The 144,179-nt window shown below is 44.0% G+C and overlaps 2 protein-coding genes across 6 annotated transcripts; both read left to right on the top strand.

Moving 5' to 3' along the window:
- The first annotated feature begins 3,744 nt into the window (after nucleotides 1-3,744).
- Nucleotides 3,745-25,740, top strand: SRSF4 (serine and arginine rich splicing factor 4). Its single transcript, XM_048825813.2, has 6 exons — nucleotides 3,745-3,965; nucleotides 19,326-19,468; nucleotides 20,379-20,491; nucleotides 22,791-23,005; nucleotides 24,023-24,112; nucleotides 24,269-25,740. The coding sequence occupies exons 1-6, from the start codon at nucleotides 3,859-3,861 to the stop codon at nucleotides 25,092-25,094; spliced, it is 1,494 nt and encodes a 497-aa protein (XP_048681770.2). The 5' UTR covers nucleotides 3,745-3,858; the 3' UTR covers nucleotides 25,095-25,740.
- Nucleotides 25,741-53,961: 28,221 nt separating this feature from the next.
- Nucleotides 53,962-138,390, top strand: LOC125624686 (lethal(3)malignant brain tumor-like protein 4). Of its 5 annotated transcripts, XM_048825836.2 has the most exons (23): nucleotides 53,962-54,020; nucleotides 71,366-71,534; nucleotides 75,754-75,916; nucleotides 76,851-76,965; nucleotides 78,089-78,260; nucleotides 81,068-81,125; nucleotides 85,251-85,339; nucleotides 88,083-88,187; nucleotides 90,591-90,726; nucleotides 91,206-91,297; nucleotides 92,469-92,620; nucleotides 94,630-94,706; nucleotides 96,036-96,121; nucleotides 100,752-100,802; nucleotides 103,392-103,502; nucleotides 105,729-105,843; nucleotides 105,941-106,040; nucleotides 107,456-107,620; nucleotides 113,588-113,722; nucleotides 114,144-114,205; nucleotides 119,794-119,960; nucleotides 128,882-128,944; nucleotides 133,512-138,390. In XM_048825836.2, the coding sequence occupies exons 2-23, from the start codon at nucleotides 71,418-71,420 to the stop codon at nucleotides 133,638-133,640; spliced, it is 2,460 nt and encodes an 819-aa protein (XP_048681793.2). In that variant the 5' UTR covers nucleotides 53,962-54,020; nucleotides 71,366-71,417; the 3' UTR covers nucleotides 133,641-138,390. The 5 variants fall into 5 exon arrangements, with proteins under 5 accessions (XP_048681793.2, XP_048681794.2, XP_074977508.1 ...); XM_048825837.2 differs by lacking the exon at nucleotides 100,752-100,802; XM_075121407.1 differs by lacking the exon at nucleotides 71,366-71,534 and having other exon boundaries at nucleotides 53,964-54,020.
- The last annotated feature ends 5,789 nt before the right edge of the window (nucleotides 138,391-144,179 follow it).

The raw sequence follows: 144,179 nt of genomic DNA, 5'->3' as shown, positions 1-144,179 counted from the left end.
CTCTCGAACCCTCTTTCAGGTAGTTTCTATGATTATATGATATGGTGACCTGTCCATTGAAGCAAGACGGCTGTTGGAAGTTACAGAATCATCCAAATTCTTGTCCTTAGCTGAGGTTAAGAGAATGATTTTGAAAGTTTTTGCTCCTATGAACAATCACCTTCAAAAGGAACTAATGCATCTTGCTAAAAGAGTTGAACAGTTAACTGTTGCCTGTGAAGAACTTCAATGGAAGAAAGATGTTCGAAGATTTTTCTCAGATTTCATCTGAGCACTTGGTTTTGAGAAATGCATGGGATGAAGCATCAATATTAAGATGTGCCACCAAAACAGCCAAGGTATTGCCCCCAAAATGTCAAGATTCCATAGTCACTGACGACTTACTAGGATTCCAATGTGTAAATGAGCATCAGTGGTCCCAGACTTACATGAATTGATTGCAGAAACCACTGGTGAATTGCAAAGGTTTTCTGCAAAGAACTCCAAGTTATACAAAAGCTTGTCAGCAATCTATTCCACCAGCTCTCCAGACCTCTTGAAATTGGAATCAATGCATGCTTTGATTGACTTGCTTGGATTAGATATTGAGAAAGTTCAAATTGAAATGGCTGGATTTAAATCACTGATAGATAAGAGAAATTGCAAAGAATTTGAAGAAGTTCTTGGTGCTGTCAAGGAGGCTTTCCCATGTATTTTTGAAATGTCTATAGTGGTCTTATTTGGAGAAACAATTGCAGCTTGTGAAAATTCCTTTTCTCATTTGAAAAGAATTTTATCAAACCAGAGGATGAGCATAATCCATGAAGGAGAGAGAAACCTAATTCTCCTGTCATATGAAAAAAGAAAAGGAGTACTTGTGGCACCTTAGAGACTAACCAATTTATTTGAGCATAAGCTTTCGTGAGTATCGGTTGCATCCGATGAAGTGAGCTGTAGCTCACGAAAGCTTATGCTCAAATAAATTGGTTAGTCTCTAAGGTGCCACAAGTACTCCTTTTCTTTTTGCGAATACAGACTAACACGGCTGTTACTCTGAAACCTGTCATATGAAAGTGATTTGACTTCAAAACGGAATGTGGACGTCTTTGTGGAGGAATTCCGACGTCATTATCCAAGAAGACTTCAGCTTTAATTTCCTGAACAGTCTTTATGTTACACAAGCACTTGCATATGAAGAGCTATACTTTTTATATTTCTGAATCTTTGAATTTTTTGAATGCTTGAATATTTGTTATATTGAACAATCATAAATATGTATTTTATTTTTTCTTATTTAATAACGTTTAAAAAGGCTTCTGAGACTGGATTTTTCACTAAGTATGTGAACTTCTGAATATGAACATAACTGCTCCTTGTCATGCAGTCTGCGGCCCCCTTCCTCCCCCGGTGTCAATGTCCAAGCTACGGGGCTGTGCTGAGCCAAACTCCTCCAGCTCCACCCCGGTGACAACTACACATAATATCCACCCCCCACATGAGAGAGAAATCCTAGGTCTTGACCATTTCTGGTCACTTTAAGCAACTGCTGTGGTGTTATCCTGGTATTTTGACTGAATTCCAACTGGGAGGTAATTCCATTCTACCCCTCTAAATTCCCCTTGCAATTTCAGCAGTGTATGGTATATTTCCTTCACTTCCTGCTGTAAACTTCTGTTTAGTGTCACTATGTTCTGCTATAAAGCTGCCATGTTCCACCTCAGAAACAGCTGCATTTCATTGGTGGATGAGGTGATTCTTGTATATAGCTGACAAAACACACTGGTCTCTTTTGGGATGAATGGTGTTTGCAAATGAAGATATGTAAAATCACAGTTGTTAGTATAACACCCAGAAATCTTTTGCTGTCTTGTTTTGATCTTCCAGCTTTAACTTTGCTAAGCGGAGCTGATACACAATACACAGAATCATCTCCGGATTTATCCTAAGAGGATTCTGATTTCTCAACAAACATATGCAGCAGCCTGCAATATTCCATCATTAGTCCATTGTACAGGACAGGTTATCGCACAATAAAAAGTCAGTGCCAATTTGAGGTTGATCTGAAAAGTGACAGTGAAAATTACATCCTCAGCACCTCACAACATTAAACACCTCACAACCCTAAATTACCAGTTCAACTCCTGACCCCACTGATCAATCCATCTGAATGGTGATTCTTGTGTGACTGTTAGCTGAAATGAGTTTGGAGGTTCTCAGTGTAGTGGACAAAAAAAAAATAATAGAAATCAGCACAACTGGCAATAAACTGACAAACTTTAGCCATCTCACCAGATAGATCCAGGACTGCATTGACCTTAGAGACTGAAGGCTAGAGCCACAAAGGGATTTAGGTGCCTAACTGCTAATTAGCACCTTAGTCCAAATGTAGATCCTAAAAACTCAGCAGTCACTTAATCTTGAGGCCCCTAGGAACTTACATTTCTGTCCCCAACTGAGTAAGTCAGGGGGTAAAAATAAGAGATCTTTAAACACAGTATTAAGCATGTATATAGACAAGAAAAATATTCGTATTATTTATTTTACTTGACAATAAAACACAACAGGCTTTAGAGAACTTATTACTTTTACAAAATGTTACAGAACATTTACTCTTACACCATGTACCAACATAATGCATAATCAATACTACGCTTGTCAAATGAAGAAAGTGCATTGCGCGAGTCAGACACCTTTTTTTTTTTTAATTGTGGCATCCACTAAATTGAAGTATCCACAAAAGTCTCTTCTAGTCATTAGTGTGACTTAGGAACTGATTTAAAGCCCCTTAAGCCCCTTTCTATTGATTTTAATGAACTTTGGATCAGGCTATTAGAACTTCTGTAGTATTTACTCTACCATGCAGATTAAGACTCCAGAACAGCCCCACACAATTTTGGGGTAAGGATTACATCCAGTGCTTAATTTGTAATGAAAGAGGTGCCAGGGCTATGAATGATCAAGCCTTGAGGTGCCGAGGCTCAGCTGTGGCACAAATTCAGCACTGATTACATCTGCACACCACCTGGTGATATCGCCATCGTTGGCCATGGCTTTCGGTATGCCAGGACACCACATCACTGCCTCTTAGCGTGGCATCTGGCACACTGCGTGGCCACATCACCCATCCTTCACTGTCAAGCTGTGCCAAGCTGCCGGTCCTTCACTGCGGCACCCAGTGTGCCAAGTGACCCATGCTTCACCAGGGTGCCCAGGGTGCCACGTGACTCATCCTTCACCATGCCACCCAGTGTGCCACGTGACTCATCCTTCACCATGCCACGCAGTGTGCCACGTGACCCATCCTTCACCATGCCACCCAGTGTGCCACGTGACTCATCCTTCACCATGCCACGCAGTGTGCCACGTGACCCATCCTTCACTGTCGCATCTAGTGTGCCAAGCGGCTGGTCCTGTACTGGGGTGCCCAGTGTGCCACGTCACCCATCCTTCACTGGGGTGCCCCGTGTGCCATGTTACCCATCCTTCACTGCAGCACCCAGTGTACCACCTCACCACCCACCGCCATGGCGCCCAGGGTGCCACGTGACCATACTGCCTGCTGCCCATGACCGTGGCAGCGCCCTGGCAGGGGCAGAGACGTGGCTGAGCGAGCGCCACCCTAGGCAGGGAGGCTCGGTCCCGTTCCATGTAGCGGCCCCTTTAAGAAGAGCAGCAGGCGCGGCTCCGAGCGGCGGGGAAGCGGCTGGATGTGACGTCACCCCGCCCCTCCCCGCGCGGCGCCGACGTGGGTGACGTGCGAGCGGCGCCCCGCCCCGCCCCCTCCGTGCGCGTAACGCCGCCGCCGCCCGCTGCCCCCTCTTGCCCCCCCGCGCGCTGAGTCAGCCGCCGCCGGTCGCGGTGAGGGTGCGAGGCGGGGAGATGCCGCGGGTCTACATCGGCCGCCTCAGCTACCAGGCCCGGGAGCGGGACGTCGAGCGCTTCTTCAAGGGCTACGGCAAGATCCTCGAGGTGGATCTCAAAAACGGGTGAGCGGCGGGCCCGGGCCGGGCAGCGCAGCGTGGGGGGCCCGGCGGGCGAGAGCCGAGCCGGCCCTGGCCCGCGCCTCCGGCCTCCTGCCGGCCCCCTGCCGGCCCGCGCGCTGAGCGCAGCCGGGCCGGGCCGGGCCCTGTGTGCGCAGGCGCCGACAGGTGGGGGTGAGGGGGTTGGCTCGCTACTTGTGAGTCTGGCCCCACGCGGCACAGCATGGGCGGGGGGAGCCAGGACTCCTGGGTTCTCTGCCCAACGGCCTGGCCTCGTGGCCGGGGCACGGGTCTGGGGCCAGGACTCCTGGGGTCTCTGCCTGTGGGGTCTCTCAGTAGCTTAGCCCCAGGCTTCCTGTGACCCGCAGGCAAGTCATACCCTCCACATTCTTCCTCCTTTCCCCCCACATCTAGTAGTAGCGCTAAACGTGGCTGCAACGGGCTGTGTAGAGAGGGGTCCAGCAGAGCATTTCCCTTAGAGGGGGGCCTTGTGCCTAGAAATCTCCCTTGCTGAGGCTGTCACAGCCTGGCAGTCCTGTTCACAAACCTCTTCCCCTCACCTTTCCTAACTGATGTCTGGGTTAGAGGCCAACAGCCTTTGATGATGGAGGCAATATTTCCTTTATGCATCGATCCCACTTAAAGGCTGTGATCACTGTGGATTAGTAGATGGGGGAAATGGTGTGGTGGGGGAAGGTCACTACTGATCCAGGCAGTAGTCCTAGTATGGCTCATGATTATATGTGCAGTTCTGGCAACTGACATCTTGCCACAGCGGGATCCTTTACATCCTGCTATTGCTTTGCCATCTATCCAAGCTTGGAATCCTAATGTGGGCAGAATCGGTGGTTTAGATTCTGGAACTTAGTTAAATGAGTCTTGAAGTTTTTACTTCCCAAGCAAGATTATAAGTAGGTGACATGAAAAGCCTGCCTGGAGTGTAGAGTATACAGTTAGCTAGGGCTTCCTTTGGGAGTGGGGATGAGGAGCCTCTTAAAGTTAGTTTTTGAGCTAAAAGGAGTCCTCAAGATTTAATACTCTATGGTCTTATTGGTGGTTTGGCCCATAACAGGTTTAAAAGGTGACTGAAGGCACAGCCTTTAAAAAACCCACATGTCTGTCTTTTACCTGCTATTTATTGCACCAGGTAATACTAAAGATTACTGTTACTGAAAGATTTGAACGTTCTGTTTTCCAGTTCTACTGTGTACACTTGAAAGCACTCTGTATGCCCTGTATAGAGAGTTGTGCTGTTGCTGTGTGAAAACTCCATACAAACAGACAGAAAGGAACACTTCTTAAAATAGGAGGATGTTTAACTACAAAAATAGGTTACGGAACCAGACAATTGTAGTACCTACAGTTCATTCTCTGAAGTTGCCTGGATTTCAAGTTGGTGCTCCTCTAAGAACTTACTGTTTGTTGTCTAGACACATTAGGAACCTAATAGTGGACTGATATTTAGATACAGAATCTTTCCCTCTAGATTACTGCTGTGCCATGTGGCTTCTGCTACAAATGACTGCAAGTTAGTATCATATGGTAGGTAGGCCTAGGCCAGAGATTTTCAAGTTTTCTCATAATGTGGACTGTGTCCTAATAGCATTTCATGGATCAACTCCCCACCTACTTCACATCCATAGTAACATCCCTGTGGCAACTACAATTGCTTATTTGGGAAAATATTCAATATTTATCTTAATGTGATTAGCTACTTGAAACTAGGAAAGCAAGCACCAAACTGGCCTATGGACCAGCAGCAAATGCTCCAGACCACCAGTGATCAATCCATAGACAATAGTTTAAGAATCTCTGGCTTCAATGTAATAAACTGGAGGCTTCATTCTGATTCCTAGCTAGCAGGCAATCTACATTACAAACCTCACCATAATAATTGGCCTCTGGACCTTCGCTCTACTTGTGTTGGAGATTGTAGTCCTTAGCCTGCATTCTTTGTGCTTCCACATTTCCTATTGATTTCACTTAGGATGAGTAAGATTGGGATCCGTGTTAGCATCCGTGTTAGGGTGATTTAACTGGGAATTGGTCCTGCTTCGAGCAGGGGGTTGGACTAGATGACCTTCAGGGGTCCCTTCCAACCCTGAGATTCTATGATTCTATGATCTTCTAGAGAACTGTTCAGAAGCACAACTTTTGATAGGAAGATGCTAATACTATTTTCCTAAATAGCAAAGTGGGGCTTAAGCTTGCTTAAAACTTGTCTTCAAAACCTTATAAGGGCCTAAGGATTGAATTGGCCCTGGACACTGAACCTACCTTTTCTTTCTGTGGCCATGCAAGTTAGGGTAGAAACACATGCAAAATTCACTACCATTGCTTCTCAGCCCAGTCTGTTAAGAAGATTTAAACTTCCAGGGCTTTCTTGGGCATCTTTTTATAGTTTATTAAAATTGTTAGATTCAGAATCAGGAGATTCAAAATCGGAGTAATCTGAAGAAATGCACCCAGATTTGAGAGTTAAGAACAAGATTAAATCAGATATTAAGATTTATATGCAACTAGGAAAACAGGATTAGAGAGTACTACATATGTGCAAGATGCAGTATGATCACTGAGAAAGTAGAAACCTTAAAGTTTGGAATTTTCTGACTGTCCTGCATGCCTGATTTATCAACCTCAGTGATGCACAAATGCTAGTTTTTTGCATTAAATTTCCCTGGGAGAGAACTGCTGATTAGTTGAATCTCTTAACTGAAGTTGCCCCAAAATAGAAAAATGTCTGTAAAATTTAACTAGCATCTGTCAAATTTGCTAGATTAGCGTGGTCATTAAACGATGCAACCAGCTTTTATCCTGCTCATTTTTCTGCTTCACTGAGAATTATATAAATGCATGGTCCCAATACTGCAATTGGACCTGTACAACTCCCCGTGCTCACTGAGACTCTTTGTGGGTGCAAGAGGCTGCCCACGGGACCCATTTGTAATGTGGTCCCAAGTCTGAAATTTGTGTATTTCAACATTTTAAAGAAATTTATACATTATCATTTGAACACATGGGCACAGGGGAAGAGAATGTTTTTAAAACTCAAAACAGTGGATGAATCTAGTTTGCTCCATTTTCAAGAAAAAAGCCATTCTGGAGAACATGTGGAGATCTTCACTACAAAAGGAATTTAAGAAAGCTATGGATAATTAAAACTATGCGGGATATAAAATAGGAAGATGGAAGTCACCATTGACTGTGGCACCTGCTATTGCTATAATTAAATTGATCTCTTCAAATAGTTAGGTGGCTCAGTCCTATGTATATTTCTAGGAGTAATTTAACAATTTCTCCTTAAAAAAATATCCTTTTAATTTCAACATCTGTTTTGAAATCTTTCAACAAGCTGTAGTTAACTTGGCTTGAATTTAAAATGGCAGATTGACAAAAATCTACTTTAAAAAAAAAATATCAGGTGTAATGTCTTTATACCCAGCATAATCTTGCATTGAGTTTTTGTGAGGGTACTTTACAGTCCACTTTGTTTGCCCTTTGATCCTTTCTCCAAAACTTATTTTTAGCAGCGCTTAGCAAATGATTAAAAATTACTGCACAGTGGGTGACTTATGAGATTCTGTCAGTTTCTTCTAGAAAGTTGCTGGTTATCTTAACTGCTTAGCCTGCAGGAGATTAGCTATTCAGTATTTTAGCAGTTGGTGAAGCTAAGATTAAATGCATTGGCAGAAAATGGAACTGGAGTGCAATATTATCAGAAAGTCCAAAAAAGCTGAGTTGGATCTTGATCACCACTAATGATGATTAGAGTTTATAATTTAAGTAGTTAAAGCAGCATTTACCTGAAAAGGGGAAGGGAGTGAAAACCTAGTTCATACTGAACGTTTCCATTTTAATTCCAGCACCTAGATTCCACTCCCTCTTCACCTTGTTCTTAGCCAGTGTTGTACTGATGGCAGCTGGAACCATGCATGTCAGAAGTGCATGAACAAGATGCCTGGAAAATTGGGCATTTCAGCTTGCTTTTATCTTTTAAAAACTTGCTAAAGGCAAGCAATAATAATTCTAAGAGTTGGACACTTTCACTTACAGGGACACCAACTTGAAATCTAATAATTTTTTAAGAAAAAAGCTTCTATGTAGGTGCTTATCTGCCCTCCATCTGAGCATCTCCCGAATATTTATGTATTTATCCTCACAATATCCCTGCAAGGTAAAGAAGTATTATATCTCGCTAAACGGATGGGTAACTGAGGCACAGAGATCAAAGCCAAAAGTGTCAAACTTGGGTGCCTAGAGGTAAGTTCCTAAATCCTTATTTAGGCACATAAATAAAGGTGCTCAGCACCCATTAACTTTAAAAATCAGTCAAATATATTGGATGCCACTAAATGGTATTTACATTGATCTAGATGGTAAGAAAAATTTAAGTTGACCTGCAAGTGATTTACAGAAAATTCTGCTGGTGCCCTTCTTTTCTGCTTTATTAATATGAAGGCCTCGGAGGTGTGTTTCTGCTTGTTTTTTACATTAGAAATAGATGGAGTGTCCGGTTTGTTCTTCCTCAGCTTGTTGGAAGCATTCTGGGATTTCTCAGGGGTATTTCTTTTGAACTCTAACACTTCAATTGAATGAGCAAGATATTTAAAACTTAACAGAAACTTACTTTTTCCAAAGTGGTAACTAGTCACTAAAGTTAAATACATGTGAAATTTCAAACATTCTAAAAAATCTCTTCTCATGTTAATAGTTCACTGTTGTACCCTTGGTTCTGGTTATATTGTTTTACTAGTTCTCCAGTCAGTTTCCATGTTCAGACAGGACCTGAAGCTTTCATGTAAGAAGGCAAGCAGAAAAAACCTTTGCAGGTTGCCTTCATCCCTGATAAAGTAGCAAAACAGGCCCAGTTTTTTCTCCTTTTGCAGGCCAACTTTAAGGGAGTTTGTCTTTGGCTGCTTAGTAGATTAGATTATGGCATTATTTCTGTGGAGCATGTAGTTGAGTGTTTCATTATTGGGTAAAATCTTGGTTATGCTAATCTTTTCATAAGAACGTTAACTAGGAGTTATAACCAGGAAGATTTGGATGTTCTGTGTCTCTGGCACAGATGCCAATTTCGAAAAGATGGTCAGGTTTAGTGGTTCTTGATGTTTGGATGGCTATAAATATTTTTTCCTAAAGAATTCTGAAACTTAGAAAGTTGTGTGCAGAACTGATTACCTCCGTATAGAGGGTTGAAACTATTAACACTTGCTTCTAGTTCAATTTATCGCTGGTGAAGGGTGCCAGACTGACAGCTCTGAACACAGAACAACCTGGGGCCGCGGTGGAGCAGTCCGTCCCAAGGTGTGAGGGGAGTTGTTTCCGTTCCCATTCAGTCCTCACCTTTTCTGCAGAAGCAGCCAACGAGAGGGCCAGTTAGAGCCTGCCTGGTGGGAACTGGACTGAAACCCTCTACTACACAGACCAAACAGCTGTAAGATGGTAATGATTACAAATGTGCACTGTACTTTGAACCAGTGACCTAGAAGTAAGAGGCTCTTTATCCCATTTAACTTTTGGATAAGTAATGGGACAAAATATAAAGTGGTATGTTTTCCACTGAAGAGGCTAGGCATTTATAGCAGCAGTAAACAAGGAGAACCAGCATCATGAACCTACCTGGTTTTCTGTAACCCCAGCCAGTGTTCCATGGACCAGTTTGGAAATGTCACTGGTTTTCACAGTGATACCAGTAGCTTGTATCAGTGCAGTTCTTAATGTTTTCAGAAGGTCAAACACAATTTGTGAACTCCACAAAAACAGGAATGCATTGCCTTAGGCTGGAGGTAGGATGTACATCATAGAGTATGTGGGAACTACCGTATCATGGCTGAATTCAGTACTTATAGTTCCTTTAAACTTTATATGCCAATGCCTTTGACAAGTGTCATGGCCCCTACCAGCCCAGATCACATGGAGTTCATGGACAGCTTAGTTATTAGCATCTATCCTGGTTCCTGCTTAGTACCTCTCTTCTCCCTCCAGTTGTTGGTACCAGTCCCTTTGGAGTTCATAAGTTGGAGACATCACTGTAAACATGTTCTTGTTACTGGTTCCCTCCCCTCTTCCCTTCCAGTTACCACGACTTTTTGCATCTTGCCTCAGTTAGATTTTAAGCTTTGTGGTGTGAGATGGGCTCAGCACCTAGCCCAATAGAACCGCTATCCTGACTGGGGATTCTTGGTGCTATAATGCACGTACCTAGGTATCCAATAAAATAAGCATAGTTAATGTCCTGCATTAGACCACTGATGTGTTATGCAGTGTAGCTATCTAAGTGTGCACGGAATGTATAACAATATAGTTAGTGACAAATCCACAGGTACAGTCTAACATTTAATAAAAAGATCTTTTTAAAAAAAATCAGGAACACTTCATAGGCACAGTTAGGTGTTCAGTGTGAGACATATTCTATACCGTAACTGAACTAACACTTCAAAGACAAGATTCTGAAATCAGGAAATCGGGAGTAAAGATGCACTTTTACAAGAACACTTTAATTTGCCATCCACTGTTGGAAGAACCTTAGACATCTGTAACTCTGTCCCCGTGCCCATATATGTTAGCAGCACATGTAGCTTGACATAGCTAGGAGTCTCTGCTAGAGGGTGAAATCCATTCTACCGTCAGGGGCCCGCACAAAGCCCAATTCCCAGCTTAAATTCTTAACATGTATGTAACACTCAAGGCCTTGCGACAGGCTTCTGGGAATTTCATCCTAAGGAGTGGCCAGAGAATAACAGAGTTATTGCAGCTCACCAGTCAGCTGCATTTGCTGAGATGTAGCAATTACTCAAAATAACAGCATGAACCTAACCCAGAGAATTAGGATCGCAGGGTTAATGTGCATGTTCTTAACTCAAACGCGAGAGGTGGGGGTAATCACGGAGCCTTTTCCCTAGTGCATGTGCACCAGCATTGGTGCCTGAAGGAAAAATGCCAAGAGCTGTTGATTATAGTCAGTGCTGTCACAGGTGGTGGCAACTGCACCTGTATTTCCCACTTATGGTCCCTCGAAAGCATCCACTCTAAGTCACCAGTTCCTCAGCCATCACATCTCTTGGGTTGAGACCCACGTTCGTCTCCCTTGTGACTAGGGTTTTTCCAGGCTGCATAGTTCCCTGCTTACACTGTGATGTCCCCAGCAAGCCAAACTGTCTACACAGGCCAGCAGTTTGTACTTTGCTTTCTCTCTGAAGGCTATGAACAGCTGTAATTGCCAGCAGACACAGGTTACCACACAGATCATTTTAAGCAAGTGTATTTATTTTGAAGTTGAGAGCATAACAGAGAAAACACTTAAATAAATAAATAAACCTACATGCATGTCAAAAAGCTGACCAGAGGTCACCCCAGCCTCGGCCTTTCTCTCTGGTAGATGTCAGTCCTTCAAAGTCACCTGCTGGGTTTTCCCTGAGGTTACAAGTTCATAACTCTCAGATTCAGAACCAGAACTAGCACACCCACCCATAGGATAGTCTTTCCTTTATACGGCTTTGGCATTTGATCTTGAGACTCTGGGAACAGGTGATCAGCAGAGAACGGTCCTCTCCTCAGAGCGTAGCTTCCCAAGGCTGGGTTTTTGCATAACCAGGAGGTGGGGAATTTGCATTCACCTCCTGCTAGAGCAGGGGTGGGCAAACTTTTTGGCCCATGGGCCACATCTGGGTATGGAAATTGTATGGCGGGCCATGAATGCTCATGAAATTGGGGTCGGGGTGAGGACTCTGGCTCGCAGTGCAGGCTCTTGGGTAGAGCCAGAAATGAGGAGTTCGGGGCAGGGGGAGGTGAGGGCTCCGGCTGGGGGTGCAGGGGCTGGGGATATGGGGTGCAGGAGGGTACTCCTGGCTGGTACTGAGGGGTTTGGAGGGTGGAAGGGGGGATCAGGTCTGGGGCAAGGGGTGGCTCAGGGGTGCAGGCTCTAGGCAGCACTTACCTCAAGCGGATCCCAGAAGCAGCAGCATGTCCCTTCTCTGGCTCCTACGCGGGGGCACAGCCAGGCGGCTCTGTTGCACGTTGCCCTGTCCATAGGCACTGTCCTGCAGCTCCCATTGTTCCCGGCCAATGGGAGCTGTGGGGGTCTGTGCTTGGGGCGGGGGCAGCATGTGGAACGGAGGGTCCTGGCTGCCCCTATGTGTAGGAGCAGGAAGGGGAACATGCTGCTGCTTCTGGGAGCTGCACAGGGTGGCCCCCGACCCTGCTCCCCAGCTGGAGCACCAGAGTGGGGCAAGCCCCAGACCCCTCTCCCTAGTGGGAGCTCAAGGGCCAGATTAAAACAGCTGACGCATCGGATGCGGCTCGTGGGCCGTAGTTTGCCCACCCCTGTGCTAGAAAATACCCTGGTGGCAAACCACTTGACACTGTTTGTCCCAAACGTCGATTTTTGTCTGGCACATTGTTCAATACAGTCCTTTTAAGTTTATAACCTTTCCCAGGGTTCACATCACATTGCCGCCCCAGAGAGGTTACATGCAATCCTGGCCCAAATAATACATACATGCATCTATTATATTGCACACCAAAAATAGTTAATTCAGTAAGTTTTTTCTAGGACATTGAAGGAACTTGCAATATTGGTCACAAGTGCTACAAGTTAATGATAGTAATGATGGGAATTGAGCCCTGTCTCTTAAAACTGTTTTTAAATTGTTCCCCTTCCCAATTTTCTGCAACTCTCTGAAACCAGTCGTAGTTTCCTATGCCCCCATGGCCAGCTGTTATCAGAATCCCCAAAGGCTCTCTAGGCCACTGCTATCATTTCAACTCTTAGTGTAAGGCTGTTTGTTGGAAGGTTTGGGGGAGTTGGGGCACCTGCCTGGCTTTCAGTATGTCACAGGTTAGTAGGGAACATGCATGGTAGCACAGAGTTAGGATCATGGCCCTGTTATATAAACAACCAACAAATTCAATGGCACATTTCTCACTTATTTCAGAAGCTCCTAGAGGCTGGTAAAGAAGTCCCTTCTTTGGCGTTTACCATATACATGGATTCAATGGTCCTACAATGACTTGAACAAACTAACTTCCTTAACTATTACTTCTAGAAACTGTGGTCTGGTGCAAGAGTAGGTGTTGGGGAAATATGGGTTCCATTTCTGGCTCTGGCACTGGTTTGCTATTACCTTTGGTAAGTCAGTCTCTGTACCTCCGTTTCACTTGAAAAATGGGGTTGTTTACTGATCGTTTACTAGGCACATTTCAGAAAAGGACAAAGACAAAGTCCCCCACCCCATAGAGTTCCTCCACCTTTGTGAAATGCCTCAAGATCTGCAGATGAAAAAGCCCAAGTAGGAGCCAGGAATCTTATTATTTTTCACCATTTATGCTGTCTCTCTACTATTTGTATTTAGCTCAGCTTGGCCAAAAATAGATTAGTCTCTGACTTTCATATTCTCCTATGCTAGCAGTATAGTGCAGTGTGTGTATATACTGTAAATATTTGTAAATATTCTCCCATTTCATTTATTGCTTATAGGTTCAGTAAAAACGGTCTTTAAAAACAAAACCTAACCTTTGGGCCAAATTTGATTGGAAATTGGCTTACTTGTTTAAAGGACCAAGTCCTATTTATTCAGACTCTCTAAGAAAAGGAGGATTGTCTCTAAGAAGCTTTGGTAACAGTAAATATCAGCTGAAGTCTTTCCTATAATCATAGTCCCAGTGTGTCCAATTCATTACTTTTTATCCAGCTGCAAGGATGTCTTAATGGCAATTAAATACGTTCCTTATTAGCTGAAATCATTACAAATTCTTATACTCCATGGGCCAACAGTCACCTTGAGATTTGTTTCCAGAAGATCAGTTCACTTAACTTCCAGTAATAGGCAGATTTAGCCATTTTCCCTTCATTTTCAACAACAGACATGAAACAAAATTGAACTAAATGGTACCATTTGCTCTTCCCATCACCATACTTGAGATCTCTTGTGTAAAACGCTCTTGAACAATTTGTGGTTAGTGTCCAGTCAAAGCTAGAAGATGAGCAGGAGTGTTTGAAATCTGCAAAGTCTTTTGCTGGTCCAAGAGAGGTGCCTGAGCTGAGTTTCGGCTCCTTCCTTCAATCTGGGGGTCTCGTTTTGGCTTTGTGTAAAATGAAGGCCAAGTCTGTCTTTATACGGAGGGCTGATCAGACTACCCACCTAAACTTAAAGGAACAGCATTTTTCCGCTCAGAGAACGGAAGACTTTACACAACAAATACTTTAACCAGGAACTCATTTCATACCTGTATCTCTAGCTCAATATATCTGGAATATAAAACACTTGTTAATTCATTGATTAAATTGCATTTAAAATTGTGAATGCAAAAGTAACCTTCCTACAATAACTAACTTGGCTTCAGTACACATTCTGTACCTCTTAAGACATTTAACCACATAAAATATATCGAGGTATACTTCATAATGGACATATATTCAGTGTGTAATTTTCAGATGTTTAAATTTTAAAATGTCCCATCTCCTTCAAATTTACTGCTTGACTTTCTCTTCGGCAGCTGTTTGCATGACATTTTCAAGTTTATTTCAAAGTTCAGCCATTTATAAGTGTCTCATCTGTCAGCAGGAAAAGTCTCTCCTGTTCCCTCTTTCCCTTCCCCACTACTCATAATTCAAAAACAGTACTTTTTTTTTAGAAAATATGTAGGAGAAAAAATATTTCACCTTTAGGCAGAAACCAAGCCCTGGTGTCTGAGTTAGGCAGAAGTACAAATGAAATAATGGAAACTTAACTAGCACTTGCTGTCAAATGGATACTGTAATTAAAAAAAAAAGTCCTTGTAGAAAGCTAGGTTGCTACTGTAAGCAGCATTTAAGAGCAATTTCATGATCCATCATCTCACAGAACCCTTGTAATTCCTTGGAAGAGCTTTCCTACCAGTTGAATTAATTGAATTACCTCATGTCACCACATGTAGAAAATAACTGCAAGAAAATCTCAACAGATATAATTAGAGTATTTCCGGCCATGGGCAAGAATACTAATATTTTACCTGATCTCACCTGTGCTAGTTAAGTGCTGCCATCAGAGCAAGTAATACTTAACACAGCACTTTGCTCAGGTTAACCTGTTTCTGCTACAGGTGTTTGCTCAGGCTGTGCCTATGAGAAGAAGTTTAGGGAATTCTCAAAGTCCAGATTTGGGAAGCATTCAAACTGAAACCGTGGTTTGGCTGAAAAGAAGAAAGACAATACTGTACCTACGTTTTCTTATTCTATTTAGAATCTCATTAGAGTCAAATGAAATGCTAAGCAACCTTGTCTGCAGTATAAGTTTGCAGTAACTAATTAAGCCACAGGAGACCACAATCCCAGTTGAGTCCTGATGTAGCCCCATGCAACTCCATTGAAGTCAATGAAGTTCTAGCATAAACTGGCGGTGGGGAGAGTGACCATTTTCAGGTTCCGTCTGAAGTATGTGATTTTTAGATCTCTACTAGATCTCGGTCTGTCAAGGGCTCCAGAGCTGTCCATTCACAAGCACCAGGAGAACTTGTTGGCACCTCCTGTGTCTCAGAAATTGTCTTTCAGTACATTGGTGTATGGAGAGGAGTATGTGGGTGCAACTGGTATGAATCCAATGGCCCCAAAGCATCATATAGATGGAGGAATGGCAGAATAAATGGAGCGAATTTCCTGTTAGGATTTGGGACCCTAAACGGGTTAAAAAAAATCCCATTTGTCTTCAGCTTTAATAAAAAGCTCCTTCAGGTGGTTTAATCTGTTGAAATTGGTTAGCAATAGGGGTGCGTGCTTTTGCAGTTTTTTTTTCTGTTTTTGATAGATGGAGAGTAAAATGATGCTGCTTCACACAGTCTGGAGTAAATGGTATTGAGGCTTTTAGTAGGTAGCTTTATGGCACATACAAAGCAGTAACAGTAGATATTTAAAAGATTTCCTTGCACTACCACCATATAACAGCAGATTCAATTGCTATAGTTAGGGCTGTGTCAGCAGTTGTCGTTTCTTGTGGTGTGAAACTATGCTTCGAGGGATTCTTAGTTCATGGTATTTAAACCATGTGGTGTGATATACATATATTTTAAGGGAGGTGGCTCAGTATTACCTCTGTATGTCTGGGTTGCGTGAGATGATTTTAATGTTCTTTAAAAACAACTATCACCCCTCATTGATTTTATAAAACTTTGCTTACCGTTTATAAATAAACCCTTGAAAGTTTTCTCCAGAAAATCTATTTGTATTACTCATTTTTCCCCCCACCCCTTATCCATCACGTGAATACCTGTTTATTCTAGGGTTGTTTGCATGTTACATACTGTTTTTATTGGGGGGTATGGGACAAATATTAAAGCATTCTTTTGGGGGTGGGGGGAAGGAGGAGAGAAGGTGTAACATGGTACCTATCACATCCCACTAAGCAGGACTTGTCCTGATCATATCTTATGTGGGAAAACTTCAAGGAAAATTCAGGTTCTGTAGAAGGTGGTGTCAGTGACTCCGTAGATACTGCATTCTCCAGGCAGTCCTAAACCAGTGCTCAAACCTGGTGTTAGATTTTGCTGTGCTGCTGAGGGTCCCCTATTTTGGTGTGAATGATTTGAGTACTCATCATGAAAAGTACCCTTGACGCTTTTAGAAAGAGTAGGTTTGTTGAGCTGGTATTAGGACCATATTCACATAATCCTGTTCCGCAACCCTGAAATTCCCCACCCCACTCTTGAAGTTTCAGTAAAAAAAATTAATTTCTTGTGTCAAAAACTTTGTATGGTATTACTGGCACCTAGGGAGACACCTAATCAAGGGTTGGAGTAACTATTAATATAGTGTTACAAAGCAATTGAGTTCCTGTATCAATGTAAGGGGATATTGCTTTATTTGTGCAAACAGAAGAGGAGTGGGGTAATGACAAAATTTCACAGATTTATTTACTGCTGTGATTAAACAGTTCCAAGGGCCAGCTCCAAGCCACAATTCAGCACATGTTGCCCCTCTTCTGAGGCCAGCATTTATTTGCATGAAAAAGCAACTACGATGAAACTTGGCCAGACACGAATTTTCATGTTAAATATTTAATCAAAATGTTTCACATTTGCATAGTAAGGATCTTCTAGTGTTAAATGGGTATTAAAGGAGGAAATGAAAATGTTTATAAACTAAACTACCCAAGCTAAGAGATCAGAATTTGTGTACACTTAAATTTACGTATGTTTACATTTGAAACCCAGATGTATAAAAACCATTTCCTCCTTTACTTGCCTGCTCAGACCTTAGTTCAGGATTCTGTTTGCCCTACAGCAGCCAGAGATGTTGCAGCCAGCTGAAACGGGGCTCCCTGTACTGCTGTACGGGGCTGTGATGCCATCAGCTATTGCAGGGGAGACTCTGAAGCCTGAACTTGGGTCTTGGAAGGTAAGTAAAGGGGGAATGGATTTCAAATATAGGTGATCTCTTATTATCTGAACCTAGATTGTTTGTAATTTCTGGTATGTTCCCCCCAGCCATTTGGATAATGGGGGTTTACCTGTATTTTGTTGTAAAATATCTGTGTTTATATAACAGTTCAATGCCATTACTACTTTGAGGGTCAGGAGATCTGAGTTCTTTTCCCAACATTGTTGCTCTGCGGCCGTAGGCATGTCACCTCAGTTATCTGTGCCTCAGTTTCCCATATGTAAAACGGGGTTCTGGTTATGGGTGGCAAAACAAAAAAAAAAGGAAAACTCTCGTTTAAAAAAAACACCCACAAAAAAGTATCCGTTTTTAATTTCAAAATTTTCAACCATGTCCAATTATGATATTCACCTTCCTTTTATGAAGTTTGTTGAGATCAGTATAACTGTTTTTTAAAAAAAACCTACAGCCACTATTCTCAAATGTGAGTGATAGAGATTAGCTACTTTCAGAGTAACAGCCGTGTTAGTCTGTATTCGCAAAAAGAAAAGGAGTACTTGTGGCACCTTAGAGACTAACCAATTTATTTGAGCATGAGCTTTCGTGAGCTACAGCTCACTTCATCGGATGTAGCTCATGAAAGCTCATGCTCAAATAAATTGGTTAGTCTCTAAGGTGCCACAAGTACTCCTTTTCTATTAGCTACTTTGTAGCTTATCCTTTTCATTGACTTCTGTAGATTGGACCATTTATAGATTTAGATTCCTGAGTCTCAGCACTCACTTTTGAAAATGTTGACATTAGCTTTTCGGTGCATCTTTAAATCAGGGAAGCAAGTGGTTTCCAGTCTTCTCTGCCGCTCCTAGAGTGTTGCTGTCTTGCAGCAACTAACAAAAAACAGTGTGCTCAGAAATGCCTGCTCAAATTAAAGTCTTAGTTTTAAGATTCACTTCCTAATTGGCATCTTCCCCCTCCTGTCTCCCCATGTGTGTATCCAGAGCCCTGAGCAAAGCTGGTGCAGTTTTTCTTTGAAGCACAAGCTAAGGCCGTGATTGCAACCTGATTTACACTGGCTACTATTACTGTACGTAGCCTCTGAACCTCAGTGGAATTTTGCATGGGTGTTTTTTGTGGACGGTTTTGTTGGAGACTCTATCTAAAGGTCGGTCTTACGACTAACAAAACACCGTAGGGCCAATTCTGCAGCCACTCTGCACACAGCTCCCAGTTTCAGGACTTGGGATTTCCACACACCCAGCACTTGCAGGACTGGACCCATACATAACATATTCATGTGTTTCATTCATATCAAATGTTAATTTCTAGGTGGCTTGATAGAGCGGTTTGAGTGGTGACTTTATGGGAAGCTCTTTGGTAGAAGGCTAACTTGAAAATCCTAATGAACTATACGTCCAACCCCATTGCCATAACATCTACTCGCATTACTCAGACACCTCAGTACTGTCCCCAGTGGAGAGGAACATTACCCAACCTCCCTGAATAACTCCCTTTCTTGACATGCCTTAATACTTTACTGTCTTGTAGCACCTTCTATTTCAGGAGCTCAAGCCATTTGCAAACACTGATGTGGGTGAATACCTCTGGTTCAAAGTTCGAGGAAACTGAGATAGCATGAGATTACCTAACTTCTAGCAAAGCCTATGACAGAACCAAGAATGGAACCCAGGTCTCGTAGTAAACCAGTCATGTTCACCAGAACGGCCAGACTGCTCTAGCTTTACTGTAGTAAATGATGAAAGAGAAGTGTAGCACCATGCTTTGTAGGCCAACAAATTGGGGAGCATGTTTGTTCTGTGGCCTGGGACCTTTGGTCAAAATCTCCCTGCCTTTAGTCCTCGAGAGTTGGCTACTGATGGTCATTAAAAGTCTGGTGCTGCCTTATGTGGCCAGGCTCCATGGGCAGTGAAAGTGCATATGTGATACGAATTGCTCTTGGTGAATATCCGTATCCTGGGCTGTGCAGCTTTGCCTAAGTTACTTTTGTCTCCTCCTAGGTACGGCTTTGTTGAGTTTGACGATCTGCGTGATGCAGATGATGCTGTTTATGAGCTAAATGGTAAAGACCTTTGTGGGGAGCGAGTTATCGTTGAACATGCCAGGGGCCCACGACGTGACAGCAGTTATGGTTCTGGACGCAGTAAGCACTAAAATGCATTTGTATCTCGGTGACTTTTTTTTAATTAAGATATTTCACTTAAAAAAAAAAAACGTAATTTTTTAAAAAAAGACAGTCATGATATGAAGTTTGAATAATTTGTTTTTGTAACTGTTAATGTATTTAAATATTTGAATATCAATTTGCTAATTGTATGATATTTTAATTTACTTAATTAACTGATTAATAAATGTATGAACACAATTTCTTGTACCATTATTATTAATTTGTTTGTTTATTTTCTAAGTATTTGTTTGTTTGTAATGTGATTGTTTAACATAGACTTAACAAAGACCTCAATGTTTTAATTAAAAGAGTCCTTTGAGGCTAAGATGACTGCCTGTTCCATTTGCTGACCTTGGGTTACCTTTCCATGAGTGGCTTTGACCTTTGTGGCCCTTGGCTGACCAAAAAAGGAAGCCATGTGACGACCGCAACCTTTTCCCATTAGACCTGGGTGGTGAGGATCCCAAGGGTTAGAGACAGATGAGATTAAACTGAAATAGGTGCCTGAAAATCTATATTCATATCAGATATTCAGAAAACCTTTAATCAATGTAAGTAACATTAGTAAACTGGCTTTAGTGATTTGGTTTCTTGTTTCAAAAAATTTTTTGTAATAACTTAAATTTAATTGCATGTTAAATGTAACTGTAATTATAATTATACATCCTTGTATTTATGGGCTAGTATTGTAGTTATATTTTTTAATGTTTTTTATCTCTAATTTTATGTTTTAATCAAGGAGACTCTAGCTTAGTCTAGAGGGTGGGGCAAAGATTAAATGTATTTGCTGACATATTGGGCAGAATAGTTTATTTATGTGGGGTGTAGACTAAGTCACTCCACCTCCCTAGCTGAAGTATTGCTATCTGCTTGTCACCTCCTAAAGGTGGATATGGTTATAGAAGAAGCGGAAGAGATAAGTACGGTCCTCCCACCCGTACAGAGTACAGATTGATCGTGGAAAATCTGTCAAGCCGTTGCAGTTGGCAAGATTTGAAGGTAGGGGGCCCTTTTCTTTACTCTGCCTGAGGTTGAAGATCAGAAAGGGCATAAATGACATGGTGATCGTTAAACCAAGAAAATTTTGTGTGATCCTGTGGCCATTGCACCAACTAAGCATTGCTTGTTGTGAGGGAACACTCTATTTAGAACAGCTCCAATCATATCCTGTGCACTGGAAATATTTGACTACTGCAGAAGCTCTATTCTCTCATTTTAGTAAGTGTAAATTCATTCTCATACCCACCCACACTTGAGAATACATGTTTGAAGTAGTACACATATACAAATACACATATTCAAAAGCTATATGTCATTATATGGAATCATGAGACTTCCACTTCATTTACATATATGCATGTTGTAAATGGACTTTTGGGAGAACAGTAGTATTCTCATTTAACATAAGCTTGTGCACATACGTAAAGATTAAAACAAACAAACTTGCCTTTAAAACTCTGCCAAGTCAAATCAGACTTTCATCAGACCTAGGAATTGAGTCCTATCAAATTTGAAGTTTCCTTCATCAACTTCTGAGGTGCTGGTGTTGTGTGAAAAAAGTTTCCAACTTTAGCCAAAAGACTACATGTTTTCACATGAAAACAACTCACCCGTGTTTGAGGAAACTTTCAGAAAAATTCTCTTCCAGTCTGAGAGCAATCATACAAAATTTCAGTCAAAAAGGTAAAATTTCTCAAAAATTGTAAGGAGCTGAAAATGACTTTGTAATAGAAAAACTTGGGTAATTCTAACTATAGGCCACAGCACATGTAGTGATTATGGGGTGGGGGAGTGTGTAAAATATTGTCCTGTAGCTGCTTGATTACCCTGTGCCCTCTGTTGTGTAAGAGGTTAAATTTTTTATAAAGAGCATTCTTATGATACCGATCAGCCGTCATCCCAGCTATGGGTGGTTTAAAAGCATTTGCTTGTTCTTTGGGTGACTCTTTATTTTGCGCTTTTCTCCTGGAGTTACCAAGAATACATGTTCTCACTTGCTGAAAATTTGCAAGTGGATCAAAGGTCTGATATTTGGATCTGAGTGGGAGCCAGGAATGCTAATCCTGGCTCTGCCTTGGACACCCTCTGCACCCTTGAGCAAATCACTGAACTCCTTTGCCTTAGTTTTTCTGTTGGTAAAATTCAGATAATACTGATCTACATCACAGGGGTGTTTTCAAGCTGAATTAGTTCATAGTTCAGATATAAAGCATATCGTCAACTGCTTATTCTGTGAAAACTGTAACTTACTACAAACCTGTCATGTAGGTCTGGTTTAAATAGCATTTTATGTTGTTGAGAACACTTTAAACCACCAGTAGCTTATCTTCAAAATATATTTTTTTAATACCGGAAGCAATTGGAGCATGTCATGGAGTAATCCTGTGCTGGATTCAGGTTTGTGTGGGGGAAGTTAGCACTAAAGCATCTCAAGACAGGAGTCTGGCAACTCAAGAACTGAAAATGATACTGACCTCTACATGCGGTTGGTACTGGAGCCTGAATCAGTGCTGACTGAAAGTCAGCACCATCTGACAGGCTGTTTGGGGTAGGACAGAATCTGTGTGGTCCTGGTAAACAAATGTGCACATCACAAAACCCATCACCACATTGAGCAGTCTAAGAAGGGAGGCCAGGGAGTGAATGAGCTGGAAAATGGGGCCTCCAGGACAAGTCTGAAGTACACTAGCTAGTCAGTAGGGTGAAGGAAGCATGCACTGTCTGCTTGTGCTGCCCCTGTTTTGTTATAGGGCTTCAGTCACCATTTACCGGTTCCCTTTTTTAAAAACACGGCTTCTTAAACTTGAAGGTAAAAGGTAAAAAATCAGAGTGCAAATCTTACGTTTTTAAATCACCTCAGTGAGAAGAAACCTGCTTCAATCCAGAGCATATTTTACTGCATCGAGCTTACCCCTTTCAAATAATAACTTGCCTCAAAATTACTGCTGCAGTGTCTTTACTTGTCATGTTCAGAAATCTGGACCTGTTTCTGCAAAAATCCTTTTTGGATAAAATTCTCACTAACATCAGTGGGTCCTTGCTGATTGGTTGTGTTTATCTTGTGTGGGCTGTTGAGCACAATTACAGGAACCTGTGATAATCATTAGGACTAAGAGGGTGCAAAAGTGAGCTGTTCTCCCTCTCCCCCCTGCCCCCCTTTGCCTCAGGCAAGTCAACCAATGCTGCTTTCTGCATTTTAAAGAAAAGATTAAATGAGTAGTGAGGGGGAATAAACAGAACCAGCGTGAAACCCTAAATCTCTGGATTCAAAGGCAATGTTTTTGTCCTTTCCTCCCAGGATTATATGCGTCAGGCAGGCGAAGTGACATATGCAGACGCACACAAAGGGAGAAAAAATGAAGGTGTGATTGAGTTCAAATCCTATTCGGATATGAAAAGAGCCCTTGAAAAGCTGGATGGGACAGAAGTGAATGGCAGAAAGATTAGGTTAGTGGAAGACAGGCCTGGATCCAGACGGCGCCGCTCCTATTCCAGAAGCCGAAGCCATTCGAGGTATGTTTGTCCATAATACAGCTGTGGCTCTTACAGTCTAATTGAATAGCCAGTGCCAACCCATGGATGCTTAGAGGTACGCTGGGTCCCCAGGAAACGGAGTTTTTGGTGACAGCCCAAATCAGTTGGAAATAAATGCGGAAAATTGGTTCACCGCTCTTCGGATGATGTGCTCTGTGATGGACACTTTAGTACCTGATATTTGTTTTACCATAATACCTAGGAGTGCCAATCACTGACTAGCTCCACTGAGCTACACGCTGCGCAAGTACTGCAGTGTTGTCGGGTTCTTGCCTAAACTGTGTGCCCTTTACCACAGCGTGAAAGGACGTGATAAGCGGCAGAAGTAAACATACAGAAGTGTCCGTAAAACTCCTTCTACCCTTTGAAAGTTCATAAATTTCCCACTGTACCATTTCTCTTTTGGGAGACGCCTCCTGCTCTTCTGTAGAGGTTCTCTTTTTATGTGGTGTGTGCAATATGGCACAAGAAAAGGGCTTCAGCAGAAAGGAAAATCCTCATGTTCAACTCTCTGTAGGTTAGTAGTGTTGGATTTTGTAAGATACCCAGACCCTTAAATTTACAGGCAAAACTTTAAGTTTTTACTCCCGGAAAAAATATGTTCTGCTTTTTGGGAAAAATCTCTGCTTAGGTGGAAGAGGAAACACTGTTAGACCCAGGCACCTGAGCTCATTTGGAAAGACCTAGCTCCCCCACCTGCAACCCATTGTGCTTCTGCTTCAGACTGGCAGCCCTGTTCAACTCCAGAAGTGGCAGCATTTCCAGGATATAGGAATGAGAAATAAGATGTTGTGCTGTGGTGATTTATAGGCATTTCTAGAGTCCCCATCTATAGTCTGTAAAATGCTTTGGGATTATTCTGTCTCGAAGTGGAGAGAATGTTACTGATGTGCTCTCACTCTTCTTTAGTCACATGGGTTTTTATTGAATCAGGATCAGAGGTGTTTCTCTTTCCTTGGCCTTGGAATGACTTAATGCCAATTCCTTTTGTTTCAGGTCTCGCTCTCGAAGCAGACACTCTCGTAAGAGCAGGAGCCGTAGTGGCAGTAGCAAAAGCAGCCATTCCAAGAGTAGATCAAGATCCAGGTATACTTTTATGGGGGAGATCCTGGGGACGTGTAAGAGGCATCGACCTAACGCTGCAGCATAGGCGTTGCTTTATTGTTTACCAAAATTTAATAGCAAATGAGAGCCACGCCATGCTCAAGTTTGATATGTCACCATCCACTTGTGCATTTTCAGGTCTGGGTCCCGTTCCAGAAGCAAGAGCCGTAGTCGAAGCAAGAGCCGTAGTAGAGGCCAAAAGGAAAAAAGCCGGAGTCCAAGCAAAAACGATAAAAGTAGGAGCCGCAGCAGGAGTGCAGAGAAAACCCAGAGCAAAAGTAAAGACAAAGCGGAGGATGCTGTCCAGAACAACGACGACGCAAAAGCAAAGAGCAGGAGCCCCAGCAAGGAAAAGAGTAAGAGTAAAAGTAGGAGCAGGAGTGGAAGCAAGGAGAGAGTGGAGGAAGAGAAGGAGAGCGTGAGGAGGAGGAGTAGGAGTAAGGAGAAAAGTAGGAGTAAAGAGAGGGAAAAGATCAAGGCTAGGAGCAGGAGCAAGAGCAGAGAGGAGAGTAGGAGCAGGAGTCGTAGTAAGAGTAAGGACAAAAGGAAAGGAAGGAAGAGGAGTAGGGATGACAGCAGAAGTAGGAGCAGGAGCCACAGCAAGAGTGAGAAAAGCAAAAGGCGCAGCAAGCGAGACAGCAAATCTAGCAACAAGAAGAAAAAGAGGGAAGACCAGGAGCGGTCCAGGTCTAGATCCAGATCCAGATCAGAGTCCAAGGAAAAGGAGCATCTAAAACCAGAATCTGACAGAAAGGAGGTAAAAAATGAGGGTGAGGAAATGGACAAAAGTCATGAATCTCGGTCCAGATCTAGGTCAAATTCTAAATCCAAACCAAATGTCAAATCAGAATCTCGCTCCCGATCAAAGTCAATTTCAAAAACTAGGTCCCGGTCCAAGTCTAGATCTAGGTCTGCCTCTAAATCACCATCCCGATCTAGATCAAGATCTCGTTCGAGGTCCTAAACTTGCTGCAACCACACTTGAAACTATATGAAAAGTCTTTTGTACATGTTTGGTAGTTGTAGCACAAGTGATTGAAGTAGAACACATGTCAATGCTGTACATTTTTAACTACCCTAATGGTGTGTCTGTAATCGTTCAGTACAGGGCTCCCTTTCTGCAATGCCTTCTAGATCAAGGCTATGCAGCTCATTTACTGACTTGTAGAAAGGTCCCCTTTATAACACAATCCTCACGAGAACACCAAAATCGCCTTGTTTTCCAAGAACAGCCTTACAGAGAGGGAGCAGTGTACTTTGATGGGTTTATAAGGTTGGAATGATGACTTATAGGTAGGTATGGTGACTTCAGCTATTTTTGCCCTTGAACTGATGCCCTTTGATGTATGCCATTTAGTGAAAGTGCTAAGTCTTAAGTTTCATACTACTTTTGGTTTCATATTTTTGGATTTACAGAGTTGTGAATAGCGCAGTCAAGAAAATAGATACCTGCAGTAACCCATAGGGGAATAAAAAGTAGAGTTCCATATTCTGGTATTGTGACAATATCCTTGTTTTATATTAAATTTTTTTATTTTATTTTTCCCCGTCTTGCAAAGTACAGTGATCCCTGTTTCCATGAAATTTGAATAAAGACTATTTTTGCTTGATGACATTTAGTGGTGGTTTAAATGAAATTATGCCGTGATTAGCCTCTTTACAATAAAAAAAGAATCAATATAAAGGAACATGCAACAATTTAGCCCCAAAATATAAGTTCTGGGTTCAGAAAACCCCAAGACCATTAGAAGAAATGTCTTCCTGAACACTTATTTTAAAATCCAGTGGAAATAACTTGTTCAGATTGAAACACTTCCTTGCATTGCTTGGAATGGTGGCATTGTATAGAGAAGAGAATTATAGTGAAACTGACAAACCTGTTTTCATTGGTCAAGTTGAGTGAAATATGAGCCTCAGTTTTCATAACCTAAGGAAGAAAATGTTTCACTTGAGTCCCTATAAAGGGACATTGTCAGCTTAAAACATTTTCAGACAGAGGTGATTTATCTAATATTGATGCCGCTAACACCTAAAATTAGCTTAGCTGAGAGACTGGGGCAAAACACGGTTTTCTGTTTTTTAATTTTACTTTGTGCATCTGGCAACACTTTGTACAGTCAGTTCCATTGTTTCCTCTGTATAGTCAGTCTCATTTGTGCAGGTCTTCTGCATAGCAACAGAGCAGAGAAAAACATTTGGTAAAATAGAACCATAACTAAATTGGCAGGAAGTTTCAAAAGCAGTTTAAGTTACTGCACCTGCTCCTCACACTGACTAGATTTAAGGTGATGGGGTTTCAGTAGTTTACTTGTATTAAGTCATGGTTAATGTGGAAAATCCACTTTTTTTTTTTATTAAAGCATTCCTCAGAATTGTGCTACAAGAAAGCTGTAAAAGGAGAGACCCGGCCTCTTAGGAAGCAGTACCTGTGTCCTGATGGCTGCTTTGGCATAGCATTCTTTCCAGCTTCACAGCCTCATGGTTCATATTGACCATTCTCAGTAGTATGGTGAGATGGGAAGAAAGCCTCCAAGAAGCATAACAGCTTGTATAGTTAGTTTGTAGCATGGCAGGCTCCTTTTACACTCTTTAGAGAGCAGGAATTGCTCTAGTGGCTCAAGCCAATAATGAAGATTCATATGCTGTTCATCATCCCTTTTGGGACTTCTGCCTTAGACGTGTGTTACAAGTAAAAGAGACACAGAAGGTCATAAAGGGAAACTACTGCATGAATACCTGAATATACTATAGTATTTACTGGTCAGGGGTACTCCCAATTTGCAACATCTTCTATAAGGGGCACCTGGAACAGATCAGGACTGGGCAGAGTGCTACGTGCAGAAGTTGAGTCCTTACTTGCCACTTTGAGTTGATACCAAAACAGTGCCCCAGCATCTTACAGCAGGTGAATTGTGAGAGGCCTCTTCATGGAGGCCTAGCAAGGGGTGTGTGTGCTGGGGCAGGAGATGCTAACTTTGGAGAGGGAAGGAAGCTGCAATGGAATGGGGGAGCAGGCCATGTCTGGAGTGCCAGAAGGTTCTCCCAAGCTCCCTTGCACGTTTCCTCAGAACACCTCATGGAAGGAAGCATGTGACGCTAAGGTGTAAAAAAGGGGTCCATATAGACTTAAGCAGTCATTTTTAGGGCCATCGTCACTGGCAGAGAATAAACAAATATCCCTACGTATTAGACAGTTTATTGGTATAAAATCATATTAGGGTCACTTTTTAACAACATAAAGCTCTTTTCAGAATACAAAATACAACTTTGTCAGAACTTAATAGTGGTACAGGGGACAAAACCCTACAGCATTAATTCCTGTTTACTCAGTGCAGTCACTCTGGGTGTACGCCACGCAGCCATGATGGACGTGTGTATCCGTTCAACTGCCAGACGTGGAAGTGGCCAGTGATACCAAAACAACGCAGGAAGGTTGTCACAGGCTGGAGATGCCCCAAACTGTTCTGAATGTTACCAGTTAGAACAGAAGGTTGCCGTAAGCTGTTTGACTCACATCAAACTCGTTTGTCTTAAGTAAACATGACTCCTGTGACCAAGGAATTAGCACCGGCCAAAACACACACCCCTTTTGACTGAAATCCTATAAGGCAGTCATCTTTCCAGACTTGCAGAATCTATCTTGTCTCACATGCAAAGCATCTATCTCTATTCTAGCTTATTTTACAAATATTAAAAATCATGCAGAAATCAGACCTGTCATACTACCCTACTAGTACCCCTCCCCTAACCATCTGCCAGCCTGTCCACCCCCTTCATGCTCCCATCATATCCTTCCTTAAAATGCTTAGGACATGCACCAAAGTTCATGAACATGGGACTGTATCAAATACAAAAGGGGAGAGAGGGGGAATATCTAAGGGGAGTAATGCTGAAAAAATTTGGACACGTCCTAAAGCAAATGAAAATGCCTGTTTCAATACACGCTCTCACCAATTCTCTGACTGGCATATTTTAGGAATACTAAACTAGCCTTGCAGAAGAGATCTGTGTCTGAGCAACAGCATGCTTAGTGTTTTCTGTCCAATAGGGATGATATCCATCTTCAAGTGTTTTGAGATCAAGCACCAATCTTTATTGTACTGGGGGAGAGCTGAGACCCAGAGAAGTGACCATATTTCCCCAGTGAATTAATTATTGATCCCAATTTCTTGACTCCTAGGCCCTTATCCTGTCCATGAGGTCATGCTGTCTACCCAGGGAGACTGAACACAACATGTTTACATATATCTAGTTTTACTCTCTGACATATTGACTAACACTTGTTTAACACTATTCTAGCTCGTGTGTGAGTTTCAAAGAATTGAGCCAAAATTTTGATGGAAACACATGGCAGCAACCTGTTATGAGGAGCAAGACCATGTTGTCATTTGGACCTTGAGTGATTTCAGTTTTTAAATTAAAGCTGCCTTTTTATGGGAGGTTTTTCACCCCATAAAAGCAATGTTGAAGGAGAGGGACAAAGAAGTCCTGACTACTTGCCTTTACAGATTACATGGATCACAACTCAGAGGAACTCCAGGTGTCAGCCTTGCTGACCATATCACAGCTTAGCTAAATTACAAATAGCTATCACAAATTGCACATGCTGCGTCAGTTGGACACTGTATCCTTCACTTCTCTCCTGAACTATTCTCTAGCATCACTGTAACCAGTGTGCTCGAATATGATGTGCAGGATTTGCTCTCAGATAGCCCATGCCCTAAAATTCAGTGGCTTTATGGAGGTCTTCCAGTGAGAACACCCTGCCACCAGCACCTCGGCTCTCCAATTTGGGGGCTACTAGCAAGAACACCCCAGCTACTGTCTAACAGTGATGCTATTCTATAAGTATTGTCCCAGTTTTATACATGGATAAACTGTATGGTGATGTTAAGTGACTCCCCCAAGATCTTACACTGAATCAGTGGTAGGGGTGGGAGAAAAACCTAGGAGTTCTGATTTCCCCAATACCCTGTTTTAACCACTAGAATCCAAACTGCTGCCTTTACCAGTAAAGCCCCACCTGCCATATGTTCATTTTTCTTCTAACATCTAAAGATGGCTTTTTTTAAAAAGCTGCTGTGGTCACCAGTGCACATAGCATTACTGGGTGAAAACAGCTGCCTTTATAAGTGGAAACCGACTGTAGCAGCAAGGAGCTTCCTGTACAATTCAGTAGTTTAAAATATCCATCGCTCTGTAAAAGATGAAATAATGATAAATGGACAAAAATAATTTTCAACATATAAGAAAATCTGTAGAGTTTAAGACGTGTCACAGCTAGCAGACTCACTCTGACTTAATCAAATGTCATATTGTTGAAGTGTCATGAAAAACCTCTGTGGAAGCAATATTTAATTTCCTTAGAAGTCTGAAGGAAAAGTCTTTTCAGCTATGTGTTCAGTGCTTGAATCTCTCCGGCTTTTATAAAAATGTTCAGTCAACTCCCTCCTGCTTCATAACCTCTCCGCAGAAACAAATCAGACTGAGGCATATGTTTGCTAACAAGGTGGGGGGGGGGAACATTTAAGAGGATGCTGCAAATGGAAGATTTTAGGCCAAGATTTTCAAAAGTGACGGATGATCTTGGGTGCCCAACTTGAGACCTTAAAAGCACCTACCTTGGCCGTGGGTGGGTGCTCCCCGCTTTCTGAAAATAAGGCTTCTTTGAAATGTCTCAAATTGAGCACCAAAAAATTGAGATACCCCAAACCACTAGCCTCTTGAAAACCTTGGCTATAACTTTAATTTTCACTGCATCTGTTATTGAACATTCTGTATGGTATTAAACACAGAAGCCTGCATTAAGTTTACTTAGCAAACCCTTCCAAGGCAGTGCTGCTTGTATAGAGTCTGTGACCACTTTGGCATGAAAGTTACCATATCCATGTAATAAGATGCTCATGTCAGACTGGACACACTTTGGGGTCTTCATTGATTCTCTGCTGGGGGTCCACTCCTGCCATTTTCAAAGCAACTGATCAATCAGTCACAGACAAGTTACTGTGTCAGGTAAGAGGGATGGTTAGGGCCTGGCTCTGGGAATTGGGAGACTTGAGTTCAGTACCTGACTGCCCCAGCGGTCCTGTGTGACTTTGGTTTGTCGCTTTACAGCTACATTTTTAAAGGTATTTAGGTATCTAAATCCATTGATTTCAATGGAAAATAGGAGCCCAAATACCTTTGAAGATCTGGGTCCTAGAGCCTAACTCCTATTGATTTAGTGGGAGTTCAGTTTCAGGCGCTTTTCAATATCCTACTGTGACAGGTTGGATCACAGAAACCCCCTGGGAGCTGCCACCTGATGTGCCCAGACTACTTCCGCCCCTGCTTTCCTGCCCAGTCAGCTTAGGACTTCAGTGTCCTGCCTGGTTTGAGCCAGATCCGCTAGCCTGCTGCAAACCCAGACCCAGGTCTGAACCATGTCCCCAAACAGCTGTAGGCTTAACTGAAAGCAGCTTACAGAAGTGTTCCTGTCCTTGACACTCAGATGCCCAACTCCCAGTGGGGCCCAAACCCTGGTTAAATCCGTTTTACCCTGTATAAAGCTTATACAGGGTAAACTGATAAATTGTTCGCCCTCTATAACACTGATAGAGAGACATGCGCAGCTGTTTACCCATCCCTCACCCCCAGTATAATACATACTCTGGGTTAATTAATAAGTAAAAAGTGATTTATTAAATACAGAAAGTAGGATTTAAGTGGTTCCAAGTAGTAACAGAACTAAGTGAATTACCAAGCAAAATAAAATAAAACCCGGAAGTCTATGTCTAATAAAACTGAATACAGACAAAACCTCACCAGTTCCAGTAAGCTTCCTTTTACAGACTTATCTCCTTCTAGTGCGGGTCCAGCAATCACTCACACCCCCTGTAGTTATTGTCCTTTGTTCCAGTTTCTTTCTTGGGGGTGGAGAAAGCCAGCTGAAGACCAAATGGAGGGGTCTCCCACAGGCTTAAATAGACTTTCTCTTGTGGGTGGAAACCCCCTCCTCTCTCCTATGCAAAGTCCAGCTCCAAGGTGGAGTTCTGGAGTCACCTGGACCAGTCACATGTCCATGCAGGACTCTCAGTTTTTACAGGCAGAAGCCATTGCCCACATGGAATCTTGAGTGAATACCCACTTCTTCAGATGCATGTAGTAGAAATTTCCAGAGGCAGGTATCAATACACAAGCATATGCAAGCCATCCTGCAGCAAAAAACTTCAGGACCAGACTTCAAAGAGAAACTGCTGCGCTTCAGTTCATTTGCAAATTTGACACTATCCGCTCAGGATTAAACAAAGACTGTGAATGGCTCGCCAACTCCAAAAGCAGTTTCTCCTCTCTTGGTGTTCACACCTCAACTGCTAGAAGAGGGCCGCATCCTCCCTGACTGAACTAACTTCGTTATCCCCAGCCTGATTCTTGCTTGCATATTTATACCTGCCTCTGGAAATTTCCACTCCATGCATCTGACGAAGTGGGTATTCACCCACGAAAGCTTATGCTCCAATACGTCTGTTAGTTTATAAGGTGCCACAGGACTCTTTGCTGCTTTTACAGATATAGACTAACACGGCTACCCCTCTGATACTTGACATCATGGTATCTTGAATGTCTCCAGGAAGACTTCTTATGTGGACTGGAGCCTTCCAAGATGCACTGTTCCTTAAGTGCTTCTTGACTGGGCACTTACCTTCGCAAATTCCTTTCTCCAGGAACTGACCAAATGCTCTACTATGGATTATTTAGAAATCAAGCCAGCTCATGACCAATATTCATAACTTCAAATACAAAAATGATACATGCATACAAATAGGATTAATAGATTCAGTAAATCATAACCTTTACATAGATCTGTTACATGGCATATGTAGCCTAGAACATATTCCAGTTATGTCATCTATACATTCATAAGCATATTTCCATCAAGCCTTATGGGGGACACTGTCACACCTACTAGGCACCTATTAGCCTCTTTAGATTCCTAAATACCTTTGAAAAGTGGTGCTTCAACCCTGCTCCAGCCAGCATGTAAGTCCATGATTCAGCCATTGAAGTTAGTGGATCTACTTGTGTGCTTGAAGCAAAGCACGTGCTTAAGTGCTTCTTGGATCAGGGCCCATATCTTCGCCACCTCAGTTTCCCCCTAAATGTACGTAAGATCTGTGGGCAGAAGGCACTATATAAATGCCAAGAATTAAGGGGCCTGATCCAAGACCCCATTGAATGAGCCGCTCATTGACTTTGCTGTGCTTTGGCTTGAACCTGTGATGAGACGCCATTGAGAGAAAGGGAGTGTGGAAAAGATCCCAGCATTTGGCTGGGCTGTTCAGTGTGTTTAGGATGAAATTCTGAGGATTTAATGCCAGCATTTACCCCATTGCTCTTGTTAAAGAGACATGCAGCTCAGTGAGTCTGTAACCCCACTTCAGAAGATCAGCTCCATCCATTTCAGAACAGACGCAGTTCCTATGGGGATAGGGTGGCCAGACAGCAAATGTGAAAAATCGGGACGGGGGTGGGGAGGTAATAGGAGCCTATCTAAGAAAAAGACCCAAAAATTGGGACTGTCCCTATAAAATCAGGACATCTGGTCACCCAATATAGGGATGCAGCAGGAGCATCACAAAAACGCTTGTTCCACGCTTAGCCGCTAATCCCCCTGATGTATTTGGCCACAGGTAGTGAATGTCTCCGAGGGGGGAGGTGGTGATGAAAGGTAATGTTTCTAACAACGAAGCTAAGCTGCCTAACGAGGTGTGTTTAAAGAGTCCCTAACCCCATTACCTTTATGTCCTTCAAGCCACTGCTTTCTTCCTTCTCCACAAAGTGACGAAATAAAAGAGGGCATTAGCAGCCCAAGCTCCAGGAAGGATTTAGCACATGAAAGTGTTTATTTCCCCTGTTTAAAGATTCCCCAGAAGTTGATATTAAAACAGTATTTCTTCTGTCCCCAGCCTCTTTGGAAGAGGGAGAGAAGCCATTAAAAGCTGCCTTTATTCTCTCTCCCGCCAGTCTGACACCTGAGTTCCTCGGCTATGGTTAGATTTAATCCGTCAAACTTGTTCTGTTCAAGCCCTGCACTGAAATGGCCTTTTTCTGAGGAAATAATCCCTTTGTTCCCCACTGCTCCAGCCTGGCGCCCTTGCCCCTGAGTCTCGTGTCTGGGATTATCCCTGTCTCTCCGTTTGGGGCTGGCCTGTGGGTCCAAGCCACGGGCCCTCACCCCACGTAGTGCTTGACGAGCTGGTGCTAATGGGTGATCCTCAGGCTTTTGCCTTCAGTTGGAGCGGCTTTTCTCTCGCCTGCATCCATCTATGCCCCCGCCTCCCTAATGCCCCCGAAGTTGCTTTGATTGTGGTGTGACAGTGTGTACCAACCCCGCAGTGGGCCGAGGCGGCCTGACCAATCACTGTGGCCAGTCGAGGCTGGCTGAGAGGGACGACGGGCGTGTGCTGCAGGCGTCTGCGACGCTCCAAGCAGTGGGAACCGTGGACCCAGATCACGCTGCGGGCAACCAGTCAACTGTGAAGACTGACTGCGATGCTGAGCCACTGCCAGCCGCGGAGATGCCTGAGAGGACCCTAGTGATAGGAAGTGACTCAGGGAATGTATCAGAAGCTGATGCTTAAACCCTTAAGTGGGAATTTCCCAGCTTCATAGGGCCCTGGGTTGGAACCCGGTGCAGTAGAATGGGCCCAGGTCCTCCCCCTCACCACCACCACTAGGTGTGGCTACTGTTTGTTTACTCTGCCCTGCCCGGAGGGTCAGAACCCCCATCTGCTATTCCCTGCCCCAGCCAGGAGGCTGAGGGGCCACAGACTGTGTGTTTTGCCCTGCCCTGCTTGGGGGCTGCGAACTGAGTGTTTGTTCAGCCCCACCAGGGGTTCTGAGCCCTCCTTATTGCAATTGCCTGATCCCACAGGGAGTCCCAATGGTTGTGTGATGGGGTGTACCAGCCCCACACTGGGCCAACGGGGGCGGCTCTGCATGACATGCAGAGCCCCCAGTGACATGTGACATTTAGTTTGCATCTGGGAAGCTGCCAGACTGTCATGTGCCTCTCTGAACTGCGCAGCAGCTCTGCCCCCAAGCTTTGGCTCAGGATGATCTTTGTGCTCCGCTGTTTAGTGCCGAAGTCTGGTTGGGCCCAGGAAGTGCCAGCTGTGGTGATGGTTTGTGCTGAGGACTCTTGTCACCGAGGCAGTAGCCTGAGTCCCAGAAAGGGACTCCATGGTGTTTAACAATATTCCCCCGTGCGAATTCCGAATCTATAAATGGAGGCGATTGCTGGTGTTACTGAGTCCACTCCAGTGGTCAAACTCAACCGTCAAACTGGAGAAATGGCCTGAAATAAATAGGATGAAATTCAGTAAGGATAAATGCAAAGTATTCCATTTAGGAAGGAACAACACACTGCACAAATACGAAATGGGAAATGACTGCCTAGGAAGGAGTACTGTGGAAAGGGATCGGGGGGGGTCATAGTGGCGCTCACAAAATACACACCAGTCAACAGTGTAACACTGGTTCTAAAAAAAGCAAACATCATTCTGGGACGTATTAGCAGGAGTGCTGTAAGCAAGACACGAGAAGTAATTCTTCTGCTCTACTCCGTGCTGATAAGACGGCAGCTGGAGTATTGTGTCCAGTTCTGGGCACCACACTTCGAGAAAGACATGGACAAATTGGAGTAAGTCCAGAGAAGAGCAACAAAAATAACTAAAGATCTAGAAAACATGCCTCTGAGGAAAGATTGGAAAAAATTGGGTTTCTTTTGTCTGGAGAAGAGAAGACTGAGAAGGGGCAGGGTGATAGTCTTCAAATACGTAAAAGACTGTTATAAAGAGAAGGAGGATAAATCGTTCTTATCCACTGAGGGCAGGACAAGAAGTTGTTATACCAATAAAATAAAAACCAGCAGGATCTTATTAAAGGGGGAAAAGGCAAAATGCCACATTTATTGTGAATACAGAAAGAATCATAGTAAGCAGTTAGTTATAGGTATAACATTCCATTCAATTTCATATTTATTCACACATTCATTCATACACACACACAGGTTCTGCAAGGTTGTTATCGTATTTACCAGCCTTAGAGTTGCTCGTGCCAAGCCACTGGCCAGGTGGCCTGGACATGAGGAGGGAGCAGGGCTTTGTCAGATGCATATCTGATACTCCTGGAAGTTGGTTTGCAGAATCAGACCCCAAACTTCTCACTTTCTAGAGTCCATTTTTATAGGAATTTCTTCCTATGCCAGTCTGTGGGAATTGCTTCATCACGCTGTTGCTGAATCAATCAGCAGATGGCACATTCCTGACAGCTCCGTGCTGCTAGATGTTATCTTGTTCTTTGGTTCTCCCATCCTTGAGGCTGTTGGGTAGATTCCAGTCTGCCCTCCGGGGGTCCTCTGGTTATTTCCACTTGACGCCTTCTTCAGCCGATGGACACTGGATTCTTAGGCTGGCACCTCCCTGATCATTCAGTTATTATCCACACCAAGCATCCATCTATCTCTATTTTAATCACAATTGTTAACAAAGTGAGATGAGTACAACAGAAGGGTGGGGAGTCTCTGGGTGCTGTTTCTGTTGTTACAGAGTATTGCTTTGAGTCTCTCTCTGTGTGAGTAGTTGTTGTTACAAAGAATTGCTTTGAGAACAGACTCTGTCTTAGAATGTACTAACACAATTAGCAGCTTGCAAGTTTCACACAGAGAGGCAGAGAAACAGTACCAAAAACCAAGAGACCTCTTAATTAGTAATACCCTGGAATTTAAACTATGGGGAATCAAACTCATTTGTGATTTTAACACAGAACTTTAATATGATCCAACAAAGTAATGGGCTTAAATTGCAGTAAGGGAAATTTAGGTTAGATATTAGGAAAAACTTCCTGTCAGGGTGGTTAAGCACTGGAGCAAATTACCTAGGGAGGCTGTGGAATCTCCATCATTGGAGGTTTTTAAGAACAGGTTAGACAAGCACCTGTCATTGATGATCTCGATAATACTTAGTCCTGCCTCAGTGCAGGGGAGTGGACTAGATGACCTATTGCAGTCCCTTCCAGCCCTATATTTGTATGATTCTCTGATCATAGCTTTCTTCAGGTAGGATGGAGTGGATGGTCTGAGTTCTTCTGCAGGGGTTGTGGAGGAGTCTCCTCTGCCCCAGAACAGAACACCCCAACCCAACTTTGGCGGCAGTTTGGGTCTGGGTCCATCATTACTGAATTGTGACATGCCCCATGGTCATACACTTAGCTTGTGCAGGGGGAAGGGGGCTGGAATTAGAAACCTCTTAGCCACAACTGAAAAGTATTTTACTGGAAAATTCTATGCTTTTTAACACGATGTAACAAGTGCAGCTGTGATCAGTCTTCACTTTCAGGTGGATTTGCCCTCTCAGCTGGCCAGACGCCCAGCTAGTCCCATTGCAATTAATGGATCTACACTGATTTACATCAGCTGGGGAACTGGGCCAATAAAGAATTCCCAAGCACCGTGACATCATATTAGTTCATGTATTGTTGTTTAGCGTGTGTAGCATTTACATGTGTCTTACAAATGTTGCAAAGACTTAGATGCTACAGCTAGGGAGTCCAAATCTAGCTAGCAAGCTTCGTCTCCTTGGTACCCAGGCCCCATTTCCTCACCAAAGGGAATAGCTACTCAAAGAGAGAGTGCTCAAGGCGAGGACACAGATGATGCTGTAGCTTTAGAGCAAAAGACAGGAATGAGAAAGCCATGCCGAGGAAGAAGTTTCTCTGATTCGCTGCTGTCAGGGTTGGGATGTGACCGGCAGTGCTGATGCCAGAAGACTCTATCCCCAGCCTTCTTCAGGTGCTAAGCCCACGGAGCCAAGGTACTGTGCACTGACACATGGCAGGCAGAATCCATCTGTTCCCCTGAGCGGGCCTGATCACATGTGGCGAGCAGCTGGAATGCACACAGAATCCAGAATGACACCGGGGGCACTTGGTGGTTGGCAGTAGCAGCAGAATGGTGGCACCGTCCAGGAGCTGTGGTGCTTGTGTTCAGCAGGGGTAGTTAAAGGTCTTGGGGGTGTAGCTCTGAGTTCTGGAAAAACAGAGCACAATTGGAAAGTGGCTCATGATGATAACCAGTGCCCTTGGTACAAGTTGCTCAGCATCCTGACAATGTAACACACACCCCCACCAGCTACTTTAAAGGGTCTTTGTCCCCCTGGGCAAAAACTTCCAGGACAGCAAGCAAGTCTGCACCTGACAGCCTGCCTGGGCTGCTGCTGAAGGCAATGGCATCATTGTCCAAAGGAATGAGCATGGGACTGGAAGCCAGGTTTCATGGGTTCTGTTCCTGGCTTTGCCACTGATTGGCTTTGGCCATGTCCTTTCCCTGCTCTGGGCCTCAGGTTCCCCATGGGGATAATGATACTCATCCCACTCCCTGGGGAGGAAGGTTTGTGACGATTAATTAGCTAATATTTATAAAATGCTTTGCGTCATGTGCTGGGTAATAATATGAGAAGACTCTGTGCTTCTCAAACAAAACTGGCTCTTAAGAGAACGTTTTACAAAGCTGCTGCACCTGCAGCCAGCATGCTAGCCACGTGCACACGGACTGACTTCCTGGTGCCTCCTCCAAACCCTTCCCTCCTCCTACCTGTGATCTTCCCTCCAGATTCCATGCAGATGGCTACATACTTTGAAGTATGAAGTGAATTGTAGTGAATTGATCTGTGTGAGTGCTCATGCATGAGTGTGTGTGTGCCTGTGCACAGGAGCATTTGCACATACTTACCATAGTCATCTGCTGGATAGAATCAGAGCGGCAATCAGTGGGCAAGGATGAGGCAAGGATGGATGGGCTAGGAAGGGGATTCCCCTTGTGAAGCAGCCCTAGAGATGACTGACATTAGCAAGATGGGAGACTAAAGGGGGATATGATAGAGGTCTATAAAATCATGAGTGGTGTGGAGAAAGTGAATAAGGAAAAGTTATTTACTTGTTCCCATAATATAAGAACTAGGGGCCACCAAATGAAATTAATGGGCAGCAGGTTTAAAACAAATAAAAGGAAGTTCTTCTTCACACAGTGCACAGTCAACCTGTGGAACTCCTTGCCTGAGGCGGTTGTGAAGGCTAAGACTATAACAGGGTTTAAAAGAGAATTAGATACATTCATGGAGGTTAAGTCCATTAATGGCTATTAGCCAGGATGGGTAAGGAATGGTGTCCCTAGCCTCTGTTTGTCAGAGGGTGGAGATGGATGTCAGGCGAGAGATCACTTGATCATTACCTGTTGGTTCTCTCCCTCTGGGGCACCTGGCATTGGCCACTGTTGGTAGACAGGATACTGGGCTGGATGGACCTTTGGTCTGACCCAGTATGGCCATTCTTATGTTCTTATGTAAGATGGGCAGGATCCTAGAGGCAACTCTCTCCCCCACCACCATGGCCATGACTCAAGTGTACGGCTGTATTCTGTTATCAGGCTTTCCCAGGCTCTGGATGCTGAAGGAAACACCCAGTGGTGCCCATCTAGCTCCATCCACAGGGCTAGCTACAGATAAAGCCCTAGCTACTAAGAGGCTGAACATTCAGTAGCGGCTCATGTGCTGGGTGGATTTTAGCTCATGTGTGGACTAGAAAGATATGGCCCATCATGTGAAGCCAATGGTTTAAAACAGAGGTGAGACAAGGAACGCTGTTGGGAGCTGGATCAGGGTTCGGCTGGGGTATGGGTTTGAAGCGGAGGTCTGGTCTACACTAGGAAATTAGGTTGCTATAACGACATCACACAGGTGCTTGAAAAATCCACGCCCCTGAGAGATGAAATTAAACCGACCTATCCCCAGTGTAGACAGCACTAGGTCAATGGGAGAATTCTCCCATCGCCCTAGCTACCACCTGTTGGGGTGGTGGAGTACCTACACGGATGGGAGAACCCCTCCTGCCGGTGTAGCTAGTGTCTTCACTGATGCGCCACCTCTCTGTCACTGCAGCATTTTAAAGCGTAGAAAAGGTTTGTGTTCAAATGGTGCAGAGGCAGCATGGGCTGTTCTCACATGGCGTCAGCCCAGTCAGGAGCAGTTTCATGAGATCAGGTGTTCTCATGAGATGGCCACAATCCTGAGCCAAACAGGAATAGGGAAATTGGCCTTGTCTGGTTCTGATTCCAAGTTGAAACCAAGCTGTCAGGTGGGCTCTGATCTGGGGCTTGGAACTGAAATCACCAGAAGGGGCTTTGGGGCTTAGGGTCCAGTTTTTGTCCATGCTGAACTCCATCCCCCCAGTTAGGTACATGCCAAGGGCCATGTTAGTTTGAGCAAGTACAATTCTATTGAAGCCAGTGGAGCTGTACCCACCCATCTGCATTTGCCTCCAACCATTCAAGCATCTATTTTTCCTTCCCACAGATAGTTGTAGAACCCACACATTGCTCCGCAGCCGTTTCGCAAATCTAGGGAGGTTGGCCTTCTCATTGGTATACAACTCACCCTCCAACTTCTGCGAGCTGGGGGGAGAGGGAGCATTTGCATCCGCCTTTTCAGAATCCCCAGGTCGTACACAATGTCTGATAAGCATTTAATGACTAACGAGGAGAGCTTCCGAGAAGACACCTTATCTCTCAGGTTCAAAATCCCTGTTTGAAAACATTGCCTGGGAGCATTTTTGCCTGATTGGCCAAAAAGACTCAGACGGGGCTCTGCTGGAGTGCAAAAGTAAATATTTCCTCAAGAGATCAGAGTCATTCTGAAACAGTGGGGGGGAAATAGAACCATGTAAGAAATCAACGATTTAACTCCCATTCCATTCTGCCAGGTAATTGACTATGTATTTAAAGATCGATATAAATAAGTATTGCACCCAGACATAAAACAGCTCTGAGAAATCCCACTCAGTTAATTTCATAGCCATAATAATGATAGACTGAAGAAGCCGTTTGGGCTGGCTGCTACGCGTGTGCTATTTAAACCACTGCCCAAATACAGAGGAGAGGTCTCCTAGTCTATATAGGTTCTTATATTGCACTCATCACCATATATCTGAGGCCCAGATTTTTAAAGGTATTTAAGTATCTAATTGCCAAATCAATGGGAAATAGGCACCAAAACACCTTTTAAAAAGCTGGCCCTGAGCACCTTCCAGGAGTGCATTAAGCCATGTGACTAACATGGGTCATGCAGAAGCAGGTATCAGGACTCATAGGTTCTGTTCCCAGTTCTGTCACCAATTTATCATGTTATCTTGAGCAAATGACTTGGATTCTAATTGTGAATGCCCAATTGTAGAGGCTGTTTTTCAAAAGCGCCAAACACATTGCCATTGACTTCATATGGAATTAGGGGTGTTCAGCACCTCTGGAAATCAGGCCCTAAAGGTCTAAAGTCAAACACCGAACAATTGAGGCACCTTTGGCAAATTTTGCCATATTCTCTCTGTGCCTCCTCTGTGTAGGAAGTGATGCGGACGATTCCGTGGGTGATGTTATTCCATCTGAATCTGTATTGAATCAATGACGAAGGGGTTAAACTAAGTTACTGGCAGCTTGTGGCCATTAGAGATCACCCAGAACTTTTTGAAAGGGAAGGGGTCCTGGTTGCATTTCAACTTGGCTAATTACATTCTCAGTATTATTGACCTGAGGGTTCGCAAACCATGAGTCACATTCATGAGAGGGGCTTAAAACTATGGGATTTAAAAAAAAACAATCAAAAGTGGGTTATTTTAATTCACCTTTTGGTTTTGAGCCTTTCGGGTACCCTCAGTTCACATTGTCAGGCTTTTCTCCACAGCCATTACAGTGGAGAGTCTCATATAATCACATGACTCCAGAAGCTGGGGCATTAAGGAAAAGACCATATATTGTGAGAATCATGGTAAAATCATGAGAGCTGGCAATGTGACATCCTGATTCTCTGCATTCTCCTTGCACTTGCAACTGGATACAGGATTCTTCACTTTCTGTCCTAAACTGTTGTGTGATGTTGCTGTACATTGCAAAAAGCCTGGCTGAATTTCAGTGGTGGTCAAAATGAGCCCTGTGTGGCATCTAGAGAGCAGGTTGGTGGATTTGTGTAATACATTGGGGGCTTTGAGGATGAAATGTCATTTGTTTCCTCTTCTGTACAATGGGGAGACTGAGGATGGGTGATCTTGCGGTTAAGGCACTGAGCTGGGACTCTGGAGACCTGGCGTCAGTTCTTGACTCTGTCACTGACTCACTAAGTGACCCTAGGCAACTCCCTTCATCTCTGTGCCTCAGTCTCCCATCTGCAAAATGGGGATAATAATCTTTCCTTTGTTTATAATGCAATCCAGTTGGGGCAGAAATACTGTCTCTTACTATGTGTGCGTACAGCGCCTAGTGCAATGGGGCCCTGATCTAAATTGTGGCCTCTGATAAAATAGCAATCCTATTGATATCAGTAATAAAATGTCTATACTACATTACCAGCAAACACCCTTGACTGACAATAGCTGATCACTTTCTTCCCCGGGGTCAGGGAGGTGATGTAACCACCTGAAATACATGCTGGAAGAGAATCAACACGTTTACAGGTGGGAACTGCCGACAGGGCACTGGAAAGTTTGGCTTCTGCCCACAGGCTGTGCCAGTGACTCAGGTGGAGCGTGTCCCCTGCAGCCCTCCAGGGGAGAGTGTGCCGTGGAACCCTGCAGGGGCTAAGGCATGGGCGGCAGCAGCAAAGACCTGCTTCCAAAGAGTTCTGTGGCTGTTATGGGCTGGATTCTGCTCTCATGTACCCTGGTATCAAACTAGAGTGGCTCCACTGATGGTGAGGGGGTTTCTCCAGGTTTACACTGGTGTCACTGAGAGTGGAATCTGATTTTATGTCTTCAGGAGCAGACCTGGTCGAAATTGTTCAGAGGAATGATTTATTCCACACAAATGCAGTTTCACTCGACCTGCAGTTAGTTGCGAATTTGATACTCACAAAATAGCCAGAGGAGGCTGCACTGCTGTATATCCCCCGCCCCCAGGACATTTAGCCCAATGGTTCGGGCTCTCCCTCGGGCTGTGGAAGACCCAGGGTTTAACCCTCGCTCAGGAACACATGCAAAGCAGCTGTTTTCGATTCACAGGAATCCCAGAAGATTTCAGTTTGGTTCAAATTTTTTTTAATTTTTCAGAACTACCCCTGAACTGAAAAATCAATTACTCTTTAACAGAGAAAACCAAGGGAGACATCCTGGCTCCCTGGAAGTCAATGGCAAAGCTCCCATTGACTTCAGTGGGGCCAAGATTTCACTCCAAGCCCAAGTGCCCACAAGGGCACTGTTCCAAAGCCTTACCTGTGACACTCATACATGGCAGGAGCAAGTCACTGCAGGGAGAGGAGTTAGCATACGAAGAATTGACTCTAAGAAATGTACTGTGGTATCCATGGCACTTAAAGCCCACTGACCCCATGCTATTAGCCCTGCCGGGGACACTGTATCAGGAACAGCAAAGGCAATGTAGGCGAGATAAACCTAACCTAGGGCTTGATCCAAAGCTCACTGAAGTTAATGGGAGACTTTCCACTGAGTTCAGTGGGCTTTGGATCAGGCCCCATGCTCACTCTTTCGACACTAAAACATTGGACAGTAAACCTAGTTCTCCATCGCTTGGCTTTCCTGTCTCTTCAACCCTGTTAAGAGGACTCAGAGTGAGGGTCTAGTCTGCCCAGTAGAAATCTGAACCAGTTAGGACTGAATTGGCAGATAAACAATAGGGGTCTCAAAAATAAAAAGGCCCAAGGTTGTTTTAGTCTCTAATTCATGGCAATGCCGTGGTTCACATGGAGTAGATTTCTGGCGAAGACGAGAAACCACTGTAATTGAGGTGAGAGGAACCCCCTTGCCAATCATTTGGGTGCATAATGCTAAACTCTTATCTAAATTTGCCAGCTTCAAGAGGTGAAATCTAAGCAGGATGGTGTTTGAATTTCCACGTATGTCTGAGTCTCTTTTTTCCCCCTAATTCTACTTTTGCTTTATGTTTTGTCCAAGGAAAAAGGAAAGTATTAAAAGCTCATCTGGAAGGGAAGAAAAAAATGATCCTGGTTATTTTCATGTCAGCAGCTTTTTTGCAGCATAATCCGTGGCAGATTAGAGGGACCTGAACTCCGTGAATTCTCTGCAGTTCTTTGAGAGGGTGGCAAGAAAGGTAAAGACGTATAGAAACATGAACAACCGGTTTGGGAGGGGGCGGGAAAGTTAAACTTTGAAACTTTAGATAGTGTTGTGTAATGGTGAGAGTAGTGGCTCGGGAGCCAGGATTCCTGGGTTCTTTTCCCAGGTTGGCCATGTTTAACCATATGTCCTTGAGCCAATCACCTAACAGTTCTGTGCCTCAGTTTCCCCAGCTGTAAAATGGAGGTAATGATGCTGACCTGTCGTCTGTGAAGCTTAATTGATTCATATCTGCAAAGTGCCTTGAGAGCCTGAGAATAAGGCACCTATACAAGTCAGTTATTAATATTCAATACAAAGCTTTTATTGTAAGTAGTTGGTTGTGTAAACACTGAAGCAAATGCACAATGGTACATAAGAATGGCCATACTGGGTCAGACCAATGGTCCATCTAGCCCAGTATCCTGTCTTCCAACAGTGGCCAGTGCCAGATGCTTCAGAGGGAATTAACTGAACAGGGCAATTTATTGAGTGATCCATCCCCTGTTGTCCACTCCCAGCTTCTAGCAAACAGAGGCTAGGGACACTCAGAGGAGGGGATTATATGCCTGCCCATCCTGGCCAATATCTATTGATGGACCCATCCTCCAGGAACTTGTCTAGTTATTTTTTGAACCCAGTTATAGTCTTGGCCTTCACAACATTTCCTGGCAACAAGTTCCACAGGTTGGCTGTGTGTTGTGTGAAGAAATACTTCCTTTTGTTTGTTGTAAACCTGCGGCTTATTAATGTCATTGGGTGACCCTTGGTTCTTGTGTTATGTGAAGGAATAAATAACACTTCCTTCTGCACAGTTGCTGCTTCTGCAGAACAAAGGGTAACATAGACGGCCCAGTTCTGCTCTGACTTGCTTCTTGAGAAATCCCATGGAAATCAATGGTGATTCCAAGGTGAAATCGAGGGGATTGTCACAAGTTGCCTGGCCCCTTTAAGAGGTCCAGCCTCACTCAATTCTCCTCCCCAGGTAGGGTTGTGAACTTTCTAATCACAAAAAACTGAACACCCTTGACCTGCTCCCTGCCCCCACCCCTTCTCCGAGGCCCCACCCCCACTCCATCCCCCCTCCCTCCATCACTCACTCTCCTCCACCTTCACTGGGCTAGGGCAGGGGGTTGGGGTGCGGGAGTGAGCTTAGGGCTGGGGTAGGGGGTTGGGGACAGGATGGGGCTCAGGGCTGTGGCAGGTGGCTGGGGTTCAGGAGGGGGTGCAAGCTCCAGAAAGGGGTTCTGACCTGGGGCAGGGGGTTGGGGTGTGGGAGGAGGTTCGGGGTGTAGGTTCCAGCCAGGAGGCGCTTACCTCAGGTGCCTCCCGGTTGGGCAGCGCAGCTGAGCTAAGGCAGGTTCCCTGCCTGCCCTGGCTCTGCATGGCTCCCGGAAGCAGCCAGCATGTCCAGCTCCCAGTTGCAGGGGCGGCCAGATGGCTCTGCGCAGTGCACGCTGCCCGCACCCGCAGGTACCGTCCACACAGCTCCCATTGGCCTCAGTTCCCGGCCAATGGGAGCTGCGGAGCCAGCACTCAGGTGAAAAGCAGCACGCAGAGATTCTCTGATCGCCCCAGTGCCTAGGGGCCTCAGGGACATGCCAGCCACTTCTGGGATCCGCATGGAGCCAGGGCAGGCAGGGAGCCTGCCTTAGCCCTGCTGCACCACTGACCAGACTTTTAGCAGCCTGTCAGCACCACTGACTGGAGCCATCAGGGTCCTTTTCAGCCAGGTGTTCTGGTCAAAAACCGAATGCCTAGCAACCCTGTGTGGATGGAGAAAGATCTGGCACACACATGGCAGGCAGATCATGTGGCTAGATCAGTGATAGCCTAGTGGTAAGAGGAGCCTCTAGAGAACCAAATGGGGAGCGGGTGAGCAGGCAGCTTGAAGGAGGGTTGCTTCTCAGGGAAGGGACCGGCTTGGAGAAGCTGAATGAGGAAGGCAGCTGGCCTGAATGGGCAGCCCAGCCCCTGGAAGGTGGGCTGTGGGTACGGAACTCCTGACCTAAGGAGGGAAAATCTATGTGAAGGATTGCATGGGCTCAGCAGGAGGATAGTAGGATCTGGGAATCAAGGGGAACACACACACACACGTGAGTGTCTTAGGGCTTCCCTGCACAGCTCTGAGTGTGGACTACAGGGGCGTGAGCTGCAGTGCACACTGGAGTGTTGCTCTGTAACTGCCTTGCGTCGATGCTGCTAGTGTGAACTCACAGGTAGCTAGTCCTGTTTCAGGACTATGTTAACGAGAACTAGCTCCCGCTGAGTTTAGAATCGCACCACAGGCCTGGAGCAGGCAGGCTAAAGTTTCAAAAAGTCAGGGACTTCAACACCTATTTAGGCAACTAAAGAAACACGTCCTGATTTCCAGAGGGGCTAAACAGCTGCAGCTCCCTTGGGTTGACCAGGTTATAAGCATCCCCTTAATCACTGGTAATGTAATAACCCCAGGATCACTCATACTTCTCCCTCATTTATATTTTATCTGATAACCACAAAAGACTTTACTATAATTAATGAAGTTAGCCCCACAACCCTCCTGATTGCTCAGGAATATTATCCCCATATTTAAGGTGGGGTTACTAAGGCAGAAAGAAGCAGAACTTCTTGCCTGACACAGGAAAGGGATGAAATTAACACATGGAAACGTTAGGCTCAGATCAAGAAAAATGCCCTGGCAGCAAAGAATCGATCAGGCTACGAAACAGCCTTCTAGGGGAAATGGTGGAATCTGGAGAAGATTCTAGTAAAAGGGCTGTAGGGCACAGTACTGCGCTGGTTGGGAGATAGGCTGAAGTATGTAATAGGTCTTTCCCATTTGTAATGTCTACGGTTCTGTCACACTTGGTAAAGATCCTGGTAATTTTAGGCTCATCAGTAACAGTGCCCCAGAACCACTAAAGGATTGAGGCTCCTCACTTCTAACTAGAAAAGGAGGACTTGTGGCACCTTAGAGACTAACCAATTTATCTGAGCATGAGCTTTCGTGAGCTACAGCTCACTTCATCGGATGCATACTGTGGAAACGGCAGAAGACTTTATATACACACAGAGATCATGAAACAATACCTCCTCCCACCCCACTGTCCTGCTGGTAACAATACCACACAACAGAACCACTAACCCAGGAACCTATCCTTGCAACAAAGCCCGTTGCCAACTGTGCCCACATATCTATTCAGGGGACACCATCACAGGGCCTAATAACATCAGCCACACCATCAGAGGCTCGTTCACCTGCACATCCACCAATGTGATATATGCCATCGTGTGCCAGCAATGCCCCTCTGCCATGTACATTGGTCAAACTGGACAGTCTCTACGTAAAAGAATAAATGGACACAAATCAGATGTCAAGAATTATAACATTCATAAACCAGTCGGAGAACACTTCAATCTCTCTGGTCACGCAATCACAGACATGAAGGTCGCTATCTTAAAACAAAAAAACCTCAAATCTAGACTCCAGCGAGAAACTGCTGAATTGGAATTCATTTGCAAATTGGATACTATTAATTTAGGCTTGAATAGAGACTGGGAGTGGCTAAGTCATTATGCAAGGTAGCCTATTTCCCCTTGTTTTTTCCTACCCCCCCCCCCCCGAGACGTTCTGGTTAAACTTGGATTTGTGCTGGAAATGGCCCACCTTGATTATCATGCACATTGTAGGGAGAGTGGTCACTTTGGATGAACTATTACCAGCAGGAGAGTGAGTTTGTGTGTGTGGTTTTTGGAAAAAAGGGGGGGGGGTGAGAAAACCTGGATTTGTGCTGGAAATGGCCCACCTTGATTATCATGCACATTGTAAAGAGAGTGGTCACTTTGGATAAGCTATTACCAGCAGGAGAGTGAGCTTGTGTGGGGGGGGGGGGGCGCGGAGGGTGAGAAAACCTGGATTTGTGCTGGAAATGGCCCACCTTGATTTTTATGCACATTGTAAGGAGAGTGGTCACTTTGGATAAGCTATTACCAGCAGGAGAGTGAGTTTGTGTGTGTGTGTGGTTTTTGGAAAAAAGGGGGGGGGTGAGAAAACCTGGATTTGTGCTTGAAATGGCCCACCTTGATTATCATACACATTGTAAGGAGAGTGATCACTTTAGATAAGCTATTACCAGCAGGAGAGTGGGGTGGGAGGAGGTATTGTTTCATGGTCTCTGTGTATGTAATGTCTTTTGCAGTTTCCACAGTATGCATCCGATGAAGTGAGCTGTAGCTCACGAAAGCTTATGCTCAAATAAATTGGTTAGTCTCTAAGGTGCCACAAGTACTCCTTTTCTTTTTGCGAATACAGACTAACACAGCTGTTACTCTGAAACCTCACTTCTAACTGATTTCAATAGAAGTTAGGAATCTGGATACCTGGGAGGATCTGGGCCAAAAACAATACATGTCACCCCTTCACTTCTGCCTGGATATTGGGAGTTTGAAGAGAACCAATACTCTTTTCTCTTGGTACTTTGTAGTTCAGCACTCTGGTACTATGTTGACAGGGGTGCTATGCTGCTGGATGTATTTAGACAGAAACCAAAACCCTGACCACTTTTGGCCATCTCGCTTTTTGTAGAAGTGTAGGTTTCAGCCCCAAGGCCCTGGCATAATTCCAGCTCAGGATAACATTTTGCCAAACTAAACACCCTCTTGCACTTTCAAATATAATATCACATACCTAATCTCCTGCAGCGTTAACCAGCTGCTGTATCCCATCCCAGAAGGGACCTCATGTCAGCGGTGAGTAAAGTCATCCTGATATACCCCTCACGCACACCACAGGAGTTGTGAAAGGCTTAATTAGCTAATGCATGCAAGGTGCTTTCAAATACTCAGGTGGCAAGTGCTACAGAAGTGCAAACTCTTGCATTAGTTGTAGTAACCCTTCTCTGCAAAAGTAAGGGAGTGATTTTGAATTCAGCCTTCACAGCAGCAGATGCATGACACTTGCTTGGCATTACAGCAAGAATTTCAAATAAGGGTCTTTACAGGACACACCTTCCCATGTAATTCTAATGAAGCACCATCTCTCGCAGCATGTCTGTGTGGCTTCATTGTCACTCAAGCAGTTCACATGCGTGGGTGGGGACAGAACTCAGCTTTTGCACCACAGCCTTTGTCACTTGACAGAGAATCTCTATTGGCCACCTTATGACAGGTTGTTGGGCAGTTCAGGTTCCATGCAGGGATGCACTAGCCAATTAATTACAATATAATATGAGTTTGCAATTGTTAGCAGATGATTGATTGAGCGTAAAATCTTCCAGACTCTTTGGAGTTGGGGTTTGGCCATGTAGCTTCAGAAAGGTGTTTTTCCCTAACGTTGCATTAAGATAGCATACCTGAGCTGTGGCCTCTGTGCCACAACAATGTTGGCATTCAAAGTACATCACAGTGGTGCTGGATTCCCCATCATGGTGATTTTTAAATCAAGAGTGGATGTTTTTCTAAGATCTGCTCTAGTTCAGACAGGACTTATTTCAGGGAAGTTCTGAGTTACGCAGGCAGTCAGACAAGATGATTACAGTGATCCCTTCTGTCCTTCGAATATGTGACTCTATTAATCTATTCCTCAAACTGGAACCTCCACTGGTACAAGTATAGCTCAGCGCCATGAGGTTTATGCAAATTAGAGGGTTAATCTCTTCTCCAAGTAACAATGACAAATAGAGAAAAAAAAATTTCCATCACAAGATCTAAAGAATCAACTAAAAAGTCACTTTCTTCATGAATATTTACTCTTATAACCAAGCAGGAACTGTTTAAATACTAGTAACAGCCAGCTTTAAAATGGACACTTCCACCCAGTTGCATTTGTTAAAATAGCTTTAGTTTAGGACTAGGGCAGCTTTATTCACAGGAAGTGAAAGTTAAAAGCCAGTTGCAGCCAGAGAGAGCATGACTTAGAGTCACCGCAGGGGGCAGTTTCCGTTATAAAATGACTCAGGACAGACTGGTGGCACACAGGCAAAAAGGAACCTGAAACTTGTTAATAAGTATGTGTGAAGCTAGTGCTGGTAAAAGAGGCTAGCGTGACAGCCCCAGAGACTGATGTCCTCCGTCTATCCATGGAACAAGGCAGCTGGAGCCATGGCTCTACAGAGTTCTTCCCACCTTACCTTGCCAATGCACCCCTGGAGGGATGTCCGTTAGGGGCGATAGGTAATTCCAACTCCATGACCCATTCAGTCCTTGGCCCCTTTGTTGAGTCTGCCAGTTAATGATAAATATGTTTGTATGATGATGAAGACATCAGCCCTCTGGGAACTAGACTTGAGCCCCCAAAAGCTAATTTCACATACTGCATTTCACAGAGCCGCTATCAGATGTTAATAATTTTCAGTCACAAATGACTTGGGCTGGATTTGAACCAACTAGAGACAAAAGATGCTTATATTCCATTGCAGATCCCACGGGCCGTTCAGTCCCCCATAAACTCTTTAAAAGTTTTATTCTAAATAATAAATTACATTAGTGATGATACAGCAAGTAAGCATTGGAAGTGTTATAACAAAATACACATTGGTGGTGATGAAGGAGAGAGAGCCCTGCTGGGCTTGCAGCCCCCAAGCATGGGTTTGCAAGTAGAAACATCAGGCCTGATTCTCATTTTACTTTGGCAGCATAACGGGGCCTTAAAGGAGTGCAAATGTAATTTCTGAAATGGCATTGCTAGAGCAGTGTAAAGAGTCCTAGTGTAAATAAGAAGCAGGCCCAACATCTTGCTAGCTCTGCAAGTTTGAGCCAGAATCAGGTAGGGTTTGACCCAGCCAAGTGTCTCCTTTGAGATGCTGAGCATACTCAGCTCCCAGTTCAGGTGATGGAAATTGGGGGCACTCAGCACTTCCCAAGATTAGGCCCCAAGAGGAGATTAATATGGAATCTCACAATGTGACTTTTACAGTTGCTTTTTGCTATCAGAATTCCATCCAGAGCTGCAATCTCAACAAAATTCCACAGAATAAGTGGCTACAATGTGTCCTGTTTGTCCCTGTGTGGCTTCTTTCTTTTCATTATGCCATTTACAAAGAGAAGAAAGGGGCAAACTTGGAAAAAGATTGTTATATGACAAAGAAATGCTTTTGCAGTTTCCTTTCTATTAATGACTGTAAGTCCACCTGTATTGTTGGACGCTCCCTTGGTGTGATTTTCACAAAGTGAAATGCCCATTCCCTGACAATAAGCCCCTTTAATGTGCCTCCAGGTGGGCACCCAAAATTGGAAGTCATTTATGAAAATCTTGCCCCTTCATTTTTAACCTGAATATTTAGTTCTAAATAAAAACAAGTCCCTTTTTACTGAAATTAAAAGAAAAACTTTTGTATTTGAATGAATACAAATACATGATCTATTTGTATAGTTTTTGATCATTTTTTCCTTAACAAAAACCTACTTTGGGGCACTAAATTACCTGATGATTATTATTAATTTGCATTACAATAATGCCCAGAATCCCCAATAAAGTTTGGGTCCCATCACTGGTTTACAGTAGCACAGGATCAGGGCCCCATTGACACTGTACAAAAGTACAATAAAGGAGAGTCCAAGGCCCCATAGAGCTTATAGTCTTAAAATGGGTCTACTTCTGATTGCCTTTAACTAGCATTGTTCCCGGAAATCCATGGCAGTGGACCATTGTGAAACCAGTATGGGTTAAGTTTCAAGCCTAGCTCTTTAATTTAAAGTAATCTAAAGTTTAGAGAGCCCTAATTTCATGAATCAGAAGGTCATGTGTTTGGTTTATATTGTACCTGCCACTTCCCACTCAGAAAACTATGTTTACACACTTCCCCAGCCTAGGAGCTGATCCTGCAATCTGAACCACACGTTTGAACCCCTGCACTTGTCGAGAGCCCCACTAGCTTCCATGGATCTACCCGTGTGGATCAGATTGCAGGACTGGGACCAGAATTAGGTCCTGATGCTGCAAACATCTAGGCCTAGATTTTGAAAGGGATTGCTTGACGGAGTGAAGCAGCGCCTGACCCATGGGCAACCCGCCTCCTAGTGGAATTCTCAGTCCTGAGTTAGGTGGCTCTGTGGCACCTAGGTGGCTCCCTAGAGTGTGCATGCAATAGTTAAGTGCTTAAGAAAGGGATTTTCAGAAACTGGTCAGCTAAGCGGGGAGCTGCCTAAGAGATCCAGGTGTGAAATGCCAAGGAGTTGTGAGAGAGGGGGCTTAGGTGCCTAAGCAGCTGACCTGGTGCACCTGGCTGACAGACCAGAGGCACAAGGTGCGTGAGGTAATATATTTTATCGGACGAACATCTGCCAGTGAGAGAGACGAGCTTTCGAGCTTCCACAGAGCTCTGTGTGGCTTGAGAGCTTGTCTCTCACCAACAGACATTGGTCCGATAAAAGTTATTACCTCACCCACCTTGTCTCTCTAATCTCCTGGGACCGACATGGCTACAACACTGCATACCCAAACCAAATGTAGGCAACTCCCGCTGCTCAGGATCCGTAGCTGCAAACCCCTTCCTGCAGTGAGGCACCTAAGACAGGTCAGCTGCTCAGGTAGCCCAGGCCCCAGCAGCCAAAACTGTCTCTCACTCTTTCTAGACAGCTTGCTCATGCTTGCCCTGCATTTCCCTGCACCCCCATGTGTCTTTTGTGCTGGTGCTTCGTTGCCCCTCACCTGTTGGTGGCCTGCCTCTGACCCTCCTGATGTGGGAGCTGGCAGGGAAGAGGTGTTAGGTGTGCTCTGAGATGCTAAGGGAATCAAGTCGCACTGGTGAGAGAAGCATCCCCCACCTAGCTTGAGAAAATGGCTTTGAGGCCTCTGGGGCTTCAGTCTGGGCTAGGGCTCAAGCTGTGGGGTGGCGTCAGCACTTAGCTGGCTTTGCAAGTTCTGACCGGCACTTAGACAGCTATAGTGTTGGTCAGCTGCTGACCAGTGGCTTTGAAGATGTCAGTGGCGCCTAAATGATGGACTTAGGCAGGCCCCTAAAGAGGCAGATAGGAGCCTTTAAAGATCTGGATCTTGCATGTGCTTAAAGAATCAGGCTCTTGGAATGAAATCACGGCAGGAGATCAGGTGAGAGATGTTGTTGTTGTTTTAAGTTTCTCATGTTAGTGATGAAGAATGTGTTTCAAATGAGCCATTTCAAATCTCACTTATTTTACTGAAATCCCATTCCATTCAAATTGTCACAGCTTGAGGCCTTCTTGTGCTTCTTTCTGTGTCTTACCAATGCAGAAAATAGAAAATAGTGTTATTAAAATAATCATTCTTTTTATTGTTTCAAAATTAAACTACAAATGAAAGTTAAAACATTTTCAGGTAAGAAGACAATTCTAACAAATGCACAAAGGTAAAATATTTTACATTAAAAATTGTCAGGGTTTAACAATCTCTGTCAAAAAATCCATTGGGGCTGGAAGTATCTATAAAAAACAGCATTCCCCAAACCTACACTTGGCAAATTAACATGTCCTAACATTCTAAGCAATTCTGTCCTCCCAGATGAAATTTGCAGGATCAGGGCATAAATGATCCTGTCAAAACCATGTATGAAGTATACAGACTAGCGGATTGGAGGGTGAATCCTCGGCTTTGCCCCTTCCTAATAAATCACTGCCTTGAAAATTGGTTTGATGTTTCCCTTTGTCAGTTCAGGTGGCCAGGAGAAGCTACCCTCTTTACAGAAAATGTCCTTGTGCATCTTTGTCCACTCTCCCAAGTGTTCCCTACTTTCCCCTCCCCTTCAGATTCCCAGACCCTCTCTGTTTCTCTGTTTGGCTGTTCTTTTATCTATCTATCAAAGATACTACTGTAATGGGTTCCTGATAAGTATCTGAGCATCTCACAATCTTTAATACTGTATATTTATCCTCACAACACCCCTATGAGTTAGGAAAGCATCATTATTCCCATTGTACAAATGAGGAACTGAGGCACAAGAGGTGCTGAATGACTTGCCCAAAGTCACACAGGAAGACTATGGCACAGCAGAGACTTGAACCTGCATCTCCCAAATTCTAGGCTAGTGCCCAGACCATGGACCAGCCTCAGCACTCAGCTCCCATACACTGCCCTCTTTTATCACCCCCAATGTCTGTCTCCTCCCTCTTCCTGTCCCCCTAGACCTCTTACACTGCTCCCTAGTGGCCCGCTTCTGTCCTGCCCCCAGTTTTTCCCATTCTTCAGCTCTCATTTCCTGCCCCCCTCTTGCTCTCCCTCAGACCCTTAGGTGCACCCCTTCCCTCTGCCCTGTGTCCCCCTTGCCCAATGTCTCGCTCCCAGTCTATCCCCCTCCATCAATTGCATCCTTCCCTTTTCTCTCTCCATCCTGTCCACATAACCTGTCCCTGCACCTGCCCCCTCTGAAACACCCCCCATCCTGCTCCTGGGTCCCCCCCACCCTGCCCCCTCACTCTGACCCCCCCACTTCTTGCCCCCTCTGAAACGCCCCCAGCCCCGATCCTGTCCTCTAGGTCCCCTCTCCCGCCCTCTGGCCCCCCCATCCTGTCCCCCCGAAACACCCTCCATCCTGCTCCTGAGTCCCCCCCACCATCTTGCCCCCTCTGAAGCACCCCCCCAGATCCTGCCCTCTAGGTCCCCTCTCCCGCCCTCTAACCCACCCTCACTCTGACCCCCCCATCCTGCCCCCTCACTGTGCCCCCTTTTCCCCTCCCCCCGCAGCTCTCCCCGCCCCAGCCGGAGCAGCGGCCGCGCATGCGCGTTGGCTGCCCCCGGGCCACTCCAGTAACTGTCCTGGGAAGAGTTCAGGAGACGGAGAGGAGGGGGGCGGTGAGTGGGGCGCTCTGTGTGGGGGCGGGGCGGTGAGTGGGGCGCCCTGTGCGGGTGGGGGCGTCCCTGCCCCTTTCCCCTCGGGCCTGGAGGGGTTCATGCCCCCTTCCTCCCAGTGAGTGGGTGTGCCCCTTGTCCCCGGGGGGGGGGCTGCCCTGTGCCCCTGGGGCAGGGGTGTGAGGGGCTGCGCCATGTCCCCCCAAGTTGGGGGACGGAGGGGATACGGGGCTGTCCTATATCCCCCCCCCCCCGTGGCTCAAATTTCCTGGTCCCCCCGAGGGGGGGGGGCTGCCTTATTCCCTTGTCTGGCTGGGGTATGGGGGGACCCTCCCCATAGAGGACTCCCCATTTATCTCTCCCCAGTGATTCCCAGTTCAGATAGTTCTCCACCCCGCAAAACCCCCCTGGCTGGGGGGTCTTAGGCTCGATAGGAAGTGACTGGAAAGTTTGCCATCAGCTGTTTGGAGAGGGGTACAGGGCCATAACAGCCTGGTATGTATGTATGTATGTATGTGTGTGGGGCATAGAAAATATCCTCTTGCTGGGGGGCCAGGAGGGCCCTCCTTCCTCTCATATGTAACTTGTGTGTTTCCTGATCCTGCCACATTACAGGGTGGATGCCGAGGCAGGAGCAGGAAGCGTGCTCCCTTAGCGTCCACACAGCAAAGCCCCCTCGAGTCAATACCTGCCTATGCCTCCCCAACGTGCTCCCCCAGAAACACCCCCCATCCTGCTTTACCTCAGTTCCCCTCCCTCTCCATTCACTCTGTCCCTACTCTCACTTGATGTCTGACTGACAGAGGACCCTATTCACCCCAATACCGGGGTATCTAGTGAGAAGATGCCATTTCTGTCTGAGAGGGGCTGACTCACACAATTTTTCCTGGTGAATATCTCATTGCTGATTGATGGAGAAAGAGGGACTGATATACCATAGTGTCAGGGATCTTCTGGTGGGAGTCCCCCCTATACTCTGGGGGAAAGTCTTCTAATGTCTCTGAACTGGAAATCATGTGTGTGACATTAAAAATTCACTTCGCTGTTATTTTAATACTGCCAGTTGGATGGTTGAAAGCATATTTTAAAATATAGTGAAGCATTTACTATACAATCTGCCTTTTTTTATAACCCTGAAAACCCAGGACAGGAATACTTGTAGAGAAAAGTGGAACTTAGTTATTCTGTTGGCTGCATTGTTGCTAGCACAGCTCATTATTAATATTACTTATTATGAGGCTATAGTTATTATTGCTACTGTTGCCACAAATGTTATGTATTTTTTAATATAACTTAGTTTGTTTTATATACTGGCTTCTGTACAATCTCAAAAAACTTGACAAAGTTAAGTTTCAGAGTAGCAGCCAGGTTAGTCTGTATTCGCAAAAAGAAAAGGAGTACTTGTGGCACCTTAGAGACGAACAAATGTATTTGAGCATAAGCTTTCGTGAGCCACAGCTCACCTCATCAGATGCATTCAGTGGAAAATACAATGGGGAGATTTATATACATAGAGAACATGAAACAATGGGTGTTACCATACACACTGTAATCAGAGTGATCACTTAAGGTGAGCTATTACCAGCAGGAGAGTGGGGGGAGGGAAGGGGGGTTCCTTTTGTAATGATGATCAAGGTAGGCCATTTCCAGCAGTTGACAAGAACGTCTGAGGAACAGTGTGTGTGGGGGGGGGACAAACATGGGGAAATAGCTTTACTTTGTGTAATGACCCGTCCACTCCCAGTCTCTATTCAAGTCTAAGTTAACTGTATCCAGTTTGCAAATTAATTCCAATTCAGCAGTCTCTTGTTGGAGTCTGTTTCTGAAGTTTTTTTGTTGAAGTATTGCCACTTTTAGGTCTGTAATCGAGTGACCAGAGAGATTGAAGTGTTCTCCAACTGGTTTTTGAATGTTATAATTCTTGACGTCTGATTTGTGTCCATTTATTCTTTTACGTAGAGACTGTCCAGTTTGTCCAATGTACATGGCAGAGGGGCATTGCTGGCACATGATGGCATATATCACATTGGTAGATGTGCAGGTGAACGAGCCTCTGATGGTGTGGCTGATGTGATTAGGCCCTAAATAGATATGTGGATACAGTTGGCAACGGGCTTTGTTGCAAGGATAGGGTCCCGGGTTAGTGGTTCTGGTGTGTGGTTGCTGGTGAGTATTTGCTTCAGGTTGGGGGGCTGTCTGTAAGTAAGGACTGGCTTGTCTCCCAAGATCTGTGAGAGTGATGGGTCGTCCTTCAGGATAGGTTGTAGATCCTTGATGATGCGTTGGAGAGGTTTTAGTTGGGGGCTGAAGGTGATGGCTAGTGGTGTTCTGTTATTTTCTTTGTTGGGCCTGTCCTGTAGTAGGTGACTTCTGGGTACTCTTCTGGCTCTGTCAATCTGTTTCTTCACTTCAGCAGGTGGGTATTGTAGTTGTAAGAAAGCTTGATAGAGATCTTGTAGGTGTTTGTCTCTGTCTGAGGGGTTGGAGCAAATGCAGTTGTATCGTAGAGCTTGGCTGTAGACAATGGATCATGTGGTGTGGTCAGGGTGAAAGCTGGAGGCATGTAGGTAGGAATAGCGGTCAGTAGGTTTCCGGTATAGGGTGGTGTTTATGTGACCACCGCTTATTAGCACCGTAGTGTCCAGGAAGTGGATCTCTTGTGTGGACTGGTCCAGGCTGAGGTTGATGGTGGGATAGAAATTGTTGAAATCATGGTGGAATTCCTCAAGGGCTTCTTTTCCATGGGTCCAGATGATGAAGATGTCATCAGTAAAGTGCAAGTAGAGTAGGGACATTAGGGGACGAGAGCTGAGGAAGCGTTGTTCTAAGTCAGCCATAAAAATGTTGGCATACTGTGGGGCCATGCGGGTACGCATAGCAGTGCCGCTGATTTGAGAGCATGTGGCACAAGCTGTCAGCATATTCTACATACCACACAGACTCAATGAATATTTCCAATTCATCTCTGAACAACATACTAACCCACAGAGAGCTTCCTACCAAGTCTACAAAAAGAAGGATTCTGGGTGGACTCCTCCTGAAGGTCGAAACAACAGACTGAACTTCTACATGGAGTGCTTCCGCTGACGTGCACGGGCTGAAATTGTGGAAAAGCAGCATCACTTGCCCCATAACCTCAGCCGTGCAGAACACAATGCCATCCACAGCCTCAGAAACAACTCTGACATCATAATCAAAAAGGCTGACAAAGGAGGTGCTGTCGTCATGATGAATAGGTCGGAATATGAACAAGAGGCTGCTAGGCAGCTCTCCAACACCACTTTCTACAAGCCATTACCCTCTGATCCCACTGAGGGTTACCAAAAGAAACTACAGCATTTGCTCTAGAAACTCCCTGAAAAAGCACAAGAACAAATCCGCACAGACACACCCCTGGAACCCTGACCTGGGGTATTCTATCTGCTACCCAAGATCCATAAACCTGGAAATCCTGGACACCCCATCATCTCAGGCATTGGCACCCTGACAGCAGGATTGTCTGGCTATGTAGACTCCCTCCTCAGGCCCTATGCTACCATCACTCCCAGCTATCTTCGAGACACCACTGACTTCCTGAGGAAACTACAATCCATCGGTGATCTTCCTGAAAACACCATCCTGGCCACTATGGATGTAGAAGCCCTCTACACCAAATTCCACACAAAGATGGACTACAAGCCGTCAGGAACAGTATCCCTGATAATGTCACGGCAAACCTGGTGGCTGAACTTTGTGACTTTGTCCTCACCCATAACTATTTCACATTTGGGGACAATGTATACCTTCAAATCAGTGACACTGCTATGGGTACCCGCATGGCCCCACAGTATGCCAACATTTTTATGGCTGACTTAGAACAACGCTTCCTCAGCTCTCGTCCCCTAATGTCCCTACTCTACTTGCACTTTACTGATGACATCTTCATCATCTGGACCCATGGAAAAGAAGCCCTTGAGGAATTCCACCATGATTTCAACAATTTCTATCCCACCATCAACCTCAGCCTGGACCAGTCCACACAAGAGATCCACTTCCTGGACACTACGGTGCTAATAAGCGGTGGTCACATAAACACCACCCTATACCGGAAACCTACTGACCGCTATTCCTACCTACATGCCTCCAGCTTTCACCCTGACCACACCACACGATCCATTGTCTACAGCCAAGCTCTACGATACAACTGCATTTGCTCCAACCCCTCAGACAGAGACAAACACCTACAAGATCTCTATCAAGCTTTCTTACAACTACAATACCCACCTGCTGAAGTGAAGAAACAGATTGACAGAGCCAGAAGAGTACCCAGAAGTCACCTACTACAGGACAGGCCCAACAAAGAAAATAACAGAACACCACTAGCCATCACCTTCAGCCCCCAACTAAAACCTCTCCAACGCATCATCAAGGATCTACAACCTATCCTGAAGGACGACCCATCACTCTCACAGATCTTGGGAGACAAGCCAGTCCTTACTTACAGACAGCCCCCCAACCTGAAGCAAATACTCACCAGCAACCACACACCAGAACCACTAACCCGGGACCCTATCCTTGCAACAAAGCCCGTTGCCAACTGTATCCACATATCTATTTAGGGCCTAATCACATCAGCCACACCATCAGAGGCTCGTTCACCTGCACATCTACCAATGTGATATATGCCATCATGTGCCAGCAATGCCCCTCTGCCATGTACATTGGACAAACTGGACAGTCTCTACGTAAAAGAATAAATGGACACAAATCAGACGTCAAGAATTATAACATTCAAAAACCAGTTGGAGAACACTTCAATCTCTCTGGTCACTCGATTACAGACCTAAAAGTGGCAATACTTCCAACAAAAAAACTTCAGAAACAGACTCCAACAAGAGACTGCTGAATTGGAATTAATTTGCAAACTGGATACAGTTAATTTAGACTTGAATAGAGACTGGGAGTGGATGGGTCATTACACAAAGTAAAGCTATTTCCCCATGTTTGTCCCCCCCCCCACACACACACTGTTCCTCAGACGTTCTTGTCAACTGCTGGAAATGGCCTACCTTGATCATCATTACAAAAGGAACCCCCCTTCCCTCCCCCCACTCTCCTGCTGGTAATAGCTCACCTTAAGTGATCACTCTGATTACAGTGTGTATGGTAACACCCATTGTTTCATGTTCTCTATGTATATAAATCTCCCCATTGTATTTTCCACTGAATGCATCTGATGAGGTGAGCTGTGGCTCACGAAAGCTTATGCTCAAATACATTTGTTCGTCTCTAAGGTGCCACAAGTACTCCTTTTCTTTTTGACAAAGTTAAGAGACTTAGGAAAGACAGAAAATTTTTTTCACTTGAAGTGGAGATTTGATGTGTGGGAGAAATGTTATAAAGCTTTTCTAGAAGTAGAATCTTCAGAGGAAAAGGTTTTTTGAAAGGAAAGGGTGCTAGTGGCAGATGAGTGGAGGGATGTATTTAATACTTCAGAAATATTGATTATAGCTCTTAATGGGGATCATCCCAGTATAGGGATAAGTATTAATATAGTGCAATTGCAATGGTGTTTGGTACTGGGAGGAATGGGATTACATTTTTAATCTGAAAATGTTTATTGTAATTTATTCAACCACTGACTGGACCAGCAAAAATAATTTAAATGTTGATATGTAGTTAGATTAAGGAATAAAGAGCTCTGAGCTTTTGTGCTGAATTACACAAGATTTCTCCTCTACAACCAGCTTCTTGAGTGTCTTAATATGTAGTAAGACAGAAGTATAAAGGGGGACAAAATTTGTGTCTGATAGTGCAAACACTTACTGCTGTGCCTGGTATTTGCTACTGTGAATAGTCTCGTTAATGGCACTTGTGCCCACTATAACAGCAATCCAGTCACTGTGGGTCCAATTTTGACATAACATTGACCATACCTTTCTCTGCAGGTATACCCATTAAAATTAAATTATTGTGGAATAAGATATAATTCAGCATGAGTATGGGTGTCAGAACTGAGTTCTATGTTTAGAGTTGCTTAATAGAACTCCAGCATACGTATTTGACAGACTGTGCAATTCCCGTTTGTTTTGGTCAGAATGAATTTGCTTTCTTATATTATTTTTAATGCCATCACAAGTAAATAACAATGATGAATTTTAATGTGATGAATGTAACAGAGGTGTGCTTTGCAGTCTTTTACTTTCTCGACCAAACTTCTCATGACCTCAGGCTATGCCTTACTTGCCTCAAGCATGCTATTTAATGGTTTATACTAATATGTAAACTATAACACATTTTTTGGTTTACTTGCTTCTTGAGGAGATGGTAGGGACTCCTAGTCTGTAGGCATATTATTGCAATAGACATTTTGTATCAAGAGTCTAGATTTTTCAGTTTAAATTTTTAATGCTTGCTAAATTCTGTTGTTTGTTGTTGTGGTCTAGGTTCCCCTGTTGTCTCCCTTCTGTCACACAACAAAGCTTTTCATCTGAACATCCTGAGGCTTGATGAAGTATTGATCTTTGGGGAATGACTAATAAATTTAGGGCCAAATCCTGAGCAGTAAAGCAGAGCCCATGTAAACAGATTGTATGGCTGAGATATGGAATCTGTTTGTTTGTCCTTGGTGTGCGTGCATGCATGCATCCAGACACAGTTTTGGGAGGAGGAGGACCACCTGCAACCTGCTGCACATCCCTTGTGGGGTATGGGTTTAGACTAGTAGATCTGCAATAAATACAGATCTCCTCCACCACCACCAAGTTCCAGTGCATCTTGCCTTTGACTGCCCCAACCACAATCTCCACCAGCTCATTGTGGATATGCAGGGTTCTCTCTGTTTTTGGGGACTTGCACGTCTAAGAATGGGGTGCAAGATGTGATTCTCAGTGCCCAAATAACATGGAAGATTTTGAAGTCCGGTCAAAGCAAAAAACATAATTATTTGAAATCTTCATAATTCTGCTGTTGAATAATGAGAGATGAGCTGGGGCTGAAAGATCTGATTATGTTGGGAAGAAAAGTTTTTGGTGATAATGGACTCTGGAATGCACATGGTGTTAATTTCAGCATTCCGATACAGTTATTTAAATATTTTGAAGGTAGAGTGATAGAATTTCATGTTGTTTTACTAACTGTGCTCTGTATCTGAAGTATCTGTGCAAACCAGCTTTTCTTTTCTCTTGTGCTGTTGACAGACGTTAGGATGATTTTTGATGGAGAGATTGGAATGTTCCAAGACCAATATATTGGGTCATTTTTGAACCCCCTATTTAAAATATTTTGATATTTTCTATTTTAAACTCAAGGGAAGGGAAATTGCAATTGTAATATATATACATGCATGAAGTATTTACATATTGGAGTAAGGTGTGTTATTATGGAGGGAACAGTAGTGCTGGATTTTCACTTTAAGTTAAAATCTCTGTGTTTCACAGTATAATGTATTTAATTTCTAAATTTAACACACTTACGTCTCTGAAGACAGCTGAACTCTTCAGCTCATTTACAGATAAAATATTTATTCTAGGAAAGAAAGTATTTTCAAATGATTTTTTAAAAAGTTTTCAGAGTAACAGCCGTGTTAGTCTGTATTCGCAAAAAGAAAAGGAGGACTTGTAGCACCTTAGAGACTAACCAGTTTATTTGAGCATGAGCTTTCGTGAGCTACAGCGAAGTGAGCTGTAGCTCATGAAAGCTCATGCTTAAATAAATTGGTTAGTCTCTAAGGTGCCACAAGTCCTCCTTTTCTTTTTTTTAAAAAGTTTTGTAAGCTTTTTTTTTTTTTTGCTTTTGTAGTCTGAATAATGAAGTACAACAGACCTTTCAAAGTATAATATATGCTTATGACATGTAGGGTAAATTTCCCTCCAAAACTGTTTAAAATATAGTTTTTAAACATCTGTAATCATAATTTATTTTACAGCAAGAAGTGAAGACTTTGGCAATAGCTGAGGTCATTCTTAAAAGGTAATTTAACCAGCCACCTGTCTTCTCCCCTTAATTTGTATGTTGCTGTTCTCTTGTTTGAAGTGAGGGAGTGGAGTGGAACAGGGGATGGACTGTACCCAGGTGTTAGGATTTCTCATTAGTAGATTACTTGCTCAACCTTACACAAGCAGTTGACCCTAACTGTCTCTGCTTTTAAAAGGTGTGTGCCACATGCCTAAGCTTGATTCCTGTAGTAAGGTTTGTTCAGAACAGTTGAACAGGAGTTGTGCAAGGTGGGTACCCCTCTTTTCAATGGGAAGAAGAGGCATTTATTGTGTCTTTCTAAACTTATACAGTATCTAGGGTGACCAGATGTCCCGTTTTTAAAGGGACAGTCCCGTTTTTGGGGACTTTTTCTTATATAGGCCTATTACCCCCCACCCCGTCCCATTTTTTCACAGTTGCTATCTGGTAACCCTAACAGTATCTCACTTTAAAAGATTATATGACAGCCACCCCTGTATCCCTGTTCTCTGACCTTGCCTCCTCACATTTCCATTCACACCTCCATGTCCTCCTTACACAGTTGCTTTTTCTCCTTTTCCCGATCCTTGCTTCCCATGGTGCTGCTTTCTGGTGTTGCTGGGAGCTGGGGAGTGAGTGGGGCTGTGGAAGGAAAGATGTGGGGGCTTCTGATGTTTACTTCTAGTCTTAACTCCAGCATAATATAACTTTTTAAAATCTGGGAATAATAAAGGAGAACTGGTACACTTCACAGATTAAAAACTAATCCTGTCAAACTAGAAACACAGACCAAATCCCATCAAACTGCATTTCCTTATCTTTCAAACAGCACGAGGCCCTCTCTGAATTTGCCAGCACATTCATTTCATTGTATCACACCGTTATATTTAAAAGAGGTGCAGACTTCCATCTTTTCAGTGTGTTGCCTTTGGCTATGAAAGAGACTGTCAATAAGAACAGCTTCTACAATGCCTGGAGAGGACCTGATGCCACTGACCTTACTCGGTCAAAACTCCCATTGAGGAAAGATGGCAGGTTCGGGGACGGAATGTTATCCAAATCTTTAATGCAAAAGTCCTTGAGCTGTTTGGGATATCACAGATCAATACTATTTGAAGAGTGGTTTATAGCTCTTAAAATACTAAAACTATTGATACACCCTTGTGGCTGTGTCCAAGTCCCCAGATACAGTGTGTGTTTAATTTTTGTTTTGTAAATTGTGCTTGGTATGAGGTCCAGAAAACATTAGTACTTGGTGTATTAAGTTGGGCTCTATCTCTTTAGGCAGAAAAGTAAGTTGTATAATATAATCATTCAGATCTGAATAGTGATAACTCTTACAAGCTTAAGATAAAGACTTAATATTGGTTTTGCAGGGTTGGAGACTGGGTATAGGGGATGCATTTACACATTTAATCAATAATATTCTACTGTTATGCAAGGTCCTGATTTAGCAAAACTTTTAAGCATGTGAGATGTCTGTGAGAAGTCAATAGGACTATTCATATTCTTAAAGTTGTTTATATGCTTAAATGCTTTGCTGGATCAAGGCCTTGTATAATAATATATTATCGACTAAATGTGCAGTTCCCAAATTGCAAAACTAATATTATGTCTTTTTTTAAAGCTTCTAATGGATGAAGGGGGATAGCAAGAACTGTGCTGTGTAATGTATAAGAATGTTCATATTCTCTGAAAAAGTGCTTTCCTAGCTTTTTACTTACTGTTAATCAGTAAAGTGAAGTGATTAGCCAGGAGCAGAATCATTCTGTAGGAAGATGTCATTTTTGTTGTAACTTTTTCCTGATATAGAAACACTTGAGCTTTTGCAGCTTTCTAGTAGAGTGTTTCCCAAAGTTGGGATGCCGCTTGTGCAGGGAAAGCCCTTGGCGGGCTGGGCCAGTTTGCCTGGGCCAAGTCCGCAGGTTCGGCCTATTGCAGCTCCCCCTGGCCGTGGTTCGCCGCTCCAGGCTAATGGGGGCTATGGGAAGCGGTGGCCTGTACGTCCCTAGGCCCGTGCTGCTTCCAGCAGCCCCCCTTGGCCTGGAGCAGCGAACTGCGGCCAGTGGGAGCTGTGATCAGCCGAACCTGCGGATGCAGCAGGTAAACAAACTGGCTCGGCCCGCCAGGGGCTTTCCCTGCACAAGTGGTGTCCCAGGTTTGGGAACCACTGCTCTAGTATATTTAATCTGGAGAAGACATTTTGATGTTGTATTGTTTTTTCTATGTAGGGCTAGTTTCCTGGAGCTTGGAAGTTTGTTATACCACTACCAGATTTTACTTCAGATTTTAGTCTTGTTGAGCAAAATCCTAGAAAGTTTTACTATATTCTATCAACCAGTTTAGAAAATAGCTTTTTTTTAATTGCATTTTGCTGTATTTTTTTTGAGCTACTGGTAGTTAGAATATGGGTGCTCAGACTAGTTTTTGCTATTGACTTCAAGGTCAGGTGAATTTTAATCACCAGCCTGCGTATGTGTATATATTAAAATGTTTGTATTGGTTTATGCTTATTTTGGACAATTCTGTAAACACTTGTATATTTTTAAGGTTCTTGTACGACCTGAAGGTGAATTATTCTAGCCTTGAAAAGAACAATTATTAATGTCCACTTGGTATACATTAAAAACAGTTTTTCCAAAACTGAACAGTGAGTAGCTGTATTATTCTTCTTAATCTCACCTTGTAGGTGATCAATCAAATAGGTGCATTCTGACTTCTTTTTGCTCACATTACCAAAAGGATATTTGAGGTGAAATGTTCAGAGAAAATACAATTTAACGAAGTGGCTTAAAATATGGGGCGGGGGGGGGGAACCAGTGCAAAGCTTTACAGTTCCCTTAATCTTTCTATTTGGGAACCCATATCCAGCGATTGTCTTAAACTTCAACAGAAATTTTTAAGGACAACAAAATATTATGGAGAATGGCATTTTCCTTTGGAAGGAAGGGTCCACTAATTATTGTCCGTTATGCACTTTAATTTTCTGAACATGTAATGAAAGTATTTCATTGCAACATTCCTGGTTTATGTCTCAGTTAAACTTCAACACATTACTTTACATTTTAGTTTCCCCTTGGAAGAACCATTATGATGTTTTTTCAGAATTGTGACTCTTTCAGTGATGTCACCAGACTGACGTAATTCGGAACCCAAAATTGTATTGTTTATCTTCAGGTCATTAGGTCTTAAATAAAAATCATTCAAATCAAAACTGGTAGAGAAATGGCTATACCTTCCTATGGTAAATTTATACATTTGGGAACGATACAGATTAAAGCATCGAGATGATGGATGTTTCAGGTAAAGTGTTTTTACAGGAAATTCTGAAAAACCTGTTTCCAAGTGTGTCTCTTGTCAGTTCCACGCTGCATTGGCTGAAATTCGTAAATTGTGTGTACGTTTTTTGTGTACAAGTGGCCCCTTTGATCGCTGTTGCAGTAGAGGGGCTGGGACTGGATGAGCCAAGTAACCTGAATTCCTCACTTTGCCCTGTATGTGACCTCTTCATGCACATTGGTGGGGCAAGGTTGTATGGCCACTGTTTATACTGTCCTTGTTCCTTGGCTATCTAGAGGAGGACTGTCAGCGGGCATTAAAAATCACCAAAAGCTTCAAAATAGGGGATTAGAGGGGAGGAAAAAGCCCTAGCAGGATAACAGTTTAATGCAAGTCACAAAAACAAGTTAATGTATTATGTGGTGCTATTTGTCACTTAGAGTAATTGAACACAAACTGTTAACTTTGTGGACACACAAGTATGTTTTGTACCTCCTTCTGCTTCCATTCTCCTCTTCTGGGAATAGACTGAAATATTTTTTCCAGCATAGCACTGAATGCCTCATTGAGTTTCTGTAATGAAAAAAGACAGGAAAAAAGACTGCTTTCTAGTTAACTTCAAGATGATATACAATGTGAAGAGAAGGGTAGCAAAGCAAGTATGATTGCACGATGAAGGAAACTTAACTGGAGAAGACTTGAAAAACTGAATGGAAAATGTGTGATTTGAAGCACTGACCCTTGGAATTGCATTTGTTGCACCTGACTTGACATATGATTTCTTTTCACTACGTTTTCTACTGAAACTTTGCTGTAACATACAGTGGCTGGTGGTTGGAGGATGGGGGAGTGTGAGTATGAGAGAGGGACAGAAATTCTTAAACTACATAAATGCTGGTCTAGTAATTGTGTTATATTGGAGCTTTGCTTCTGTCAGTTGGCATATGTGCATATTTGACCAGTGGCTTTTAAGAGAGAGACGTTCTGTGGACTATGGTGCTAGTCTGGATTTACTGCAAGAGTAAGGATTGGGTTTAGAAGGGTACCCATATAGTATTGCTGTCTGACCTTATACATTGATAAGGGTTGGATAGCCTCTGGTACTATTTTTATCTATCTCCGAACATCATGCTAGAGTACCACACAACTGTAATGAATTTAGCCTCACAACATCCTTGGGAGATAAGCATTTTACAGATGAACAATGGAAACATCGAGAAGTAAAGTGGCTTGCCCATCAGGAGTCTGTGGCAAAGCTGGGAAGAGACCTTGGATCTCCTGAGTCTCAGCTCAGTGTCTGAACCAAAAGGACATCCTCCCTTTCCTACACCATCCTTCTCTAGTCTTTGAGTCTAATAGCATTTTGGTTGCTTTTGTAGTCGTAACTGTACTCTTTCCTCTCGCCACTGCGAACACAGGTACTAAGAATGGGAGAAGCAAATAGAAAGCATAATGAATTAAGGCTGTTAGCATTTTGTTTGAGTATGGTCCATTGTGTGTTTTCTAGTTTGAGACAGAGGACAGCATGAGCAATTGTATCTCCCTGATGCACTAAGTGCCTGCTGTGGCTGCTAGTAATTTATATTGAAATAGTGGCGCAACTCTAGTTCCACTGCAGGTTTCGATCACCCTTTATGTTTCTGGCTAGGCTGACAGGAGGCCAGTGGTAGGCTGGCTTTCTTGGTAGGAAGACTAGTTGAGCCTTGCAAAATATTACTTGCCCAGCGCAAGTCATAGTTTTTGATGGGCAAGTAAAGTATTGTCAGTCATCATCATCATAGTAAAGGGCAGGCAAACAATTGTGTGTCTGTCTGATACATTTTCAGGGCAGTATTTTGAGGTTAGATTAGTTGTAACCTAGGAAAAGGCCTGAGTCTCTTCACTTTTGGTTATAATCAGCAGAGAAATAGTCAATTGCAGGCATTGTGCACTAGATATTTGTTAAATACATTAAATAAGTCATATAAAAAAGTGAGGTAATATGGAGCTTTGAAACAATCACTCATACAAGGCAAAGACACTTACAGATTAAAGCGTCTAGATGATGGATGTTTCAAGTAAAGTTTCAGAGGAACAGCCGTGTTAGTCTGTATTCGCAAAAAGAAAAGGAGGACTTGTGGCACCTTAGAGACTAACCAATTTATTTGAGCATGAGCTTTCGTGAGCTACAGCTCTGATGAAGTGAGCTGTAGCTCACGAAAGCTCATGCTCAAGTAAAGTGTTTTCACAGGAAATTCTGGAAAACCTGTTTCCAGGTGTATCTCTTGTCAGTTCCATGCTGCATTGGCTGAAATGAGATGTCCAGCTCCAATAGGTTCCCAGTTCTCTTTCTGGGCAAAAAGGAAACTTATAATTACAGTCATTCTCAGAAGAGCAGAAAATGAGGTGGTTTTCTTGACTCCAAGTATTTTTCAGCTGGGATTCTGCCTTGTGTAAAGACATAGTCAGAAGGGTTGAAAACTTGAAATTGTTGTTACTTGATTTTAAAAAGTCTTTGGTCTTAATTCACCACTGTGTTGCTCCAGTTTTACATTGCTCTAGCTACATTGAACTCCCCGTGTAGTAAGGTTTCAGGCTGATTGCATGTGAAGTAGAACTCTTTTTGAAAGCCGGTCCTTTCCCTGAAAGTCTAATAATATTTAGATCTTTTGTAATGTTTTATATTTTGAAAGCTGTTTACAAATATAATTAACCCTAACACTTTTGCCGGAGATGTCTGTATTATTTATCTGTATTTTACAAATAGGGTGAGACAGATGTTAATGGCCACATTTTCAAATATGGGTGCATAAAGTTTGTCACTTAACCCCAAATTCAGACACCTAAATAAAAGGTAACTGATTTTCATGGGTGATAAGCACCCACAACTGCCATTACTGAAGACGATGGAAGCTGTGGGTGCTCAGCACCTCTGAAGATCCAAGCTGTCTGTCCTAAGTGTGATTTGCCACAAGGTGATTTGGTAGCAGAGACAAGATTAAAACTGTGGCATTGCTGGCTCCCACTTTCTATGCACCTACCCACTGCCTTTGAAAAGCAAAGTGTGGTATGGACTATGTCCAAACCTGGACTACGATGTATTCATTGTAAATTATTATCTCTCCCAGGATGCTTGCATCATTTATAACCAGAATTTGCTGTTTAGAGCTGAAATTTCCATTCTAGTTTTGCCACATTTTAAATTACAGTTACAGGACATCCAGTCTTCTGGCATGGTAATGTTTTCTGGGTCTTTTTGAAAGTTAAAAGAAAAACAATCACATACTGGGGCAAAAGCTTTTTCCAATGTTTCAAGCTGGTTTCTGCCATATCTTTTTATTGAACATTTTGTTTCTCTTTATTGGGCTATATTGGTTTTATTGTAATGTAGATTTTACTGATAGTGGATTATAAAAGGAGCATTATAAGAAAAGTAATTTTTTATTATGATATTTTTCTAGTTTTTTTAATTAGATTTATGGAACATGGAGGTGAAAAAGGCCTATTTTAGCTAGTCCTGCTCTGGCCAGTACGAGCTTATTCCATACATTGTGTTTTCTAATGCTTTGCTTGGTCTGGTTTTAAATAACTCATATAGTTTAAATCAGAGGTTCTCAACTGGGGTATGCATATCCCTGGGGGTACACTGAGGTCTTCCAGGGGGTATTTCGACTCATCCTATTGGCCTAGTATGACAGACTCTAGAGCTCTGCAGCGGGTCTGTGATCTTGTGGGTCCCACAGGATCCACTGCCATAACAGCTGGAGAAGGATAAAATTCAACAAACAATGTGGGAGCAGGTATTGCGGGAGTGGGATTTTAAAAATAGTACTCCCAAGCCGCAAAGAGTGGTTGCCACCTTTACGTCTGTGCTACTGCTGGTGGCGGCACTGCGTTCAGAGCTGGATGGCCGCAGAGTTTTTAAGTGAGGTGAAACTTGGGTACGCAAGACAAATCAGACTCCTGAAAGGGGTACAGTCATCTGGAAATGTTGAGAACCACTGGTTTAAACTAACATCTTCCAAGCTGTACTATCTGAGTGGCCTCAAAGCCTCCGGCTCCAGTGAGACCTCTGCAAATGTTCTTACTGACCCAGGACCCAATCCTGCTCAGTGCCCCAGAGCACTCTGCACCTTGCAGCATTGGACCTCTTGGGAGTGTGGTGGGGAACAGTGCTGAGCATTTGCCTAGTGCTGCTTCTGCGCAAAGCTCTGTACAAATGTTCATTAATCCTCCGTTGAGGTAGGTCTGTATTATTAATCCTCATTTTACAAGGGGACAAGCTGAGGCACAAAAAGAGGAAGGTGACAGAGAGTAGAACCCAGAATCCAGGGATTCAGTTCTCCATCTCTTGCTCCACCTATTTATTAGGAACTACTCTTTCCAGTACTCCAATAATAACATTCTGGTGCCATCAGTAACAACGCATCAAATGTGAACTCTGACTTGGTGTGGGATTGAGGGTATTTTTCTGCAGTAAAGGTCCTTTAAAATAAAGGGCGAATTGGAGGAATGACAAATCGTGTGATACATCGTATCTTTGCAGGACCTGGCATCAAACTGTAGTCTACAAATAGGCTTTTACAGCTTAACAAGTCTGTATTAAAATATTCATGTATAGGGTTGGAACTGGATGAAGAAGACTTAGATGAAGGATGATCCTGAGTAACTGTACCAATGTGTCTTGGTAAAAGAGTGTAATGCTGTCATGTCATCTCTGTATTAACTTAGTGGAATTTTTGTTTGCTCATCCATTAGATAGGGGCACTAAGAGCCTGATGGTAAGATTCTGTATCTCCTGTTGAAGTCAGTGGGAGTTGAAGTTCTTGAGCACCTTCAAGAATTGGGCCATAAATGTAGCTAACAGATTCCCAATTTCATCAGTGTGACTCATCATGATCACAGTATATGGTGCTTGTATCTCTGCCAGTCTCTCAGGGTGCAAAAGCAATTGTCCTTGTTTGATTTTTAAATTTAAAAATGTAGACAAAATAAACCAGCCCCAAGGGAAATAATCAGATTGCGATGCCTACTAGTTGACATCAACAGCGGACTTAGTTTTGTTCAGAGGTGCTTAGAAGTACTGTTTGCAAATGTCCATCCCACAAGTGAATTAATCAGGTTAAACATACAGCACTCCCTAAGCTGCTTGAATTGGAGATACATGATTGCATGGAATGAGACTTGTCCTACCTCAAAGGTGAGCTTTTGACCTCCAGTGAAATGAAGTTCTGCCTTGGAACATGCTGATAATGTGATGTGTAAGAGACTTTGACATCAAATGGTGGTATGATTTCCCTATGGCAGTTGAAGCCTGTTTCTGTAGGACAAGGATTAAATTGAATTTGTCACTGGTATGGCCTGTTTTTACTAAGGTAACGTAGGTTATGTGGTCAGATAGGAAAAATAATAAAACTTCTAGTTCAAGAATGAGAAGTGAATTTCCTTTTTTTTAAGCAGCCATTTTTTTTCAGTATTCGTATTATTTAAGTTATATATACCAGGCAATGCAGTACAATTTATTGATGATTGATTATTGCATATAAAATTCTATATTAGTAGTATTGTTGCTGTCATCAGATACACTTAGTCCACATAGCAACATAGCTTTTAGTTGATTCTCCTGCTAGATATTTCTACTTAACTTCTATATGGCTGCAAAGCAGTCCTAGAGCGTAAACACTGTAGGAGGTGACGACCAATAACAGTGCAATCTGCCAGTGCTGCTAAGATAATACTGCTCTTTAAAATTGTTTCAGGCACCCCAGTGCCACAGCAATGTGTGGGTATGTGCGCATGTGTATGTTGGCCCAAATCCTAGTCCCATTTAAAATCAATGGTTAAGCTCCCATGGACTTGAAAGACCAGTGTTTTGCCCATAAACTGTAAAATGGACAATAATTATGCAAACCCAATTGAGCGTCACAGCTTTCTGTTTTATAATTTTGTCCAGAAATTGCATATTTGTTTCACCCCCCACTGCCTTTTTTTTTAAAGTGCTTTGAGCAAATTACAAGTTGACATTTTTTTCCATCTTTTGAAAGCCATTAACTTATATGAAGCATAAGCAGCGTCACTCTTAAAATCCTTCATGAAATGTAAGTGACAGGCCTGTTGATTCTGTGCCTCTCTTTTGTTTTGTTTTCAACCCCTAGTTTTCTTTCTTAAAAATTTAAAAACAAACAAACCCAAAGGCTAAGCTGAAAGATGGAACAGAGTGTCTCGGAGAGAAAACCCACTATCACCCCGACTGCAGACTTCGATGTAATGGGTGCCTTAGACTGGAAAGACGGCATTGCTACCTTGCCAGGTAGCAACATACAAGTAAGAAACCAAGGAATAGGGTAAAAAAATGATCAAGCATTTAGTAATGCATTGAAGTTAGTACATGTTCTTTTCTTTGGTTAGAAAAAAAGACTTGCTTTAAAATGATTATCCCGTCAGCTGCTGCAGAATTGGAGTCACCAAACAAGTAGTGAATTCCTAGTGAGATTTCTGGATTTGATTTTTTTTGTTTTTTTGTTTTCCTCTTGACTCTTGTTCAGTTAATTTAAAGTGTCAGAATTATAGCTGCAAGGAGGTATTTAAGAGCCTTCATTCATTGCTACATTTAAGGCCTGAACTTGCCATTTCTCAGCTGTATGGGTACACCTTATTCAGGCAAGAAATCCTGTTAAATTCAGCCCATAAATGAGCAAAGGCTATTCTCACGAGTGAATATTTGTAGAATATTGCTTTAGTATGGTTGCTTTAGGATGTCTGTGATTATTTTCTCAGCTATTGTCTAGCTACACCTTTCTTATTGATAGTGGCTGTAATGTAAATAAATCACAGCTGAGATTTTTGGAGGAGGTTGTTCACAAATATGATAGACAGAAAATGACCCCATCAGTTTATTGTGGTTTCCAAGTTTCCTGACAGACTTAGTTCAGTTGTACTTTTAAAATGATTCAGGCCACATTTTCACGGATTTTTTTGGATGTCTAACGTGATACCCTGAGCCTGATATAAATATATTTTTTAAAGGTTCTGAACATTTACAGCTCCATCTGAAGTGACCTGGAGCTGTGGGGACTCCGAGCCTCTGAAAATCAGGCTCCACACGTCTCAAATTAGGCATCCATTCCAAAATCAGGGGCCTCCCTGGAAAACATTGGTCTTTTTCTTTCACTTTCCCCCTCCCTTTTCTTTGAAAAATCTGCAACCCAGTCGTTCAAAGCTTACTTCAGTCTATGAAGCAAATTCTTCCATGGCGAATCTCCACAGAAGTCAAAAGAATAAGTGCATGCATGACGCTGTGTATCTGAAGTGTTTTGATCAACTTATGAGACCTGAAATCAATGGGAGTTATACTGACCTAAAACCTGAGTAATACAGAATCAAGTTCATGGAGTTCCTAGGAGTCCTGGGGTTTTGTTCAAATTGCAGTTTGGATAATTACTTTCTAATGGCTAACTTGTCTCCTGTACTCCCCTGTAATTTCATTTGGAAACATTATTCTTCACTTCCTAAAAGAAAACCTCTTGAGAAACATTGCTGTGTTTTCTTAAATAGCAGTTATATTCCTCCCCAGAGATGGTTGTATTTAACTGATTCTGGAATAACAGTGTACTGTCTACAAAGCATGATGGGATTTATTCAGAACCATTTAAATACAGGATTACCAAATACAAAGATGAGTTCTCAGGTACCACAGTGACTGAGTGTGGTACAAATGTCCAGGTTGTTCATTATTAACTAGCCTCGCAGGTGTGCGTCTCACTATTATGATCCAAAATAACAGGGTTCTGTTTTGATTTCACTGTCCAGTTCCCTTTTATTTTTTGCCTCTTTTTTTCCCCCCCTCCCTCATGTATGTCAGAATTCTTGCATGTGGAGAGGAAAACAGCACAGTTACGTTTTTTGTAATTTCCGTTTCTTTTGTCTCTTATTAAGGAGAATGTTTTAAAAAAATTTTCATGTGACTTTAGAATTAGTGAATATGCTGTACTGGCAGCTCTGCAGATTGAAATCCTCTGTTTAACTAGAGAGCAGGTACAGTGCAGGCAGTAGCAGAATCAGCCACCCCATATACTCATGTGCTTTGTCCTTGATCAGAAGGAACCTCTAGGAGTAAGAGTAGAGTTCAACTCCATGGCTCATTCAGTCTTCAGAGACTTCTAGCAAAGACGCCGGTGGTGGTGGTGGTGGTGGTTTTTTCCGATGAGAGTACTTGTCCGCTGGAAAGTGGACTGAGCCCCGCCAACACAGGTGCTCTCAGGTGAGCCATCAGATGGTAACATAACAGCGTTCTGTCACTACTGGTTTGAGTTGATGATTTTATATTTAAAAGACTCTATATATCTCATTATCTTCAAGAATCTAGTCCCTTAATACAAGACTGCTTTAATATCCTTGCTTCCTTCAGTAGTCAGCTCTGATGCTTAACGGGACACCAGAGCTCTGGTGAGGCTCCGCATTGTGACCTTTTGTTCACAGTATCAGTCTGTTACTATTATATGCATTTCTGAGGAACCCTCAGCCTGTGATATCTTCCATCCATTCCACTACTGTTCTTCCACCATTTCAAGAAGGAGTTAGTTCCCTCGTTAAACTGATGTAAAGATGCCTATAGAAAAGCCCACCAGAATCCCATATATATAATTATCATTTGTTTGGGGTGGGTTATCTTTGCTCTTATTTAAATAAAAATAATACTCTTGGTTACTTTGGGATTCAGGGGCAGAAATATGTTTCTTCTGGTGCAGCATCTTGGAAGCTGTGAGGAATACAGGCTGCAGCTCAAACGAGTGGGGAGAGGGTTTTGGGGAGAGCTTTTATAAGCTATGGGTGGAACTGAGTTAGCGATATTGTGAACAGTAAGGGTGAAGGAGAGAAGGAAGATGATGCTTCTGTCAGTGGGCCTAAGTAGTCAGGGCTAGTGCTTTTGTGAACTGGGTTTGGTGAGGAGATTTGTTATGATTTTTAAGGAGTTATATACAATCTATATGCTAGTGTCAATGAAAACTCTACCACAGAGTCTGCTAGCGTGAGTGACCTCTGGTAGTTTATTTCTCTTGTTGTTGGGTAGCCATCTCCATATTGCAGAGGGTATTGAGATCCGAGGGAATGGCAGTTAGTTTTTGTTGTATAATTAATTCCAAGATCATAAGAAAGTCCTCCTTCCTTGTGGCGATCTTTGCATACACCCACTTATAGACTGCGCTTACTGGCGCTGTGCAGGAACTTGCTAGAAAAGCAGTGTCTGCTTGGACCAAGCAAGCACCCCACTAGGGCCCCAGACATTTGAAGCCAAGGTTGTAAGAATCCAGACTGTTGTTCTGCATGCCCAATCTTTACACCTTGAGGTTGAAAGGATAGTCATGTTCCTCTCCAGTCTGTCCTGAGGAGACTCTCTGATATAGCCCTGTGAGCTAGACTCTCTGATCCACCTTTGGGTCAGTACCCCATTCCAGTGAAGGGATCTCTCCTATTTGTTAGACTTCTACAAATAGGATTTTGCAGAGGCCACCCTGAAGAAAGAGAAGTTACCACCCAGTAATGTTGCCACCCATCTTCCTGTAAAGTTCATTTGCCAGAAGACTCTTGAGTTTAGTAGAAGGAACTGATGGGATTGAGAACTGCATGGCCCCTTATAACTCTAACTCAAAATACTTAGTGCTGTGAAGGACCACGTGTGCAATCCTGCTGATGCTGCATTTATGGAAGGTTCCCAAAGCTCAAAGATATGGTAGGGTGCGTGTGTGGGGGGTGGAGCGGGGCAGGAGGTAGGTTGGTTGGTTGGGTGCGGGGGGCAGAGGCGGCTCATCCTACAGGTGTGTGTAATACTCTCCAAAGAACTGCAGTTACTGGTAAGGAACCTCTTTCTTAACAGTTCCTACTTGCTAGAAGATTTTTAGGTGGGTTGCTACTGTTTGGTAACTACATTATTGTCCATTTATTCATCATAGGATAATCCTGAAAACTCACAACAGGGATTTTGGCCAAGTTGCTGCTCTTTCAGAGGACATATAAGTCGCTCCAGTTTGTTTGCTAGAAATGCTGTAGGTTTGAATTACATAAAGGGAAAAACTATGAAGCACATAAGAATAAATGTAGCTTTTCTGTATTAACACTGAAGCAGATCACCACTGAACAGGCATTTCTTGGTAAAATAGGATTTTTTGTGACACTGTGTTGTATGGAAAGCAATTTCTCTTGCCAGTAGCACTTTTTGTCCTAGCTCCGCTTGCATACTGAATCTCATGCACTATCTTTCCCACTTTGAAACCTATCTGCTGCTGTTTAGTTTGATTGTCTTCTTTAACTGCTTTCTTTCTTTTAAAAAAGAAAAGGAGGACTTGTGGCACCTTAGAGACTAACCAATTTATTTGAGCATATGCTTTCATGAGCTACAGCTCACTTCATTTCGTGTAGCTCACGAAAGCTTATGCTCAAATAAATTGGTTAGTCTCTAAGGTGCCACAAGTACTCCTTTTCTTTTTGCGAATACAGACTAACACGGCTGCTACTCTGAAACCTTTCTTTCTTTTGTTACCTGCAGTTCCGTTTAAGTGAGTTTGGAACTTTAGAAATCATTACTGAAGCAGAAGCCATAAAAACTCTCTTGGCTCCAGCAATAAATGCCAGAATAGCCAGCCTTAACCCTGGTGCTTCCACTCCTGGTGCAACCAACACGACTGCTGCCTCTGGCACTGATTCTGAAGGTGAGCTTTGTGCACTGCTGAGGGACCAAATACACAGCTTGATAGGACGCTGGAACCACATGTTTTAAGAAGCGTTTCCTGTAGCAATACAGTGCTTGCTGGCATGAGCTGAGTGGTGATGGTGATTGCACCCAGCCCACATGTATGCCCAAGCGCATAATTTCTGCACAAAATTACTTAGTTATAGATGAACAAAATGTGCATTACTTTGGTGCTAAGTTTTGGAAATATGGACTTTGTGTTTTCTAATGTGATATTAGATCAGGATTTAACTTACATTAGGAAAAACCTAAATCAGGGCAGGCTGTAAAATTGTTATATTGGGATCATCATGCTCATTATGTACATCAGTTTTGTTGTATTCAACTCATGCGTTTTCCTGGCTAGCGTACAGCCATTTATATAGACATATTTTCAGATACTTTTAATGGGATACCTATAACAAGGCTTTTCCAGGGCCTCTTAATAGAGGTTTTCAAGAAGTATGAAAAATATATGTAAAGACTGACTTTTAAAACACATTTGCATGTTACAAGCACCCCCCAAAAATGTAGTCACTTTTGACAAAATTTCAAACAATATTTGCACTTGTCTCAAAGCTATAGGGGTACTTAAAAAAAAAAGTCTTCTAATTGGACCCTCGTTAGAGCCTTGAGATTTAATTCTTTGACACCTTTACAGGAGAGCATGAATTTCCCTAATATTAAAATATCACTTCTTTAGATATGAGTGATTTGGTCTTTAATGGCAGAAAACACTCTCTTTAAATACCAGATCAGAGATAATAATTACCTCTCTTAAAGGGGGTGTGCGGCTTAGTTAATGAAAGTTTATAAAGGGCATTGGGAGAGCTCCTTGGATTAGACTGAGAGGTGATAAATTTAAAAACTTTACAACTTTTTCTGTAATCATTGTCCTCGTTCCTCTTCTGCAGAGCCCAAAGGCAACGTGCCTAGTTCTGACATCCCAGCCTGTGAAACCTGTGGGCAAATGGACTGCTTGGAGAATGGGAAGTTTTGTATTCGAACCTGTGCTCAGCAGCAAGACAAGTAAGAAACCTCACATCATTTTCCCGTTTCATGAGAATTTAGCATCTGTGGAAGGTGTTGCAGTGACAGCAATAGATCGACAGAGCAGGTATCAGCACAGCACTGGCAGTAGCAGCACTGGCAGTAGCAGCACCCTGGTCCTGTCCTGAAGTACCATCTATAAAGAGGAGAAGAGAGTTCGCTCTCTAGGACCTCAGTCTTTGGCCTCTCTGCCAAGATTGCCAGCAAAAAGGTCAGTTAGTTTCAACTGCTCAAGTCTGGCTGCATTGCCACTGTGTGTGCTGTACCTGCTCAGGAGATAAATGCAGGATTTAAGCCTCCTGGCCTGTCAATCTGACATTTCCCATGAAGAAGGATGGTCCGTTGGTTAGGGCATTAGACTGGGACTTGGGAGACCCAGGTCATCTCCCTGCTATGCCACAGATTTCCTGTGTGACCTAGAGCAAGTCACTTAGTTCTTCTATGCCTCAGTGCTCCAGCTGTAAGACAGAGATAATAGCACTTTCCTACCTTACAGAGATGTTGTGAGGGTAAATACATTAAAGATTGTGAGGTGATCAGATACTGGGGTGACAGGGCCATATAAGTAGAATTGGCAGAATTTTATTTCTATAATTTCAACAGGTAATATCAATGTTTATATTTAAGCATTTTATTAGATTTTTATCTATTTAAATTTTCCAAGTTCTACAAAATTATAGAGAGGTTTCAGATAATAATTTTATGACAGCAGACACTGAGATTCAAAAAGTTAAAGCTTTGTAACAGTTAAAACACAGTCAACATCACGTACCAAAATAAATATAGTAAATATCCTTAAAGCAAACTCTAATAAGGTTTCAGGCAGCATTTTTCTTTCTTTTCTGTCTGTACATTAGATTATTATCGATGAAAAATCTTTTAGTTGATTTGTATGTGTACAAGGAAATCAATATTTTCACACATGTACTGATAAAAATCTAATCTTTCCTCACCTATATATAAGTATCTAAGATAGATAGAAAATCCGGCTCTTCCCACAAATATTAAATTCACTTCTTATTTGCCAGCCCAAGCCCTCCACACAATCCATACACTGGTTATAGAACAGGTTTTTTTTATTTTAAATTGTGGCTGTTTGCAGTGACTCTAAAGACATCCCAGCTGATTGCAGAAACAGAATAAGCAGTAGAAACCTTAATGTCAGCATTGGCTGCCAGGTTAATGAGACTGACAGACCCCTCAAGCGACTCCGAAGGAAGAGGAAACTTCTTCTGGATTCTGAGGATGAGGACGAAAATGTAGATGATGATGAGGTAAACGAGATTGGCGTGCACTTTGATTGAATGGAATTGTAACAAACAAGATTACTTGTCAATATACAAAGAAAATCAAATCAAAGGGTGTATTCTATGTACACTGGTGGGCTCCATGAATCTTTCGGACTTGAGTCTGACCTCATTACACTGGTGTAAATCGGAAATATCTCCACTGAAATCAATGGAGTTATGTTGGTGAAAAACTGACATGAAGTCGCAATTGAGTTTTTAGGCTATAATTTGTTCACACCTATAATTTGCATATCTAGTGCCAGAGAGGTACAGAGTCCTTTACAGTAGTAAAACTACATACACGGCAAGGTCCCTGTACCTAAGAGTACAATCTAAAGCCACATTACAGAAAACTCTACTATCAACATTTGAAACAGACAGTGGAATTTCAGTTCAGTGTTACACATGCATTGGATGTGCTATCTGCAGACCTTTCTGTGCATTAAAATATCTAGAGACTAATAGCAGGAAAACAAAAATATCCCAGCAGTGTTGAAAAAACTGTAGTGTGCCTGTAGTCACAGGTGAAATAAATCACTGATATTTTTTGCTTGAGAAAATTGTATCCCTTCTTTGCCATCAAATCCCTCAGTCTTTTCAAACTTAGGAGTTGTACCACATGGTTTTCTTCTTGTCCTTCAAAACACTGCTAAACCATTTCTGAGGCATGACTTGTCTATTACAAAGGCACTTTCACCAGAGCATGGGAAGGTCGATACACGCATCCTCTGAATGCTTGTGACCTCTGCTTGCTGTTTAAATACATAGTCTTGTACCTTGCTGATCAAGGGAAAGAAGCCGTTCACAAGATCAGTGTTCATAAAATCAGAACTCTACTGTCCTCTGTTTGAAAGGTCCCCACTCCGCTACTTGATATGCAGGCTGCCATGTCAGAGTATTTTTATTTATATTCATGTGTTTTGCTTGTTTTGTGACACTGAGCTCAGCTGGAGCAGTTACTGGTGACACAGGCTGAAGTTTCTTATGTTGCATACAGTTTAATTCATCCCATTGTTCAGCTTTTATCTGAGGGGTTGTATGCAAGATGTCAAAACTATTTTCCTTCTTCCATCTTTCCCTTTCTTTTCGCCTACCCTCATTTAAAAAAAAAAAAAAAAAAACTTTTAAAGGGCATGGGACATATTTTGGCTCTGATTTTCAAATTTTGCCTTTCTTGCTTTGCTTCAAGAAGTGACAACCCTGGGTGAACTAACACGATGTTAACATTCCTTCCTTGTAGTTTACAAGTTATTGGACATAATCTGTGATATTTAAAGACAAAATATAGTTTCTAGGGGTGTCTTTTTGTGACAGCAGTTACTCAGAACTTCTGTTTCCTTCAATGGCTGGTGAAATATCCTTTCTATGTATCCACGCACTAGCACAGATGGACACAAATTTGTGTCAAGTATCAGGGGGTAACCATGTTAGTCTGTATCCACAAAAACAACAAGGAGTCCAGTGGCACCTTAAAGACTAACAGATTTATTTGGGCACAAGCTTTCGTGGGTAAAAAACCACTTCTTCAGATGCCACTGAAGAAGTGGTTTTTTACCCACAAAACAAATTTGTGTGAATCTAATGTGTAGCATAGTAATAAAGTTGCTTACTGCTGCAAATCCTGCAGTGCAGACAATGAATCCAATCCACTACACTAGAGAGTTCAGTTTTTACTACACCATGGTGACTTATTTAAATGATCTTTGATGATTCTGGTCTCCCATGTTTAAGAAGGATGAATTCAAACTGGAACAGGTACAGAGAAGGGCTACTAGGATGATCCAAGGAATGGAAAACTTGTCTTATGAAAGGAGACTCAAGGAGCTTAGCTTGTTTAGCCTAATCAAAAGAAGGCTGAGGGGAGATATGATTGCTCTCTATAAATATATCAGAGGGATAAATACCAGAGTGGGAGAGGAACTATTTAAGCTCAGTACCAATATGGACACAAGAACAAATGGATATAAACTGGCCATGAGGAAGTTTAGACTTGAAATTAGACGAAGGTTTCTAACCATCAGAGGAATGAAGTTCTGGAACAGCCTTCCAAGGGAAGCAGTGGGGGCAAAAGACTTATCTGGCTTCAAGATTAAACTCGATACGTTTATGGAGGAGATGGTATGATGGGATAACATAATTTTGGCAATTAATTGATCTTTAACTATTCATGGTAAATAGGCCCAATGGCCTGTGATGAATGTTAGATGTGATGGGATCTGAATTACTACAGAGAATTCTTTCCTGGGTGTCTGGCTCGTGAATCTTGCCCACATGCTCAGGGTTCAGCTGATCGCCATATATGGGGTCGGGAAGGAATTTTTCCCCAGGGCAGATTGGCAGAAGCCCTGGGGGTTTTTCGCCTTCCTCTGTAGCATGGGGCATGGGCCACTTACTGGAGGATTCTTTGCACCTTGAAGTCTTTAAAGCATGATTTGAGGGCTTCAATAGCTCAGACATAGGTGAGAGGTTTATTGCAGGAGTGGGTGGGTGAGATTTGGTGGCCTGCATTGTGCAGGTCAGACTAGATGATCATAATGGTCCCTTCTGACCTGAATATCTATGAGTCTATCTATGGTGGAAACAATTTGTAGAGCACTTTGCGATCCTTTAGGGTAAAAGTAGCTGAATATGTAAGATCCTACTATTACTGTAATGCACTCACAGGTTTGATTTAAGAAGAATATTTCTGTTAGTAACATGTTACATCTTTATCATACCTGCATTGTGAAATGACCACTCGGGGAGAGACAACAATATGGCTAAACTTTTTTTTTAATCATATCTGTGTTTAGGAGAAGAATAAATCAAATAATATGAAAAGCCGCAGAAATACTAAACCTCTAAAACAAGGTGAGCTGAGCTCATAGTCTCTTTTCTTATTCTTTGCAAACTTTACCAGCTGTTACAAGATGGATCATAGTAAACAGAAAAACAAGCTCAGTGGAGCCCATTACACATTCAGAGTAATAATTACCTTTGTTAGAATCATAGAATATCAGGGTTGGAAGGGACCTCAGGAGATCATCTAGTCCAACCCCATGCTCAAAGCAGGACCAATCCCCAACTAAATCATCCCAGCCAGGGCTTTGTCAAGCCTGACCTTAAAAACTTCTAAGGAAGGAGATTCCACCACCTCCCTAGGTAATGCATTCCAGTGTTTCACCACCCTCCTAGTGAAAAGGTTTTTCCTAATATCCAACCTAAATCTCCCCCACTGCAACTTGAGACCATTACTCCTTGTTCTGACATCTGCTACCACTGAGAACAGTCTAGAGCCATCCTCTTTGGAACCCTCTTTCAGGTAGTTGAAAGCAGCTATCAAATCCCCCCTCATTCTTCTCTTCCGCAGACTAAACATCCACAGTTCCCTCAGCCTTGCCTCATAAGTCATGTGTTCCAGTCCCCTAATCATTTTTGTTGCCCTCCGCTGGACTCTTTCCAATTTTTCCACATCCTTCTTGTAGTGTGGAGCCCAAAACTGGACACACTACTTCAGATGAGGCCTCACCAATGTCGAATAGAGGGGAACGATCACGTCCCTCAATCTGCTGGCAATGCCCCTACTTATACATCCCAAAATGCCATTGGCCTTCTTGGCAACAAGGGCACACTGTTGACTCATATCCAGCAGCTTGTCCACTGTAACCCCTAGGTCCTTTTCTGCAGAACTGCTGCTGAGCTATTCGGTCCCTAGTCTGTAGCGGTGCATGGGATTCTTCCGTCCTAAGTGCAGGACTCTGCACTTGTCCTTGTTGAGCCTCATCAGATTTCTTTTGGCCCAATCCTCCAATTTGTCTAGGTCCCTCTGTATCCTATCCCTACCATCCAGCATATCTACCTCTCCTCCCAGTTTAGTGTCTTCTGCAAACTTGCTGAGGGTGCAATCCACACCATCCTCCAGATCATTTATGAAGATCTTGAACAAAACCAGCCCCAAGACCGACCCTTGGGGCACTCCACTTGATACCGGCTGCCAACTAGACATGGAGCCATTGATCACTACCCGTTGAGCCCGACAATCTAGCCAGCTTTCTATCCACCTTATAGTCCATTCATCCAGCCCATCCTTCTTTAACTTGCTGGCAAGAATACTGTGGGAGACCGTGTCAAAAGCTTTGCTAAAGTCAAGGAACAACACGTCCACTGCTTTCCCTTCATCCACAGAGCCAGTTATCTCGTCATAGAAGGCAATTAGATTAGTCAGGCATGACTTGCCCTTGGTGAATCCATGCTGACTGTTCCTGATCACTTTCCTCTCCTCTAAGTGCTTCAGAATTGATTCCTTGAGGACCTGCTCCATGATTTTTCCAGGGACTGAGGTGAGGCTGACTGGCCTGTAGTACCCAGGATCCTCCTCCTTCCCTTTTTTAAAGATGGGCACTACATTAGCTTTTTTCCAGTCGTCCGGGACTTCCCCCGATCGCCATGAGTTTTCAAAGATAATGGCCAATGGCTCTGCAATCACATCCGCCAACTCCTTTAGCACTCTCGGATGCAACGCATCCAGCCCCATGGACTTGTGCATGTCCAGCTTTTCTAAATAGTCCCGAACCACTTCTTTCTCCACAGAGGGCTGGTCACCTCTGCCCCATGCTGTGCTGCCCAGTGCAGCAGTCTGGGAGCTGACCTTGTTCGTGAAGACAGAGGCAAAAAAAGCACTGAGTACATTAGCTTTTTCCACATCCTCTGTCACTAGGTTGCCTCCCTCATTCAGTAAGGGGCCCACACTTTCCTTGACTTTCTTCTTGTTGCCAACATACCTGAAGAAACCCTTCTTGTTACTCTTAACATCTCTTGCTAGCTGCAACTCCAGGTGTGATTTGGCCATCCTGATTTCACTCCTGCATGCCCGAGGAATATTTTTATACTCATCCCTGGTCATTTGTCCAATCTTCCACTTCTTGTAAGCTTCTTTTTTGTATTTAAGATCAGCAAGGATTTCACTGTTAAGCCAAGCTGGTTGCCTGCCATATTTACTATTCTTTCTACACATCGGGATGGTTTGTCCTTGTAACCTCAATAAGGATTCTTTAAAATACAGCCAGCTCTCCTGGACTCCTTTTCCCCTCATGTTATTCTCCCAGGGGATCTTGCCCATCAGTTCCCTGAGGGAGCCAAAGTCTGCTTTTCTGAAGTCCAGGGTCCGTATTCTGCTGCTTTCCTTTCTTCCTTGTGTCAGGATCCTGAACTGGACCATCTCATGGTCACTGCCTCCCAGGTTCCCATCCACTTTTGCTTCCCCTACTAATTCTTCCCGGTTTGTGAGCAGCAGGTCAAGAAGAGCTCTGCCCCTAGTTGGTTCCTCCAGCACTTGCACCAGGAAATTGTCCCCTACATTTTCCAAAAACTTCCTGGATTGTCTGTGCACCACTGTATTGCTCTCCCAGCAGATATCAGGGTGATTGAAGTCTCCCATGAGAACCAGAGCGTGCGATCTAGTAACTTCTGCGAGTTGCCGGTAGAAAGCTTCATCCACCTCATCCCCCTGGTCCGGTGGTCTATAGTAGACTCCCACCACGACATCACCCTTGTTGCTCACATTTCTAAACTTAATCCAGAGACTCTCAGGTTTTTCTGCAGTTTCATCCTTGAGCTCTGAGCAGTCATACTGCTCTCTTACATACAGTGCAACTCCCCCACTTTTTCTGCCCTGCCTATCCTTCCTGAACAGCTTATATCCATCCATGACAGTACTCCAGTCATGTGAGTTATCCCACCAAGTCTGTTATTCTGTTAGTCTGTTATTCCAATCACATCATAATTCCTTGACTTTGCCAGGACTTCCAGGTCTCCCTGCTTGTTTCCCAGGCTTCTTGCATTTGTGTATAGGCACTTGAGATAACCCGCTGATCGTCCCTCTTTCTCAGTATGAGGCAGGAGCCCTCCCCTCTCACGCGCTCCTGCTCGTGCTTCCTCCTCTTATCCCACTTCCCCACTTACCTCAGGGCTTTGGTCTCCTTCCCCCGGTGAAGGCAACTATTCACTTTTTGTACATTCACCTTCTGCAGTTATCAGATGGGATATTACAGGCCTCTGTTCTGGGCACAATATAAGAACCTAGAAAGCGTGGGCCTGATCCAAAGCCCATTGAAGTCAATAGGAGTCTTTTCCCATTGATTTCAATGAGCTTTGGATCACATCTATATGTAGCAAATTCTGAATAGAAGATGTCATGTAAATAAATAGGGAATTGTTTACAGACTTTGAAGGTGATGGGTTTAGAGATTTATTATATACTGGAAGGGAGATATTTATAGATAATTTGGGGTAATTTTTAACACATTTTAAATGGGTAACTTTTTCTTCTTTGTTAGTGTGGTTCTGCTAGCCTGAATCCAGACACCTGCTTTGTGATCGTATTCACTATCCATGTACTAATATATTTGCTAAGCAAAAGTTTGTTTGGTTTTTCATTTGATTCATTGTGGGTTTATTTTCAGCTGCTGTTGTATGCCTTTCCTGTGCTGTTTTTAGTTTGAGCCCCACCTCTTATTCATGCTCTGAGATATTGGGTGGAGAAATTTTTTTCCTCCTTCTGAAGTTCCCGTTCTAGGACTGTCCAAGTTTTGCAGCACCAGCGGCAACTTGCCAGCAGCCTGTGTGCCATAACTAATTGGCATATAATTTAACATATTTTTTTCTAATGAAAAATAGATACAGTCAAAATATTGCCTGAGGGTTGTATTTTCCTCAAGGTGGGTAGCTTCTGAGTGTAGTTCACCAGCAATTAAAAGTGATGGGGATAGCAGTCACCAGCTGTGTTTGGCTCCCTGACTGAGCTTTGAGCTCCTCCGAGGCTCTTTTTACCTAATCTTTAAGCATTCAAGGAGGGCTGGGCTGGCATCTGGATCTGCTCCAGATGGTAATCGTGGCCGTTCAGTGAGTGGGAAGGAATGGGAGGAGATGGCTGCTCTCCATTCAGCATTCTCTCCTCCATGAGATAAATGTTATCTCTTTTTGTTTTTGATTATTCAGTTGTTCCTGGAAAGAGGACGGTATGGAACTGGGTTTCTTACTTGGAAGAGGAACGGATGCCAGCTGCTCCCCTCAAATTGTTCAAAGAGGTTGGTAGCCCCTTGGATGCTTTCTCTGCTTCGATAATTCTAATTCAGCGTCACCTCATAATTAACCCTTTGGTGCCAGAGTTGGAGACTTCCCTGACACCACTAGTTGCAAGTAGTGCTTGGGTTGCTATAAGCAGGTAGCATAAAAAATGTTGACTTCTAGCACCGTAAGTGGTATAAAAAAACACCGCTATGCATCTTCTATGGAGGCTGTGTGTTCTGGTGGTTAGAGGGAGGGGACTTGTTAGGACTCCTGTGTTCTATTTCCAGCTGTCCTGCTGATTTTTGCTGCATTGCAATAATAATATTTTGCACTTAAAGCACTCTTCATTTGTAGATCTCTCAGTCCTTTGCAAAAGGGAGCAAGCATTGTTATCCCCACTTTCACTTTACAGATGGGAAAACTGAGATACAGAGAGGTGTTACGTAGCTTTCCCAAGGACACGCAGCGAGTCAAGAATAGATCCCCACAGCTGCAGATTGAACAAGTCATGCAACCTCCCCTGCCTCATTTTCCCTACCTGTAAAATGAATAAAGCTGGTCAGCAGTTTTTTGACTCAACATTTTTTTATTGAAAAATGCCATTTAATCATAACAAACTTTTTGTGGGAAAGAGTTGGTTTCAACAAATTTACAGTTCAAAAACATTTGTAGGGATAAAAGGTTTTGAAGTTGTAGAAGTGTTCCATTTTGACACTTAATAAATACAAAATTGCAGATTTTTGGTTCAGACAGACATATTTTAAAAGTTAGTTAATTCAATTTGAATAAATAAATAAAAAGCAGTCAAAATCAGAATGAAATGTTTTGCTTGACCCAAACAAAAAATACTTTTGGATTTTTGGTTTGTGAAAATTTTCGAGAATTTTGACTTTTTGTCCCAATTCAGGACAGGGAAACTGTTTCCCACACTAAAAACAAATATAATAATGTACCTTACCTCATGGAAGGGCTGTGAGGCTCAATTAGTTAATCCTTGTAAAACAATCTGAGATTCTCTGAAAAGTAGTATAAAGAGGCAAAATATTATTACTGAAGTTAATTCAGGGGAGGAAGAGTTAATTCTCTAGATTTCAGATATGATTGGCTAATATTTGATTTGTTTGTTTGATCTCTTATTTTTCTTTTAAGGCAACAGTGCGTCTAGGTGACATTTACACACCCTTTGTAGTCCTTGCACTTAATCTTGGCCACAAATAACGTTGTAGTCTGCTTCAATTAGTTATGAGTAAATCAGCTATTAGCAGATCACTCAGTCGCAGTGGAGAGGCGCAGTTTAGTATCTTTTTATGTGTCCTACTCATGACTGGTGGTTGTGTGATGCTGATTCTAGCTTTACTAATTAAAACACTGTTAAAATTAATTGGATGCTTGAATCTTGGACAGCTATAGATTATTTTATTAAGAGGCAGTCATTACAAGTGAGGGTAGAAGTAGCATCCAGTTGCTGTGTCTAAATCAGAGTACAGAGAAGTTGGATATGGTGAAACTTTATCTATAGGCCCCGACCCCGTAGGGTGCTGATCTCCCACAAATGCCACCAACTTTGTTGGCAGTAGAGGGTACTCAGCAACTTGTAGGACCGAGACCACCATAAAGTGAAAGGAAAATCTTTTAAGGTTTCACTGTATTGCAGTAAGCTGTTTGCAGTTCCAGTTATAGAGAACCTATTCTTTAGGCTTATCTATAATTGAAAGTTAATTCGGATTGAGGTTGGATGTGAATTTGGAGTGTAAAAACTATTCCTGAATAACTGCATGTGTGGACACTTTTCTTCAAAGTGGATTAACCCAAACCAGAACAAAACACTCTTATTCCAGAATAGGAACACTCACACATGGGGTATGTCTTCACTACCCGCCGCATCGGCGGGCAGTGATCGATCCAGCGGGGATCAATTTATCGCGTCTAGTCTAGATGCGATAAATCGACCCCCGAGTGCTCTCCCGTTGACTCCTGTATTCCACCGCTGAGAGAGGCACAGGCGGAGTCGACGGGGGAGCGGCAGCAGCACTGCAGTGAAGACACCACGGTAAGTCGATCTAAGTACATCGACTTCAGCTACATTATTCACGTAGCTGAAGTTGCGTAACTTAGATGGATCCCCCCTCTGGTATAGACCAGGCGATGGAGTTATTCCAGAGCAGCTAGTCCTGAATAACTCCACATGTAGACAAGCCCTAAAGAATGAATGTGCTCTGTTGGGATAATGACTGTAGTACGGACCCAATCCTGACACAGGCAAAAGTCCCCAATGGTTTTGCCTATGGCAGGCCTTCTGGATTGGGGCTCTATAAAAGGGGTCCTTTATGTAAAAATTAAACTTGCCTTGGGACATTTTAAAAGATTTGCTTGTACCTGTAGTTAATTAAAACAGACTTCCAAGTTAGTTCTTAAAAAAATCAGATACTTTGACAGTGAGTGTTTAGAATGTCATCTGCAGATATATTAGTGACACGTGATGATGCTATTTTTGATCCATGTAACTGTGCTTGACCATTGGACATCACCTCTCATTTTAAAAGGGATACAGAACAGGAAACAACTGAGGGCACCTGCATCCAGTCATGGGAAACCATTCAAAATTATGCAAGGGTAACACTGAAGTGATTTCTAGTGATGATAGTTTTTGCTAAACTGAAAACTAGAAGTCTTTAGTGTTTCTGGTGACTATTCTGAAATAGGTTGTGTCTCTAAAAGTGAAATACAATTTTTTTCCCTCCAACATTAATTTCCCCACAGTATCAATCCTTCCCACAAACTAGGAATGGATTTAAAGTTGGAATGAAGTTGGAGGGACTGGATCCTGGACACCCATCTTTATTTTGTGTCCTCACCATTGTTGAGGTAATTGTTCTTCCTGGATTTGATTTCCTTTTCATTAGAAAACAACATCAGAAGTCTAAGGGGGAGTAATCTTTTAGATTGTTTTAAAAAAATAAAATAAGCCAAGTAATGTAAGGGCTGGGAGAAGTTTGAGCTGAAAGCTAAAGGAACGTACTTGAGGATCTAAATTTGGGACCAGATCCTTCAGTTGTTATGTTTCAGAGTAACAGCCGTGTTAGTCTGTATTCGCAAAAAGAAAAGGAGTACCTGTGGCACCTTAGAGACTAACCAATTTATTTGAGCATGAGCTTTCGTGAGCTACAGCTCACTTCATCGGATGCATACTGTGGAAACTGCAGAAGACATTATATACACACAGAGACCATGAAACAATACCTCCTCCCATCCCACTGTCCTGCTGGTAATAGCTTATCTAAAGTGATCATCAAGTTGGGCCATTTCCAGCACAAATCCAGGTTTTCTCACCCTCCACCCCCACACACACAAACTCACTCTCCTGCTGGTAATAGCCCATCCAAAGTGACCACTCTCTTCACAATGTATATGATAATCAAGGTGGGCCATTTCCTGCATAAAACCTGGATTTATGCAGGAAATGGCCCACCTTGATTATCATACACATTGTGAAGAGAGTGGTCACTTTGGATGGGCTATTATCAGCAGGAGAGTGAGTTTGTGTGGGGGGGGGGGGGGGCGGAGGGTGAGAAAACCTGGATTTATGCTGGAAATGGCCCAACTTGATGATCACTTTAGATAAGCTATTACCAGCAGGACAGTGGGGTGGGAGGAGGTATTGTTTCATGGTCTCTGTGTGTATATAATGTCTTCTGCAGTTTCCACAGTATGCATCCGATGAAGTGAGCTGTAGCTCACGAAAGCTCATGCTCAAATAAATTGGTTAGTCTCTAAGGTGCCACAGGTACTCTTTTTCTTTTTTCAGTTGTTATGTAATTCTAACTCACATGTGCACCTGTAAGGGGGCACACCCTCACCTTAATTGAGGGGAACCTAATGAGCTTCTCTGGACTCAGCCAGCACTAACCGGACTATAGGCCTGGTTTGACAAGGGTAATTGGACATGGGTGAGGCTTCATTTCATGAGAAACAGGATTAGGGAGGTAAGTGGATCAGCAGACTGGAAACAGAATGTCTGTGCTAGTTAAAATAAGGGGGAACAACCAGGGAACCATTTACAATGGACACAATAACAATGGATAAAATAAGCCAACACAGACACACCTACAAGGCTTGCTCTGCCTGGCAGGGGAGGAAGCTGAAAAGGGGAAAGCCTGTCACAGCAAGGGGTGGCAGTTATGGGGAAGACTGCTATGCCTCAGAGACAACTGACTGCAGGAATAGATCAATGAAGAGGATGATGTGGAGCCTGCCGCTCCTGAAGCTGAGTCGGGTTACCGAAAGGGGAGGGCCTAAAGATGGCCCCTAGCCCTGATCAAGGATACTAAAGCCAGCAGATAAGCAGACTGACAAAAGGGTGATGGAGAAACTGCCTAAGAGATTGAATACCCTTTTATTTATTTATTTTTACTTTAATTCTCCTGGTCCCCAGGGAGGGAGAGGGAAAGATCCCCTTTTCCTTTGTTTGTTTGAAGAAACTCTTGTATACCACAAGCCGGGAGAGAACTCTGTGAGAGCCAGAGAAGAGCTGTAGCCCCAGATTGTGGTGCAAGGGGGCTTCCCCCAGCACAGTGCCCCAGTCAATCCAGGTGGATTGAAATGGGCAAGGATTTCAAAACCGGGCCTTAAGGCTTTGTAAAACATATACGAATAGAAATGTTTTCATAGTGTCTTTTTAAATCATTGAAAAACTGGGTTGGGTTGGACCCTCTGCAGTTCCCCTGTAGTATGTGCAACCCAAAACATTGCAATGTAGGGCTACAGTATGAGAACAAGAAAATGAAACTGACAAGTCTTATTTTACATTGTCCAAACTGAGGGCAAGTCTACGGTACAGCAGTACATCGGCACAACAGCACTGATGTAGCTGTGCCAATGGGAGAGCTCTCTGCCGTTGGCATAGTTACTCCACCTTGATGAGAAGTGGAAGGTGTGTCGGCGGGAGAATGTCTCACACCGACATAGCGCCGGTTTGGGCAGTGCGAAACTTGCATCGCTTCAGGGGGGCAGTGCTTTTTCACACCTCTGAGTGACATAAGTTAGATCGACTTAAATGGTAGCGTAGACCAGCCCTGAGTGTAATGGAAAAAGTAAGCAAACAGCATAAATGGAAAAAGTAAAACTGAATTTTGAAAAGTAAATTAGTTTTTTAAAGATCCTTTCAGTTTTACAAACCCAAAGGGAAGAGAGTTAATGACTTTAAAAAATAGTATTTTTATGTCACTTGTCAATGACCCTTTAAGATAATGCAATCTCTTGTGCTTGTAGGTGCAAGGATACAGGATGCGGTTACATTTTGATGGTTATTCTGAGTACTATGACTTCTGGGTTAATGCTGACTCCCCAGATATCCACCCTGTTGGCTGGTGTGAAAAGACAGGTCACAAGCTGCTCTCTCTGAAAGGTACATGGAGAAATAAACCTGTACAAGAAGCAACACATTTTGCTGTGAACTGGCTGCCCTTAGTGTCTGTGTTTTGTTTCATGTCAAACCCACTTTGAATGATTTGAAGTGGGAAGACAATTGCCAGAAGAGCAAACCAATTTCTTACTGATATTCCCAGTGCTTGGCATCGTTAGTGAAAGTAATTCGCAATTCTTTATTAAGTGAGCATGCAAATCAGTGAATGTCTTTGTTCACAACTTATGCTTTCTTTCTTGCGTTCCATTTCCTAGAAACAGTTGAAGTTTCAGATTAATGATTAGACAGTGCAGTAAAAGAGGGAATAATAATGTGTTAACTGAAATGCATAACCCTTGAAGATTGTACATGGGCAGGTATCATGCAAAGTTCAAATCCTTCTCTAGGTTATTTCCATTTTTGAAAAACCAATCTGAATATGGCAGGAACAATGTAAAACAATCTCTGATCTCTTTTTCTAGGTTACAAGGAAGGGGAATTTAATTGGGTTTTGTATTTGAAGAATTGCAAAGCTCAAGCAGCCCCGAAAAACCTTTTCAAGACCCTCAACACAGTAAGTGGTGGCATCGGGTATAATGCTGATACGACTGATATAAAGTAACCACTGCCTAAAACTTTGGCCAGAATATAAACATGTCCTTTTTATATGCTCAGGACAGAAGCTGTAACACTGAAGAACTTAGTGGAGTCATATGGGAGCAGTTTCCCACAGCAATTTATTTGTAGGATGGGAAACCAGAGTAATTTTCTTACTTCTCCATCCCCAAGGCCCCCCACAACATTCACTAACTTCCCAGGCAAAGATGTACATTTGCTCTCCTCCTTGATCTCTCTTCTGCTGATTTACATTAGCATTAGTTAAATAAATTGTAATACTCTGTTTTTGCTTAGGTCTCAGCTTCTAGATGTTTGTGATACTTCCCTGTACTCTAAGAATCTCACAAGTCCTGTTTATCCAGCACCATACACAAAGGTGTTCATCCCTGTACATATCTCTGTTTGTAATGTTGTTATAGCCGTGCTGGTCCCAGGATATTAGAGGTGGGTGAGGAAATATCTTTTATTGGACCAACTTCTGTTGGTGAGAGAAACAAGCTTTCAAGCTTACCTATATCTCTGTCGTTTTTCTGTCTTCACTGCCACTGTTTTTTCCCCATCCTGAGTTAGTCAAGTGGTCTCCTGGTTTCTTTGAACAGCACCATTTCCCATTCAGCCTAATCAAAGTATTCTTACCCTGATATTGCAAAAGGATGGAGGATTTGCTTTATAGGGATTGGGGCCTTAGCATGTAGTTCTGGCTCTGCTTTTTGGACTGACCCACCTGTATACCCTGGAGACTCTCACAAGCCACATCTGACTTCTCCTCCATTAATATGGTAGGGCTTGCAGTGCTAGTATCCATCCTCAATCAGTACTCATCACCAGAAGGGCCCTCTGTACCTCTGTCTCTGAACTGCCTGGCTCTGGTGTAATTGAACATAAGCAGTATTCAGATTGCACCAAGCCATTGTTAGAAATCATGGGCATTGTTGTCAGAACACATGGAAATCTGGGCTTTAACCCTCCTGACAGATGTTCTGACAAGCAAGTAGTTACAGTGTGATATTGTTTTCTACTACTACAGTGTTTTGTTTAAATAACCTGAACCAAATAGGTTTGGAACAGTAATTTAAATGACCTGGCATAGAGCTTGACATACCTTTTCCCTCTATGCTATTTCTTAGCCTGTCACACCATCTGGTTTTCGGGTGGGAATGAAACTAGAGGCAGTGGACAGAAAGAATCCATCTTTGATGTGCGTGGCAAGCATCGCTGATATGTTGGATAACCGGCTGCTAATTCATTTCGACAACTGGGATGAGAGTTATGACTACTGGTAAAGAAAACTATTTCCAAACTGTATCCGCAAATACTGTGATATTTTTCCCCTTGTAACATCTTGCCGTAAAGTGCATGATCTCTAATATTTAGCTGCTAAGATTTTTAAGTGTGAGTGCTTTGGGGCTCCTGAATCCATTTTCAGGCTTCTAAATAAGTGGCCTCCTCACAGTTTTGAGGTAACTGCACCTGTATTTCTCTCTTCATGGTCCTTCAAGAGCATCCTCTTAAAGGTTTCTGGCTTCCAGCTATCACCTCCCTGGGGTGGAGACCCGTGTCTGACTGCCTTCTGTGAATATATTGAAATCAATGGAAGTCTTTCCCTTCAATTCAATGGATTTAGGTCAGGGTCTTACTCTTTTTTGAAAATTATGGCCTATTCTTTTATTGCACTTTTCATCTGAGAATCTCAGGGTGCTTTTTTTAGATGGTGAATATTTAATTTTAATAATTTAAGACCGAAAATATCATGTTGCCTCTATATAAATCCATGGTACACCCACATCTGGAATACTGCATGCAGATGTGGTCACCCCATCTCAAAAAAAGATATTGGAATTGGAAAAGGTTCAGAAAAGGGCAACAAAAATTATTAGGGGTATGGAACAGCTTCCGTATGAGGAGAGATTAATCAGACTGAGACTTTTCAGCTTGGAAAAGAGACGACTAAGGGGGGATATGATTGAGGTCTATAAAATCTTGACAGGTGTGGAGAGAGTAAATAAGGAAGTGTCATTTACTCCTTCATTTAGTGTCATTTAACCATGAGACCATATTGAATATTTGTAAAGGAAACACTTTTCTTCTCCATTCCGTATATCCCAATGTACACTATAGGTGTGTGCAGTCTTTAGTTTAATTTATAAAAAAAACTTAGCTGTTGATCTATGAAAGCAATACAAAGCATTTAGATTCTCACCCATCAGCTCTGTGTGTGGTGGTTGTTTCTTTATTATTACACTCTTTTCCCAGTTGTTTCTTACTCCAGGAAGGCAAATAGGCACCTGCTTGTTTGTACTGTGCTAATGGGTGACAGGGGATGGATGGATCACTTGATGATTCCCTGTTCTGTTCATTCCCTCTGGGGCACCTGGCATTGGCCACTGTCGGAAGACAGATACTGGGCTAGATGGACCTTTGGTTTGACCCAGTATGGCCGTTCTTATGTTCTGATGTTTTCCTTCCCACAGATAAGTCTCATCCAGAGCTGTGTCCAACGCTGCAGTTTTAGTTTGCAGGGCTTTAGAATTGGTTCCATTACTGTCTTAGTCTGCAAGGTTTTACGTTTGCTCCACGTTTCATTTTGAGTTTCAGATTTGAAAAAACTTAGAATAAAAATTAAAAAACCTTCAAAACAAAATTTGGCTGAAGCTGCATTGTTTTGCCTGGTTTGGCATGAAACCATCAGTCCCTTCCCCAGAATTCATGGGAAGAAAGGGGCTTTCTCAGAACTTGGGTCGTGTTCTCTCAAAATTTCAAGTACTTGGACCAAGTTTGGGATTTGTAACAAAATCAGAAGCCAGGCAAGTTCCACTTGGCTTCAGGTTCAATTTATGAAATATGTACACAGTTGTAAGCTCAAGTCTTCAAATCATAACCCCCCCCCCCCCCACCGCCATAGCTTTTATTTCTTGCATAGGCTTTTTGTGGTATGTGTTTTTACAGTTTTTGTTTGCTTGTTTTGTGTTTTAGTTTTGAAAATCTGTGCCCAGACTAATTCAGTGGGCTCAGGTTTCAAAGAACAGCGCTTAGAAAATATGTGTTAGCTACACAAACACATACTTTGGCTCTTTAGTATTCACCTGTCTTGCTGGGGCAACTTAAATGTCAGTTCTTGAAAATGTACCTTTTGTGAATTCCAGCAAGGAAGCACTTGTGCTGTACATCATGATCACACACGCTAAAAGCATCTGCTGCCCCAGCAAAGAAACATCAGATGGGATTTGATCTGCTGTGTTTCTTCTCACATTAAAGTTGACTGGAGCCAATTCTTTCCTTTTGATCCAGGTGTGATGCTAGCAGCCCATATATTCGTCCTGTTGGTTACTGCCAAGAAACTGGAACCCCACTGACAACACCACCTGGTATGTTAAAAGCAGGATTGTGTTTCTTGCGTCAGTGAGAAGACCTGCAAGCTCTATCTCCTGCATAATTATAAATTTGCAAGTTATGAGTTCTATTCAATACACTTTCTTTTATTGGCTGAACAGGGTTATTATTAATGCGCACTTGAAGTGCAACTCTATTTGATTTCTGTAGCTCTTTCAAGCCACTGACATAGGGTTTGGTCATTTGGAATTGAATTTAATTTTTTGGGGGGAGGCCTTTTGAGGTAGATGCAGTATTTCCTTGAAGGCAAGCTGGAAAAAAGAGGATCAGTCTCATGCCCTCGAAGATGGGGGTATGGAATTCCTGGAAAAAGGTGGAAAGATTGGACCCCTGTCTGTTTTTTCTGCATTGAAATTGAGATATTAGCAAATGGAAAGGATAAAATCTGCAGGGAAATTGTGTTGTTTTCAGGCTTTATCAGGTTTGTTTTTGTTTTTTTGCTTAAAAGAAATCATGTCCGCTTGGTGCCAGATTGACAGCCCTGTAGCACGAAGTTCTTTCTTTATTTGCTTAATAGGTTTAGCAGCATTGGTGGGAATGTGAGCTTCTACCACAATGGAAAGCTAGTGTCTGTTCAATTCTTGACTTCTCTGGGAGTCCTCAATTTGCCAGTTGTGTGGTTTTGTGATGTGCACGGCTGTCCAATGGGAACACCACTGAGACTCACAAATTCAGGCTGCTAAGATGGTGATAAAGAGCAGGGATAGAAAAAAGACATAGAACAATTTTTTAAAATGTAGTTTGCAGTGTGCTGCGAAGGAGAGCATATCCCACTCTTGTTGAAATACAAGAAATTAGTTTACCATAATCTCAGGAAGTTAATGGGAGAGATGGAGCCTTTCACCTCCAGGCTACTAATTTGCATCCAGCCTATGGATAGGTAGGAAGTTATGGAACGTCTCCACCATCTGACAGCTGTTCAGAAGCCTGCAATATAGGAAATTAATTTGATGATCTCAGTTCACATCACAAAAACCCATGACTGGATCTATTTGGCAACTTACTCGAGAGACCAAGAATTGATGGAGCAATAAAGAAATGAACTACCCTAGTTTCTTCAAATCTGGGTTGAGGCTCATTGTCTGTGTTCTGGAAGCTTGCACTGCTACTGCCTGTACTGTACATTTTCTGTGTGAATAAACAGGTGGCTTAATTCTGCAAGGATGTCAATCTGCCATCTGTGAACTGAGCACTCTCAAAAGAATAGCCATGTATTACATAGTTGTTCTCCTGTGGTGGTGGTTTTGTACTTGATTGGGGTTTTTTATAATTTAACTCTTAAGATAGTCCTTCATCTTTTCCAGAATACAAGGATTCCAAAAGCTTCTCATGGGAGAAATATTTGGAAGAAACCAGTTCCCAGGCAGCCCCAGCAAGAGCATTTAAACTGGTTGGTGAAGTTCTTTTGTCTCACTGGATCAGAATATTACTGTAGATTGTACCATCCATGTCAGGCAGGCTTCACAGTGGGACGTTCCCCATCTCCACGCCACTGAGGCACACCGGATCTTTGCTCTGAGGCTGGGTTTAGCAGGAGGGACTCTCCAGAATCCTGTTTCCAAGCCCCAGACATGGCAGACTCCAGGGCTCCCTTTGGAGAGGAGCTTTTGTGTGATTTCTGAGAGATTTTTAACTGAATGTCTGTTTCTTCAGTGGCGTTGAGGTTTTTCTCCTCAAAACTGCTAAGCTAAAAAAAAAAAAATCTTTTGGCTTTGTGAGGAGGGTATGAAGACCAGCACCTCCCCTAACCCATAGAAATAGCAGATACAGACAGCAATCTCCTGGCACACTCATCAGGCGGCTCCTGGGACCAAGGGGAAGCTCTCAGCCAGTGGGAGAGAGAGGTCCATGCTGAGACTGTCAAGCAGGCCACATGAAAGCTATTCCCACGGCTTGCAAAGGAGGAAACGTTCGCTGGTGTCTCCTGAATATCAGGGGAAGGTGAAGTCCCACAGCAAAAACCCAGAGGAGCAAAGCCCTGTTCCCAGCCAGCCAGCCTGTAAGCAAGGTCCATGCTCAGATGGTTGACAAGGCCACAAAGATTCTACCCTCCCCACAAGTTGTTCTGCCTACAGGAGCTCAGCTGTCATGAAAGGTGTCAGTGGCTGCATCCTTTCTGATACCAGTGAGCCAGTCTCCACTGATTCCAGCTCACTCCTCATGCTGTCTGGTCAGTGCTCACTCAGCCTGGAGCCAGCAGCAGATGACACGGTCCCCTTCCATGGGAGATGGACCTACCTCCTCTCCCCTTCCAGTCTCCAGGGGTCCCACAGGAGGAAGTGACTACTAGTAATTTTCCTTCAGGAGACATGCCTACAGACTGTCCTTTCAATCTCCTTGGTAATGCACTCTCCTCCTGCCTCTGCCCCTCCCTCACCTTGTCAAAGGGATTTGGCCCAGGAACTGAAGGACATTGTTCACAATCAGCTCTTAATGGGACAGTGCGAAGTCTAAGCACCTCCAACAAGAGACTCTCCCCTCTAGAGCCTCCTAAGAGGAGAAATCTGTAAAGCTAGGGCTATAAGCAAGATACCCCAGACTTTCAGCTAGCTTTTCAGAATTAAGCTTGAATAGAGGACTAACTTCACGGGTGCTTGTGCTAGAAAATGAAATAGCCAAAAAAAAAAAAAAAAAAAACCTGGCAGAGTTGACAAGGAGCTGTGTAATTCTTCCTCACCTGGTTTATGAGGGTCTGATGAAGGTGGAGTGGGAATTCACTTTCAAGACTTATTTGTACCTAACGATTAAAAGGTCTTCATTACTCTGTCTAAATTTAAGCCTGCTGCAGCCTCCTTAGTAATGGGCATAATCATACCAGCCGAGGGAGTATTCCTGCCAAACACATGGACAAGAGAATAAGATCATCACTCAGACTAAACTTGGATACAGCAGCCTCAGTCCTGAGGTTATTGGCTGAAGTTTTTTATCGTGGAGGTCTGTGCTCAACTGGGTAGTCATTGTGAGTGGGCAAAAAAGTCCTGGAAAAACCACTAAATAAAATCTACTTAAAGCTAGATTTCCCTAGTGGCTTTTTCAGCATTGATGCTTCAGCTGGCTAAATTTGCAGTACATTCAAAACTTCCATAGTTGATTCCCAGAGGTAACTGTGGCTTCACTTGAAATAGTTTATTGGTAAACTTTTTGGGGAGTGTGGAGACAAAGCAGCCACTGCGGCTTTAGACGAGAATAAATCTCTCCCTCTTTCTAGTGAGAGAAACTTCAAACTATCTTATCCCAACAAGTGTTCCCTTTGAAGTCAAAAGAAAAGGAGTACTTGTGGCACCTTAGAGACTAACCAATTTATTTGAGCTGTAGCTCACGAAAGCTTATGCTCTAATAAATTGGTTAGTCTCTAAGGTACCACAAGTACTCTTTTCTTTTTACGGATACAGACTAACACAGCTGCTACTCTGAAACCTTTGAAGTCACTGCTCCTTCAGGTCCTAGCATAGAGATTACACATGAGGAAGAGGCCATTGCTGTTGGAAGACCCTTGGTGGGATTCCAAACCATCCAGTCCCAAAAGCTTCTCTTGTTTTGGGGTTTCTCAAGTCTGAACCACTCCCCCCTTTTATGAGGCTTGCTTCAAGATGGGCCCTCAGAAAATGGATACTTGAGGCAATCAGGGAAGGATGCTCAATAGAAGTCACTCGTCCCAGGGACAAGTTCATGTTTTCCACAAAGTTAATTAAAATAAAATGCTATCTAAAGACCCTTCACAGCATCAGAAGACTAAGGGTGCAATAATCCATCTCCTACACGTTGGAACAATAGAACCAGTTCCAGGGAGAAAGAGAGATTTTGGAAAGGGGGCAAGATTCTTTGTGATTCAAAGAGAAACAATGGCCTGCAACCTCTTTTATATCTCAGTTCTCTCAACAAGTCCATAAGGAGATCAATATTCCAGGTGGAAATACTGAAATCCATCATTATGTCATTGTCTTCCCAAAGTTTTAGAATATGAAAATAATCCTCCTGGAGATACAATTGAGGCGAGTCACCCAGCGATACTTTAGTTTCCTGCTGCAATAGAAGCAGAGTTGTAACTTCTACACAGGAATTCACGAATGCCAATGTCATCCCCCCCTTCAAGTGAAAGGAATATGTGTCTACCCTTGTCCGATGACCTTCTCATCATATTATGCAGGGTCCAGCAGCCATTGCCAAAAGCCTTCAGAAGCATGGCTTTGAGCAAACAAGTGGAAGGGCCAATTACAGTCCTCATAAAACTCTAGCATATAAGTTATTGTCACAGGCATTCTTTATTTCAGAAGAGAGATGGGAAAAGATAGCGTTTGATTTGTCCAACATTAGCACACATCTGCTGAGATTAAAATCTGACTCATCTCCTGGGCTAGTAGGGCTCGCGTGTGGAGACCTGGCACAATTCTTGCTTTGCTTCCAGCCAGCAGTTGCAGCAAATGAGTATATAAAGACCTTGGTCCAGATCCAGGACTGGCATCTCTTGATGAATTCATTTTTTGTGTGTGATTAATTCTGTATTGATTTCCGTAAAGAACCAGACAATGCAAAGTACAAAAAGGTAAATGACCTGCAGCTTGTATATGTTTCAAATACCACATGCTTTATGGGATCTCCAGTAGAATTATGCAGAGTTAGGAGCTTGTCAAGGATGCAAGACCAGACAATACAAAACCAGGCAATACTACATAGACATAACATGTTAGGAGGAGAGTAACAGTAATAAAACAGGAGAAAACATACGTGAATAGGAAGAAGGGGTGGGGAAGGAAAGAAGAGGAGGTAGGAAGAATGGAGGACTGGCTTTCTTCGAGCCATCTGAACATTTTTTATCTAAATATATCTAGAGACATGGTCCAAATTTCTTCAAATTCATGTAATTGCTTTCTAGGTAAATTCATTCTTATATTTAACAGCTACCTCCTGTTGGGTCCGGAGAAGCTGATCCTCAGTATCAGGGTGGCCAACCTGGGGCTCCGGAGCCACATGCGGCTCTTCAGAAGTTAATATGTGGCTCCTTGTATAGGCACCGACTCCGGGGCTGGAGCGACAGGCGCCAACTTTCCAATGTGCCGGAGGGTGCTCACTGTTCAACCCCTGGCTTTGCCACAGGCCCTGCCCCCACTCCACCCCTTTGCTCCCCCTCCCCTAAGCCTGCAGTGCCCTTGCTCCTCTTCCTCCCCATCCCGCCCCGGCCTCCTGCATGCCACGAAACAGCTGATTGGGAGGGAAGGGGAGGTGTTGACTGGTGGGGCTGCCAGTGGATGGGAAGCGCTGGGAGCAGCGGGGAGCTGATGGGGGGGTTGCTGACGTATTACCGTGGCTCTTTGGCAATGTACATTGGTAAATTACCTTCTCAGGCTCAGTTTGGCCACCCCTGCTCAGTTTAGATATCAGATCCCATGTAGTGGGAACACATCTGGACTTCTATATGACTGGAGGGAGAGTGTGGTCCAAGGAGGAGTCATGGAGTATAACCTGTCTCATGCTTTGGGCCATCAGACACTCCTCCATTTACAGCAGATGATTCTTCAGAAATCCAGTGTGTATATAACTGCTAAGAATGCAGAAAACCTTCAGCTCTCCTTAGAGAAGTAACCTTGTTCCTGTCCTGGGCAGAAGCTCTCTTTTCCTCAGGTTCAATGCCAAGTAGGAAAATCAGGGTCAGTCAGCTCAGCAAGATACTCTCAGAACTGAGGGAATGCTGTCTCGATCAGCTCACCTTGTAGTGCATCCCAGGCCAGGTGGGCAGCCTGTTGAGGAACCTGTTTGCATCCAAGTTCAGTGGGAAAACCAAAAGAGGTGCCACAAGAGGAAGAGAGACTCAAAAGTAGAGGCCGTGGTCCTCTTATCTCAGATGTGTGCTGAAAGACCCTCCCTTATGCCTTTCCCCTTCAGCCACTGAAATATAGATGGTAAAGAAGATTGTGATTATAACTACCTTCAGGTCTTGGTTCTCAAACCTGAGTTAGATGTAACTGGAACCTCCTCTCAAAACACACACACACACACTCTCTCTCTCTCTCTTTCTTCAACAGGGACTTATCCTGAATCAAAATCCAATGCTACCTAACCCATCAACTAGGAAGGTGAGAAGACATACCTTCAGTCACTTGTTCTAAGAAACTGATAAACACCCTCCTGTTTTGAAGGAAATTCAGTAATTTTGTCTGTGTCCTTTGAGGTTTAGATGTTGGTTACAATGGACACATCAGAGCAAAGTCAGCTGAAACAAAGAACACTCTTCATTTTACAAGATGACTTTACCAGGGGCTCAAGACCAGCAATTTTTGGAAAGACAAGTCAAAGACTGCAGGCATATTGCACACTATAAGAAACCCATGATAATCTCAGTGCAGTCACATAACACACATCGGAGGACCACTGCTCTTATCAGTCCTCTTGCAATGTGCAGATCCCTGCCATGATCTTGATCTGTGGGCTACAAGTCCTAATAAAGCCACCTCTCAGCTTCGTAGCTGGTAGGTCTCTTCCTTTTCTTGCTGAAAGTATCTTACCTCTTCGCCCAAGGGGATTTTGGAGCTTGCTGTCAATGAAAGTGCGGTTACACACTCTATCAAATATGGTACATCAGTGAACTAACCAGCTCCGCATCCCCAAAGTTACTGAAGTCTGCCTCGCATAATAGGAAGTGCTATGTTGCCCTTCTGGCTGAATCCAAACATCCTAAGGAAGTAGAAATGCATATTAGATGTGAATAAAATAAATACAGCAAAGGTATTCAAAGCCTCAGGTACAACTCCTCTTGTGACTATGCAGTCTGTGAAAAGAGCAGTGGTTTTTGTCGGTGGAGAGATCACACACATCATCTTCTGAGGAGGTCTGTCATTCTCAAACAGTTTATCAGATAATGTAGAGTCAACATTCTCACCCCCGCTGGTGCAGTGTTTGGTAGAGGGATGTTACAGGACAGGATGCCCCTGGAGCCCTTAAGTTCCTTTTCAATTCTACATGTGTAAGCTGAATCCTTCCTCCCACCATAGGGCTGATTTACTGTTTTCTACATTCTACTGTGAAGGCTTTCTGACATGGAGGGGACAGAGAAAGGGAAAATTCTCTCACCTATGAATTTTCATTTGAGGACCCTCCATGTCAGTCAGTCTGATCCTCCCTCAGAGGATTGTATTTTGCCCAGGGTTTTTATGCTCAAATAAATTGGTTAGTCTCTAAGGTGCCACAAGTACTCCTTTTCCTTTTTGCGAATACAGACTAACACGGCTGTTACTCTGAAACCTGTCATTATGCAAGGCACTGCATTTAGCCGTATGGAGTGGAAATCTATCAACTGCATGAAAAAACTTGTACAGATACAGACAGACATCATCTTCCTTTCATGCTTTGTGTGTATAAAAAGATCTACTACACTTTCCACAGTATGCATCCGATGAAGTGAGCTGTAGCTCACGAAAGCTTATGCGCAAATAAATTGGTTAGTCTCTAAGGTGCCACAAATACTCCTTTTCCTTCTGCGAATACAGACTAACACGGCTGTTACTCTGAAACATTTCTGACTGTTGTTTGCTTGTTAAATAGTTTGAAAAGGAATAGGGTGTTCTTCCAGGATGTCATGTCCCGGCTCTGCTGCAAATGGTTTGAATTGAATAGCACTTGTAAATGTTTCTTACAGGTAGTATTTTTCAGCTTTGGCAGTTGTTCTAAGCCCAGGGTCAGAGCAAAGATCTGGCCTGCCTCCAGTTGCTATGGAGAGAGGATGTGACTTTGTGTAGTATCCAAAGGGTTAACTAGAGATTGCTGCATCCTGAAGCCAAGGAGGCTACATTATCAAGAAATCTTAAAAACGTGAAGTGATTTTCTTGCTGGTAAAAGGTGCCAGATGGACAGCCTGGGATACTTGCTCTCGCTGTTTATCTGCAGAAAAGGAACAGCACTGGTAACAGCAGGGCCATCTTCCCCCATGCTGCATGCAGTGTATGTCAACCCTGAGGTGGAAGGACTATCTTGGATGAAATGGTAGTAGGGTTTCCATGCACATTAAATTAATGGCCTATGCTGAGACTACCAGCAGTAGGACCGTTTGTTGCCAATTTTGACAGGGGTTTATGTGATGTGACCACATGTCCACAAGTGACTGAAATGAGATCTGCCAAATCCCATCATCTAAATTATGGAAGAGAGCTGTCAGATGATGGTGTCTTTCAGTCACTACCATCCTAGGCTGCATTTAACTCAGTTACATAGTAGTTAGCTGTCCAGTGTCCTTCCAAAATACCTGAGGAGGTGGATGGATCATACTCTGGATCCCAGTAGGAGTTCTGATTGCAGACATAGGGTGGTTAATAGCCCTGCATCTTTAAACCTATGGTGTCAAGGTTACCCTGAGAATTCTAAATTTTTTTTAACCTTTAAGAGGGAAATAAAATCTGCCACCAGTATGGAGTGCAAAAAGCTCCTCTGTGTTGCTCAGATTGTCCCATTTGTGGCCTTTGGCTGCTAGCAAATTGCCAACATAACCCATCAGGAAATCCTGATTTTGGTTTCAAAAGTAGTCAGTGGCATCAAGGAGTGGGGCCCAAAGTTGCAAAGGATTGTTTGTGGTATGTGGAGGAACTTACCTATTTATCCAGAAAAGATAACGAGTACTATATGACTTGAAATTATGGACTTTTCACAGTTCCACTTACAATCTTCTCTTACAGCGTCCAGCCCATGGGTTCCAGGTTAACACAAAGCTGGAGGCTGTGGACAGGAGAAATCCCATGTTAATAAGAGTGGCAACAATAGCTGAGAAGGAGGACCATCGTATCAAGGTATGCCTTTCAAGGAAAGCACAGTGCCTTTCTGCCCAGGAATACAGATTTGAGGTACAGAATGTGTGTAGATTGGCTCCTCCTTGTTATGGAAATGACAAAAGGCAGGAACACCCTACAGATAACAGATCTGGAAAGCAAAGCTGTCCAGTCTAGAAATGATGTTTCGCTTGTTTGTCCCATGTGAGTCATCGTGTTACTGCTTACTATTGTCAGGTACTAGTTTAATTTAACTTATTTTGGAATGACATTTGCAGAAATGGTTTTGCTTTCCCCTGAGCAATTTCTGCATGATCTATGTGAATGAATGGAACATTGATATACTACTAATGAGAAGTTCATCGGCAACTTCTGAGCTCTTCTTAACAGGGAACTGGGAGGGGAAACCCATAGTCAACGCGAGCCCAGGTTTATGTGGTGGTGGGAGGACTTCTCCTGTTGACATCACTACTGCCTCTCGGGGAGGAAGAGTACCTATTCCTCCTGTCGGCATAGGTAGTGTCTTCACTAGGGGCTTGGCTACACTTACATTTTATAGTGCTCTAACTTGCTGGCTCAGGGATGTGAAAAATCACCCCCCTGAGCGCAGCAAGTCAGAGTGCTTTAAAGCGCTAGTGTAAACAGGCTCCAAGCGCTGGGAGCTAATCGCCTCGTGGACCTCTCTCACACTTCAAAGCGCTGCCGCGGGAGTGCTCCCACGACAGCGCTTTGAAGTTTCCAGTGTAGCCATGCCCTTCGCCTTACTGCAGCGCAGCTCCACTGGTACAGTTGTGCCGCTGCAACGCTGTCAGTGTAGACAAGCTCTGAGTACCTTTCCTAGACCTGGAGAAGAGCTCTGTGTAGCTTAAAAGCTCATCTCTTTCACCAACAGAAGTTGGCCCCGTAATAGATATTACCTAACCCATCTTGTCTCTCTAATATCCTGAGGCCAACATGGCTACGCCAACACTGCGAACAAAAAGTTCTAGTTATTCAGTGCAAAAACTGTACTAACTCATTTTCTATAACCAGTTGTGCCACCTATAGGCCAACATTTTTGGATTCCTAGAATGCAAACCAATTAAATAAGCAATTGAGCTTGCAAATATTAAGCCCAAAGATAAGATGTGACTAAATAGCCACATATCCCGTGCTTTGTTGAGGGCCCTAAGATTTGACTGTCACCAGAATCTTTGTTCTTTGTAACTACAGATGTAGAGCTCAGGAAAACAGTAGTTACAAAAGAAATCTGGGCCAAAAGAAATCTGATGAGGTTCAATAAGGATAAGTGCAGGGTCCTGCACTTAGGATGGAAGAATCCAATGCACCGCTACAGACTAGGGACCGAATGGCTAGGCAGCAGTTCTGCGGAAAAGGACCTAGGGGTGACAGTGGACGAGAAGCTGGATATGAGTCAGCAGTGTGCCCTTGTTGCCAAGAAGGCCAATGGCATTTTGGGATGTATAAGTAGGGGCATAGGGAGCAGATCGAGGGACGTGATCGTTCCCCTCTATTTGACATTGGTGAGGCCTCATCTGGAGTACTGTGTCCAGTTTTGGGCCCCACACTACAAGAAGGATGTGGATAAATTGGAGAGAGTCCAGCGAAGGGCAACAAAAATGATTAGGGGTCTAGAACACATGACTTATGAGGAGAGGCTGAGGGAGCTGGGATTGTTTAGCCTGCAGAAGAGAAGAATGAGGGGGGATTTGATAGCTGCTTTCAACTACCTGAAAGGGGGTTCCAAAGAGGATGGCTCTAGACTGTTCTCAATGGTAGCAGATGACAGAACGAGGAGTAATGGTCTCAAGTTGCAGTGGGGGAGGTTTAGATTGGATATTAGGAAAAACATTTTCACTAAGAGGGTGGTGAAACACTGGAATGCGTTACCTAGGGAGGTGGTAGAATCTCCTTCCTTAGAGGTTTTTAAGGTCAGGCTTGACAAAGCCCTGGCTGGGATGATTTAACTGGGAATTGGTCCTGCTTCGAGCAGGGGGTTGGACTAGATGACCTTCTGGGGTCCCTTCCAACCCTGATATTCTATGATTCTATGATTCTACATTGACCAGGTCAGAGGGAGGATTGTGTGACATACAGCATGGAAAGTTGCCACTCCAAAGGAAATTTTTATGAAAAGTTGAACAAGTTAAAACAGCCAGGGAAGAGGCTAAAATGAAAGCTGAGTCCTAACCTTAACTCTCTTCTGCACTGCTGGTGTGGTCTGTACTTGTTTGGCTTCCCTTTTAGATACATTTTGATGGTTGGGACCACAGCTATGATTTCTGGGTCGATGCAGATAGCTTTGACATTCACCCTGTGGGCTGGTGTGCAAAAACCGGACACACCCTGCAGCACCCGTTAGGTGAGGCGGATGATGTCATGCCATTACGTTACATTTTTCTTCTCTTGCCTAATCTTCAAGTGCAAAAAATATATTGTTTAACTATTTTCATTACTAGGTGCTGCTGATATGATGGAAGTAGCAGGGCAGGGGTGTCCTACCCCCGGCTGCCAGGGTATTGGTCATGTCAGGGGACCCCGATATGGAACACATTATACGTACGTGCACCTGGGCTGTAAGGGATAATTTTGAAAGCTTGACACAAGCATTTTAGCTGCCTGACTCCATGGGAACAGTACAACTATATCCCCTTGCACTGCATGGGTCTTGTTATTCTGTAGATAATGTCATATCTTTGGTTGCAGCTCCCTCTTGTGTCTAAATGGACTGCTTGACTATCAGTTCAGCTTGCACTATTGGTATCAGAAACTAGATTGTATTTCAGTGGGATGAGGATTTCTACCACCTACTGCCATTAATGTTGTTCCTTTTTATAAAATAACATCCCTGAAAGCAACACACAAGATTTAAGGGAGAGGGAGCATGGTGTAGTTGTTAGTGTTTTGCTCTGCTACTGACTTCCAGGGGAGCTTGGAGGAATCAAACTCTCTGTTGTCTTAATTTTCTCCCTCTGTAAAATGGAATCATACTTGCCTACCTCACGTAAGGGTTACTTATTGTCTATAATAATAATACCTAGCTTTTATGTGGTGTAAAGTGATCTAAAATTCTCAGATAGAATAGAGGTGCAAAAATTTCTGCACAGGCCAGGAGGTTAATGGAGAATAGCTATTGGTAAGGAGTCAGTGTTGTCTAGCAGATAGAGCCCAGCACTGGGAATCATGTGATCATGGTTTCTGATCTTGGCTCTGTCACTGGCACTCTATAGCTTAGTTTCTCTATCTCTAAAATTGGTCTAAGAATACCTAGATCCCAGAGAAGTTTTGAGCCTTAATTTATTAATATTTGTAAAACTGTTCCCAACAGAGCAGTGGAGTGGGCATACCATAGTGAAGAGGGACTGCCATTGGAGGGCTTACCCTGTACTTTCACTCATCATTTTTCTTGTTAGGAAATTCACTCTTTTGTACTTTAGACATTGCAGTTTCACTTTGCTTGTCAGATCAGCTCACCTTGATGCTCCCTTTGTCTCCTCCTCCCACAAGATATCCGGTGCCTGGGTTTGTGCTGCTCTGTGCCTGAAACACCCTCTCTTGACCCTGTGCACCATGCAGCTTTACTCTCCTCTTTCAAATCCTTCCTCAAAACTCTCCTTTAGTCTAGTTGTTCATCACTGACCTCTGCTTTGGGCCAGATTCTGCTCTCATTTATATTGGTGTCAGCCCATTGAAGTCACCTGTGCAACTCAGAGCAGAACCTCCTTGACACGTCCTCCTCTGGTCTGCCTTTCCTCTTCTATGCCCCCTAGCACACCCATACTGCCAGTTGTACATGTCTGGCATGCAGCTGCTAAACAGACTGTCTGCTCCTCAGGGGTCTTCTGCCCACATGCTTTCCCTTGCTCTGTCCCCCAAATTGCTGCGCTCTTCTGGGCTTGTTGGTGCATGCATCCCTGATTTGGGCAGGGTGGGCATGGAAGGGCTAGACGAGGTTGTATTTGTTTTCAACACAGGTTAGTTGGCTGCCCGTATTCCGAAGTAAACCTGAACAGAGAAAGCTCATTACAGGATCGCCTCAGTGGGGAGAGGCCTTCACCCAGCAACAGTGTCCAGAAACCCAAGAGACCAGAGACTCCTGCTCCATTCATAGACCCACAGGAGGACTCTCCAGAGTCCAGGTGAGGCTGGCTTTATTGTTGTTGACCAGAGCTCTGCTGATACCCAGTGTCTGCATTATCTCACAAGACTGAAAGATGGGAGTTAACAGGATAGCAGTTAAAGCACTGGATTCATCTCTCCTCTTTATACCTGGGACAAAGAGCGGGAGCCACCAGACAGTGGTAGTTTTTCACCCCAGATGGGACTTGAACCCACAATCTCTGACTTAGAAATTCATTGCCTTATACATTCTGCCATTGGTGGAAGGCAGATGTATCAGCCCTAGAACATTAAAGGCCCTTTTCTCCATGAGCTGAAATGAAGTTACCTCAGGTCAATTAGGGACACCTGAGTCCGATTAAGGGCTGCCTATGACCTTTAAAAAAACCCTTTTCTGGTAAGAGAGTAAGGAGAGATGGGAGACAAGCTGCAACAATGAGAAAAGGCTTCTCCTGGATGGAAGGCTGCTCTCCTCCCTACAGAGGAAGCAACCCCCCTAATGACTGTTTGGGGAAGGGCTGGCAACCAGAGGCCAACATAACAAAGCAACACTCCCAAGAGGAGGCAGGGAGAGAGATTCCCTTTTTGTGTTATGAATTTGTTTCTTTTTGTTTGGCTGAAAAGCACTCCTGGGACCTACCCTGAGGCTCACCTTGTAAATACTGAAGAGTAAATACTGGAATGAGGACTAAGAGCTGTCTGGGGCGAGACCATAGGCGCCGACCTTCCCCTTTTTCACGTGGGTGCTCAATCCCTGCTCTGCCCCTGGCCCTGCTCCACCTTTCCCCACCCCGTCCCTGCCCCCATTCTAACCCCTTCCCCAAAGTCCCTGCCCCAATTTCCCCCCTTCCCTGCCAATATTCCAACTCCTTCCCCAAATCCCCGCCCTGGCCCCGCCACTTCCCCACCTCCTTCCCTGAGCATGCCACGTTCCCGCTCCTCCCCCCACTCCCAGAGTATGCTAACGTTGCCAAACAGCTGTTTGGCGGGGCCAGGTGGGAAGCGCTGGGAGGTAGGTGGAGGAGCAGGGATGCGGCGTGCTCGGAGGAGGAGGAGGTGGGGTGGGGAGGGGAGCTTGGCTGCTGGTGGGTGCAGAGCACCCACTAATTTTTCCCCTTGGGTTCTCCAGCCCCGGAGCACCCATGGAGTTGGCGCCTATGAGCGGGACTGATTTACTCCAGGCCTCCACCACCAGAGCGGGGAATGCTGAGTTCTGCGAGGTGAAGCAGGTGTCTTGTCACAGTACCACTAACGCTTGTCTTGCACAATCCCAATATGGGACACTGTACTTATACACTGTTTACATGCTCTAAATAGGTTTTTTTCCTCCTTTATCCTGTTGCCTTGGTCAAATTCCAGTAAGGAAATTACAGTCTATTCTGTTGCCATAAATATTTTCCTTGCCCTTTCAACTGGATATAGGCTTTTTCTTTACTTCTTGTACTGAAACTCTCAAGCAGGGTTGCTGTGTGCTGTTAAACCACTGCAGCATTCCATCCTGGAGGTGACTGCATTTCAGGTGCAGGAGAAATGACTTCATAGGATCATGAAGTGCTTTGGGAGCCTTTATGATGGTGCTCTATGAATGCAGTTGCTGTGGGAGTTGAGTATCATTCAGGAAAATTTGTGTATCAACCCTGTGGCTGCAAGAGTCAACCGAAACATATTACCGGTTAGACTGGGAACTAAGGGGTTAATTGCCTAGGCCATGTCTACACTACACAGTAAAGTCAACCTATGTTAGGTCGACTTACAGCTACTGCACTTACAGCCACGTACAGCTGACTTAGGGTATGTCTACACTATGAAATTAGGTTGAATTTATAGAAGTCGGTTTTTTAGAAATCGGTTTTATATATTCGAGTGTGTGTGTCCCCACAGAAAATGCTCTAAGTGCATTAACTCGGTGGAGTGCTTCCACAGTACCGAGGCTAGAGTCGACTTCCGGAGCGTTGCACTGTGGGTAGCTATCCCACAGTTCCTGCAGTCTCCGCTGCCCATTGGAATTCTGGGTTGAGATCCCAATGCCTGATGGGGCTAAAACATTGTCACAGGTGGTTCTGGGTACATATCGTCAGGCCCCCGTTCCCTCTCTCCCTCTGTGAAAGCAAGGGCAGACAATCGTTTCGTGCCTTTTCTCCTGAGTTACCTGTGCAGACGCCATACCACGGCAAGCATGGAGCCCGCTCAGGTAACCGTCACCGTATGTCTCCTGGGTGCTGGCAGACACAGCAGCATCAACCCATTGCCTTGTGGCAGCAGACGGTACAGTACGACTGGTAGCCATCATCATCATGTCCGAGGTGCTCCTGGCCACGTCGGCCAGGAGCGCCTGGGCAGACATGGGCGCAGGGACTAAATTTGGAGTGACTTGACCAGGTCATTCTCTTTAGTCCTGCAGTCAGTCCTATTGAACCATCTTATGGTGAGCAGGCAGGCGATACGGACTGCTAGCAGTCCTACTGTACCATCTTCTGCCAGGAAGGCAAGAGATGAGGATGGCTAGCAGTCCTACTGCACCGTCTTCTGCCGAGCAGCCATGAGATGTGGATGGCATGCAGTCCTTCTGCACCGTCAGCTGCCAGCCAAAGAAGTAAAAGATAGATGGAGTGGATCAAAGGAGAGGAGAGGAGAGGCTGAGGGAGCTGGCTGAGGAGAGGCTGAGGGAGTTATGAGGAGAGGCTGAGGGAGCTGGGATTGTTTAGCCTGCAGAAGAGAAGAATGAGGGGGGATTTGATAGCTGCTTTCAACTACCTGAAAGGGGGTTCCAAAGAGGATGGCTCTAGACTGTTCTCAATGGTAGCAGATGACAGAACGAGGAGTAATGGTCTCAAGTTGCAGTGGGGGAGGTTTAGATTGGATATTAGGAAAAACATTTTCACTAAGAGGGTGGTGAAACACTGGAATGCGTTACCTAGGGAGGTGGTAGAATCTCCTTCCTTAGAGGTTTTTAAGGTCAGGCTTGACAAAGCCCTGGCTGGGATGATTTAACTGGGAATTGGTCCTGCTTTGAGCAGGGGGTTGGACTAGATGACCTTCTGGGGTCCCTTCCAACCCTGATATTCTATGATTCTATGAAAACAAGAAATAGACCAGATTTGTTTTGTACTCATTTGCTTCCCCCCTCCCCTGTCTAGGGGACTCATTCCTCTAGGTCACACTGCAGTCACTCACAGAGAAGGTGCAGCGAGGTAAATCTAGCCATGTATCAATCAGAGGCCAGACCAACTTGCTTGTTCCAATAAGAACAATTACTTAGGTGCACCATTTCTTATTGGAACCCTCCGTGAAGTCCTGCCTGAAATACTCATTGATGTAAAGCCACCCCCTTTGTTGATTTTAATTCCCTGTAAGCCAACCCTGTAAGCCATGTCGTCAGTCGCCCCTCCCTCCATCAGAGCAATGGCAGACAATTGTTCTGCGCCTTTTTTCTGTGCGGACGCCATCCCAAGGCAAGCATGGAGGCCGCTCAGCTCACTTTGGCAATTAGGAGCACATTAAACACCACATGCATTATCCAGCAGTATATGCAGCACCAGAACCTGGCAGAGCGATACCGGGTGAGGAGGCGACGTCAGCACGGTCACGTGAGTGATCAGGAAATGGACACAGATTTCTCTGAAAGCATGGGCCCTGCCAATGCATGCATCATGGTGCTAATGGGGCAGGTTCATGCTGTGGAACACTGATTCTGAGCTCGGGAAACAAGCACAGACTGGTGGGACCGCATAGTGTTGCAGGTCTGGGACGATTCCCAGTGGCTGCGAAACTTTCACATGCGTAAGGGCACTTCCATGGAACTTTGTGACTTGCTTTTCCCTGCCCTGAAGCGCATGAATACCAAGATGAGAGCAGCCCTCACAGTTGAGAAGCGAGTGGCGATAGCCCTGTGGAAACTTGCAACGCCAGACAGCTACCGGTCAGTTGGGAATTAATTTGGAGTGGGCAAATCTACTGTTGGGGCTGCTGTGATGCAAGTAGCCCACGCAATTAAAGATCTGCTGATATCAAGGGTAGTGACCCTGGGAAATGTGCAGGTCATAGTGGATGGCTTTGCTGCAATGGGATTCCCTAACTGTGGTGGGGCCATAGACGGAACCCATATCCCTATCTTGGCACTGGAGCACCAAGCCGCCGAGTACATAAACCGCAAGGGGTACTTTTCAATAGTGCTGCAAGCTCTGGTGGATCACAAGGGACGTTTCACCAACAACAACGTGGGATGGCCGGGAAAGGTACATGACGTTCGCATCTTCAGGAACTCTGGTCTGTTTCAAAAGCTGCAGGAAGGGACTTTATTCCCAGACCAGAAAATAACTGTTGGGGATGTTGAAATGCCTATATGTATCCTTGGGGACCCAGCCTACCCCATAATGCCATGGCTCATGAAGCCATACACAGGCAGCCTTGACAGTAGTCAGGAGCTGTTCAACTACAGGCTGAGCAAGTGCAGAATGGTGGTAGAATGTGCATTTGGATGTTTAAAGGCGCGCTGGCGCAGTTTACTGACTCGCTTAGACCTCAGCGAAACCAATATTCCCATTGTTATTACTGCTTGCTGTGTGCTCCACAATATCTGTGAGAGTAAGGGGGAGACGTTTATGGCAGGGTGGGAGGTTGAGGCAAATCGCCTGGCTGCTGGTTATGCGCAGGAACCCCAAATTCGACCCAGCAAGGCCGATTTAAGCGCTAATCCACTTGTCAGGGGTGGAGTAAGGAAATCGATTTTAAGAGCCCTTTAAGTCAAAATAAAGGGCTTCATTGTGTGGACGGGTGCATGTTTACATTGATTTAACGCTGCTAAATTCAACCTAAAGTCCTAGTGTAGACCAGGGCTTACTGTTGTTTTTCCTGTCCACACAGCCCTCCTTCTGTCAGTGGTGTGCATCCTCACCAGGAGCACTTACACTGACTTGAAATAGACAGTGTGGGGGGCTGAGAGCCCATTCCACCCCACTCAGTTTCAGTGGTGCAAGTACCACAGTGACTGTACAGACACTATGTCACCCGAACTGTGTCAACCTAAGCCTCATGCCTCTCATCAAGGTGGATTTACTGGATCGGCTTAACGAGCGAGTTACAGCGGCAGGAGGAACATTGTAGTGTGTACACTTACATAGTTAGGTCAACTTAAGCTGTCATACATCAATTTCACTTTGTAGTGTAGACATGCCCCTAGATTCTGGTAGAGCCAGAAGTGCAGATCTCAGCAGTTTGCTTCAGTTGTGCTATTTAGTGTGTGTGTGTGTGTGTGTGTGTGTGTGTGTGTGTGTGGTGGGAGGGGGTCTTTTTGATTAAATGTTAACATTCTGTCTGCTTTGCGTGGATGTCAAAAATCCCTGGACATGTTTAGTAGGAAGAGGGTTTGCCTCCATTGCAATGTATTTGGCCAAATGTCTCTTTCTCTCCCAGCACTGTTCTGTGTCCCCAGCTGCCAGCCTCATTCCCAAGCTGGCTGTGTTTCAGTGGTGCTGTACGTAGAAAGATTGTACAGAGCTGTGGGACCCTTGTGGGAAAACAGGCAGTACAGAAATGTAATATACTGTTGTTTTAAACAATTCATTTCCTGCTCGTGGGAGGTTTGAGTTTCCTAGTGCAAATCTTACAGTGCCCCACTGCTTCTCCCTTGTCTTGCACATCTGTTGCAACTCAGTTTATGCACCAAACTTAGCCGTGAAAACTCATTTAAATATTATCCAAAGGTATCAAGGTTTAAAGCTCTTGATGCACCAGAACTAATGCTTCCATGGTCCCTTACTGCTGCTGAGATCAGAGCCTGGGCTAGCGAGGGATGATTTGTCTCACATCATCTCTCTGCGTCAGTGCTAAGAAAAGTGCTGTGTATCACTAACCAGTGGGTGGGAGTGGAAAGTTTGAACCATGAGGTGGTGCTTAGAAGTTATTGTCACGTACAAGTCAAACAATATCCAGCATTCCTGGAGGAGTGGAATGTATGAGTTAATTAGCTTAAATTATTGTCTCTCTAGAAAATCTTCCATGCAAGATAGTGAAAGATCGGGTCAAAGCAGCGTCCACAGTCTGTCAGAGCAGTCTGAAAACAGTCAAGAGAAGGATTTGATGGAAGAGGAATCATCTGCAGATACCATCGCCAAACCAAAAAAGTAAGTGAGACTTTGCAGCATGTTTCAGTGCGCTAGTGGGTAAGTTTCCCACAACAGCAGCTATACCTGAAATGGGAAAGGGAAGCAGTGGCTCTGGAGCAGCCAGTTTGTCCAGAGGTTTGCAGTTGTATAATGAGATAATGAGGTCCAATTTAAATTTCCCCACATTTGGGAGAGGATTTCTTTCCTTTGTCTGCCATGGACCCAAATCTGCATCTCCTCCTGTGAATGTAGCAGCATGGCACTTACCCATGAGAGATGTCTGGTGATGGGTGGAGGGAGAAATAGGGGATGTGAGTGCCAGTTCTAAGGAGGAAAGCTCTTGGTTCTTGTAAAAAATCCCATTAACACTCATTGCAGAAAAACAATTTGTCTCTATTGTTTGTTTTGTTACCTTTACATAACTGATTTATGCTTTCAGGGTTGGGTGCTCGCATGCCTATAGAAAGCTCCAGCTAGTGAAACAGGAATACGAAGGGAAAGGTTGGTTGATTTTGTGTGTGTGTTTTAGGTAAAGAAACCATCAAACCATTTGGTACTTCACAGCTTTTGAATCTGTAGTACTTCACTCTGGTGAATGCTGCATTTTAGCTGCAGGCAATTATCTCAAGTGTGTGCTACAGTCCTAGTCATCCCCTCCCCACACAAATGTATTAAAGCAAATGTTAAGGGCTCTTGGAGGTATCAGATTTAATGCGCTAGAGTTACGCCCTTCTTCACAGCTACTGCCCAGGAAGCAGGAAGGCAAGTTAGCCTGACCTCTGACACTGTCCCACTGATGGACCCTCATTCCTTTTATGGAGAAACTCGTTTCTAAGGGGGAGCGGGGGTTCATTCCCCATTCACTCCTTGACCTGTCTGCTGAGATGGCTTTTTGGTAAACATGTGTCCACTGGAAGCTGGACTAAGAGTCACTGTCTGCTTTCCCATGGATCCCATCAGACAATCATCACATGGTAGCAGTTTTGAATCACTCCTCATGATTTTTTTTTTTTAAGGCTTTTAAAATTGTTCTAGTTTTCAGAAAATAAGAGAGGCCACAGCAGAGCAAGGGAGAGAATATGGAATTTTTCCTCGGGCAAGTGGTGGGTCACTTTTTAAAGAAAAAGTTCTTACTGGTTGTACTTCCGCAAACTGCATGTTTAACTTACAGATCTAATATAAAAAATGAGTTCAGATAACCACGCAGACCTGGCTTTTAGCTGGATTTAACATTGTAATAAGGTCCCAGTAAACAATAGCTAAACAGGCACAAGCTGGGGCAGATGCCTTACTTTTTCTTCTGTTTACTCGGTGGTCAGTCGTATGTACCCCTGCCAGCCAGAAGCAGCTCTGGCCTTCTAGAGAACATCCATCTGCTCCAGCTAGGCTCAGCTTAGACAGAATCATAGACAACAGAGATGGAAAGCGCTATTAAGTTATTTACTGTCATGCATTAACCCACCAGTGCCTGATAGTATCTTAGTCAGGGCTTTGTCCTGTCTGACTTTAAAACAGTGCGGCTGCCACAATCACTAGGCAAACTGAACCTGCAGCCCCTCCTGGTCTTGTGTAGTGCATCTTTTCTTGGGCCTCCAACCATCACTTGGCTGCAGGTGGAATCATACAATTCTCTCACTCTCAGGGCAGGCCCTGGATTGCAATGCCCTGTGTATTAATGATTATCTCATTATGTCTTAAGCTCAGACCCTGCCATTCTGTTCCCTCAGGGAGCAATAACACTGGTTAATACAGTGATCACACAGCCTCTTTAAAGCAAAGTACTGTTTATTTAGAACAAAAGCTTTTCAGACTGTATGCATGTTTGACTGACACCTTATCTAACCATTTTCCTCATGGCATGGGAGGACCAACTCCCCTTGGGGCTCTTCCACAGAGCCTCTCTCTCTCTCCCCCTCTCTCTCTGTCAGCTTGTCTCCCTGTCTGAGCTCCCTCCCTCTTCTCCTACTGAAAAGGTTTTTTTTTTAAACTGTTTAGTGTTCTTTTGATCTCCACCCTCCTAGCTTTGGCCAAAATGAGGCTTGCTGTGTGTTAGAGACAGGTTATGAGGTCCTTGAAGCTGATAGCTTGCCCATTGTCTTCCAAGTCTGTGCTTGAGGCTGCTTATCAAGATCTGTCTTGTGGCTTTCTTTTTGCTCTTTCTGCAGCCCGCTATTAAGGGTTGTGTCCAGCAGCAGGAGAGAGCTCTCCTGCTGGCATATTTAAACCACCCCCAATATGTCAGCAGGAGAGCCTCTCCCACCGACATAGTGCTGTCCTCACCAGCACTTTTGCCAGTGAAACTTATGTCAGTTGGGTGTGTGTGTTGTTTCACACACCTGACCAACAAAAGTTTACCAACAGAAGTGGTAGTTTTCAGAGTAACAGCCGTGTTAGTCTGTCTTTGCAAAAAGAAAAGGAGTACTTATGGCACCTTAGAGACTAACCAATTTATTTGAGCATGAGCTTTCGTGAGCTACAGCTCACTTCATCGGATGCATACCGTGGAAACGGCAGTAGAAGTAGAAGTGGTAGTGTAGACAAAGCCTTAGTCAGATCAGTACATTCACACAGGACAGTCTGATCACGTCAGTTATATCTCATTGACCAAGTCACTTACAATGTTCATTCCATTATTATGTATCAGTATTCATAGATTAACAGCTTCTCATCCGGCAGATTGGCTTCTGCCACTTCCTTTTTAAATGTGAAATAACCTCCCTACACCACAGTTAGGAATTTTTCCCACAGTGTTCACTTAAAACACAGAAATCTTAATTCTGATTATTCCTAGTTATTACCCCCATCCCTCAGTGGTATTTATAACACCTCACATACACATGCAGACTTTTTAGCAGACACACACACACACACATTTACTTTAACCTCCCCTGCTCCAAAGATAGAGGAAAGGTATTGTATGAAGGATTAACACTGGGGCAAAACCACCCCAGTGTTAAGGAGAGAATAGACAAGGGAACCAAACATGCCACATGAAATAACAATGATGGAACAACACTGTAAGAAATAGTGACCAAACAGGAAAATGATGTCAGTAAAATAAAGTATTGTGAATAAATCCGAGGAATTTCCATACCCTCCCTTAAAGAAAAGGAGTACTTGTGGCACCTTAGAGACTAACCAATTTATTTGAGCATGAGCTTGAGTGCTTGAGGGTTTTAAACTCTGAATAAGTAATTTTCTGCTTTTTAAAATATATATATATATATAGCTTGACATATGACATGTATCTTACAGTCATGGAAGTTAGAGATGGCGGGGGCAGAAGGGCTAAACCTACTGGTGCTCCCCCTGGTGGATTTCTCCCTAAATCTAGCCTCTGCTTTGCCCTGTCTAGTTTTAAAATAATCCAAAATATAGTGCTTTCACTATGTCTCTTTTTGGAAGTTATCCCACAGTCCCTTGAGGGAAGGGTAGTTGTGACTATTTATAGTTCTCCCCTCCACACCCCAAAAAGGACATAACCAGCTCCTGTTTTATATTTTGGGATGGTTGCTTCCTGTAGAATATTCTATCTTGTGGGGTATTTTTTTTTCTTTCAGTATTTTTTCATATATGCAGAGAGATTCTCATCACTGCCTGACCTGACTTTGTTTTTGTCTCTTTCCCCTTTTGATTTCTGTGTCTAATAATGAAGAGTGCATTGACTCTCTGCTGGACTAAAGTCTACTTCTTGTGCTGCTTTCCCATGGTCTGATGAGGATACTGCAGGTCTTTGAAACTTGCCTTTTCTTCTTTGCAACTTTGTTTTTTTTCCATTGGAGCTTTTCTTCTGGTGCTCCATCTTTTAGTGATTTTATTTTCTTTCTGACCCCCCCAGTGGATTTCATAGAATCGCGGAAATGTAGGACTGAAAGGGTCCTCAAGAGGTCATCTAGTCCAGTGGTTCAGGGTCTGGGGCCCCCTGTGGAGCCCCAAGTAGGTTTCAGGGGGTCCTCCAAGCAGGGCTGTCATTAGACTTGCTGGAGCCCAGGACAGAAAGTCGAAGCTGCACTGTGCGGTGCTGAAGCCTGGGCCCTGAGCCCCGCCACCCAGGGCTGAAGCTGAAGCCTGAGCAACACAGCTTTGTGGGGCTCCCTGTGGCCCTGCTTGCTACCCCCTATTGCCAGCCCTGGCTTTTAGATGCCAAAAAACAGTGGTTGTGGCACAGGTGGGCTGTGGAATTTTTATAGCATGTTGTGGAGGGCTGGGGGGGGGGGGGGGGGGAGGGGAAGGTTGAGAACCACTGATCTACTCCATCCCCCCACAGTGAGGCCAGATTAAATATATTAGACCAGTGTTTCCCAAACTTGGGACGCCCTTGTTCAGGGAAAGCCCCTGGTGGGCCGGGCCGGTTTGTTTACCTGCCGCGTCCACGGGTTCGGCTGATCGAGACTCCCACTGGCCGTGGTTTGCCGCTGCAGGCCAATGGAGGCTGCGGGAAGCATCACAGGCCAAGGGACGTACCGGCCGCCACTTCCCGCAGCCCCCTTTGGCTGGGCATAGCAAACCGCAGCCAGTGGGAGCTGCGATCGACTGAACCTGTGGACGCAGCAGGTAAACAAACCGCCCCGGGCCTGCCAGGGGCTTTCCCTGCACAAGCGGCATCCCAACTTTGGGGAACACTGTCCTACAGTAACCCTAGATAGTGTTTGTCTAACCTGTTCTTATAATCCTCCAAGGAGGGGGGATTCCTCAAACTCCCTGGGTAACCTGCAGCTACAGCCCTGCTCTGAGATGTACTTAAGCCGCTAGCCTGTGCTGCTGCTGGTTAGGGTGACCAGGTGTCCCGATTTTGGGGGCTTTTTCTTCTATAGGCTTCTACTACCCCCCCTCACCCCTGTTCCGATTTTTCACACTTGCTGTCTGGTCACCCTACTGCTGGTGCTGCCCAACTTCATTGCTATTGTTATTGGAGCTAGCTAGATCAAAGCTCACTTGGGTATGCCTCCCTCTGACTGCAGTGTAGACATACCCTCAGTCTGTTTTCTACAGGAACATCACCAACCACCACCACAATGAGCACCAATTGGTAATCTCAGTAGAAAGTCCAATACTGTAACTAAATGGCCCATGGACTCTGCAGTTCCTTCTCACCCCTATGGGTGGCCCTCCAGAATAAGGGTGAGGCACATTGCCAGGCAACGTGGGGCAAGCTGCACCTCTTCTGTGGATAAAGTCTGCAGGACTTTAATCAAAGAGCCGTCCCAGCACTTTTCAGCGGCCCTGGAGGGATGACAAGGGAGGAAGCTGTATCTTTGCTATAAGCTTTTATTTTTTTGCCAGTAAAGTAGCAAAGCATAATTCTTTGTTGCCACATGGTGGCACCATTAACCTTGACCATAATCTTACATGAAGTATTCCAAGGTTTAGAAATGCTTCCCTTTTGTATTGGTGGGGGGAGGAGAGGGGACAATAAACATTAACCATTATAACCCAGAGGAACATGTTCTGTGTTGTTCCATCCTTTGCGTCAGTTCCCATTGTATTACCAGACAAATCCCTTTAGGACCATGACTCTGCACTTATCAAGTGAGCTCATTTGGTTGGGGGGGAGGTGGGGGAGTGATTTTTTTTTTTTTTTTTTTAAGCCTCACTCTCGTTTGACAAATGGAGAGAAATATTGGTGTCTGGAGCATTACTGGCTTTAGAGTCTCTTGTGGGGGAGGGAGTTGGTCCAGGCCATCATCTGGCATGCGTCTCACTGTTAGCAAGCCGGTTACGGGCTGTGAACTGGAATTGTGCCATTTATTTCCAGCCAAAGATGCTGTTACCAGAACTCCTCCACCTTGTCAATAAAACGCTGCAAACATCGTCTGTGTTAGCAGCAGGACGTCATTTTGCCTAGAAACAGCTAACGATCACGTCGCCAGCCTGGCAGCCTTGCTTTTGGTTTTTTCCTTCCCCTCTGTGGGGGCATGCTCAGAGTGCAGTGTGCCATAGAATAGCAGTCTGCGCTCCTGCCCCACCTTTCTCCCCTTTCAAAGTATTACCACCCACCCACACACACACTTTTTTTTTTTTTTTTTTTTGGTATTGCTTCAAATTGAGGACTGACTACTGACTCTGACTCCTGTTGTTTCTGTTTCCAGACACAGAATTTGCTCTGCAGCAGGCCCTTCATCAGTCTGTCTTCATGCCCTCCCTGTCCTCCAGCCCGACCCACCGCCTCCATCTATGCTGGGAGCAGCACTGCAGGCTGCTGCCGGAGGTTTCGGGCCTCACTGCCAGGAGCGTGGCCAAATGGACCGTGGAAGAGGTGAGTGCTGTGCATCTGCCTTTTCTGCTTGTTCTGCTTGATGGAATCTCAGGTCACTCCTTTTTTCTCTAGTGCTGATAGGAAGACATCTTTTTCCCTCCCCTATATAGGCAGTGGTTTTTCTGTTTACTTTGCAGTGATGGCTCATGCAGGGAAATAACTGGCTCAGCCAAAAGTTTTTACTTTGAGTCCCTGAAAAAAATTTGTATTAATCCCCTACTGTCAAACCATGTGGTGTTTCCCTGATTATGGATCTTTTTCCAGCCGCTTATTCCTGACCCTTTTCATTCTCAGGCCTGAAACAAAATGCTGACAGTAGATGCTGGCTTCCTCCGGTCTTTTCCTCCCCTGACTCTGCTGCTGACTCACTTTACATTGCAGATAATCGTAAAATTGTGCTGTGCATGCTTAGATTCCTTCTTCTTTCCTCTCCCTGCCTGTCTCACATGCAGAACCAAACCAGCCACAGTATGACATGATTTCTGAGAGGCAATAGTTGTGCGGTCAGAGATACATTTTTGCAGTCCTAGCTTATGAGATGCAGTACTTGTAAATAGGATGTGTCCCCTGCACTTAGGTGGTCTCTGATAGAGTATGTCACTGCTGTGTGCTGAGTAGCTCTCTTTGCTTGGATGCCTGGGGCATTGGTTAGAATTGCACCACCAGCTCTGAAGTGTCAGAGACTTGACTCCTGGAGCGTGATGGCTGGCCCGCTCATGCAGGAGGAAATCCGTGGTAATGTGGGTTGTGAGGTGAAAAAATCTTGCAAAGAAAAAATAAAGTTTGTGACCTTTTTTGCTTCTTTATGATCCATAGAGAGGCTTCGTAGATTTTCAAACAAGTGTTTTTTCCGTCCTGCCTTTTACACTATGAAAATCAGATCTCAACTTGTCTCTTTATGCTGGAGGATTCGTCAGAAGACTGGAGACTAGAGAAATTATGACATCACAAGAGACTGTAACCTAAGCAGTTATGACAGGGTGGGTTACTTAGTCTGATTGTTTAAAACTCTCTTTTGGTTTTGTGAAAACTTGTTTGAATTCAATTCACAACCAACTTTCAAGAGAAAAATCTCTCTGTAGAAGATTCACCATCCCTGTGTCCTGCTTTTCAGAGCTGAGAAAGCTTCTACTTCAGCTTTCCAGTAGATCATCCAGCAAAACCAGGGAGGGCAAGAATTGTTACACCTGATACTGCTAATTTAAATAGAACAAGTGGAATGTTATTTTTCTTTTGGACAAAATGTTGAGGCTTCTTTCATAAAAGAGCAGAGTGGGGTACAAGCCAAAAAATGTGTCCTTGGTGAGGCAGGGGCAGTACAGATGCTGAGCACTGAACATCAGAATACACTAAACTATGCTTGTCTGTGCTACAGTCTTTGCTACATGTTATGACAGTGACCACCAGGGATTTTGAGGAGGAGGTCAATTATAGCAACACCAGAGAATTTCTAAGGGCTATTGTATTCGTTTTGATAGAATATATGGGCCCAAAGAGTTAAAGGTGTTGACATAACCCAATCACTGTCCAATGTTAAATGGTGTTCAGCCTGCTTCTTACTCTGGCAAACACTATAAAATTCATGCCAAAGGTTAGACATTTATTGATTGAACCACACAAAAGGAAAAGAATCAAAACGAGGTAAAGAGCACTGAATCAAAAATTGATTATTTATGCAAAAGAAACTTAATCAAAACCTATCAAAGTCCTTTTTGGAGACAGTGAATATTGGTTAGTCTCTTATTCCTCTTATTCAGTTAAACAGTCCTTCTTGGTGAGGAAATAAAGTTAGTTCTGCTGTTTAATTCTGAATTGGGAATGATAGTTGCTTTCCTTCTTTAGACAAAACAGACGGACACAGAAGGGAGAGAAGAGAGAGGATAGTGAAGATGGGGGAAATGCAGCTTTTGTTGACTTCAGGATACAGGGCGCCTGGTCAGTCACAGACAGATACTTTGGGCTAGAAGGTTGGTCATAACAGCTGTTGTTCTGGACCCTGGCTCAGCATGCCAGTCAGGACCAAAGTCTGGTTGGTCTGGTCTGGTCAGGTCCCTCTTCTTCACTGGCCCTTCTCAGGCTGAGCAGAGCTGGATGAGCTGGCTCATCTCACCATGTGGGTTCGGTGCAGTACAGTTCATTTCAGGATCAGGTGAAAAGCTTAGAGGGAGAGCGAGGCGGGCAGAAAGGGAGCACATGAGGGAGGGGAAAATATGTCAGGATGTCACATGTATCAGGTTGGGATCCTCGCTGGTGCAGTAATGATGAACAGGCTTCCCCACTGAAGTATCGAGGTCTAGAGTCCCGGCAACAATCCTTCTGCTGCAACGGCACCGATAGTAAAAAATGTTTTGCTTTTGGTTCCCCCCACCCCAAAAAGTCTTTAACAGCTCCAAAAAAATAGTGGGTGGAATAATCCATCCTCTCATTATTTTGTCCACCAATTAGCCTAATTTCTGACACTCAAATTTTGGTTAATTGATTTCCGCTCCTCTTAACACAGTCCTTGGAGTGGTGTCAGTGGATCCTTTCTGTTTAAATGAAGGCCGTCTGTCTGCCGCCTTCTCGCAGCTTTGCCTAAACAGTTTTATATAACAGATCATTGTGGCACTTCATGAACATTTACCAACTTTCCACCAGTTAGGCTAACAATTAAAATAGGCCTTCTAGGCCTCAATTGTTACAACAGGGCATATCATATTTTGTCCTAAATATCAGTAAAAGGATCCAATCTTGCAGAATTCCCGTGGAATCAATGGAGTTCTCCCATGGAGTCATGGAGTTCTCCCATGAAGAACCAGGATGTACAAAGGCCTGTGAAGAAGGTAAAGACAGCAGGACTTGCTAGGTTTTACTGGACACTAACTAGAGCTTGTCCTTGAAAGCTAGACTCGTAACATCTTCCTGCCAGGCAGTTGTTGGTCAGTGATTGGTGCCAGGTGCCTCTGAACTCTGAAAATTCTCCTTTAGTCTGAAACTAAAGATCTATTTAATTTACAAAACCCACATTAAAGAAAAATAATTTATTTTAATCTCTAAGGTTTGAGAGCAGCTGAAATGAATGACCAGCAGTAATCTGAGACACCCAAGTAAAGGCTTGCCGTCAATAATACTGACCAGTCAAAAAGAGCTGTCATTTGAATGAGGGCTTATTATTTATTGAAAGCTTCCTGTCATGTTTTCAAAGTGGAGTTAGATGGTAGGGTTGGGAGGGTCGAGTCCCAGGGATCTATTAATATGTGACAGAGCTTGAATTGCTCATTAGTTAATCCCGCATGAGATGTTAATACAGAAGGCTGTGGGAGATTGTCCTCGTGCAAGCTGCATGTGGATTATAAAGCTCTTGTTAATACTAGCTCCTATTTGCATATTTTCACATGGCCTTGTCAATCCTACTTTGATATGTTATTACAGGGAGGCCCCATACTGGCTTAGACTCCAGCGTCCCACTACCTTCAAAATTGTTACCAGGTATAATAATAGAGATCTATGCTAGAAGGCATATCCATCAGAGGAAAGGGGTAATTAAAGATGCCAGAATTATGGAGACTTCAGTATCCTAGCTCAAATCTAAGACCTCATTGCAACCCTTATGGAAGAAGCCCTATAGAATTTCATGACATTGAGGATGTGTGATGTTCCCCTGGTGTTATCTGGACCGCTGATCTGCTAGGCCACACCAATTCTCGACTCTGGGAGCCAGACTTACCCTGCTCTGCTGTGAGAACCCCCACTCCTGGGCTGTTCACGCACAGCCTCAGGCATGTAAGCTGCTCCCAGCTACGTGAGTGGGCACTTTTGGCCAGCTGCTGCTTGGATTGTGCAACCGAATGATGCTAGCTAATATCTCCCGTCCCAGACACAACCCTAGGAACCTCCATCTTGCAGTGTCCAGTTATGCCTGCTGGATGCTGCAAGCCTATATGGGTTTGTCAGTTTAACAAAGAAACTGATATGCACCAGGCTTGTTATCCCAAGGGGAGTCTCTGACACGCTTCAAACCAAACACACTGCTTCAGTTAGAATAAACAAATTTATTAACTACAAATATCGATTTTAAGTGATTATAAGTCAAAGCACAAGTCAGATTTGGTCAAATGAAATAAAAGCAAAATGCATTCTAAGCTGATCTTAACACTTTCAGTGCCCTTACAAACTTAGATGCTTCTCATCAAAGGCTGACTGGTAGCTCTTCAGCCAGGCTCTCCCCTTTGATCAGCACTTCAGTTGGTTGGTGGTGAAGTCTGTAGATGGAAATGGAAGAGAGAGGAAGAGCATGGCAAACGTCTCTCCCTTTTATCATGTTCTTTATTCCCTCTTGGCTTTGCCCCGCGCCCCCCCCCCTTCAGAGTCAGGTGAACATTACCTTGTTGTAGTCCCAAACTGGCCAAGGGCTTGTCTACACTGGCAAGTTTTGTCACCAAAAACTGCCTTTTCACGACAAAACAGCAAGAACGTACACACTACAATGGGACTTTTGTCGCAACAAAATACTTCCACCTCTACAAGAGACTTTTGTCTTTTCCCCTCCCTTTATTGTTGACAAAGAGCCAGGGTAGACACTGCGGATTGTTTTGTCGACAGAACTGGCTTCCGCCAGTATCCCACAATGCCTGCTCTGATTGCTCTGCTCAGTGTTTTGATCTCTGCTGCCCTGCAGGCATGCATCCTCCCCTTTCAAAGCCCCGGGAAGTATCTGTGTGCTGCTCCGTTTGGGGAACAAACAAAGAGCGAATCATTGGACTGCTCCTGTTCTGCCCTGCACTAGGAACACAGCAGCAGGCAGACTGCAGGGGGAGGGGGACAGACTGCTGTGCTGCTTTGCCATTCCTCAGCACCGAGAGCTTACAGAGCTACTCACAATGCTGCTCTCGGCAGCTGACGGGGCTGTGGGAGAACTCAGAGAGAATCCCAAGATGCGCAGCGATCAGCTCTGCCTTCCCACAACACGCACTGTGGGATACATACCCGTGGTGCATTGCTCACCCTGTCAATGGAGGTGTCCCCAATGTGGACATAATCTGTCAACAGAAGGAGCAAGTGTGAACACCCTTTGGCGATTTTTGTTTTGTTGACTTATGGGTGTCGACATAAGTTTTGTCAACAAAACTTGGTAGTGTAGACAAGCCCCAAGGGAAGGGGGGGTGACTCACTCAAGAGTCCAACAGATCCTTTGTTGCTGCCTAGGCCAGTGTCCTTTGTTCCTTTGAGGCTGGGCTGGGTTTGTCCCATACATGCCCTGATGAGGTACGAACTGCCCCTCTCTTCCTGGAGAGTTTTGCCTGGGCTTGTTTTATGCCATGGGGACACATTTTCTGCCTCATAACTATATACATAAAATTACAACCTATAACATTACTATAACAACAATGCTCAGTGCATCATGAGCCTTCCAAAGACACCCGACATGACAAACTTTGCATTGGATACCACACAATCATTTTATAAGGGTGAACATGGGCGTGCAGGGTGTTCCCCCAAGGTACAGAGCGTCTGTGACGAAGTGGGACTGTTCTTAATGTTTCCTCTGAATAGTGTGGGGGTGCCTCAGTTTCCCCTATGAAGTTCTTAAGTATCTAGGTGGTGCGATAATGGTGTATGATCATTGCAGAGCCCTAGAGGGCATGTGTGTGCAGGAGTCTGGACACAGAGAATGGCCGACACCCTGTTTCCTGGCAACTGATGGCCTGGGCCCTTCCCCCCTGCAAGGTGAGAGCTAAAGGGTTGGAGAACAAAGGAATCCAGTGACCTCCTAGCCCGGGAAAAGAACAAAGCCCAGAGGAGGAGGGGCTGGAGGGAGTTTCAGTTTGGGGCTGGCTGGGACATGGAGTGAAGGGCAGACGTGGTTGTCTGGCTCACTGCCCCCCCCCCCAAATGGACCCAGCTGAGGGGTCCTGTTCTCTGCACCTGCAAGCTCTGTTTTAGACCATGTTCCTGTCACCTAATAAACCTCTGTTTTACTGGCTGGCTGAGAGTCACGTCTGACTGCAAAGTTGGGGGGCAGGACCCTCTGGCTTCCCCAGGAGCCCTGCATGAGCGGACTCGCTGGGGGAAGCGCACAGAAGGGCAGACGATGCTGAATGCTCCGAGGTCAGACCCAGGAAGGTGGAAGCTGTGTGAGCTGTGTGTCCTAAAGACAGGCTGCTCACAGAAAGGCGACTGCCCCAGAGGCCTGACTGGCTTCATGGGGAACAGTTCCAGAGCATCGCCCAGGGACTCCGTGACAGCGTCACAGGATGTTCTCTAGAAATTGCTCTAAAACCTATGGATCAGATCTCCTGTTTCTTTCCCCAGCATGCAGAGCCACAGGTGGGGACTTTTCCCATGGGCATCTCTCATATCCTCGCAGAGATCACCACACAGCATGTGGGGGGCTTTGTGGCTTTCCCTGTGGGAAGGGCAGGTTGGGGTTTACCATCCCACAGGAAAAGCCCTAGAGCCCACCCACAAATCTGATGATCCCTGGAGATCTGCAGGAGGCCAGAGGTATCCATGCACAAGTCCTGTATCTCCGAACCAACTCTGGTGGCTAACAGCCCCCACTGGGTCCCTGGCACTGTAGCTTCCCCCAATCTCATTCTTGGCCATGCATCATTGCTTCCCTTGGCCTTCCCTGATTCTATTCCCAGGTAGCCCCCAACAGTGCAAAGTACTCTCTGCTGGGCCAGAGGAGTGGGGAGGCTGTTGGCATGAAGCACCTGAGCCCTTCTTCCTCATGGAGGTGGAGAGCTATGTGAGGAGGACCCCCCTCCATACGTGGATGGAGTGGGAATGCATAATCAGGCATAAGATCTTAGACAATGAGAGCCTTTGAACCTCCTATTACTGTATTCTAATCTAGCAGGTCTCACAGCATGCCCTCTCATGGCATGGTGTCGCTCTGCAGACACCCTGCCCTCAGTTCCCTCCTGGTTCTCCCAAATAACCCTTCACACCCCAGAGTATAAAGTAACATTCCCTCTCTTAGGGTCTAAATTGTTGTTTTATAGTATACTGTACATTCCTCTTTGGCCCAGTCTTTCTCCTGGTGCCTTCCCATTCAACTTGTTCCAGCTCCATCCCCTCGCAATTCCATCCGACTGCAGCCTGCAGCCTCTCTGCAGAGTCGTTTCCACATGTCTCCTCCTGCTCTGGTGCCTGGATTCACAAGTCCTTCCCCTTCATTCAGGACTCTACAGCCCTCTCTCTTGGCCTGTGCAGTGATTCAGGCAGGCTTCTCTATCCCACCAGTATCCAGGATCTGGTTCCCGTTCCAGGGAGCTGCTCCCTTGCAGTTCTTCTCTGCCCCCTGAAAGTCACCTTATAGCTGACTTCTATTGTGTTCAGGGGTAGCCACTTGATTAACCCTCGCTCCCTTTCCCAGTTTCTCTGCTAGCCCCTTAAACATCTATTTTCTTAAAGGGCCCATATCATGGAATAGGGTTGGCTAGCTCTGGGCCCCATTGCCCTTTAAAGGAGACAGACCACCCTGTTGCGTGTACATGTAGTATAGATTTTTCTATTAAATTCTGTAGCACAATTCAGAAACCTATAGAAAGGTCTTAATTTTTGTTTAAATTCTATAGGAATTTTCCATAGGGGAAACCAAGGAGAAATTAACTCTGCAAACAACCTAGGCTGCTGGATTCATATCTCACCATTCAGAAACCCCAAATTTCCTTGTGGTATAAAGTTACCATTTTTTTGTGTGGATCTTCTGAAACAGAACTCTCCCTGCTGGCCCGGCAATAGTAGTTAAACACTGGGCCTGATCCTAAATGGTGCTGGGCACCTACAGTTCCAATGAAATCAATGGGAGTTTTCTGTAAACAGAAGGAACCCTGTTTGCTTCATTTCTGTATAGTCTCATGGGAGCGAGAAGGAAGAATTAATATTTGCTAAATTCAGAAACAGTAGAATCAGTAGGAGGTGGCATTTTGTATCCGTGCTTTTTAGGAGAGGATGGGGTTGGGCAATCAGGAGTTAAAAAGAAGAGAGAGGAAATAGTATTAGACAGTGTCCCTTTTAACTGCTTGTCCATTTGCATTGGTGGGAGAAATGTCACATCTATACCAACTCAAGTGAACATGCCTTATGAAATAGAGCCATTCCCTATAGGAAGCATCCAATTAGTAAGAGATGTTTGAACAAATTATGCCTTGATATACAAATCTTCCATGAACCATGGAAGTTAGAGACTGAAACAACACACATAAAGTCAACTAGTCTATTTCTTCTACTCTCTCTCCTCCCCTATATAGTGCACTGTATAGTCCAGTTTTAAATAAACTAACTCATGGGGCTTTCACCACATCCCTGGGGAGACTATTCAACAGTCGAACACATCTCACCATTAGAAAGTTTTTCCTGCTACTCAACGCAAAATTAACTTTTCCTCATTTTATCCCATTGGTCGTAGTTCTACTCCCTTGCTTCACCATAACTGAATGGTAGTTCCTTTCTCTCCCTAGTGCTTCCTCTTTTCACATGTGTGTAAACTGTTGTTTCCCTTCCTTGGGCAAGTGATACATATTTACTTGTCTAAATCTTGCCTCTTAGGGACACTGTCAACTCATTTACATTATCTTAATTTCCAAAAGTTCTGTTTTCTGACAGAGCGCCCTCTTAATCATACCTCCTGGTTGGTTGATTGATTGATTTGTAAATCCTTAAAAATAATGTCAATGTTTTGTAAGAGCTTTTTCAGCAAGGGAGAAACTGGTGGACTCTCCATGGGAGACCGTGGAATTGACTATGCACAGAGGAGACAAATGGAAAAAGAGACTTTTGCTGTCATCACTTTCAGCTATAGACATTTCAGACGTCATTTGTAACTGTAATAGGTAGAACATACTAAGATACTAAGATGGAAATACGGTTTTTAAGTTGAGGGTGTCCCATTAATCTCTCTGTGTTAACTGCATTATTTCCACTATATATTTTAGGTGGCTAGCTTTGTCCAGCGTTTACCTGGCTGTAAGGAACAAGCTTCGGTATTCAGGGAAGAGGTAAGTAAAGCTTGATTAAGTGTTGTCCTGTAGCACTGGAGGTTCTAATGCCAGCTACGTGCTCTTGCCTTTCTATTGATTTGGAGTCATGGTGCATGGTGCCTAGTGCCTAGCTAAGCTATGATTTCTGCTTATGAAAAAGAATGTGGCACTTCTGGGGAGCTGCAGCATCCTAGCCAAATTCCAGCATGAGTAAAACTTTAAAACTGGAGGGTGAATTTAAACTTGCATAGGTTATTCTTCAGGTCCTGTCTTGGACTATCATGTAGTGTAGTGCACTGCACTGCAATGAAGATCTCATCTGCTCCTTCAAGTAATGGGATATGCCTAAGGCTACATTTTAGTCACGGATATTTTTAGTAAAAGTTATGGACAGGTCACGGGCAATAAACAAAAATTCACAGCCCGTGACCTGTCCATGACTCGTACTATATACCCCTAACTAAGACTTCGGCCGGGGTGCTCCAGGGGCGCAGCGGATGCTGGGGGGGGGGTGTCCGCGACCCCCCTGCTGATACTGAGGGGAAGGGGGGAGGGACATGGCCTGGAACACCCGCTGGTGCTGCGGGAGGGGCAGTGGCCTGGGACCTGTGCTGGTGGGGGATGGTTCGCAGGGCTGGCAGGCTCCCTACGTGGCTCTGCGCAGCTCCTCGGAAGCAGCCAGCATGTCCCTGCAGCTTCTAGGGGAGGGAAGGCCGGGGGACTCCGTGTGCCGTCCCCACCACATGTGCTATCTCCGCAGCTCCCATTGGCCAGGAAGCACAGCCAATGGGATGTAGGGATGGTGCCTGCAGGCAGGGGCAGCGCACAGAGCCCCCTGGCTCCTCCGCCTAGGAGCTGCAGGGACATGCCGGCTGCTTCTGGGAGCCCCCGTCCTCCCCGAGATAAGTGCTGCCCCAACCCAATGCCACAGCCCTGAGCCCCCTCCCACACGCAAACTGCTGCTGCTGCTAACCCAGGGGCTGCCTGGCTCAGGCAGACCCTGAGCCAGCTGTACCAGCCACTGCAGAAGTCACGGAGGTCACGGACAGTCACAGAATCTGTGACATCCGTGATCTCCATGACAGACACACAGCCTTAGGTATGTCTGCTTTTGTTAGTGAGGTTGGCAACCTGGGGATTCTCTTAGGGATTGCTGTCTGTTCCTGGATTCCTAGGCGGCAACAACGGGTGAGACCTTTTTTTGAATCTGCAGCTGTTTTGGAAGTTGTAGCCTTTCCTCTTGGATGCAAATCTTGCCACAGTTTTCCCTGCCTTTGTCACATCCCAAGTTGGATTACTCTGAACTGCACTCTGCCTGGCCTTTTAACACCACTCAGAAACTTCAGCTACTGCAGAACCTGGCTGTCTTCTTACTTAGCAAACTTTCTCTAATGAATCATACCTTTGCTCTCTGGACTCTACAGGCTTCCGATTACATTTCCAGGTGCAACTCAAGGTGTACTTAACACTCTTTTGATCAGCTTGCTTATTCGTGCCTCCTTTTTGCACCATCAGTGTGTTGTCTATTTCAATTGTAAGTTCTTGAGGATAGGGACTTTATCTTCTCTATGTTCTGCGAGGCACTTAGCATGTTCTTGGGTTCCGAATAAATAATAGTACATAGTGCTCATTGTAATGGGCATACTTTTAATAAATCCAGATATACATAAATGATTGCACCCCTGAGATGGCTGCATTTCAGTGGCAGGCAAATGGAAGTCATGCTCATAGTTATGTATATCGGTACATATTTTCATTCTGTAAAACAGTTTGAGGCTTTCAAAAAGTACCGTACAGAAGGTAATATTACAGTGGAACACTGTTTAACTAAATAGGGGGGGAACATGGAATTTATCCACATGAATAGGGGACTTTTTAGTGTAACCAAGCACAGGGAAATAACCCGATTCCTGACAAAGTATTCAGAAAATAGAGATTTGGATAAATGAGATTCTAGTGGTAAATCTACTAATAAATCCACCATTTAAACTTTTTATATCTGTAATTAGAGTTAATTTCATTTCCAGCATAGCTCCTTCCTATTTCACCTCTTGCCTCCAGCAGTCCAGAGCCCTGCTCAGCACCAGTCCCTACCCTTGGCATGAAGGGGTTCATGTATTTTCAGACTTGTATAACAACTAAATTGTCAGGTCGAAATTAAAACACTTTTAATAATGGGCTGAGCTTTAGCCAGCATCTGGCAAGAATTAAGGTGTGAGTGGCAGAACCTCTGAACTCCACTAGAATAGTCCATTAGATGTAATCAGGCCTGTAACTGCATTCTGTTTAGGTAAATGAATCCAGCGCAGGCTTTGGGGAGGAGAGAAAGTTGATGCTTTATTTTCTTATTGAGTTACCTTAGCACTAAAGAGAACTAATTGTGCAAAGAATTTTAGAAAGAGGCCAAGCAGGCTGGAACAAAGTGACACATAATATCAGTGCCTATGGTATACTACATTTGCATCTGGGACTAATTCAGGACTGGGTCTCTTTAAAATAAAATGACTTAGAAAGTAACAGGATCAATGTGAAGTGGTAATAATTGTATCAGCCTCAAAATATCATGCTGAAATATACAACTGCTTTGCAGCATGCTTTTTTTTTTTTAGATCCATTTGGTTTTATTTAAGCAGTTCTCTGTTTATTTCTAGGCATTTCTAATGTGCTCATCACAGCAGTCCTGAGCACCTTACAAACATTCATGAATTAAGTTGTGTGATCTGCTATGAGTTAGGGAGCATTGCTGGCATTCCCATGTTACAGTTGCAGATACTGAGGCACAGAGAGGTTAAGTGACTTGCACAAGATTGCGCAGTGTTTTTATGAATAGGGGAACAGAAATAAGATCTGGCTCCCATTTCTTTGCCTTGCCCACCTGACTGTCCAGTGTAATTAGACAGACCCACGTTACTCAGCCAATTGTTAAAATCCAATAGATTTCCAGTTAGAAAAAATCCTAGGAATGTAAGAATTGTCATCGTGGATCAGAAACGTGCCATGCCTAGTCCAGGACCCTATTTGTGACATTGGCCCGTGCCAGATGCTGCAGATCCCTGTAATGGACATTGATGGAGTAGTTTGCTATCACGGGGTGGTCCCCCAGAGAGTCCTTTCAAGCCTTAATCACAGACTACAACCACTCCAGGTTTCCTTCACCGCTGTGCTTTATTATGTTCTTTCAACAGGCTACAGCCTGTAGTGTTTTATTTACATGTATTTACATTCCATAGCCAGCTTCCCTGCAGCCAGTCCTGCCTTCCTTCAGACTCCCTCCTCTCTCACACTTCCTTCCTGTCATGTATGTAGTCCCACCTGCTAGGGCTACTGCCCTTTCAATTAGCCCTTCAGCGGTAGCTCTACTCAGTTAATTGACACCCTCAGTCAACTACTTGTCCAATTAGGTCCCAATTAATACCAAATAATATAATACCAGTGGGTATCAGAGTGACAGGATGATGTTAGCTCCTGATTCAGGACACCTTGTCACACTTGCCTATAACTTTATCCTCTCTAGGGTAACTGTGGATGTTCTTGTTAATCCATGTAAATGTCTACTCCCTTTTAAAAAAAAAATTGCTAAGGTCTGGGACTCAGTGATACCTGGCGGCAGTGAGTTCCGCAGCTTAAATACCTATTTTGTAAAAACATAAGAAGAGGGTTACCTTAATCAGTTTTAAATGTGCTTCCTTTCAATTTAATTGGACGTTCCCTTGCACTTGTATTATGAAAGCGGGTAAATAGGAGCAGACGCTTTATCTTCACCGTACCACGCATTGTTTTATATACCTCTCTCATTTCTCCTTCCTAAACTAAGCAATCCCATTTTACGCCTTTGAAACTGATTTCTCATGAATCTGTTTTGTTTTCTGCTTACGTGGAGACTCCGTATTTATGAGCAGAATTGTAGTTCTGAAAATAATCAAACTTTTAAATCACAGGAAACTGTTTTTCAGCTATGAGATTTCAGCATGTGTGACCAAAGCATTTGTGCAGATCTGCAGGTCAAAGATCCTTCACCTTTAAGTTTTGCCCTGAATAGTTTTAATGGGACTTCAAGAAGCTCTGTTTAAAGTAGCAGAGTGTTGTATTACTCCAGCCCATGATTGGTGTGGTTTCTGAATAACATCCTACTGGAGATTTGCTTTCCATGATTTTTCATGATTTTTTGGAGAGTCAGGTGTATGATTTTACTTTCTGAATAGTTTGTAGGATCCTTGATTGCATCTGAATTTTAAAATAGAAGTAATCCTTAGGCCACAATATAGTTCCTAATAGACATAACCAGCCATCATAACAGCCACTAACTGCACCCTTATCAGTAGTCTCAGCATAGGTGCTTTCACTTCCAGAGATGGTCCGTCTACATTAGGATTGAGTCATGTTGAAAAGGGTAGCATGTGCGGGAAGCTTAGCTTGTGCATGCCTATCTGTGGATAAATACAGGAGCTCAAGGCTTGTTACACTGCTTTCTTTCATCAGCACCTAATACATTATGTTTATTTAATTGAAAGCCGGGAGCTGGGGAGGGAATCATGGAAGTTTCCTGGCAGTAATCTTAATTTCGTACTGTTTCTCTGTCCTACAGCAGATAGACGGCGAAGCCTTCCTCCTCCTGAACCAGGCGGACATAGTTAAAATACTGAGCATTAAGCTGGGTCCTGCACTGAAAATCTACAATGCCATCCTCATGTTCAAATCTGCAGAAGAAGACTGAGAAGATCCCTCTGATGCAGGCCGAGAGGGAACAAAGAGGAACAGGGGGACCGCATCAGCAACCGAGCGCCTAGTGCCTGCTTTACACAGTGCTGAATAGACTGACTGGAACACTTGTAAGCAGGGGCCTGATCACGTTTCAGACTGACTTAATGTGAAACCCGTTGAAAGGATATTGAAGATGTAAAAATCCTGCCCCAGCCTGGGATAGGGGTGGTGTCACTTCCAGGAAGAGGAGATGATTATATTTTGTAATTGAAATTGGTTTTGGTATATTGATCTCTTTTTAAGATCTAGAAGAAACCTCCCGTTATAAGGGGAATCCAGGGTGATATTATTGGGGGAGCTGCTATCTCAAGCAAATCCCTATGAGCAAAATGACTGTTCTGTCTAATGATAGTGCCTGAAAGAGTCTGAATTATCACCAGCGTGTACAATATATTCTGTATGTTTAAAACTTGAGGGGGGCAGTAGGAGAAAAAAGGAGGACGGGTTGCACTTCAAAGCAATGCACTTGAATTCCTCACCACTAGGAATCAACTGCTGACCTTTTCCAGACTGGTTTTAAAATCCCACAGTTCATCATCTTGCTCTTGGCTGTCAAATACTCTCAGCTAATGAGATGCCTGCAGACCAACAGAACCGCAACATTGGGGGTCAAAACAGCTCCATCACAGGGATGGTTTACGTTATTTTTGGAAAGAAAGTAGCAATTCCAATTCAGACCACAAGGTTCGTATGACATGCTCCAGTTTTTCTGAATGCAGAGTTTAAAAGACTTCATTCCACCAGGTTTGATAAAGGCAACTGGAGAGAGCTCTAAGATAGGCCAGTGATTGGAAGTTTTGTTTTAAGACAGGCAGTGGTTGGGCAGAAATATCTACTGAAGGAGTGGACTACACTAAAGGTATTTAGAAAAATTATTCTAGCTCGTGCATGCCCACAAGGGATAGTTTGGAATATTGTCATCTCTATACCATGGAGATCTTACTGAGGTAAAGGGCATTCATGAATTTGGTGGTCTCACTAAGACCCTCACCACCTTAAGAGCAGCACCATGTTTAAACAGTCCTGTTTAAACCCAGTTGTAGCTAGCATGTTTCTCCTCCCATTGTGAACAGGACCTCCTAAAAACATTTGCTTTAGTTTTTAACAGCAGGCACTGTGTTGAATGACTAAAGCTTGTCATGGCACTGTCATATCAGAGTTCCTTGGAGCATTCCAGCATCGCTGCAGGCAGAATTGGCAGAGAAGGCTCCTTGGATGAGGCTGAGGATTTGAATGGAAAGGGAAAAGTGCCTTTTGCATGCAGGACTGAGATGAGGCTTCTGCCAAGAGAGAATAGGAACAGAGCGAGGCAGCCACCTCTGCTTAAAATTCCCTACCCCCAACTTGCCAATGGCACCAGACAGTCCCAGGCTTTCTGAGCCTATTTGGGGAAGGCAGAGGTTCAAGTAAGGGAACTAGCTTGTCCAGAATGAGACAGGTAGTAATTGTATCGGGGGGGGACAAAGTGTGTCGTTATGTCCCTGTGCAATACATAACAATCCGTACACTTTGGTACCAATAAAGTACTGGCAATATTTCCTGCTCTTCCAAAAGACACAGTGTCATTTTTAGAGGCAGAAGGCCCCTTGTGTGATGCCTAATATGTGACAATTACACACAATTGTTAATACACTGAAAACTCCTTTCAATATAGCAAAACCTGGGGGAAATGATCACTTTTTCCATCCCCAAGAGTTCTGTTCTGCGACCTCCCATGCCTTGGACCATCATGGTTTCATCCCTGGCCAACCTGTTCACTGGGTAGTTGCATATCAGAAATCTGCTTGGGGATTTTGTGTGCATGTGGGAGACGGGGGTGTTCAGAGGGATCCTCAGGAGCTTGGACAGATTCTGTCCTCATAGAATCCCACCACTCAAGGCTTGGTGTATGTAAGAGAGTTTGCACTTCTGAATGCTGTAGCAGGGCTAATGTTATATGACTTGGCTCATGCTTGCCCTCAGTCAAGACCACTGCTGGATGAGTTTCCCAGGGGTTTGCATGGTGGGAAGATATGAACCGCCCTCAGGCACCGCCAAACCCCCCAGCTGTTGTACTTGGAGTCTACATCACCAGTGTAGCTGCCTTTGTCGTAGTCCCACACCTACCGCAACAGTTATTAACTACCAACCTCTATTTAAACGCTTTGAATGCAACTGTGTGACACAAACATAAGGGCAACTGTTGGTCTTCCAGCCACTACATCCATGTTCGAACTTTACTTTTCAGCTTCTGAGAGCAAGGTCTCTGTAACCTTCGTCAAGTAAAAAGTCCTTTAAAATTGTAAATAGAGCAGAATCCAGGCTGCTGAATCTGTTTAGTGTAGGATTAATTTGTGGAGCAATATGTCTCCCAGCTTTCTATTTTTGTACAAGGAGTTAAGGAGTTTAAGCCTTCCACACTGAAGAGCTACTGTAAGTGAGTGGTGGGAGGGAGTTTCTATGATTAATCTGAAATATTAAATAACAGATGGTGCACTGCATACACCACTGCAGTAGAGTTTAGTAATTTAAGGCAGCTTTGTGGTGCTGGGTCAGATATGCACTTTATAAAATAAGTACATTTCCAGTGTGATAACAGGGGATAATCACCAAAGAGTGCAATTTCATTATCACAGTCTGAGTGTACTGGTACTATATAAAGAAATGCTGTGGGGTGACTTAGAATACAGTGGGCTCCTTTTTATGGTGAAGCTTTTCATTTTATGGTAAACTTCACCCTAAGCAAAGGGTCCCTATAATTGGAATCACAAGTAGTACATCTCATGCATTGACACACTTCACATTCTAATTGAGGCACCATTACTTAGTGGTTAGAGCAGGGGTGTGGGAGGCCTGGCTCCTGGGTTCAGGTCCTGGTTATTCCACTGACTTGCTTGTGTGATCTTCAGTGAGTCACTTCATCACTGTGCCTCCCCAGGATCTGTAAAACCAGGATACAACTTACCCATCCATGTAAAGTGCTTTGACATTGTCTGATGAATTGTGCTGTGTGAGTGCAGTGTTTCACTATGTCTCTGTTCCCAATAAGCAGGTCCTACTGAGTTTCCTGTTTTCCTTCCTTCCCTAAATTGGGACCCTCAGTGGGAACAGCAGATTGGCTCCTGGCAAAAAAGGGAAAAAAAGAAAATGAACATCAGTGAAACGAGCCATGAGGGTTGCAATCACTGAGATTATTCAGAGAGAAGTGAGATCTTTAATTTAGGGGCTTTCTAGCCAGCTACATCAAAGAAGAGAATTTGTACTTGCCTGGAGTTTATTCAAGAAGAACAATAGTGGTAGCTTCCAGCCAGGAAGAAGGAAGGGAACCGTTTGGGGATAGGAGGGGGAATATGCTTCTTGTGCTTATTTTTCTAATCTGGTCACTTTCTTCACAGAATAAGCAAGAACATGTATCTATTATTAGCTCTATTCCTTCCACATATATATCTATTTTTAATAAAAATAAACAACTTTACAATAACTGTTCAAGATCCCATTTCCAATAATTTCATTGGAAAGCTAAAAAAGTAAAACACCTGAAGTTTTACTTCAGCGTGCTTCCCAGCTCAGGTAGATGGACATGCACTAGCTCTGCTCAACCTATCATGCTTCAAATAGCAGCGTAGCTGGGGTAGTACAAGCAGCAGCTTGGGGTAGGCCCCCTAAATACAAACCCACCCAGACCCCAGGATACAAACTTGGGTGGTTAGACCCCAGCTACACGGCTGTTTTTAGCACCTAGCTCAAGTGGAGTTAGTGCATGTCTGTCTACCCAAGCTGGGAAGCACACTTCCAGCTGCAGTGCAGACATATCTTAGAAATAAAGGCTGCCACTTTTGTAAATACTAGTCAATTTGTCTTTAAGCAAGAGGTCTGAAAGCACATGTTCGAATTATATTTGTTTGTTAGTTTGAAACCTGCTCTTTAATTTCCTTTAAAGTAGAAAGAAAATTTTTTTGGCTCTTGTCACTTGGTTTGGGGGTTTTCATGATCGGACCACTAAACATAAGCAAAAAAAGAGCTGTCAGCCGGACTGAATTTCAGTTTTAAGACAACAGCCATTTAAAAAAACAATCAAAGATAAATCTATGACTTCATCAACACAGCAATACAAAGCATGACAATTATTACACATGGATCAGCAAGGCAATTGGAAAGCAGAAGTTCTAAATGATTTTTGTTATATTTGTACAGTATGTTGCATTCCCATCCCCTTTTTAGAAATCCAAAATGTTCAGATCTTTTCTTTTTAATCCCTCTTAGCAGGGAGTCTTGTTTTCAAATTTCTGTCTCATCACAAATGAACATCCTTGTAAACTGATGGTAGCAAATTTCTGCTCCGTGTCATTAATCGCATTAGAGTTGGACAGAAGCCGTCGGCACCACTGATAGCAAAATCATACAACCAAAGAAAAAGAATCAGCCCAGGGGATAAACCAGTTCAGCTGTAGAAGATTTCCTGTCTGCTACTTTTATGCCCTGTTAAGGGAATGGTACCACAGAAAGCTTTAATTTTTTTGACATTCTCTCCATCATGTGATGAGCTAGTATATTTTCAAACTTCTATGACTTGAACTGGAAATTCACAGTGAGGTTTTCATTTCAGCATTTGAAACTTGTTTGCTGTTTAATACTTGAACCTTTTATGCTAGCTGCCCCATGTTTGACATTGAACTACCACTGATGATTTCTTCTGGAATTGTGAATAAAATTAATATAATATTTGTTTCAGTGTGACTGATTCTTCCTGAGCTTACTGTAATAAGGATCTGACAGACATGGGTGTTGGTAAAGAAGTGGGCTTTATTTCATGCCTACAGTCATATGAACTGAGTGAGGGTGACAAAGGTCAGAATCTGCTGACTTGAGGAATTTTTTGTGTTCACAATCATACCCATGAAACTGCTTACAGCCAAAGACAAGTTCCAGTATTTTTGCTTCCAAAATGAGTGTAGTTCTGTTGTGTGTTAGTGCTCCAGGCGATCGTCAAACAGGACAGCTCCCATACAAATGGGAACTTGTATCAACTGAGATTTTAGGCTCATAATCTCAGAATATTTCGGGATTTCTGTTCTTGTGACAACTTCTTTAACCCCTAAAGTTTCTTTTCTTTCCACTCATCCCAATGCCATTTTGTACTATCCTCAAGAAGTGCTGTGATTGAAGTACCTAATTTGTAACAAATTAGAGATGACATGTTAACATCCGCATAAATCTGTGTAAGGCCTCTTCATTTGAGGGTCTTTCTATTTGTACAGTTGTTTCTGCTTCCTTGGGGTCTGGCTGGACTCTTGTCACTTATTATGTCTCACATAACTGATTTCAGTCAGCCCAGCCTGGCATTCGTTCATGTTGACTTTAAAGTTCTCTTCTTTTGATATGTTGCAAACATTATGCAGCGTGGTGGTGTTCACTTTCATCCCAAATTAGCAGATTAACAATTAGTTCCACCCATCCACATAGTCAATTCTTGTAGATGATGCTTTGATGTAGCTCAGGGGCTGAGACAATCCCAAGGGGAAGTCATTTAAACTTATACCTACCAAAAGGGGGGAGTTGAAGGTGCAGACTTTTGGCTATCTCAGCTGAAGCTGGACCTGCCAAAACCCTTGTTGTGCACCCAAAACTAAAAACACTGGCATTTTGAAGTCTAGACATAACTTCCAGAACTGTTCCTGTCGGGGTAAGGAGTCATAGTATTCACATTCAATGATTTTTTTCAGATATTTTGATCTGCACTAACCCTTGACTTGTTTTTTTTATTACAGCATCTAGATAAGTTAGTCAGTGTCTGCTCAGTAACATCTCATTTTGCCCCCGGTCAAATTGAGTTTTGCTTTATTTCTCAGTGCTCTTGTATCTTTATGCACTTGGAATTTTACATACTGCATGTATTTTTGTCAGCACAGTGAGCTCAATATCAATATGTTGTGCTATAGCCTTAATGTATCTCATTCCATCAAACACCTTCATCCAAATCTTTGAGAATCCTTTGCCTCCAGTGCTGTAGACAAGCTTTATACCCATTCACCCAAATGCAGACTGTTCTGTTCAAGCGCACATGAAATCATAGAATCATTTTGTCCCATTCGAATTCTGAGTATCTCTTCTTATACAGATGTGTGCACATAGCTTATTTTGTGCCTGCTAAATGAAACAAGCTTTGCGTTGGATTTTAACAAGCTTGTGTTGGATTCGTTCATTGCTAATCAATCTAGGCCTGATTCTTTCTTACAGTAAGGATTCTGTATGCCTCTCTGGCAGTGTTTGAATCACAGCCTCAGTGCTTGAGGAGTCCCCTTGTTTTAAGCTGAAGATAAAACAGCAGTGTGGGTGATATGCAATGTCATCTAGCTATCCTTTTGTTGATAATATTATTGCTCTTTTGACTTCATGTCCAGCACCACACTTCCTCACTGCTTTACAGATCACAGCTAGTTACGTGATAGTCAGACCTTCTGTCTCTGACTAAAAAAATGTAGACACTCTGCCTGTCCCCAGACTTCTGCCAAGCAGTGCAGCATTTATGCTTAGCTTTGGCTGCCCTGAGCTGACCCTGCTGTGAAATAGCAGATTGCATGAAAGGAGGGATACGGCTGGTTCTGCGAGAAAATAGTACGCAGATTACTACCCACTAGCCTGTATCTCCAGGTGTCTGGAGATAACGTCATAGAAGCATAGAATATCAGGGTTGGAAGGGACCTCAGGAGGTCATCTAGTCCAGCCCCCTGCTCAAAGCAGGAACAATCCCCAACTAAATCATCCCAGCCAGAGCTTTGTCAAGCCTGACCTTAAAAACATCTAAGGAAGGAGATTCCACCACCTCCCTAGGTAATGCATTCCAGTGTTTCACCACCCTCATAGTGAAAGAGTTTTTCCTAATATCTAACCTAAACCTCTCCCATTGCAACTTGAGACCATTACTCCTCGTTCTGTCATCTGCTACCACTGAGAACAGCCGAGCTCCAACCTCTTTGGAACCCCCTTTCAGGTAGTTGAAAGCAGCTATCAAATCCCCCCTCATTCTTCTTTTCCGCAGACTAAACAATCCCAGTTCCCTCAACCTCTCTTCATAAGTCATGTGTTCCACTCCCCTAATCATTTTTGTTGCCCTCCACTGGACTTTTTCCAATTTTTCCACATCCTTCTTCTAGTGTGGGGCCCAAAACTGGACACAGTACTCCAGATGAGGCCTCACCAATGTCAAATAGAGGGGAATGCTCTCGTCCCTCGATCTGCTGGCAATTCCCCTACTTATACATCCCAAAATGCCATTGGCCTTCTTGGCAACAAGGGCATACTGTTGACTCATAGCCAGCTTCTCGTCCACTGTAACCCCTAGGTCCTTTTATGTAGAACTGCTGCCGAGCCATTCGGTCCCTAGTCTGTAGCCGTGCATGGGATTCTTCTGTCCTAAGTGCAGGACTCTGCACTTGTCCTTGTTGAACCTCATCAGATTTCTTTTGGCCCAATCCTCTAATTTGACTAGGGCCCTCTGTATCCTATCCCTACCCTCCAGCGTATCTACCACTCCTCCCAGTTTAGTGTCATCTGCAAACTTGCTGAGGGTGCAATCCACACCATCCTCCAGATCATTTATGAAGTTATTGAACAAAATTGGCCCCAGGACCGACCCTTGGGGCACTCCACTTGATACCGGCTGCCAACTAAACACGGAGCCATTGATCACTACCCGTTGAGCCCGACAATCTAGCCAGCTTCTATCCACCTTATAGTCCATTCATCCAGCCCATACTTCTTTAACTTGCTGGCAAGAATACTGTGGGAGACTGTGGCAAAAGCTTTGCTAAAGTCAAGGAACAACACGTCCACTGCTTTCCCCTCATCCACAGAGCCAGTTATCTCATCATAGAAGGCAATTAGATTAGTCAGGCATGACTTGCTCTTGGTGAATCCATGCTGACTGTTCCTGATCACTTTCCTCTCCTCTAAGTGCTTCAGAATTGATTCCTTGAGGACCTGCTTCATGATTTTTCCAGGGACGGAGGTGAGGCTGACTGGCCTGTAGTTCCCAGGATCCTCCTTCTTCCCTTTTTTAAAGATGGGCACTACATTAGCCTTTTTCCAGTTGTCCGGGACCTCCCCCGATCACCATGAGTTTTCAAAGATAATGGCCAATGGCTCTGCAATCACATTCACCAACTTCTTTAGCACTCTCAGCTGCAACGCATCCGGCCCCATGGATTTGTGCTCGTCCAGCTTTTCTAAATAGCCCCGAACCACTTCTTTCTTCACAGAAGGCTGGTCACCTCCTCCCATGCTGTGCTGCCCAGTGCAGTAGTCTGGGAGCTGACCTTGTTCGTGAAGACAGAGGCAAAAAAAGCATTGAGTACATTGGCTTTTTCCACATCCTCTGTCACTAGGTTGCCTCCCTCATTCAGTAAGGGGCCCACACTTTCCTTGACTTTCTTCTTGTTGCTAACATACCTGAAGAAACCCTTCTTGTTACTCTTAACATCTCTTGCTAGCTGCAATTCCAGGTGCGATTTGGCCTTCCTGATTTCACTCCTGCATGTCCAAGCAATATTTTTATACTCTTCCCTGGTCATTTGTCCAAGCTTCCACTTCTTGTAAGCTTCTTTTTTGTGTTTAAGATCAGCAAGGATTTCACTGTTAAGCCAAGCTGGTCGCCTGCCATATTTACTATTCTTTCTACACATCGGGATGGTTTGTCCCTGTAACCTCAATAAGGATTCTTTAAAATACAGCCAGCTCTCCTAGACTCCTTTTCCCCTCATGTTATTCTCCCACGGGATCCTGCCTGTCAGTTCCCTGAGGGAGCCAAAGTCTGCTTTTCTGAAGCCCAGGATCCATATTCTGCTGCTTTCCTTTCTTCCCGGTGTCAGGATCCTGAACTCGACCATCTCATGGTTCCCATTCCCATCTCATGCCTCCCAGGTTCCCATTCACTTTTGCTTCCCCTATTAATTCTTCCCGGTTTGTGAGCAGCAGGTCAAGAAGAGCTCTGCCCCTAGTTGGTTCCTCCAGCACTTGCACCAGGAAATTGTCCCCTACACGTTCCAAAAACTTACTGGATTGTCTGTGCACCGCTGTATTGCTCTCCCAGCAGATAACAGGGTGATTGAAGTCTCCCATGAGAACCAGGGCCTGCGATCTAGAAACTTCCGTGAGTTGCCGGAAGAAAGCCTCGTCCACCTCATCCCCCTGGTCCGGTGGTCTATAGCAGACTCCCACCACGACATCACCCTTGTTGCTCACACTTCTAAACTTAATCCAGAGACTCTCAGGTTTTTCTGCAGTTTCATACTTGAGCTCTGAGCAGTCATACTGCTCTCTTACATACAGTGCAACTCCCCCACTTTTTCTGCCCTGCCTGTCCTTCCTGAACAGTTTATATCCATCCATGGCAGTACTCCAGCCATATGAGTTATCCCACCAAGTCTCTGTTATTCCAATCACATCATAATTCCTTGACTGTACCAGGACTTCCAGTTCTCCCTGCTTGTTTCCCAGGCTTCTTGCATTTGTGTATAGGCACTTGAGATAACCCGCTGATCGTCCCTCTTTCTCAGTATGAGGCAGGAGCCCTCCCCTCTCACGCGCTCCTGCTCGTGCTTCCTCCTCTTATCCCACTTCCCCACTTACCTCAGGGCTTTGGTCTCCTTCCCCCCGTGAACCTAGTTTAAAGCCCTCCTCACTAGGTTAGCCAGCCTGCTTGCGAAGATGCTCTTCCCTCTCTTCGTTAGGTGGAGCCCTTCTCTGCCTAGCACTCCTCCTTCTTGGAACACCATCCCATGGTCAAAGAATCCAAAGCCTTCTCTCCGACACCTCCTGCATAGCCATTCGTTGACTTCCACGATTCGACGGTCTCTACCCAGGCCTTTTCCTTCCACAGGGAGGATGGACGAGAACACCACTTGCACCTCAAACTCCTTTTCCTTCTTCCCAGAGCCACGTAGTCTGCAGTGATCCGCTCAAGGTCATTCTTGGCAGTATCATTGGTGCCCACGTGGAGAAGCAGGAAGGGGTAGCGATCCGAGGGCTTGATGAGTCTTGGCAGTCTCTCCATCACATCGTGAATCCTAGCTCCTGGCAAGAAGCAGACTTCTCGGTTTTCCCGGTCGGGGTGACAGATAGATGACTCAGTCCCCCTGAGGAGAGAATCCCCGACCACCACCACCCGCATCCTTCTCTTGGGAGTGGTGGTCATGGAACCCCCAACCCTAGGACAGTGCATCTCATGCCTTCCAATCGGCAGAGTGAGTCTCCTTCTGCTCCCTTCCCTCAGACGTATCATCTGGTCCACTCTCCGCATTAATACCTGTGGAGAGAACATGAAAACGGTTACTTACCTGTATCTGCATTGCTGGTACATGGACGCTCCCCTTTCTTCTTCTGGAGGTCACATGCTGCCAAATTTCTTCACCGTCCTCCTGTCCCTGCAGTGCAGCCTGCTCTGAATCTTCAGGACGTTAATCTTCAGTTTCTCTTACATGAATCCTATCCAGAGACAGAATGAAATACACTCTAT

The sequence above is a fragment of the Caretta caretta genome, chromosome 19 (genome assembly GCF_965140235.1).
Source record: "Caretta caretta isolate rCarCar2 chromosome 19, rCarCar1.hap1, whole genome shotgun sequence".
Lineage (NCBI taxonomy): Eukaryota > Metazoa > Chordata > Testudines > Cheloniidae > Caretta > Caretta caretta.
This window is presented reverse-complemented; position numbering and strand designations above follow the sequence as displayed.

Bases quoted from the DNA above. Each gene is read 5' to 3' on its own strand.
- SRSF4 (XM_048825813.2), top strand. From the start codon at position 3,859: ATGCCGCGGGTCTACATCGGCCGCCTCAGCTACCAGGCCCGGGAGCGG. The intron at 19,469-20,378 runs GTAAGCACTAAA...CACCTCCTAAAG, and splicing joins CAGTTATGGTTCTGGACGCA to GTGGATATGGTTATAGAAGA. The intron at 24,113-24,268 runs GTATACTTTTAT...GTGCATTTTCAG, and splicing joins AAGAGTAGATCAAGATCCAG to GTCTGGGTCCCGTTCCAGAA.
- LOC125624686 (XM_048825836.2), top strand. From the start codon at position 71,418: ATGGAACAGAGTGTCTCGGAGAGAAAACCCACTATCACCCCGACTGCA. The intron at 85,340-88,082 runs GTTGGTAGCCCC...ATTTCCCCACAG, and splicing joins CCCTCAAATTGTTCAAAGAG to TATCAATCCTTCCCACAAAC. The intron at 113,723-114,143 runs GTAAGTGAGACT...TTATGCTTTCAG, and splicing joins ACCATCGCCAAACCAAAAAA to GGTTGGGTGCTCGCATGCCT.